Here is a 144179-nt window from a genome sequence, read left to right on the forward strand (position 1 = left end):
CAGTGAAGGCCATTCAAATCATAATATGCCCATGGTATAGTATTGCCTGAACAGTACTACAGAACATGTTTGCCACTCTTTCCAAACAAGGTGGGTCAATTAGACAAGTATCATGTTTGCAGCTAGTAAGACCAGTTTTGCAAGGAGGGGTGTGCATGCATGATAAGTCACTTCAGGCATGTCTGATTCTTTGCTTACCCTATGGACTGTAGCCCAGCAAGCTCCTCTGTCCCTGAAGACTTTCTAGGCAAGAATACTGGAGTGGGTTGCCATGCCCTCCTCTAGGGGTGCAAGTAGGGGACCCACCCACTATATGCCCAGAGTTCTTTATTAACTAAGTAGAAGAAATGAAACAAGAACCTGCTTTTCTTACCTTCACTGTGAAACTTTCTAGATACAATCATTTATTGCATTTCTTCCCTTTTCTCTCTCAACAACAGCCTGTTTACAACTGATCTCATCCTAGACATTGAGGCAAGAACAGAAGTGTGCACCAAAAAAAGACTGAAGAATTAGTGAAGTTCAGAGGATTTTCCCTGCAGGTACACTGGAATGTCAGAGTTTGAAAAGAGGAGGAAAGAGCAGACTGTGTATGATCAGCCTCTACAGGTGGGTAAGAGGGTCATCCACCAGCCCAAAACATTCTTCTGAGTGTGAGTGAGCTTGGACTTCACAAAGTTTGGCATCAACATCTAAGTCAATTTAATTTGATGCACAAAGTTTAAAGGCTCAAACATGGGTTCCAAGCAATTTTTGAAAACAGTTGGAATGAAAACATCATCAGCCAGTGCAGGGCAAACAGGAGGTAGAGATCAGTTCATTGTGCTCTGAACTAGGTGATGCTGAGGACAGAGTTCGGGTTCCTCACAGAGTCAGTCACTAGAGAAAGGAAGAGCTTTGACTAAGCAAGTAAGAGTTGAATCAGTCTCCCAATTTCTGCAAGAAAACTGAGATACTAAACCAAAACCTGAGACAAAACCAATAAGGAAGGACTTAGGGAAAGGCAGAGACCCCATGAAGCTGTAGCTCTGAATTTATATTAATCACTGAATACCAGACTGCATAAACATAACTTGGATTGTACTCACTGCTGGAAAATGAGACTCCCCATGCATTCTTTGGTCTGTTCAGCACCAGATCAGATGCTGGGTGGAGCTAAACCTAAGCAAAGGAGCCATCTCCTTTCAGTCAAGCAGGGCTGAGAGGTCAGGGTCTGCCAAACACAGTCTGTAGCCGCACAAGAGAAGCTGCACTCCCAAGCTGACACAGTGAGTTAGATTAGACAGTTTCTGTGGCCACCCACAACTACAATCCTTCCAAAGTACCCACTCATATGGAAGAGACCTACATGCAATGAATATACAAAAAGATTCAGGCAAATAAAGGTATAAGCTATCTTTTCAAATGGAGAAGGCAGTGGCACCCCACTCCAGTACTCTTGCCTGGAAAATCCCATGAATGGAGGAGCCTGGTAGGCTGCAGACCATGGGGTCGCAAAGAGTCGGACACAACTGAGCGACTTCACTTTCACTTTTCACTTTCATGCATTGGAGAAGGAAATGGCAACCCACTCCAGTGTTCTTGCCTGGAGAATCCCAGGGACTGGGGAGCCTGGTGGGCTGCCATCTATGAGGTCGCATAGAGTCGGACACGACTGAAGCGACTTAGCAGCAGCAGTAGCAGCTTTTCAAATAATGTGTCCTGGGTATCTCTTGCCAAAGGATCATCTTTAAAATCTTCATTTTATAAGGAGGGAAGAGGGAAAATTGATTCTTTCATCATATAAAAGGAACTATAGGAACCTGGGATAGGATACATAGCTGCACTCTTAATTTTGATCAAACCTAGCCTTGTTGTTTAGAACACTTGTTTAAAATAAAAATTCCCCTCAAGAAGGAGATTTTCCAACCATATATCTTATGGATTGAATTCTGTGTTGAAGTATCAAATAAATCCAAACAATCTGAGGGCTCTTTCAGTCCTTTAAAAATCAAGCCAGTCAAACATCATTATTTTTCAGGGTCCCAGTGTGATTTATCCAGGAGGAATATTCTCTTGAGTGAAAGCAAAATGTTCACCCCCCTGTGTCTAATTAGGTTTTCCAGGGCACCTGGCAGACAGTGGCAAGAGTCACGCTGGGAAAATGAAATTAAGAGTCACATCTAGCAAGCACATTTTCTAGCAAGTAAGGAGTATATCTGGCCAACCCAGAGAGTGACTTTGTTCCCATGAGTTCTAAAATCTTCAGCAGAAAATATCCATTTTCTGCCCTAAAGGAAAATTCCCTTAAAAAGTGGGTTATGTGGGACTAGGGTGGTCATGCAAGCAAAGGAATGGACAGTCTGCTGATAGCGTAAGACGAAGATGGGCAAGATCTTCCTTCTTCATCAGTCCCCCTGGGTGAGGTGCAATGATGGCAGCTGTTGGCAGCACGTGTCCTCTCTACGGGATGTCCCCTGCAGGTACGGAGGCACACAGGTCACAGCAGCCTCCACCTCAAAACAGACCATTTGTGCATTCTCTCCTAAGGTACCTTGGATAAATCACTTAGCCTCTAAGTTCTTCTCTTCTTTAAGTGTGAAAGACTTTTTTTTTTTAATTAATTCATCTCAAAGATCAAAGATGTGTGTGGTGCTAGTGGGGACACTGAGGACCGGAGGCAAATGCCCTACAGCTGACTCCTGATTCACTCCATCTTACTCCCTGATGTATAGTCGTCAACTGTGTTCACATTTTCCACAAGCAGTGCTTTCTGGAAATGGATTGGAGAGGAATGATTTACTGAGAGCGGCTAAAATAATTCAAGGCACATGGATTTATACCAGAAGAACATCTGCTTTACAGATCCTCAAAGTGATACATAAGAATAGAAAGCTAGAGAGTCTTGAAAGTAAGCATACAAACTCTCAATTGGATCAAGAAGATGATAAGACTCAGGCAGCTGTAGGTTAAGTATGTGTGTTTTCTCTTTTTTTTCTCTCAGTCAATCTAGACAGTAAACATGAAAGTCACTCTATTCTTCATGGCAAATAATGGGGAAACAATGGAAACAGTGACAGACTTTATTTTGGGGGGCTCCAAAATCACTGCAGATAATGACTGCAGCCATGAAATTAAAAGATGCTTGCTCCTTGGAAGAAAAGTTATGACCAACCTAGACAGCATTTTAAAAAGCAGAGACATTTCTTTGCCAAAAAAGGTCTGTCTAGTCAAAGCTATGGTTTTTCCAGTAGTCATGTATGGATGTGAGAGATGGACTGTAAAGAAAGCTGAGCGCCAAAGAATTGATGCTTTTGAACCATGGTGCTGGAGAAGACTCTTGAGAATCCCTTGGACTGCAAGGAAATCCAACCAGTTCATCCTAAAGGAAATCAGTCTTGAATATTCATTGGAAGGACTGATGCTGAAGCTGATACTCCAATACTTTGGCCACCTGATGTGAAGAACTGACTCATTTTGAAAAGACCCTGATGCTGGGAAAGATTGAAGGCAGGAGGAGAAGGGGATGACAGAGGATGAGATGGTTGGATGACATTACCGACTCAATGGGCATGAGTTTGAGTAAATTCCGGGAGTTGGCAATGGACAGGGAGGCCTGGCATGCTGCAGTCCATGGGGTTGCAAAGAGTCAGACACCACTGAGCAACTGAACTGAACTGAACTGAATCTATTCTTCAACAAAAGAAACATTTACTGATTCACCTGCTGCTCAAAAGATAGTTTTGTAGCTCCCTCTAGTTAATGTGTGAATATTACTTATTTATTTCCCTCCCCTCTGCTCTTTCAGAACTATAGTATAAGGGAGAGTTTAGGGCTTCCCAGGTGACACAGTGGTAAAGAATCTGCCTGCAAATGCAGAAAATGGAAGTAGATGCAGGCTTGATCCCTGAGTTGTGACGATCGCCTAGAATAGGAAATGGCAACCCACTCCAGGATTCTTGCCTGGAAAATTCCATCGGCAGAGGAGCCTGGCAAGCCATAGTCCATGCGGTTGCAAAGAGTCAGACAGGACTAAGCACACACACACAAGGGAGAGTTTAAGATGTTTCTGATTTTGAAGACTATATGCCAGTTTCCCAGCTAGGGATCCTCTAAGAGCACACTGACCATTAGCTCAGTGGCAGTATACCCCTTCCTATTGTTCAGTCTCCCAGAAATTGAAGACTTTTATGCATTCATGTACATACAAAGCCTTGGATTTTATTTCTTCGTATTAGGATTTCTGGATCTGGAGAAAATTAACATTTGTTTCAAAAGAATGTTTAGTTCCAATGTTCACATAACAACTAATAAAAACAATAATGTTGACATAAACAAATATGATCTTTACTTTGAGAGAGGTCTTAAAAGCCATAGGAATGAATTAATGCAAGTTCTTGGAATATGTAATAGAGCTGTGAATAATATGCATTTTCATAAATTTGCATTGCAGCATGTCCTTTTCTTTAACCTATTTATATTTTCATTTCCTCAATAGCTCACTCTAGAGAGATCAATTAGCAAATCTCATCTTCTAAAATTAAATTTCCGTTTCCATCTCTTTAAGGGAAGAAGATTGTGAATAATAAAGATATTAATTTTCAAATTTGTTGATTTCTAGCAGAATGAGATGCAGAGAGGATCTTAATTTTCACATAATTGATTTTTAAGCAAGCCATTTCTACAAATAATTCTTTTAGAAAAGATTCATTAAAATTATATGGAAATAATACTGACTCATCAGCATATAAACATGGTATATACCATATTTTCACACTTACGTAAGTGTCATCCTCTTCAAGATAGAAAATTCTTAAGCTACACATTCAATACACAATTGTAGAGTCAAATAACCGCTTGATTCAATGAGCATGTACTCAGAGATCTACATGCTGCTTTAAGAGGATGGGTTATTGATCATAGGGCTTTCTTCCTAACCAGAGTTCATATTAAGAAAATAGCATGAGAAAGAAAGTGTGTTCTAGAGAAGAATAGGATGAAATATAATATTTATTCTAAGACGTTGTTTTTTTAATTAGTGATAATGGAGAAGAAAAGTGCTTTGGACAAGGATTCTGGAGAAGTAACGATGAATTATGTGTGCATGTGTGCTAAGGAGCCTCAGTCACGTCCAACTCTGTGCGACTCTATGGACTGTGGTCCCCCAGGCACCTCTGTCCATCAGAATTCTGCAGGCAAGAATACTGGAGTAGGTTGCCATGCCCTTCTCCAGGGGTTCTTCCTGCCCCAGGGACTGAACTCAGGTTTCTTATGTCTCCTGCACTGGCAGGCAGGTCCTTTACCACCTGCACCAGCTGGGAAGATAGGGAAGATCAAATTGGCTATATATATTAGCCCTTTGCTGATTCCACCTTATGATTGTATGGCATTTTTCAGTTTGTTAAGGAAAATAAAGAGTGGATTTTGTCATTATGAAAATATACAAAATTGGAATATCTGTTAAAATATTTTAAAAGAATGAACATCTAATCTTCTAAATGCTGGATTATGAGGTGGGGGGATTTTTGCCCAGATTGTTTGGAAAACACAGTATCCTTCTGCTACTCACTAACTATATGAAAAAGGCAAGGGGAGAATAGGACCTGGAAGAAAGAGGATTAGGAGAGGGGAGTCTTCACTGGGTTGCTGTAGAACCAGTCTCCTTTAAAACTGAAAAGGTAATATTTCTCTTCTGTGCATGTATTGGCCTTTTTTGAATCAAGCACATCTAAGCTGCCCTTGTTATTAACCCTCCAAACTTTAAAGTAATGTCCTTTTTTTGTTTCTTACCACCTACAGGCACTATTGTGGATTTCCAATGTAACAATAAATGATCTGATGAATCTTTTTTCATTAAGAGCTACAAACTGATTTCTTGATTCATCAGTGGTGACTAGCATTATAAGAAATAAAAGGACTCCCCAAATCTAAAGAAATATCACTGGGATTCCAATCACTGTGGAGGTGAAATGTGTCTTCATGGAAGTGTTGATGGGGAATGGAGTTTCAGGAGCATGTTAGGTTCCATTTGGGAACATTCCATTAGGTTCCATTTCCCATCTACCTTAAGTAGATGACAGTCTGTTTTAATTACAATCAACACTAAACCTCAGTGCCACCTTGCTATGACCCTGGAACAAGAACTTCACCCAACACAACTTGAATTTTCTTTTACTATTTGCTAACTATTTTTTAGGACTTCTGAGGCACACATCCAGAGCTAATTATTTAAGTAACTATAAAGAATATAATACTAATCTTGTCATAAGAAGAATTGAATTATTCCTATTACCAGCTTGTGACTTTGGTAAGTTACTTAAATCCCTCTGAGACACAGAATTTCCTCCTACAAAATAATACCTTCCTTATAGGTTGTACATAGTGTAGCATCTGTGAGATGGAAGGTCATTTGGCATATACAATGACCTTGTCCAAAGCAAGAAGGGCAAATCCATTTCAACTTAAGTAACATATCCAGTTAAGTTATAGTGACTAACTATAATATGCTTAGAAGGAGTGTAAGGCTATATCCATGTTCAAGTAGGAAAGAATGATCTGGTTAATTAGTGATGTCTATCATGAGACCCAAGTGCAGCAGTGAAAGTATGAATGACACATAGATGGCTTCCCTGACATAAAGTATTATTTATTACTTAACTTTCATGAGACCATCTTCAGTGTCATCACTTTTGTCCATGAACCGCTGACTGATTGAAAATAACCAACCAATCTGTTCCCTTAATTTGAAGGAGAAGTCATCTCTGTAAGTTTACTTCCTCAATGAGAAGTGATTTGAATAAAACTATCAATCAATAAGTGCCAACAGCACTATACATCACCATCTTTCTTATTCTTCAAAGGCAGATAGTCTACGATAAAGCCACACAGATCAAAGACACCCAACAAATCTCTTTTCTTAAAATGAGAAAAACATTTTAATACTCATATCTGTGGGGGGAGGTTGTTATTTATGGGGAGAGGAAAACATCTGACACTGTTTTCCTTTTTACATAATCAATGTGACTATTTGATTCAAAAGAAGGATTCAAGCAGAGGGGAGAAAAGATGCTAGAGAAATAAAGAAGGAAGTTTCGAATTAAAGAAGAACGGAGTGGAAATTGTTAGGAAATGCAGATCAAAGTGATAGGGTTGAGGGGCCAAGAAGGGACAAAAGAAATGGCAGATAAGAGCAGAAAGACCAAAGGCAGGGTGCAGAGTAGTTAGAAGGAAGGAAGTCAGGGGAAAATATGTTTTCATTTATACTACTCTGGAAGGATATTTAAAAAGGAACATGATGTCACTTCCATGTCAGTAAAGCAAAGATATTTCATAAAACATAGCTGTACTCCTTTTTACCATCAGGACCAGATTATTGCCCCTTACAGATTTAATTTTTTTTCTTTCTTTTTTCATTTTTTAATTTCTTAGCACAAGTTTCAGAGAGAAATGCTGAAATGATTTCCTCATTAAAGAGAATCATGGCCTTTTTAGAATATCTTTAAGAAGATTCCCAGGATAAAAATAAACTAATCCAATCTTAGTTTCCTGATATATGTCTCATGAAGCTATTTATTTACAACTTAAATTCAGTCTCTTAAATACAAGCATCGTAGAATGGAGAATCAGTGCCACTTCTGATCTCACACTTTAAGATCTGTAAATCTTTACATTTTTTAAATGAGCCTCCAAGCAACAGGGACATCCCTAACACAGAAGCAACGTCACTTGAAAATGCTGCTTTCCTTCATGAATTTGCATATCCGAACATAACACTTTTGATCTCATTAGAGACATAAAAGGAAGTTCCAATTATTCTTATTTTCATTTCCATTTCAATATTCCAGCCTTAAACTTATACAGTGATGTATGTCAATTATTTCTCAATAAAACTGGAAAAAAATTTAGAATTTTCTTGAACTACAAAATTTTACTTGGAAAATATAGATGTGTGTTTTTCTTGCACCAAAGAACAGATCCCCACCATATTCTGTGAGATTACAAACCCCAAATGAACCTCTACAGAGGAAGGCTTCCAGACTCAATGCATATACTTATATTTGCACACACCCAACCACAGTCCTAGGCCTGCATCCCAAAGTGTGATCCAATACAGAGCACAGCTCCTTACAGCATCTCACAGCCAACTCTGGACTCAACTAATAACAAGTGTTTCTGGGTTAATTCATTTCCTCAGAGTGAGAGCCCACATAACACATGATATGGATTATGGAATGAGTCTAAAACATTTTTTAAGCTTCTATATTATCTGTATATTGGTACAGTTAATTAACCATGCTGCGTGAGTTTCAGATGTACAGGAAAGTGATTCAGTTATACACATACATGTATTTATTCTTTTTCAAAGTCTTTCCTCATTTAGGTTGTTACATAATATTGAACAGAGTTCCCAGTGCTACACAGTTGGTTATACATTTTAAATACAGTAGTGTGTAGATGTCAGTCCCAAACTCCCTAACTATTGCTCCCCCTCCACCATTGCCTCCCTGATAATCATGTTTGTTTTCTATGTCTGTGAGTCTGTTTTTGTTTTGAAAATAAGTTCATTTGTATCATGTTTTTTAGATTCCACATATAGGCCATAAGATATGATATTTATCTTTCCCTATATGACTTATTTCACTCAGTATGACAATCTCTAGGTCCATCCATGTTGCTGTAAGTGACATTGTTTCATCTTTTTAATGGCTCAGTAATATTCCGTCATGTATATGTACCACATATCCTCTACCCATTCATTTGTTGATAGACATTTAGGTTGCTTTCATGACCTGACTATTGTAAATAGTGCTGCAATTAACATTGGGGTGCATGAGTCTTTTGGAACCATGTTTTTCTCTAGATATATACCCAGGAGTGGGATTGCTGGATCATATGATAGTTCTATTTTTAGTTTTTTAAAGAACCTCCATACCACTCTCCATAGTAGCTTTACCAGTTTCTATTCCCACCTATATTGTAGAAGATTTCACTTTTCTCCACACCCTCTCCAGCATTTACTGGTTGTGGATTTTTTAATGATAGCAATTCTGACTGGTGTGAGGTGATACCTCATTACAGTTTTGATTTGCATTTCTCTAATAAATTCCACTCTATCCTTATCAAATTACCAATGGCATTTTCAACAGAACTAGAACAAAAAATCTTGAAATTTGTATAGAGACACAAAAGACCCCAAACAACCAAAGCCTTCATGAGAAAGAAAAGTGTAGATGGAGGCAAAACCATATAAACCTGGCACAAAAACAGAAATATAGATCAATGGAACAGAACAGAAAGCCCAGAAATAAACCCATGCACCTATGGCCAACTAATCTATGATAAAGAAGGCAAGACTACACAATGAAAGAAAGAAAGATAGTCTCTTCAATACATGGTGCTGGGAAAACTGGACTGCTCCATGTAAAAAATGAAATTAAGACACTCTTTAACACCATACACAAAAATAAACTTAAAATAGATTCAAGACCTAAATATAAGACCAGACACTAAAAACTCTTAGACAAGAACATAGGCAGAACACTCTCAGACATAAATCCCAGCAATATCATTTTCAATCTGCCTCCAAGAGTAATGGAAATAAAAACAAAAATGAATAAATGGGACCTACTTAAACTCAAAAGCTTTTGCACAGCAAAATAAACCATAACAAAATGAAAAGACAAATCACAGGATGGGAGCAAATATTTTCACACAATGTGACTTACAAGGGGTTAGTCAACAAAATTTACAAGCAGCTCATGCAACTTAATATCATAAAAACAAACAACCCAATTAAAAAATGGGCATAAGATCTAAATAGACATTTCTCCAAAGAAGACATACAGATAGCCAGGTTAAAATGTTCAACATTACTAATTATTAAAAATATTTATATGAACATATGACTTGTGAAACAATGCAAATGTTCATAGCAGGTGAATTTCTAAGGAAACAAGTATATCCATTAACTGGACTACTATGCAGCCATGACAGACTATATTCAAAAGTGTTTCTAAAGATATAATGATAATAAATGAAAAAGTAATTTAAATTTCATTTAATTTTTTAATCTTCTATATTATCTGTATAATATAGATAATATTATAGATAATATATATCTATAAGAGATAATATATATTATATAATAGTAATAGATAATATAATAAAAATTTTTTAAAGCCTTTTAAATTTAAAAGAATTTAAAATTGCATGTAAATATATAGTAAGAAAAAACAAAATTAGGCATTTATAAAAGGATCAAAAAGCTATAATAGCAGAACTGAGACTGAGTGGCTTGATTATAGGTGATTTTTTTCTTCTATTTTTCTATTTGTTTTCAACATTTGCTTTAATAAGGTTATGCTATTTAAACAGAGGATGTTTATATTTCAAAGTATTTATTAAGAAGACTGATTTTGTTTATACTTTTCCACCTAAATTCATCTTTTTGTTTTTTCAAATGAGAAGACAAAGGTAAATCATAGCACTGGTATAAATAAATAAATATAAAATAAAAAACAAGTAACTTTTTAAAACAATAACAACAGGAAGCACAGATTTGAGCTGGGGACTTGCAATGGGGTATGGAAGCTATTATAAAGAGGTAAGAAATCAACCAGGCACAGTTGCAGGGCTATTGTTAAGAGTCAAAGTTACAAACCGGGATTAGTCCATCTAGAGAAGGAAAGAGGAAAAGAAATCCAGATTTAAAGCCAGGAAAATGTAGAGAGGGATAGGTAGCAATACTCTGACGTATCATGCAACATCTGATGTATAACTACTGGCGTCCCATACTCTCTGTTTTTCCCGTACCCTCTGACTCGGAAGTGAACTAAACCAAGACCTACAGCCAAAAAGTAGGGTTAGCACCATATCCTACCTTAACCTCCTTGAGCACAGACGTCTGCAACAGGGCCAGGCTACAGCTCTTTTCTAGAGAAAAACATCCTAAAACTGGTGCTCAAAAGAATTTCCACAAATTATACTTCAAAAAATATGTGCTCATAATTTAAAAAATGATATAGACCCAGGAAGACTGCAAACATTAGAAGTATCAAATGTTTAGCCGAAAAAATTATGTTTAGTATGATTACAGGAATAAGAGTATTTGTCTAAATACTAAAAAGAGATGGAAGACTATGAAAGAAATGAAATAAACTTGGGTAAGAATTAGAGCTTATAGAAAAAATAAAATAAGTTTTTAATAAAGAAGTTGGAAAAACAGATGTCTCGGTGGCCCTGTTGGACTAAACAGATTAGACACAATTGGAAAAACACATGTAAAAGTACCTTGTAGGACTAAACACAAAATACTTGATAAAGCTGCCTCCCCTCGAGATGAGGCCCTCTTCCATTGCGCCAAACCCAGCGGAGTCCCGAGAGGCCCTGCCAACTCCACAGCATCCCTCACCTCTCAGAGGCACCCTGGGAAGTTCCCTCAGGTCCCCGGCAGAAGCCGAGGGAAACGAGGGTTTCCCGCCGCAACCTGAGAAAGACCTCGAGATACAGATTATGCATATAAAGCTAGCTATCCCTGATTAGTGCCAATAAAGTATTAGAGAAAGGAGAGGTGACCCTATCAGGCATCCTTTCAGGGCAGCCTCCTATCAAAGACAAGTGTGAGCTCCAAGAAAGAAGGACCTCGTATAACTTACTCACCACTGGATCTACAGAATTTGAAATAATTCCTGATAAGTGCTCAATACACATTTGTTAACTGACTTGAATGAATAATAGTGTATCTAATAATAATTGGTAGAAATCCTGCAAAGCTATTTGGAAGTTTTAGTCTAACTCTGGGACTACATGACTCTAAAGTATCTGAAGAAATAAATACACAATTCAGTTCATTAGAAAATATTTTTGTGCCCAATGCTGAATGCCCAGATTTTGCCATCTACAGAGAGATCTGGGTTTCCGTACAACATTGGATAGCTGACAACAGTTCTCGCTTAGCATCCTCTTATTTGTATGTTGTGCTGACAAAACCCAAGCATCTTCACAATCTCTGTTCCATTTTCCACTCTCTCCACACATTTTAGATAGTGAATTAAAAACTTTTAAATGCCAGCCAATGAGGTGCTGATGTAGTCTTCAGAATTTTAAAACTTTTATCAATCTTCATGGATAATCCCAAGCTTATCTTTAATGCAGCATATCAGTTGAGGAAGCAGCAGCGGGAAAACATAAGTAAATAATTTTCACTGCTAAATCTCTTTCAGCCTATGCCACACTGCATATCACATGTGTATTCTCCCCTGCTCATGATGACTTTTTTCTGGCTCTCAGACAGATGTGATTCCATCCAATGCAAAATCAGCTGAAAAAGCAGCTGTTTGATCTACAAGGCAATCTACACATCCAGAGATATGATGCCATCCCCACAGGATCACCTTCAAACTGGGCATCTCATCAAAGAGACCGTCTACAAGTTGTGAAAGGGACAAAATGGCAGCTCCACGCACACGTCTCACTTGGATCTTGGGGCTGCTCCTTTTAAGCAGGGTCATTTCTGTTCACAGGAGTGAAATGGATTTTCTAAAATGGATAGAAGCCTAGCAAAACAGGGTAATGACTAGGATCTGCCAGTCAGCTATAATCTTTATACCCTGAAAGCCTAATTGAACTATAAAACTCAAAGTAATAATCAGAAGTCCTGTATGAATGACAAGCTTGTAACTAAATTACTAAAAGGTTAGTATTGCTATAAGCTTTCATCTCCAGCTATAAAAACCTGTGCAAGAAACCTACACAATGTCCCATCCTTTTCTAGGCACTAGAGGCAGGAGAATGCTCTTTCCTGCATAAAATGTTTTGGAAGAAAGAATAGGTATTCTAGAATCCAAATGATAGTTCATCGAAGACCTCTGAGGTTGAAACCAGTTCCTACAGAATACTAACTAAATGCCAACCCCTCATTCATCTACAGCCCAGTTGCCTCACACTGTTTGCAGTTTGATCACAAGTGAAGGGAAGCTGCCATATGCCTCAGAGACACTTATTTTTAATAACAATTATAATCACAAGCCCTGAACAAAAACCCTATGCTAACACGTGGCACTTTCTTCATCAATAGCTATCAGAAAAAGCCTGTAAGCCTGGGGGTGAAATATCCCCTCTTGAAAACAATAGATAAGGACAGTGGGGCGATGTCTCCGCCAGCTTCCCAGTATTAGATTCAGTTCCGTTCAGTTCAGTCACTCAGTCGTGTCAGACTCTTTGCGACCCCATGGACTGCAGCACGCCAGGCTTCCTTGTCCATCACCAACTCCCGGAGCTTACTGAAACTCATGTCCATAGAGTTGGTGATTCCATTAACCATCTCACCCTCTGTCATCCCCTTCTCCTCCTGCCCTCAATCTTTCCCAGTGGCAGGGTCTTTTCCAATGAGTCAGTTCTTCACATCAGGTGGCCAAAGTATTGGAGTTTCAGCTTCAGCATCAGTCCTTCCAATGAATATTCAGGGTTGATTTCCTTTAGGATGGACTGGTTGGATCTCCTTGCAGTCCAAGGGACTCTCAAGAGTCTCTTCCAACACCACAGTTCAAAAGCATCAATTCTTCGGCACTCAGCTTTCTTTATAGTTCAACTCTCACATCGATACATGACTACTGGAAAGACCATAGTTTGCCTAGACAGACCTTTGTTGGCAAAGTAATGTCTCTGCTTTTTAATATGGTGTCTAGGTTGATCATAGCTTTTCTTCCAAGGAGCAAGTGTCTTTTAATTTAATGGCTGCAGTCATCATCTGTAGTGATTTTGGAGCCCAAAAAAATAAAGTCTCTCACTGTTTCCATTGTTTCCCCACCTATTTGCCATGAAGTGATGGGACCAGATGCCATGATCATAGTCTTTTGAACTTGGAGTTTTAAGTCAATTTTTTCACTCTCCTCTTTCACTTAAGTGTTAGATTATAAAGCAAATAAGAGACCTAGTTTGCAAGCACAAGTTTCCAAGCATCTCTCATAGCTGTTCAACATAAAGTTCTATTGTGTCTTATAACAATGTGCCATTTGAGATATAATGACTGCATAGGTGTATGCAAAGGGATGCATACACATTGGGGGTACACTGACCAGAAAAACAGACGCCTGCCTCATTTCTGATGGCACCTGCGCTTGTGCTGCAGCAAGTTCTTGAGGCATATCACTTGAAAGACTTGAAACCTGCATTGATGCAATAGATACAGGCCCTAATAACAGAGGAGACGGTTATTACTAAACTCTACTGAGCCTAAAATTATGCTGGGAAAAGATACAAACATGTATGAGATGCATAAAGCTGCATTAAGAGAAACTTATTGTGTGAAGCTGAATACCAAGCATGACAAATGTTGAGTCCCAAGCCTGCCAGAAAATAAATTAGTATAGACAGAAGAGAATATACTATTAGGTTGTAGAACATGGCAGACATGCAAAAAATTTTTTACAAATACCTTTAATCATGAAGGATTATTTCCATCCCTGACACCTCCTCAACCAGGGCAGTATGTTCCACTGGAATTGATGGAGTGTTCTAAAATTCCTTAAACCTACATCAGCCCCCTGGAGGGTGGCATGGGTAAGATTCATTTTTTTAAGGTGTATAGAGTACCTGGGGAAGGTGGAAAGGGGGTGTGGCTTGGGATTTGGCAGCTTGATATTAAAGTAATGGAAAAGGAGGAGGGAATTCTGTCTGGCATCGGTGTATGTGATATATTCTAGAAACCCCAGACCTCACTTTTTATTCATTTTGAAGGCAAAAAGATTCAGTCTCTTCTTCTGAATTTGTTATTTTGGAGAGGCATAAACCCAGAGCTAAATTAAAGTCTGGAATTACATTTCAAAAATCATAGATGAAGGATTTGCAACTACTTTTCTCAACATTAAAAATCATGGCTAGGTTCTAAACTCATAGAAGTGAGTGGCTCCACTCTTAGTATATTCTTTACCTCTAAGAGAAAAAAAAAAGTGACTATTTTAGCAGCATCTATAGTTTCATGCTTGAAACAGCACCTAAGTTATATTCATGAACCAGAAAAGGCCTTATTACTGTTCTACGATTCCATTTGACATCTACTCAGCCACGAAAGCAGTTTCATTTTCATGAGGAATCTGCCAGATGGCATAGGCACTGCATGGTTAACACAAACACGCAGAACTCACTTCTGCGGCAGGCACTTTACTGGAGGGAACATTTGGTCACATGTTTATATTATCAGCATGTGTGCTTTAAAAGCAATCAAAGTCCTAAGTTGGGCTTCCCAGGTAGCACTAGTGGTAAAGAACTCACCTGCCAATGCAGGAGACATAAGACAAGTGGGTTCAATCCCTGGGTCGGGATGATCCCCTGGAGGAGGAATTGGCAACCCTCTTCAGTATTCTCGCCTGGAGAATCCCAAGGACAGAGGAGCCTGGAGGGCTACAGTCCATGGGGTCACACAGAGTCAGACACGACTGAGAGACTTAGCATGCACACCAAGTCCTACATTGGAGATGACTTCCTCAGTGCTTTTTGTTTTTTGGGTTTTTTAATTTGTTTTGGCAAGGGAGGGGTGCAGATCGGGTAGTTATTAAGAATCAGAGCTGGTAACTGAAACTGTCAGTTGGTGGTAATGTCTGAAGTCTGGCCTAAGTAAAGCTTTTAAAGAACTCAGATTGCTATTTTTAAAAAAGTCCTATCGGCTAATGCAGATAGAATGAGCCAGAAAAGACACATTGGATTGTCTCAGGATGAAGAATGAAGTCTCTTGATTATTCAGTTTAATCACATAGGATTAAGTGCTGGGAGAGTTCTTTTAATACAGTTATTGAAGCAAAAGGAGAGGGATATTCAAGTATAACTTCCTTAAAAGAAAAATAAATGTTAAAATAATGACACTGAGATATTTACAAGCAGTATCAACATTAATAGTATATGACATTAGGGTCATATATGCATGTGAGAGAACTAGACCCTGCCTGTTATAGAATTCAATTAAAGTGAGCAAATATTGACCACCTGCCACATTCTTCACATTATGCCAGGTGAAATGAGAGATACATGACCTCGATTATAATCTTAGTTGGAGGAATCAAATTTTAAATGCATAAGACAGAGCTAAAAGTGAACACTATATTGCCAAAATATGAAATAATTGGGGGTAATCTTAGCAGCTCTATCCAAATAAGTTACTATAAGTCCTTACAGAGATTTGAGGTGAGCCTTGTCTCTCTCTGTGGTAAAGAATCTGCCCGCCAGTGTAGGAGACTCCCAAGATCTGAGTTGATCCCTGGGTCGGGAAGATCCCCTGGAGGAGGAAATGGCAACTCACTACAGTATTCTTGCCTGCAGAATTCCATGGACAGAGGAGCCTGGCAGGCTACAGTCCATAAAGTCACAAAGGGTTGGACTGATCATGCATGCATTGCCTCTCTCACTATCAGCTCCCCTTTGCCAAACCTTGGAATACTGTCAGAGAGGATCTGGTCTTTGTCCTTAGATTAAAGGTTATCACTTTTAGAGCTGAACCTTGAACTTACCTTTCCTGGCTCACCTGTCCTAAACTCATGTCCAATTTGCCCACCTCTAAGTACATGCAGCGCACTTCTCTGCCTACTTATTAAGAACTCAGGTCTTACTCATGCCTTTCCAGTTGCACATCCCCTGTAGAGGAACTCTATTTCAAATTGTCATTAGTCATTCCCACGCTGTGAAGACAGGACTCAGGTCTTTGAGTAAGACAATGAGAGAGCCCAAGAGGGCACTAGGAACTCAAAAGAGCTGGAAAAATGAACCATCAAGAAGAAAAAGGAGGACACAATAAAGATGTTAGGGCAGCTGAAAACAAATGTCACCCACATCCTCATGGCCCAGGGCAGTCTCTGGGCCTGGGCCTACTCTTTGCCAACAACTAATCAAGAACCTACTGTGGAATCACCAATGAGAAAGTATTTTAGACCCAGAACTTCCTAGCTGGAAAGAACATTAGATATCATCTGGCTATTTTGATTTTTGATAGTCAAGAGTAACTCAAAGACATGAGCTTGAGTCCCAGGTGCTCTTCCAAATGCCACGTGATGCTTCCTGGGACAGACGGGTGCTGGAAGCTGTGGGGGATGCCTTTCCTAATGGAGGAAACAAGAAGGTAAACTTGGCAGATCTGCTAATGAATCAATTCTCTTTTTTTTCTGACTTTTATTAATCCCACAGTGGGTACAAACATACTGCTGGCTAGGTTTCTAATTTGATACATGCAAATATCTGCTAAACTAGCCTCTAGCCTTTCAACAGGGCCAGGATGAGGTGAGGTAAGAGAGATGCTTGGTCCAATCTCGAGAGTGAGTGTCTCCTTCATTTTGCACCCTCACTGCCTCATTCGTCGAATCTCAACAACTCCAACAATGTTGACTGTGTTACCTGATTTATTTATAACACAGGTTGAGGTAGAGAATCAGGGAGCCTGTTATCCAGACAATCAGCTCAAAAAAAAAAAAAAAAAAAGCCACATAAAATGAATGGCTATCTGAATTCATGACTCTTTCCTGCATAATGGTTACATTAACAAGATAGAGTATATAAAGTTAATGTTAGTGTGTTAAAGGATTCCAAACATCAAATAATCATAATATCTCCAGCAGACTGATTTGAGATGTGTCCAGACATCAATATCTTTCCTATGGGTTTATAGTTTAATTGGAAATACAACTTGCTTTCTAAGTTAAGAAAGTTGTTAACTGTCTTTAAAAAAGCTCACAGTGATATTCCCACATGACAAATGGAGGAGGAAAATAAGTGGGAGAACTGGCATAAATGAGTGGGAGACATGTTACATATGATCATTTGCTAGAACATGGAGTTTTTCAGCTTTTGAAAGATAGACTAGATAAGAATGTGGCTTCTCTTTTGGATAAATAATGGTGTTTGAATTAGGACACTTGACTCTGCCAGCACCAAGGGCTGATCAATGGTACCCATCTTTATGTTGCAATGAAATGATGCTCAGGCTGAGACTGTTGCATCTAATGCTTGGCACAATAAGTACAGCCAATTGGATGGATGATCCTGAGTCTCCCGGGCTTTCCTGTGGCTTAGGTGGTAAAGAATCTGCCTGCAATGCGGAAGACTTAGGTTTGATCCCTGGGTTGGTAAGATCCCCTGGGGAAGGGAAAGGCTGCCTGCTCCAGTATTCTGGGCTGGAGAATTTCAAGAGCTTGAATGACAATGAGAAGCCAGAGAGGCTGGTAACAGTGAGAAGTCAGAACGTATTTTGTTACACTACTGGAAACCCAAGGCAAACCCAAACCATCTTAAACATCAAAGATAAATTGGTTGGCTCAAGAAATTCAAGTTACAGTTGAATTATCAAAACAAAACAAAAAACAGAAGGATGTAAATGAGCCTTAGGAAGAACTAAGACTAGGACCCAGGTGATGAATATCTCCCTCATTCTTTCTCTCTCTCTCTCTCCCCCTTTCTCTTTCTCCCTTTTCTTTGTACTCATCTCATACTGGATTCCTTCTCTCCCACCACAGACCACCTTTCTCCAAACATTAAGAAATCTAGCTAGGAGAACAGGGTCGTGTGAGAAAATGACCACCCCTGAAATAGCCATATGGAATCTTACGGAGAAGAGAGCAGACAAGAGAGGGTGCTGCTGAAGAGACAATTCCATAGCTGCCCTTTCCACACTCACTCTCAATGTCACCTTGTACCAAAGACTATTTGACCCCTTAAAGAAGAAGACAAAAACAACAGATGTAGGTTAAAGACAGAGCATTTCTTTATTTTATGCAAGTTAAAATAGGAAAAAGAATGAGGACATTTGAACTATTTTTAGAGACAACACGCCTATGTTCATATGACCTTTCTTGACACGGTGGGCCTAACTTTATCTTGTCATGAGGGTAAAGCAGGAACAGGGACAGGTTGTGTCACTGATATCTGCTTCATCACAATTCTAGGAAGATAGACTATGAAAGAGAGTGTGGAGCCCTTGGTCACACCACCCAGAGGAGCATCATTCATGCTTCAACAATGAGCATAGGAATCAGCATTTGAGACAGTCTTGTGCCTTGTTGTTTTTTGTGTTGTTTTGTTTTGAGAAGTGAAAGAACAGAAGAGGCCTATTGTGTGGATCTCAATGCAATGACACTTCCTAGAACACTGCTCAGCAGATACTTGCCCTCATCTGAAGAATTTTTCTGACTTTCAGGAGTTTATATCAATCAGCAATTCTCTGCAAAGGTGGAAAAGTTGACTCTGGTTTCCTGATTGTAATAATAATAGCAATCAAGATGAAACAGCCATAGCAACAGCAAAACAAGTATTATTACATCCATACTAATATAAAAACAGCTTAACATTTGTTACGAGTTTGCAATACACAGGTATAGCTCTAGAATTTTTATGTACATACGGTCACTCTACTTCCATTATCAAATAATGATGAGAATTCAATTTCCAAATGAGGTATATATTCTTAAGACCCTTAAAGTCCAGCAAGGCTCATTTACTAAAATTCTGCATGCCAATTAACCCAACACTTGGACAGGTAACAGTTGTTTAAAATCTGGTATTTAAACTAATGAGACTCTCTCTACCAGATCACAACTCCTAGAAACTGTTACCAAAAGCTGTCAGTGCAGAGAAGGAAAGCATTTTTTGCTCTCTCAAAAGCTTTAGGGATCTCTAGAACGGTAGTGTATCACCAAAATTGGTAGAAATTTTTCTGAATAAATTCATCAATTTTCTCATGAGTTATTCTTGACAAGAGGAGAGTGAAAAAGTTGACTTAAAGCTCAACATTCAGAAAACGAAGATCATGGCATCTGGTCCCATCACTTCATGGCAAATAGATGAGGAAACAGTAGAAAGTGTCAGACTTTATTTGGGGGGCTCCAAAATCACTGCAGATGGTGATGGCAGCCATGAAATTAAAAGATGCTTACTCCTTGGAAGGAAACTTATGACCAACCTAGATAGCATATTAAAAAGCAGAGATATTACTTTGCCAACAAAGGTCTGTCTAGTCAAGGCTATGGTTTTTCCAGTGGTCATGTATGGATGTGAGAGTTGGACTGTGAAGAAAGCTGAGTGCCAAAGAATTGATGCTTTTGAACTGTGGTGCTGGATAAGACTCTTGAGAGCAAGGACTCTTGGACTGCAAGGAGATCCAACCAGTCCATCCTAAAGGAGACCAGTCCTGGGTGTTCATTGGAAGGAGTAATGCTGAGGCTGAAACTCCAATACTTTGGCCACCTCATGCAAAGAGTTGACTCATTGGAAAAGACTCTGATTCTGGGAGGGATTGGGGGCAGGAGGACAAGGGGATGACAGAGGATGAGATGGCTAGATGGCATCACCGACTTGATGGACGTGAGTTTGAGTGAACTCCGGGAGTTGGTGATGGTAGGGAGGCCTGGTGTGCTGCGACTCATGGGGTCGCAAAGAGTCGGACACGACAGAGCGAATGAACTGAACTGAACTGATTCTTGACAAATGCATAAAATAGCATATAAAAAGTTCTAAGACTTAATCATATCCCCATAGAATCAATCTCTCTCTCTCTCTTTTGGTAAAGAGAGTAAGTTCTCTTTGCATTTCTTTCTAATTTGGAAAATAGGTCTTGCCTTTTTGGGTCCTTATGGATTTAAAATCTTAATTCAATAATATTTATTTTGCACCCATAAGGATATATCCCCTTAATGACTTGACCAAATAAACGCTTCAGTTAAATTTGACTATGTTTTTCCTGTAGCTCTTAAGACTTTTTTCCCCTTGAATTAATAAAACATACGAAATGCAGATGGTAGCATATGGCACCTTCCCTGGGAACATTTCATTTAAATTATTGAGAATTCTGCAATCTGATTCCACTTTAATAAACACATGAAAAGTACCTCTTACATTATAAATGTGTTAACTAGCCAGATTAAGTATTTTCATATGTTTTGCTGATTTTTCCAATACCTTTAGGAGTTATAATAAATATTTTATGTTTAATCAAAGGATATGATATATGCTATTTATCATCTATTAAGCACCTGCTTAAATGTTCTAAGCTATCAATGAGAGTGCAATCTACATCCAGCAACTGCAAACAGCTCAGCCTGATGTTTATTTCAGTGCTATTGCACATTCACAGAACTTGTTAATCAAACAACCCATTAAGACATCATCCTTTAAATCTCAAGATTGACCTGTACATAGGAAAGAGGGGAATGTAAATTGCAAAAATCTCCTGGGGAACAATTTGGAAATATTCATTAACATACTTAAAATTGTTTACAACTTTTTGAGCTATAAATTCTACTTTTGGGAATTCATCTCAAAGAAGCAAATAAATACGTGCAAGAATTTATGTTTATCACAGTGTGATTTCTATCAATGTAGTTAGTATGCCCCAGCTTGTGATATTATAATAAGGTAAACTTTTCACAAAATACTCAATGGCAATCATATGGCATTTTGCCCTAAGTTGCCTATGCCAGAAGTAAACTGACTTCAGATTTCCATTCCATTATTTCTGAGAAGGAAAAAAATGTTTTACCTGGAAAAATATCCTCGTACATTTTAAAGAAGAGGACAGGTTATAAAGTCCTGCATATGTACAGGATTATGCCATTCAATGCGTGGAAGGGAAAAAAAGCTTATCTATATATACATCTGGAGAAGGCAATGGCACCCCACTCCAAGACTCTTGCCTGGAAAATCCCATGGATGGAGGAGCCTGGTAGGCTGCAGTCCATGGGGTCACTAAGAGTCAGACATGACTGAGCAACTTCGCTTTCACTTTTCACTTTCATGCATTGGAGAAGGAAATGGCAACCCACTCCAGTGTTCTTGCCTGGAGAATCCCAGGGACGAGGGAGCCCGGTGGCTGCCATCTATGGGGTCACACAGAGTCGAACACGACTGAAGTGACTTAGCATAGCATATATACATCAAAATGTTCATAGTGGCTACCATAGGAGGGTTACATTGCAAATGATTTTTATTTTCTTTTTAAACACTTATTCTATAATTTCCAAATTTTCAACACAAGTGATTATTTTTATTTTTTTAACCAGTTAACACAGTATATATTATAAAAGCTGTCAAGGTCCTGAACACAGTGTTGCTCAGCCTCCCACCCTTGGTGATCTCCTCCTTCGGCTTGTTTTTCTGCTTGCCTGTGAAAGCTCCCAGGAAGCCTCTAACACCAGCTTCTAGTGTTGTGCGAAGCCCCTCAGTTGTAGTATTGTGACCTGCTCACATATTCCACTCACATCCCTCCTGCTCGTTCATTTTATGAATGAAAACACAAGATTGAGGGTGAAGGTCACACGGGCACATCATCTCAGCTGGAATTTGAAAGTTTATCACTTAGTTACCAACCTTGTTCATTCAGGAGTCTAACTGCAGATTTCATGTCTCTCCATAATGGAAAGTCCCCAAAATTCAAAAATGGTGACTTTGAAATTTTTCGATTTAACCTGGAAAGGACTGGGATCAGGACAAACCTGTATATCCGATAGCCCACCCAGAACCTCGCCCTGTATGTACAAGTAGCTCAAACAAAATTTGTAGAAACTCTTCCAGTAGCACCCTATTGCCTATTGAGTCATGTTCAGACCCGTTTCTCTGGCACTTCAGATCCTCAGTCCTCTGTCCTCAAAACCTTTTCGGCCCATATTGCTTTCTATTTCCAGACATATAATTTCCTTTCTTTCCAAACATTTTTATTCACCATAATTTAAACATATAATGTGTTTTTCAATTTTTATGCATTTGCTTGTGCTGTTCCCTGTTCCCTTTTTACTTAAAATTCCCTGCTCCATATGGATTATGCCTACCCATCAAATACTGCATCTTAATTTTCTCTGCATCTATATCAGACCCACCAGCTTTAATCTAATTTCTGGTTCTGCCTTAACCCAGATCAAGGGAAACAATACACTGCCTAAATTCTTTTTAAACTTTTCAAGTTTTAAAATATCTTTCCTCATTTGCTAGAAAAGCAATGTCTGCATATTAATGTTGACATTATACTAACAAAAACAAACATTTGCATGTAAACTATGCTACAACATCAATAGATTCCAAGTCAGAAAAGATAGGATTTGAGAAGGGAGAATGGGCAAGTAAATTCTGCTATCTACTTCATTATGGAACACTCATGTAAAATTTCCTTTAGCTGCCTCCATCAATATAGCAATGATTTTCCCACTGCTTTAACAGGGCAATTTCTTCAACTTGGCAAAGCAAAAAGGAAAATAAAATGTCATTAATCCCTTTGATTTGATTCCTTTTTTTCCTTTTTAGTTTGTTAGATTGTATGCATTTCTAAGAGCTACCAAAAGGAAATGGTATAAAAATACAAATAAACCAATCCGAGAAAGGCAAGTTGTGGTCAGATGATAACAGTCATGCTATGAAAATCACAATATATCCTACAGGCAAAGGGGATACTCATGAGTATTTCAGGCAAGGGAACTAATGTGATCATGCTTGTTTCTTAGAAAGTTACCTTCAATAAGGGAAAATGAATTAGTATTGAAAGAGGAGTGAGGTATAAGGAGCTATGGCAATGATCCAGCAAATACTGAATTAAGATATTGGGGTGTTGGGAAAGAAAGAGTAAAGATGGAGACTAGAGGTCAGATGGTTAAGTGTTTTTGAAAGGCAGCATTTGATTGCTTGAATTTAGGGAATGATCCCCTGTGTATATTGTAAGAAACTAGCTTTCAGGAAATCTTTTTGAAAACAAAAATGTATTACACTTTTTCATGGTGTATGTCTATTACCACCTACGGAAAAGCAGAAGATACAAACCACAGCTAGATCGTACCTAACACCAGGAGAGAAAGTGAGTCCTGCAAATTGTCCCCTTGACTCTGAATCTGCCCATCTATGAGTTTGAAATAATGCAGAAGCAAAAAAAAAAAAAAAGAAAACAATCTCCTCCAGAGAGAAAAATCTGATAGAAATGTTTTCCTAATAGAAACAGTATCAATACACGAAAAGACGAAGATTTAGAGCAGAGGGTTAAGGATGCAGTTAGGTCCAAATGCAGAATGTTGAATTGCTACAATAGAGGAGAGTCACTGGAATTTATCCTGAAAAGAAGCTCTCAGAGTGTGTGTCAATTCCTCCAGCAGCAGTATATCACAACATAGGCTGACAGATCACACCATATTTTTAATATTAATTCATCTGCAGCTCCAGAATCAGGTACTGCAGAGTCCAGATTCCATAGATGTGGCAAACAGGTTTAGCTGCCCAGCTTTTCTTACCCTTGCAGATTAGCTCCCAGGGCTTTGATTCATTCTCAGGACATGCAGAAGAAAGGAAAAGGAATGACCAGTGCTGGTTTCTTGGTAAGTGCCTTTCTTACACAAGTAAGATTATAACTGTCAAAAAACTGAAGGCTGGGCACCTTAATTTTCTGCCATCTATAATCATATGCAAGCTGTGACAAAGCCAAATACGAATTCAAGGTACCGAAGCATCTAATATGTCATTTCTTGTGTCTTTTTGGGGGGGGTGGATTGGGGGCACTCTGAATCTGGAGGAAAATGAACTGTTTGCAACAGGGTAATGCAGTTCTATGATGCACTCATGCAAAATCCCATTTTAAGTGACAGGGCATCATTATGAAGTAGCCACATGATATGGATAGGGGCTGGCACAGATTGTAATGAACAGCCACACTCCTTTATTTGAGGTGTTACATCATGAATCAAAATGGACCAAAATGAAGATGACCCCTCTTTAAGAGTAGAAACTCCACGCTGACATGAGAGCAGAAGGCTGCTTAGGCAAGCTGACAGTTTCTGCAGGACATGATGAAGCCATCAAGTTTCCACTAGGTGGGAATTTCCAGTGAAACAAAATATCTAGAACAATAGCACAACAAATACCCACTTCCAATAATGCCTTTAAGACATATGAAAGTTCTATAGTAGAATAATCATCTAGAGACATAGGAGAAAAAAGTTCAAGTTTATTTGGGTTAGCATTATTAGGCAAAATATACTGCAGTTTAAATGTTTATCTAATAATGAGTAAGCCTGGTACACTGGGTCACACACATACTTAAAAAGGATAGGGAGAACTACTCTAGGCTCAACTCGGAGCTAGAAAATTACCTGTCTCGACATTATTAGTAGCTCCAATTATTTAAGGAAGAAATTCTAAGCACATAGTTTCTCAGAGAAGCAGCAAGCAGTGGAATAAGCACACACTTAAGAGAGGCAAGTTCAAATCCTGTCTCTACCACTTAGCAACAATGTGACTTCACTGACTACAAATTTTGGGTAATACTATGGGCTTCATTGACTAGAGTCAAGGTAACAGGTGGAAAACACCTGATGTAATTCATGCTAATTGATGTCTCCCTTCCTTCTCCCTTTCCCTCTGAAGTCAAGGCTCTTTCAAAGGCCTCCAAAGGAATCGATTATGGCAGCGGTTAGTCCTGAGCTAGACTCTGTTGTGAGGCATCCCATATCATTCCTTGTTCATTTCATTCAAGCCACCATCATCGCAGCTTCCTTCCACTTTCTGACTCTTTAGAGATGAATTTATGTGTCTTCCTGAAACACAAATTGCTTGAGTCATGCTTATGTCCTATCCTGACAGTCAGGATCAAAGTTTCATGGAGAAGTGGGAGGTTCTTAAGCAACAGTACAGAAAATACAACTTCTTAGATAGGTTTAGTTTTACCATTATCCAAAATCATTGAAAATATTTCCTCCTCTGTTTCATTTTTCAAACCCTTGGTAAACAAAGACCTCTTGTTAGTCTCATAACTTGTACTTGCACAGAAGAAATCTAAATAAATTTCTTTAGGATACACTTTGATGGTCAAGCTCTACAATGGCTTCATAAAAATATTAGGCATGAAAGAATTATCAACGTTCTGCTCACTTCTGCAATTTTCACTTCAATATGATTCTCAGGATATGCCTGATTTGGGAGGAATGAAAACAACCACACTCAGACACATGGCACAAAGGAAGGGCATCTCCCTGCACAGTTTCTCCTCCCACAAATTCTTGACAGCTGGGGATGCCCAGGAGATGGCAGACAGGCCATCAGGGAGCTCTTTGCTCAAGTGCTCATTGAGGCCACTTCATCTTGTAACTGCTTGGACCTCCTCTTTTCCTGGCACATGGAGCGTTCATCTCAGCTTCAGCAAAGTAAAAGGAGCTTCATTTTATCTAGTTAATGCCTCTGGTCCTCTGTTTCTGCAGGAAGAAAGCCAAAGAAAAAACTTCTCCCTTTCCTGGCCACAAGATATTAACAATAAAATAAACAATAAAGTACTGACACTGTTAGATATGATGCCTGGGATTAGATGTGTACATAGCAAGCATATTTGTTCTTTGCTACAAGATGGCTTCTTGCTCCTATATTTTAAATACTGAAGCAGAATAATAGAGTACACTCATGACTTGTGTTCATGGCTCTGATGAGGATATGATATATCACAAAAGGAGGAAAATTTACTTCCACAGTTAAAAGTATAAGACAAAAGTGTCTGGGACTTCCCTGGTGATCCAGTGGTTAAGAATCCACCAGCCAATGCAGGGGACATGGGTTCAATCCCTATTCTGGGAAGATTCCACATGCTGCAGGACAACTAAGCTCAGTGTCACAACTACTGAGCCTCTAGCGTCCAGGAGCCACAACCATCAAAGCCTGAACACCTAGCGTCCGTGTTCCACAACAAGAGAAGCCACCACAGTGAGGAGCCTGAGCACAGCAACTTGAAGCCCCCACTCGTCCCAACTAGAGAAAACCTGAGTGCAGCAGCAAAGGCCCAGTGCAGCCAAAAATAAATACACTTTTTTTAAAAAATGAATTTCCTCGTTTAAAAAAAAAAGACATACTTGGTCTGTATGGGAAGAGAAGCACTGGTGGAAGGAGAGGAAGAAAGGAAGTTGTAGCATTTGATACACTGCAAATGCTCAACAAAATTAACTGATTTTGTCATCATTGTTTTGGTTGTTGTCGGACTGTCATTGTTTCCAAGGGCAAATGTTGAATAAATTGGATGGGTGGAGGTCAAAATAAAATGGATAGAGAAGATAAATAAACACATCTAAGGAGCAGTTTCAGAAAATTAGAAAAGGAAGAAAAGGAATAAACAAATAATGGACCATAAAGAAATAGAAATTGGGGGGGGGGGGGAAGAAATAGAAATTAGGAATACTTTCGAAATTTGTTAGATAGTTATATATAGATCACTGTCAGCCACAAAGCCTAAAGTGCTTTAGAAGAACAGATGCTGCATAAATAAGAGGGTTATTTTTTTAAAAAAGGACCAACAGCACCCAGAACATTCACAGGGTGTGTGAAATTTCAGTCTATCGTTCTAAATGGACCTCTCCCAGGACCACTTTCTTATTTTGTTCTGAGTCATACAAAACACATTTAAGGACAAGAGTTCAAGTATGTTGACTTTTCAAGAAGACCCTTACCTCGGGTGCTCTTCAGGGACAGGAAACAGACCCTGGGTGCTTCCCATCTTCTTCTGAACACTTCTTTCCCTGTCATGAACACACGGTGCCCAGTTTTCAGAGGCTACAGCCTTGTATCTATTGCAGCTGACATCTAGAAGAGAATCAAATATGTTAAGCCTTTTCTGAGGCTTCAGTTGACATTCTAAGCACGACGCTTTCCAACAACATATTAGGTTTTTCAAAACTTATTCATAATTGCCCATGCCTAATATTTTAAATTAAAATTCTATTATTACAAAGTGTCAACAAACATATGAAATTGAGCCTTTGGTTTCTTTATCTAGCTAACTGTCACATTAGACCTCCTTTTTCTGTCACCAAATGCTTCAGTCCTAGCATCATGTTAGCACCAGGTCTTGAGTTTGCAGGGACTATGTTAACACATATTTGAAATTCATCCAATTATGGAATGCCAAGAGTGTTTTACTGTCCAAACTGCACCCACTTATTTCACTGAACAATTTTCAAACAATTTCAAGGTTATTGTCAACTAGCGTGCTTCTTACAGTTCAGTAAGTTAGTTCTTTATTATAAATGAATCAGTTCAACTCTAAACAGACAGGAAAGTCCATACTTGTTCATCTGTTGGCTTCTAGTGAGAAAGCATACACACATCAGGTCCAGGTCATTCATGTGGATAAAACCTCACTACACGCTAAAGAAGAATCATCTGTTTGGAGAATGAAACCCACTAACTCACTAAAGATTCACTAATAATGTACTGACAGTGCTCCAGACTCTGTGGTATGTATTTTGTTCTCAGAAACAACACAGGAAGCAGGTACTATCTCTTGGCATGATTTTCAGATGAGGAAACTCTCCCTAAGAGAATGAAGGCACTTTTAAGGCCACACAGCTAGTTGATGGCAGGCACATTGCATCCAGGTCTTTCAGTCTCCAGAGGCAGGCTCAGAAATACTCTCCACTGCCTTAGTGCATGTAATTGTCACCTGGGGGCTTGTTGAAGCCACAGAATCCCACTCACAGAGATTCTGATTCTGATCTGGAAAGTCTGGAATGGGGCTCAGATCTCTACATATTAAATCACCACCCCTTCAGGTGATTCTAACACAGACGGCCTGTGGCTCACACTTTAGGAGCAGCACTGGATCCTTGCAGCGTCTCCCTGGCTCTGCTCTGTGGCCTACTGCATATTTTAAAGATGACAGCAGCAATATCACCCATGCACGCTGCTTTCTTGTCACAATCCCACAAGGCGGTGGAATTTATTTCTCAGTTGTCTTACACCCACTAGGCCTTGTATCTGCCTCAACCAATAGAACACAGATTTGATGCTGTGCCAGGCACGGGTGTCACCCTTAAGTAGGAATTATTTGTTTCCTGCCTCTTTAAACCAAGAGACTAAAGTGACATCACCATGCTGTGAGAAGTCCGTCCCATGGAAAGGCTCTGAAGCCTGTCATTTCACCATGTAATGAAAGAGAGAGAAAGAAGCTGAGACTGAGAGAGGACATGAGACATGAGAGACGATGCCACCTTGGAAGTGAATACTCTAGCCCCAACCACCCTGCTAGACAACACACGCAACAAAGATGAACCACCAAGCAGACCCACAGAGTCTTGAGCTTCCTGACCCACAGAGTCATGAGCAAAAGAAACAGTTATGTCAAGCCCTAAGTTATGGAGTCATTTGTTACAGATTAATATACACTACCACACATACCATTATAACTATATACCTGGGCTTCCCAGGTGGCGCTAGTGGCAAAGAGTCTGTAGGAGATATAAAAGATGTAGGTTCAATCCCTGGGGTCAGGAAGCTCCCCTGGAGGAGGGCATGGCGGTCCACTCCAGTATTCTTGCCGAAGAATCCCATGGACAGAGGGGCCTGGCAGGCTACAGTCCATAGGGTCACAAAAAGTTGGACACAACTGAAGCAACTCAGCATGCATGCATATAGTTATATATATTATATATTATATATATACATATGCATATATGCTAGTATACTATACTGAAAGCAAAATAAAGCATTGAAAACCTTATGCATAAAGGAATTTTAACCAAAAATCACTGTAATTGAGTAAAATTCCTTTTCCTGTAATTATCTGCGAATTTTCTTGAATTCTCATTTTCACCTTAAACGTGTAAACATGGCCGTAGCATTCTCACTCTGTGGGAAAATTCTTATTATTGTTTATATATTTTAAGATTTAAAATGTTTTATATAGTGAAATCCTTGATACATTTCCTTTAATTTTGTATTTCCCCTTACCTGTATTTTATTTTCCAGCTTTATTGAGGTATACTTGACAAAACTGTATATGTTTAAGGTATACAATGTGATACTTACTGCATGTATATATTGTGAAATGATTACCAAAATCAAGTTAATTAACACATGCATCACTCACAATGACCATTATTTTGATGTGACATGAGAATACTTGAGATCTACCCTTTTAGCAAATTTCAGCTTTATAATACAGTTTTATTAGTTGCCATGCTGTACATTAGATCTTCCTTAAATTTAGAACAGCTCCAAAATTATGCTGTCTTCTGCAAAAGCAGTGTGATGAAAGGAACACACAAAGATCTACATTCCACTTTTTTGCACCTGATTCATCAGTTCAGAGATAAAAGTCAGTCTGGGTTATTAAATGGATTTGTAAGTATTCTTACTCTAGAGAGCCAAATTGGGACCAAAAGGATTCATTATCATAAGTTCCCAGATGAACACAAACCCAGAGTGAAATTTAACAAACTTTTAACTTGCATAAGCAATTGTTAAGTTTTCAGCACTAATTCATTTCCATGCTGCAGATATAATGACATTTTATCCTTTCAACCTCATGCCTAGACACTCTACACAGAAAATCCTGTTTTAATCATTAAAATTGATGAATATACCAAGTCGTTGAATAACTACCCTCATTCCCATCTGCTAGGAAGGCACAGTGCCACATAGGGATGCCTGGCCAGGACTTTTGAGGCATAACTATCAACCAAAGATGGGATCAAACATTAGCCATGTTGATTGCAACAATGGGTCTGCCCAGTCTGACTTTCTGTTTAGCTCTGGGCAAAATGAGTCAATGAAAAACATTATGGCCATCTTGTGTGAACATAATCAATTATAAAGCCTTAGTGTTTGGGATAAGCTGATGAAAACTGTATCTAACTTTCCTAAACTCTCTCACTATGTATTGAAGACATTCCTTTTCACTCTCAGGCTACCTTACCATCATCAGAATTGGAACACCATCTGTCCCTTGGCATGAATTGGAGTTCTAACTCATCCTAACCCACAACTGCCCCCTACATGGCTTTTTCGTTTATTTTTGAGTTTTCTTTTTTACAGAATCTGTGCCAAACTGATCTCACATACCTCAAATCTTCAGCTCTACTTTCTGCCCAATGCCCTCATCAAGTCTCATGGTTTAGCTATAGGCCATAGCTCATTACTTCTCTCCAGAATTCAGACTCAGATACGCAACTATTTGTGGGGCATCTCTACCTTTACACTTGAGTCTTAACACATCAAATTGAATTTGGGTCTTCACCTCACCATGTCCCATTTTAACGAGTGGCAATGCCATCCATCAGGTTCCACAAAACCGCTCCCTTACTCCAATCCAATTTCCAAGTCTCCCCATGTTCAGCTCCTCATACATCTCAAATTTAGCCCCTTCTTAGCACAAAAATTTAGTCCCCATCTTGGTTCAAGTGCTCATTGTCTCTCACTTTAACTACTGAAAAAGCTTTTCAGACCCCTCTATTAATAGATTCAGTTCAGTTCAGTTCAGTCACTCAGTCGTGTCCGACTCTTTGCAACCCCATGAATCTCAGCACGCCAGGCCTCCCTGTCCATCACCAACTCCTGGAGTTCACTCAGACTCACGTCCATCGAGTCGGTGATGCCATCCAGCCATCTCATCCTCTGTCATCCCCTTCTCCTCCTGCCCCCAATCCCTCCCAGCATCAGGGTCTTTTCCAATGAGTCAACTCTTCACATGAGGTAGCCAAGGTATTGGAGTTTCAGCTTCAGCATCAGTCCTTCCAATGAACACCCAGGACTGATCTCCTTTAGGATGGACTGGTTGGATTAATAGATTAGCCCATTAAAAAATAATAGCCAACATTTATTGCTACCATGAGTCAGGCACTTTCCAGGGTTTCTATGTGTATTGATTCATTGAATCATTTGATAAGTGGTATTTTTATTATCCCTCATTTTAAATATAAAGAATCGGGGCAGAGAAATTGAGTTACTTTCTCAATATCATGTCTAAACATAACAGAACCAGAACAGAAATTCAGGCATCCTGACTTCATGGCCCAAGTTCTTAACCACTCTATTCCACTACCTAAATATGGCCTTCATCTGTTTCAAGGGTTGCCAATCAGTCATAAACTTAAAACCAGTCTCCCCATAAAAGCATTCAAAGGACTTTTAAGTGTAATTCCTCACCTCCTACTCTTTTGTTCTTCAGCCTTTTCCCTTTTGCTGGTCTCTGCTTTCTGTGTGCAGAACTACTACATGTAGATTCTACCATTCTAAAAAAGATTTTTCTGCCAAGCCTGCCACACTTCCAGGTTCCCAGTATTAGAGACCAACATGCAGACTCCGAATGTTCCCCTTGCTCTGGTGGGGGTTGCTGCTCCAAGACCTTTCCCCTGGAGAGAGCTAGGGAATGAATCCCTGTATGGCACCAGTGGTAAAGAACCCAGCTGCCAACCTAGGACATGCAAGAGACACAGGTTTGACCCCTGAGTAGGAAAGATCTGCTGGAGTAGGAAATGTCACCTCACTCCAGTGTTCTTGTCTGGAAAATTCCATGCAAATAGTAGCCTAGCAGGCTATAATCCATGGGGCCACAAAGAATTGGACACGCCTGAGCACCAGCACCTTTTGAGTAAGAAATGGCAAACCTCTCCAATATTCTTGCCTGGAAAATTCCATGCAAAGAGGAGCCTACTGTGCTATAGTCCATGGGGTCACAAAGAGCTGGACATGACCTAGCTACTAAACAAAAACAACAACAACACACGTATACACACATTTACATCAAATATGGACAGCTTGTAGGAGGATATTGATTGTGAAGAGTTAACAAAAAATAAGATTGATTTAAAAAACACAAACTGTAGGAGAGGGAGAGGGTGGGAAGATTTGGGAGAATGGCATTGAAACATGTAAAATATCATGTATGAAACGAGTGGCCAGTCCAGGTTCGATGCACGATACTGGATGCTTGGGACTAGTGCACTGGGACGACCCAGAGGGATGGTATGGGGAGGGAGGGGGGAGGAGGGTTCAGGATGGGGAACACATGTACACCTGTGGGGGATTCATTATGATATTTGGCATAACTAATACAATTTTGTAAAGTTTAAAAATAAAATTTAAATTAAATTACACACACACACACACAATTTTTTCTTTTCCTTTTCTTTTTCTTTTTCCTTTTCCTTTTCCCTTTTTCTTTCTAATAGCTCAGTCCTAAAACCACTGGGTGGGGCAAAGCAAGAGAGCTGTCTGCACAGAGGGCTGGCCTGGTATAGGACATCAGAAGCTAAATAAGTCTGAAGAGCATGTCCACACTGGGGAAAGCCCAGTTTGAGATGTTACACATTTGATAAACTTTCCTGAGTGCAACCAATAAACCAGCACCACAGCCATCTTCTCTCTATGACACCCTCCTCATACCCCACATCACTGTGTTCCTATACCACATGCTGAGCCTTTCCCGGTGTCAACACTCCGCTTCCCCTGCTTGGGCCCCGATCCCTCTCATAAGTCACTCCTCTGTGCGGACAGCATGCTCACCTTGCCATGCTGTGAGACTTACACCAGACTCCCCGCTTCACAGATGCCCTTCTTACCTCACGTGGGTTCTAGCACCTAACATTAGGCCTTCTCTCCCCTCCCCTCACATAGTCACACTCCTCACCTGACTTGGACTCTCAAATTCCTCATATATTGACATATAATGACATATTCTCATATATGAGGATATAACAACTGTGATGTTGATTTAATGTATGAATTTGACTGGGCCCTGGGGTGCCCAGATACTTGTTTAAACATTATTTCTGGGTGTGTCTGTGAGGGAGTTTCTGGATGAGATTAACACTGAATTCATTCACTAAGTAAAGCAGATTGCCCTCCTCCATGTGGGTGGACTTCACCCAGTTTGTCAAAGGCCTGAATAAAATCAAAGGCTGAGCAAAAAAAAATTCTTGCTTTCTGCCTCCCTGTCTTTGAGCTGGCACATTGGACTTCTCCCAGATTTGCATTCGCACTTGGACTGAAACTTATACCAATTGGCTCTTCTGGGTCTCCAGCTTGCTGATTGCATGTCTTGGACTTCTCAGCTTCTTAATTACATGAGCCGATTCCTTATAGTAAATATCTCTCAGCAACTCTACTTCTCTATCTCCTATTGATTCCATTTTTCTGGAGAATCCAGACTAAGATGCCCACTTAACCTTGCTCAGGTTCCAATAGCCCATGAAGCCCACTCCTCAGCAAACTCATCCTGTTCAGCTCTCTCTTCTCTTTGGGCTTTGTTGTTCAGTCCCTAAGCTGTGTCTAGCTCTTTGCAACCCCATGGACTGCAGCATGCCAGGCTTCCCTGTCCTTCACTATCTTCTGGGTTTTATTCAAATTCATGTCCATTGAGTTGGTGATGCTATCTAGCCATCTCATCCTTTGCCACTCTCTTCTCCTTTCGCCTTCAATCTTTCCAATGATTCATCTCTTCACATCAGGTGGCCAAAGTATTGGAGCTTCAGCTTCAGCATTAGTCCTTCCAATGAATATTCAGGGTTGATTTCCCTTAGGATTGACTGGTTTGATCTCCTTGCTGTCTTTTCTAGCACCATAATTCGAAAGCATGTATTCTTTGGCACTCAGCCTTCTTTATGGTCCAACTCTCACACCCATGCATGACTACTGGAAAACTTCAGACATCACAAACGAGGCATCTCCACCCCCACTCCCCGCAAGTGTGCACACCTCAACCTGCTTGGGCTCCAGCGTCCCCCACCAGCCACCCTCTCATGTGAATAGCTCTCTTGCTTTACCCCCACCCAATAGCTTTAAAACAGAATTATTCAAGAAGGGAAAGGGGAAAAGAATATGAAAGTGTTGTAACATTTTTATTGACCTTATTTCTTGTTATCTCTTCTTCCATTCAAGACAATATTCTCTTACAAGTTGTCCATATTTTCTGTCTTCATTTTCTCAACCCACTCCCATCTGGCTTCAGCCTTCATCACTCTCTGATGCTACTAGGTCATCAGTGACTTTCTTATTTCTAACTCTAAGAGATGTTTTTCAGTCTTTATGCTGCTTGACCTGCTGGAGGCATTTGACACTCTAACCTCTGAAAACAGTCCATTCCCTCTGCTTTTGGGCACAGCATTCCCGTGATATTCCTCCTCTCTTGCTGGCTACTTCTTCACAGCCTCCTCTTCCTCAGCCTAGTGCTTGATTGAATGTTAGCACTGCCCAAGGCTCAACCCCAAGCCTTCTGCTCTTCTCACTTGTCACACTCCCACATCTCAGTACTATCTAGGCTCTGGTTGTCATCTACACGCTATTATTTTAGAAATTTTATCTCTCTCTCTGCAAGTCTGATTTTGAGCTCCAAATGCATACACCCCACTGCCAACCATACATTCATTCAACTCAGTAATATTTATTAAGCACCTATTGTGCATCTGTGCACTGATGTAGGCTCTTACCATCTACATCAGATGTCTGAGGCTAACAACTAACATTCAGCACATGGAGATAATGCAATTTTCTTCACCCCTCCTCCATAGCCTGTGCACACACCTTATGCACGCATGGTTCTTTATCTCTGGAAATGGCATGAGCATCATCTTCTTGGCCAGAGCCAGAAACATCTGACCCTCAACTCCTCATTCTCACACCCAGTCATTTGTTAAGTCCTACCAATTTTTCCTTCTATGTTATCTCTTAAATCTTTCCAATTCTCTGAGTAAAAGTGTGAAAGTGAAAGGCACTCAGTCATGTCCAACTCTTGACAACCTCATAGACGGTAGCCTGCCAGACTCCTCTGTCCATGGAATTCTCCAGGCAAGAATATTGGAGTGGGTAGCCATTCCCTTCTCCAGAGGATATTTCTGACCCAGGGATCAAACCCAGGTCTCCCACATTGCAGGCAGATTCTTTACCATCTGTGTCACCAGGGAAGCTCCTCCAATTCTCTACATGTCCACTAATGCTCTAGACCTGACCACCACTGTTACTAGACTACAGCCTCCTAACTGGCTTCTCTGACTAGAGACGTGCCCCTCACACACACAGGCTTTCTATCTACTCTCCATGTTAGCCAGAACATTCTTTCTCTGATGCAAATCTAAACAGGTCACTCCCCACATTTTAACACTTCCATGGGAATTCCTTTTGCGTCTGAGATAAAGAGGAAACTCACTAACATGGCTTCAGGGCTGCCCACGAGCTGGCTTGCTCTGCTCTTCAACCTCACTTCTCCTCTTTCTCCACACAGAGCCTTGTCCACTGGTTCCAGATGGTTCTCTCCAGCTTATAACTACTCCCAACGCTTGCTACCTTCACCTATAAATACCGTTGCTATTGCCTCTTGCTTGATTTACTTCCCTGGTGGCTTCCTTGGTGGCTCAGCTGGTAAAGAATGTAGGAGGCCTGGGTTCAATCCCTGGGTTAGGAAGACCCCCTGGCAAAGGGAGAGGCTACCACTCCAGCATTCTGGCCTGGAGAATTCCATGGACTATATAGTCATGCGGTCACAAAGAGTTGGACACGACTGAGAGACTTTCACTTTGGCTTACTTCTAACTCATCCTTCAAGTTTCAGTGGGAATGTTACCTCCTCAAAGAAGCCCTCCTGATGCATAGACATGGCTAAGTCCTCCATCCCTGGGAACATCCTTGTCTTATCACATATCAGGCTGCAACAACTTATTTAAAAGTCAGTGTCCCTAAACAGGCTGAGTCTTCCATGAAATCAGGGATTCTATTCATTTACACCATCTATGACTCACACAGGGCTTCCCAAGTGTTGCTAGTGATAAAGAACCCACCTGCCAATGCAGGAGACATAAGAGACATGGGTTTGACACACACCCATGCCTCACACAGCAACAAGCACACAGCAGGAGCTCAATAAACATTCGTTCGATGGATGAATGATTTATTGGTGCTATAATGATAAACTGGATTCTACAAGATTTACCCTTTGACAATCTGGAAACATCATGAACTGATTTTAATGCTTTCAATTACTTGCTTTCATTACTATGTGATGAATGGTTGAGGGCAGAGTCCTGAGGATGCCCGTCTTGTTTCAAATCCAGCCTACCCTCATTCACCACATGCCTTGGGCAGCCACTAACTTCCCTGTACCTTTCTTTCTCCATCTGTCATATTCTGTGTTGAGGATGTATAAACCACTTAGAATAGTACCTGGCACTTACAGAAACACTACATAAGTCAGAGTTATTGTTATTTTGAGATATTTTTATTTAAACAAGAGCCTTGCTATTATGAAATCCCTTGATCATTAGGGGTAGATCCCAAAGATAAGTAATTTAAAGTACAGTGAAAGCATCAAGTGTGGACAGTGTTGTTAAAAGCTCATTAAAAATACCTGACACAGTATTTAATACATAAAGACATTCAATTTTTTAATAGCTAAAACAAAAGAAAATTGAAAATAAGATATAGAAAGTGGTTAAAAGATTTGTAATAGAATAGGAATTTAATGGTTTGTATTTTAAAAAATCATGACAAAAATCTAGTTTTAAAATATAGGTTTCCCACAAAGAGCTTTTTCAAAAAAAAAAATTATAAATAATGCATAGTAATAAAATTAAAATTATTTGGAAAATAACCTGTATTTCTAAAAATATAATCCAGATTATTTTTAAATGATAGAAAAATACATTTTCCAAACTAAAACTAAGCCTTATTTACAAGCCATGCAGCAAAGATACTGGATTAAGCATAGAATAACTTTCTTATTTCCAGGAGATACAAGGGAAGCCTCAATTAGAAACCAGACTTCACCCTTCAGGCTAAATCAATACACAGTTTCTGTCAACATATAAAATATGGCAGAGATTCAGGACCTGGCAAGATATTAATTAAGGACAGGAATGATTAGAACCAAAATCTAGGATCATCCAGGAGTGAAAACAAGGCCTTTGATGACACAGAATCACGTCAAAACCCAAGGTTTCCTGCACTTAATAAATGTGGAATGTTGTGTGTGTGTGTGTGTTTATTGTTCAGTCATGTCCAACCCTCTGCAACCCCATAGACTATACCTCACCAGGCTCCTCTCTCCATGGAATTCTCCAGGCAACAACACTGGAGTGGGTAGCCACTCCCTTCCCCAGGGGATCTTCCAGAGCCAGGGATAGAATCCAGGTTTCCTGTACTGCAGGCAGATTCTTTACCGCCTGAGTCACCGGGAAGCCCGGAATGTCGTGACAGTGACCTAATTATCTACACCTCAGTTGTCTCACATGTAATTTGGGTATTAAAAAATATCTTACGGGATTTTAAGGTTAGTTAGTATCTGTAATATGCTACACAATGCTTAGCTCATAGTAAACCCTCAAAATCTGTTCACTGTTACCATGTATATCACACTGATTTCCACTGCACCTAAGTGGTGCCTTCCTATATACTTGTGGCCATGTATATCATTTGTGAAATTGTTTAATATTTGAGTTTATTTGTATTTACATCAGGAAGGATCTTCAGCTTTAGAACTGAAAAAGTCTGAGAATCAATTCTAGCTGCTTCATGTACAGGTAGTGAAACTTTAAGTGAGCAGTTTTAACTCCCTCGGCTTGAGTTTCCTCATCTTTAAGATGGAATAAGACCTACCTTGCTGAATTGTAATAAAAGTTAAGTGAATTAATCTGTGTAAAGCACCAGACACAAATGATGCTTCATACACTGCAACAATGTTATAGGAACTAAAGAGAGAGGAGATGACTATTATATTAACCACTCATAGGGATATGCAAATTCAGTGGAAGAAAGAAAATTTCAAATTGATGCCAGTTCACCAGCAGACAAAAAATCCCTGATGAAGTGACTCTGGGTTGCCATTCCTAATGACTGAAATAACCTCTTATGGTATTAGATAATTGGAAAATATTTTAATACTTGGAAAAAAGGCATTTGTGTATTTCAGCAGTATTAAAAAGAAGGTATGATTTGCCGTGATGATATATTTATCAGAAGCAGTTTATTTTTCTACTACAAAATGCTCTTTGATATCATTAACCTACAGAAATAACTGTGGAAAGTAAAGCAAGGCCATTCAAAGGGTGAGGTAACAAAGAATTTGTTTTCCATTCCTGAAGTCTGCATGAATTAATGCAGCAAATAACAGTCCTCCAGAATCCAGGAAGGAAGTAATCAGAGAGCACCTGACACAAAGGCCCTCAAAATTTTTCTGATGACTTATATTAATCACATTAATATTGATGCTTAGAAAGAAGACACTGGGCAATCATTTAATAATACAACTTCTCCGCAAGACTACAAAATCCATAGATCTAAAAATCTAAATGACATCGTAAATCACATGATCAGTGTGCTCCCTGTTGACTCTGGAGAAGATAGTTAGGGTTTAATAGGAAAAATATTGTACTTGAACTCAGGCCACCCAGTTTTAAAACTCCAGTCTGCCACTTACAGCTGAATGAACATGGCAGGTCACCAGTCTGCCCAGGTCTCAATTTCCTCCCATAGGATGAGGATGAAATTACCTCAGCATGCATTTGTGAAGACTACATGAGAAAAAGTATATTCATTACTGGCTCAAAATAGACACTATAATTAGTTGAATATTAGTTCAACAAATTATTAAATGAATCAAAGATTACTTTTAACATAAAATAATTATAGTAGCTAACATTTATTGTTTATTTACTATGTACCAGCTGCTATTCTAAATATTTTAAATGAATTATCTCATTTTTTCTACCATATAGTCTAGCAACCCCACTTCTGGGTACACAGTCAAAGGAATTAAAATCAAGATCGTGAAGAGCTATCTGCGCTTCCATGTCCATTGCAACACTATTTCACAAGAGCCATGATACAGAAACAACCTAAATGTTCATCAACGAATGCATGGATAAATAAAATATGGCATATATATACAATAGAATATTATTCAGTCTTTTAAAAAAAAGGAAATTCTGCCTTGTGCAACAACATGGGTGAACCTGAAGGACATACTAAATGAAATAAACCAGTCACAGAAGACATATCCTGCATGATTCCACTTATACGAGATACCTAAAATAGACCCACAGAAACAGAGAGTAGAATGGCGGCTGCCAGAGGCTGGGGGAGAGAAAAGTGGGGAATCACTCTTCAGTGGGAGTAAATGTGATGTCTCCTACATGCAAGATGAGTAAGTTCTAGAGATCCATTGTACATCATAATGTCTGTAGTTGAGAATACCATATTGTGCATTTAAAAGTTTTTAAAGAGGTAGATCTCACGCTAAGTGTTCTTAAAGCAACAAAAAGAAAAAAAAACTAAAACGACCTACGAGGAAAGTTTTTATTATCATTCTTCTCATTTGAGAAATAGGTTTAAAGAGGCTAAGTAAACAGTCACTGTTTGCATAGAATATAAGTGCCAAAACCAGAGTAAGATACAAGTTTTTCTCACAACAAAGCCTATGTGCCTCCATATTATCAGTTTTCAAATCATGTATTAACATCAGAACACTTTATTCAAATGAAATATGTAGAGAACCCAGATGTACATTACAGATAAAAACTGAGCAACCTGGATCCAGGGACTGAATCTTTGCCCTCATGGTGGCCTTAGAAACATCTCACCGGATCCCTGGGACTCAAAAAACCACAGCATGAAAGTCATTGCTACCAGGATCACAGCTTTTTCACATTTATGATCGTGACAGTTTGCAACCCACTGGAAAGATCTATGACAAGTAATAATTTGTCTTGTTTCTAAGGTATTAATTGAATCTTGCATTGCAAAACTGTCGAGAACAAGCCATTAAGCTGGTAAGTGAGTTCTTTAGAAGCATGAGAATATGTTCAGGTTATACATGATTTATGACAAGTGTATGATCTGGGAGAAAGTCAGGTACCTGGCCTAACATTTCCATGCTTATGAATCAGGGGCTACCTGAAGAACTGGGACATACTATTGGCAAAATATCTAGATTCTCCAGGACCTGATTACTGCAAACTGGCAAAGTATGCCCTTGGTTTTATTGTAAGGAATGTCACATTACTCAGCACATTATTCCTCAACATTTCCTAGGGTTGCCAGATTTAACAAATGAAAATGTGAAATACCCAGTTTAATTTGAACTTCAGATAAACAACAAATGCTTTTCTTTTTACAAATATATTCTAGATATTTCATGGTTCAAGACTAAAGAATTATTTGTTCTCATTTTCTTAAAATACTTTTATTTTATATACACTTACTTAGGAAGCCAGATTATTAATAGTTAAAGTAATAACAAGGCCCACACACAGAGACTTTTCAAACAAATTGGTTCAGGAAAATGGCAAAACAAGATAAACATAAATTATAATTGCACATAAGTAAAGAATAAAATATAATAATTAAGAATAAAATTTTTTTAAATAATAAAATTGTGTGGAAAAACTAGCACAATATACACAGCTGAGAAAAGAATTGGTGGCCTAGAATATAGATGTCAAGAAATTATCCACAGATAAAAGAGTTGGGAAATTTGAAAGAAGAGTTCAAAGACATAAAGGGCAGATAAAAATGTTCTATGCTTAGACTTCCCTGGTGCCACAGTGGATAAGAATTCACCACCAATGCAGGGGACATGGGTTCAATCCCTGGTCCAGGAGGAGTCCACATGCCACAGAGTAACTAAGCCCGTGCACCACAACTATTGAGTCCATGCTCTAGAGAGCACATGAATCTCAAATACTCGGCCTATGTGCTCCAGCTACTGAAGCCCATGTGCTAAAGCAGCAGATATTAAGAGGTGGCAAGAATACACAGAAGAACTGTACAAAAAAGAGCTTCATGACTCAGATAATCACAATGGTGTGATCGCTGACACTCACCTAGAGCCAGACATTCTGGAATGTGAAGTCAAGTGGGCTTTAGGAAGCATCACTATGAACAAAGCTAGTGGAGGTGATGGCATTCCAGTTGAGCTATTTCAAATCCTGAAAGATGATGCTGTGAAAGTGCTGCACTCAATATGCCAGCAAATTTGGAAAACAGCAGTGGCCACAGGACTGGCCAATCCCAAAGAAAGGCAATACCAAAGATTGCTCAAACTATCACACAATTGCACTCATCTCACATGCTAGTGAGTTAATGCTTAACATTATCCAAGCCAGGCTTCAGCAATATGTGAACCATGAACTTCCAGGTGTTCAAGCTGGTTTTAGAAAAGGCAGAGGAACCAGAGATCAAATTGCCAAAATCCATTCGATCATTAAAAAAGCAAGAGAGTTCCAGAAAAACATTTATTCTGCTTTATTGACTATGCCAAAAGCCTTTGACTGTGTGGATCACAATAAACTATGGAAAATTCTGAAAGAGATGGAATATCAGACCACCTGACCTGCCTCTTGAGAAACCTATATGCAGGTCAGGAAGCAACAGTTAGAACTGGACATGGAAACACAGACTGGTTCCAAATAGGAAAAGGAGTACGTCAAGGCTGTATATTGTCACCCTGCTTATTTAACTTATATGCAGAGTACATCATGAGAAATGCTGGGCTGGAAGAAGCACAAGCTGGAATCAAGATTACAGAGAGAAATATCAATAACCTCAGATATGCAGATGGCACAACCCTTATGACAGAAAGTGAAGAAGAACTAAAGAGCCTCTGGATGAAAGTGAAAGAGGAGTGTGAAAAACTTGACTTAAAGTTCAACATTCAGAAAACTAAGATCATGGCATCCGGTCCCATCACTTCATGGCAAATAGATGGGGAAACAGTGGAAACAAAATTTTTTTTTATTGGGCTCCAAAATCACTGCAGATGGTGACTGCAGCCATGAAATTAAAAGATACTTACTCCTTGGAAGAGAAGTTATGACCAACCTAGATAGCATATTCAAAAGCAGAGACATTACTTTGCCAACAAAGGTCTGTCTAGTCAAGGCTATGGTTTTTCCAGTAGTCATGTATGATGTGAGAGTTGGACTATAAAGAAAGCTGAGCACTGAAAAATTGATGGTTTTGAGCTGTGGTGTTGGAGAAGACTCTTGAGAGTCCCTTGGACTGCAAGGAGAGCCAACCAGTCCATCCTAAAGGAGAGCAGTCCTGACTGTTCATTGGAAGGACTGATGTTGAAGCTGAAACTCCAATACTTTGGCCACCTGATGGGGAGAGCTGACTCATTTGAAAAGACCCTGATGCTGGGAAAGATTGAGGGCAGGAGGAGAAGGGGACGACACAGGATGAGATGGTTGGATGGCATCACTGACTCAATGGACATGGGTTTGGGTAGACTCTGGCAGTTGGTGATGGACACAGAGGCCTGGCGTGCTGCAGTTCATGGGGCCACAAAGAGTAAGACATGACTGAGCGACTGGGGCCCAGGAGGCACAACTACTGAGCCTGTATGCCCAAACTACTGAAACCCATGCACCCTAGAGTCCCAGGCTGCACCTACTGAGGAGCCTGCGTGCTACTAAGGAAGACGGCACACCTAGACCTTGTGCTCTGCAACAAGGGAAGCCACTGCAACTAGAGAAAGACTGGGCAAGGCAACGAAGACCCAGTGCAGCCAAAAGTAAGTAAATAAATAAAGTTCTATGCTTATTTACTCAGAGTTCCAGACGGAGAGAACATAAATAATAACAAAGAAGCAATATTTGAAGGCATAATAGCTGATAATTTTTCAGAGTTGATGAAAGATCAGTAATTCGATGGAACAACTCACATACTTACAAGGATAAATGGAAAGAATTCATACCAATTTTATGCCAAACATATAGTACTGAAACTACAAAATGCCCAAGACATTATCATATCATCTTGGGATATATTAAAGAAATGTAAATTTTGAGTAGACTCACAGGTGAATTCCAGGACTTAGCAAAATAAAACTTTCAAAGAAGGGGAAAATATAATTTCATGGCTAGAACACCAAAAAATGAAAATATTTACCAAACTGGAATATTGTTAAAAAAAAATTTAATCACCACTCCAACCATGAAGAACATAATCAAAAAGAAAGGGGAAAGATACTTAAAAGGAAAACATATCAGTGAAGATTAAAAACTCCTTGATGAACTCAGAGTTTAAAACATGTAGTTTTATATAAATGAGCAGACACCTGGCCCTTTAGAAAGCTTGATTTCTTTACAAAGATTTTTTTTGCTAGACTTGAGAGAGTTTCTCATATCCCAACAGATTAAAATAATTTCTAATTACCCCCATAAACAACTTGAAAATATTGAAAAGCTTGCTTATTTTTCATCTAGTTTTGAATGAAGGACTGGAAAAGCATGGATTCTTAAAGTATTACTTGCTCCACAATGAAAAGTAGTTTTATTCTCTGTGGCTGCAGCTCTGAGATTGTTTTTGTTTTCCTCTTCTCTACAACCAAAGGCACTTTCATATTTCCTTTGTTGCATATAAGTACTTTGCTTCTTACCACCATACTACTCTATTGTTAAAGCTTAGAAATAATACATTTTTTACTGCTGTTGGAGTATATTTCTGCTGCACAGTGATGTGAATCAGCTATCTGCATACATATATCCCCTCCCTCTGGGAGCTCCGTCCTCTCCCATCCCACCCATTTTGGTCATTTTGAGGTGGATTTTCCTCCAAAGTGAAGACAGACACAGAGATGGAATAATAAGGATGGGAGTACATCTACATCAATACAAGTACTCAGCATCAGTTATGCGAAAGACGGAGTGTTAAACTCTGAAAGGCGAACAGAAATACACAATTCCCGCAAATCCATCCTGCAATAGTTGAACCATCGGTAAATTTACTTCATCGGTTTACATTTTCAGACCCTGTCCTTACCTCTGATGGAGAATGATTATGTGCAATGTTCACATGAAATTCTTTTCTGTATTGTATAAAAGTGCATTAGTGACATTATCTGTTTCATTGCCCCATGTCCCTTTTGGGGACCCCTACATAAAAAAATCTTCCAGTTAGTATCAAGAGACATTAAGTGCCTAAATGTTCAACAATAGGGAAATGTATGAGTAAATTATGACATTTTCACATGACAGAGCATTATACAAGCATTAAAATAATAACTCTGAAGACTATGTAGAAATATGGAAAATGTTTACAAGATAAGTGAGTAAAACAACACAAAATGACATCTACCCTGTGATTGAAGGTGTATAAAATATATCTTCCCTTCCCTTCGCTCAGTTGTGTCCAACTCTTTGCGACCCCATGGGCAGTAGCCTACCAGGCTCCACCATCCATGGGATTTTCCAGGCAAGAATACTAGAGTGGGCTGCCATTTCCTTCTCCAGGGGATCTTCCCAACCCAGGGATCGAACCTGGGTCTCCTGCATTGCAGACAGATGCTTTACCATCTGAGCCTCCAGGGAAGTCCATAAAATATATAAACAGGGCAAGAATGAACATTCAAAGAGGGATTAGGAGTGGAATTATAGGTGCCTTTTTCCCCTCTTTCAAAAAAAATGGTTAGAGTAGTGCAAAAGAAAAATATTGGTTAGAAATTTTGGCCCTGTGAAGTTTGGTGTTTATTCCTTGTGATTCTCTTTTATCTTGGGAGCAAGGACACTCAGAACTGCATGTCATATTCAAAAACTAGCATTATATTAGCATTATGGATGGTACTTTTTTCCTTCTAAAGCTTTGCCTATATTCCATTTTATGTCCTTTTTAGAAGCACTGAAAACAACAAAAACCCTTGACATCCTTATCTTCAAATAGCTTGTAAGAGCTTAGACATACATTTTATGTAGACAGAGATGCTAAGATATACAGTATGATTAGATTGAGGCCGTGCTCTATTTGGAAGAATACCACTTGAGAAAAGGTGCTCCTTTCAGTGAATCATATCAGGGACTGCGTGATATTGGTGCAAATTACTGGAGATCACTTGGCTAAGGTGGATTTTTCAGATTTCTGCACTCTAAAGTTACTATCTTTCCCTTTAAAGTAAAAAACATTTAGAGGAAGATATTTTGAGATGCAATAAATATTCTGTTTCTCCTTAAACATTCATTCACTGATTTTTACTATCCATCAGTGAAACTTGACTGCAACAATTTTTACTGTGAATTTTTTGTGTTCTAATGGTGATTTTTCTACTTCCCTTAATCCTTCAACATTTATTATTTCAAATTGTTCTAAAAGGACAATTTATCCCTTCTCCCTTTATATACTTATTCAGTTATTTATTTATATCAGTATAGACTCTAGGATATTTACTTCATTCTTTGGGTTATAATCCAACACTATCATTATTTATTTCATTTCTCAAATTCTTACAAATTTGGGGCTTCCCTGATAGCTCAGTAGTGAAGAATCCACCTGTTAATGCAGGAGATGCCAGTTTGATCCCTGATCCAGGAAGATCCCACGTGCCACAGAGCAACTGAGCCCGTGCACCGCAACTATTGAGCCTATGCTTGAGAGCCTGGGAACCGCAACTCCTGAGCCCGCTCACGCAGCTACTGAAGCCTGAAAGTCCTAAAGCCCGTGCTCTACAACAGGAGAAGCCGCCACAGTGAGAAGTCCATGCACTGCAACAGAGAGTAGCCCCACTCACCACAACTAGAGAAAAGCCTACACAGCAACGAAGACCCAGCACAGCCAAATATAAATAAATATTTTTTTAAGTTACTGCAAATTTGGCCAATAGGAGCTCTTTTGGCTCTGGTGCCCTTTTGAAATGAAACTAATATTTTTCTCACTTCTTTGCTTTTTGACACCTCAAAATGCTCCAGGAACATCCTGTATTTTCCTTGCTTCTGCTCTGGAATGGACCACCTTTCTAAGGAACTCTGATTTCTCTCATTGAAGAATGGCATCTGAGCATTAGCATTAGGTGGTTGCTCATTGTTACTGGGGTGTCATGGCTTGTAGTTACTCTCAGCAAAGTAGCTTCTCAAGGATACGGTCATTTCCGTACTTCTGCTCCTCCCCTGACATAGTTACAGGCCCATCATCTCTCCTATTTCTGCCCCTCCCCCAATGGCATGGTGTTTTTTTCCTTTCCCCCAGCTGCAGTGGGTTTTCCCAAGTGTACTTTAAGGCCCTCTGTTTGTTGCCCTCTCCCCTACAGATTAAAGTTTTCATTCCATGGGAAAATGTGGTGAGAGGGGTCCAGGTGAAATCCTGGGGCCATCCTTCAGCAGCTCCTTCATCCTTCATCGTTCATCCCTCATCCTTCAGCAGCTCCCAGTTCCCTCTCCATATTTGGACACTTTCTTAGGATTCTTTCCAATCTTTTCTGCAAGTGTTCAATAGGTTTGTGGAGAAAAATCCTGAAAAGACTGTGCAGTACTTAGTCGCTCAGGCGTGTCCAACTCTTTGCAACTTCATGGACTGTAGCCAGCCAGGCTCCCCTGCCCATGGGGATTCTCCAGGCAAGAACACTGGAGTAGGTGGCCATGCCCTCCTCCAGGGGATCTTCCCAACCCAGGGGCTGAACCCAGGTTTCCTGCAATGCAGGCAGATTTTTTACTATCTGAGCCACTAGGGAAACCCAAGAATACTGGAGTGGGTAGCCTATCCTTCTCCAGGGGATCTTCCTGACTCAGGAATGGAACCAGGGTCTCCTGTATTGCAGGCGGATTCTTTATCAGCTGAACTACCAGGGAAAAGACTGTAGGTTCACCCAATTTCTGTGGCCACTAGGGCTCAGAACTCTCTCACCTGCACATCCTTGGCCTCCACCAATTCTCTGTCCCCCTAGTGGAGACATTCTAGCCAGTGTCCACTTGTGTCTATAGCAAGTAAGCCGGTGCACATGTCTGGTCTCTCCCTGTCATGGTCTCTCTCTCCTTAGATGCTGGGCCAGGTGGTTACCCTGTGACAAGTTCTCTAATAGATTTTTTTTTTTAAGTCATGAATTTCCAATTTGTGTATTTTTTTTTCATTGTAAGAATCTGAGAGATGCTCTTTCTAGTTCCCTAAGTGGGAACTCAAAGTCAAAGTCAAAGTGAAGTTGCTCAGTCGTGTCCGACTCTTTGAGACCCCATGGACTGTGTAGCCTACCAGGCTTCTCCATCCATGGGATTTTCCAGGCAAGAATACTAGAAGAGTTTTATTTGTGAAATCAACTCCGGTTTACTTATCCAATCTTATCTCAATATAACTGATCCCTCATTTCTTAGACGTCTAATATATATTGCTTCATAATATATGTTATTTCCTTTTTAATGTCAGAAATACTCCCCATCTGAATTGTAAGTTTGTGAAAGTTAGAGGTTTTCATGGATTAATGGAAAGAGTATGAACTTCAGAGACAGCAAAAACCAAACTTAAATCCTTCTACGATCCATGTGGCCATGAACAAAATAGTACATGAGCCTTAATTTCCTCTTCTATAAAATGTAGATAATACTCAACTAAAATATTGACTGAGAATTAAGTGAGACTGTGTGCATAAGCCCGTGAAATAGGTAAGCTTTCAGAAGATGTTGGTTTGTTTCTTTTCCCATTTTCTTCTTATGTTTAATCTGTGTATCTCACAGAATCTCTAGATAAGTAATGAACATGGAGCAGCAACAAAACTTAATATATTTAACTGAAGTGTTCCAGTCTTGTGTCCTTTTAATGCTCACAATACATTGCAAACCAAGTTTCAGTGTCTCCAATACAAACCGGAATAAATTCACTAACAATCTCTATGAAAATACAGGAAGCTCAGAAAAATATCTTGTCCTTTTTTCCTCCTAGAAAAATATGTCTTAATGATGGAACAAGAAACTTAAAATTTTGGCTGGTAGGGTATTCCTTCTGAGGAGGAATTAGGACAAGTTAACAACTTCTTTGAGCCTGAGATCCTTCATCAGGATTGAAAAATGGAAGCGTTGGCTTAATTATGTCTAACCCATGGGTTAGGGCATAGAAGGCCTCAGTTAAAGTGAAGATGTTTTCCAGAAGAAAGGTCTAATTATATCGCTGTTGTTGTTTAGTGCTAAGTCATGTCTGACTCTTTTCAACCACATGGACTGTAATCCGCCAGGCTCCTCTGTCCATGGTTTTTCTCAGGCAAGAATACTGGAGTGGGTTGCCATTTCCCTCTCCAGCGGATCTTCCCAACCCAAGGATCAGATCGAACCCACATCTGCATTGCAGGTGAATTCTTTACCACTGAGCCACCAGAGAAGCCCATTACATCACATGGTGAGATTTGAAGTCAAGTTTTCCAGATCTATCCAAGGCAGCTAAATATCCTGAGCCACTATCTCAGCTCAGGGCTGGAATGTATACAATGGAAAACACAAAGGAAACAAAGCATAGAGGTTGGTTAAAAAGAAATGCCAGTTACTTATACTGTCACACAGGGAAAATTCACCATCTCCATTGAACAGTATCTTGGGTTCTTTTCAAAACAGGACAAAACTCTGAAGGAAGCAAGATGAAAAAGTGAATACAAATTACTTGGATTTGGGCAAAAAGTATAAATATACTGACAAACAACAGCCAAGCACTGTAAGTGACAGAAACTACTGAGATCCCTGGAGGGCCTGGCTCTCAATCAGGGATCATGAACAACAAACATCCACAGGCCCGTGTGAGTTCCACCTCATGCTGACTGCCTTAGAGACTCATCCTAAACAGAGAGCAGTCTTTTCATTCATCCAACGAAACCAGAGCAGACAGCAATCTCTGACCAAGGATCAGTGACCCCTGAAACTGGGTCACCTCCTCTCCATATTTGAAACTCTCAGTGTCTCTCTAATGCTCTGATGGGAGGAAAAATCCGAATTCCTTAACAGGATTTACAAACTCAGCTTATATGACCTTGACTTAGCTTTTCAGCCTTCTAATTCCCTCTAACTACTATGATCAACACCAATGAACCTCTTTGCCAGGAATTCTCTTAACAGCAGGCCTTTGCACATGTTATACTACCGGAACCACATTTTCCTACCACTTAATCTGCCAATTCCTATGCATCCCTCATAAGACTCACAGGTCACTTCTCTGTGAAACCTTCATTGCCCTGTTCTCTCACCAGACTGTGATGCTTACCCCTCCACTGGGTCCCATGGAACCCTGTACTTCCCCATCATAACACTTTTTAAGCTAAATCCTAGTCATCTGCACGTCCTCCTATGCCCATAGCCCCACAGCCCGTAAGGCACAGACCCATGGCAGCAACTAAGTCTCTCTAATTCATAGTGCTTCTTTCTTGGTCTTTGGTTCTCATTCATTCTCAGCACCTGACTCAGTGATGGGCAACAACAAACATTCTGTGATCTTTTTTGCCACCATAACTGTGTTCTCCATGTGTCTTGAACTCTGTCTCCTCTGGGGCTTTTTTCCCACTCACTATAGGTATTAAAGTTATGACCAACCTAGATAGCATATTCAAAAGCAGAGACATTACTTTGCCAACAAAGGTTCGTCTAATCAAGGCTATGGTTTTACCGGTGGTCATGTATGGATGTGAGAGTTGGACTGTTAAGAAAGCTGAGCACCAAAGAATTGATGCTTTTGAACTGTGGTGTTGGAGAAGACTCTTGAGAGTCCCTTGGACTGCAAGGAGATCCAACCACTCCATTCTGAAGGAGATCAGCCCTGGGATTTCTTTGGAAGGAATGATGCTAAAGCTAAAACTCCAGTACTTTGGCCACCTCATGCGAAGAGTTGACTCATTGGAAAAGACTCTGATGCTGGGAGGGATTGGGGGCAGGAGGAGAAGGGGACGACAGAGGATGAGATGGCTGGATGGCATCACTGACTCAATGGACGTGAGTCTGGGTGAACTCTGGGAGTTGGTGATGGACAGGGAGGCCTGGCGTGCTGCGATTCATGGGGTCGCAAAGAGTCAGACACGATTGAGTGACTCATCTGATCTGATCTGATAGGTATTACTTCTTTTTTGTATAGATGGATATTTAAGAAGAACTCAATAAAAGAACTGTGCACAAAGCTGTAGGCAGAATATAGAGAAACCACAAAGGATAATATCGAACAAACCCAAGGCTGGTAACAACAGAAAACCGCAACCATCTATGAAGCTTCCAGAATTCAGAGAGAAAGTTGTGTGGAGAGGACCCTCTAACAGGAGCAGTGTCCTTTGCAGAGGAGATAATACAGGGAGGGATTTAACAGAATAGCCACTCTGCCCCACCCCATCTCCCACTGATACCCTGCATTGGCCAAGCAGGTGAAATCCAGAGGACAAGTGAGCTCACTGATGCAACGCTTCCAGGTCAGCGTCACTGGGCACAAAGCAAGATGTGGAAGGTTAGAGAGGGAATCCAAAGCGGCCAGTAGAAAATGTCCAGCCCACATAATGCTGATGACACTTAGGCAGAACCTGAAATCACACAACCTTTTTGTACATGATGAGTCGTAGCTACGCAGACAAAACATTTCTCTTGTCAACAGAGTTTTGCTGGTCCCTTGACATTCTGGTTCACGTAAATCATCTGCAATCCTTTAACAAAATGGCACTGTTACCACCAGCTCTATCAAACATTAAGACCAAAGACACAGGTTAGTGAAATCTGAAAAAAGTTTTATGTTACTGGAAAGTCTTTTTGGAAAATAACTTATGGCAACATAAAATGTTTAATGTCACCTAATAACCTATAGGCCTTATTTTAAAAATACTTTTGATTAGATGACCTACACAGTATTCTTTTGAGAGCAGTCTAAATTATTATTATCCAATTCTTATGTAGATTTATAATTAATCTAACAACTAAGATCTGACCATGAATATGCCTTTGCCATCTGGTATCTTTACCCTGAATTTGATCATGAATAATACATAGCCATCTGACAGTTGAATCCAATCCATAATGTGGCCATACATGATGCAGATCCATCCATAGTGTGCTAATTTGCATTCTCCATCAGTTTCCTCTAATTCCTACCCAAAGCTTTTTCACTGAGTTTCAGGCACCCAGGGAGCAATCCACCTACACACCAGGCCATATGGGATGCAGTGCGTATTCTCCAGTGTCCCGGGCCTGATCCTAATTTTCACCAACCAAGCCAAAATGTGTCACTCCAAACATGGTCAGGGGCACTCTTGGGCATTCATAAGATGCTTAATGGGGCTTTCAGTACTGTGTTGCTGATAGTGTGTGTTTTAATTAGACTTCTAAGTGCACATTTATTTTTCCCACTAGACCAGGCTTAGATGCAGGCGAAAGAGACAGTGTATGACTGTAGGTGTCAGACAGTGGCTGGTGAGCATGATCACCTTAAAAGGAGTGAAGTGTTAGCATTTAAAATCATAGGCCAAATAAAATGTCACCCACCTGACCTCATCACCTGGCCTTGTCTAGTGTTATATACCTGTACTTCATCTCCTGCAAATTGGTACTTTATGGCTTCTTTTTTAGCTACACCTTTCCGGACTGGTTGATACCACTGAAATCCTAATTCACATGTCATTCTAATTCAAATATTTATAATAGACAGTGTTCATCAAAATTAAAAATATTTCTCGGCCCAATTTGGCCGGTGGCCCATCAGGTTATAAAATTTGTTTTATGCGGTTATTAAGGTGTTTCTTTCCATCAGACTTGACCCGGGGGCACTCTTAGTAAGTGGAGCCTAGAATACTTGCAGTTCACAGCCATGATATATTTCCCTCAACAATTAATTCTATACTCCCTATAAAATTCCTACTACAATGGTTGGAAATAGAGAAGTTTGGAGGGCAATTTAGTGTTGGTAGAAATCTATGAGATAAATTTTGTAGTTGTTGACTTTGAAATGAAGTAAATGCATGACCTTATTTTGAAAGTAGTGTCACCTGAACTTGAGAGTAACCATAATCTATATGCATAAATGGGACGGAAGAGTTCCAATTGGTGAACAGTTTATTCCATACCATGTGCTCAGCAAAGTTGGCACTTGATTTTTTTTAACTGCGAGTAGCAGATCCTGTAATTCCACTGTCTTTGAACCTTATTGCAGCATAGCCAGAGTCCTTGTTGGAAAGCCATTGCCTTTGTCGATAAGGCTGGGGCCCTGTCACTTGTACATGAGTTCCCCTGTGCTTATGACCATCTTGATCCTTCACAGCAAACTGATGGGGGACGACCTGACTGTAGAGGCTCTAGAGCAAGCAAACCACAAGTCAGCCAATGACCCACAAGCCCATGGAGCCTAAGGGCTTGCCTCTCAGGGACAGAGTCATGGAACAAAGTGATCAGATACCCAGTCTTGGGGCATGTGAAAGGGAGATGTAGATACATGACAGTTAGGAAGGCAGGAGAAATCTGAGCGTGAACAGTAAAGGCAGTAAACAGAAGCCGAGGGCAGGCAGAAGCCATAAGATCAGAATGACACAGACAGTTGACTTGGACAGTTTGATGCACCCCCAGGTGGATGGCCAGAAACAGAAAGCGGGCACATACTGCTTGGAGAGGGGATAACACAGCCACAGTGCTGAGCTGCGTGCATCCAGAGTGACCTTGCAGCACTGAAGGATGCAGTGAAGTGAAGTGAAGTCGCTCAGTCATACCCGACTCTTTGCCACCTGTAGCCTACCAGGCTCCTCCATCCATGGGATTTTCCAGGCAAGAATACTGGAGTGGGTTGCCATTTCCTTCTCCAGGAGATCTTCCCAACCCAGGGATTGAACCCGGGTCTCCCACATTGTAAGCAGACACTTTACCTCCTGAGCCACCAGGGAAGTGATGGGACTGAGGGATGAGAGCTGGTTAAATCCCTGACATACTGTTTCTACTCTCTAATCCCTATGATATTTGAGATTGCAATCCCATAAAAAGCCCTATTTAACCATGTAATTTCTGATTATATCAGAAAGTATAATCTGCAAAAGTTAATCAATTTTTAAAATTGAGTAGGATTTATTTCTGAATTATTTAATTAATCTTGTTAATGACCCAGAGTGATACATCTCCAAAATTCTTATATTTGTTTTGTTTTCACCATTTGGAATCTACCCTCTCTGCCCCCTACTTATGCAGTTAGTGCTTCTGGGTGGGAGCACTACTAGACTTCTGAGAGGGACAATTCTTCATTGAGTAGGTCTCTTCTATGCATCACAAGGCAATTCCTAAAATGACCCTCTCACCCTCCCACTGTGACATCTAAAAATCAACCTACACCTTTCCAAATGTCCGCTAGGGGGTAGTACTGGTTGATTAAGAGCTGTTGAGCTAAGTCTTCCCATTCTTAAAGGAGCAGCTCAAATTCAACTTTCTCTTAATTCTTTGATTATTCCAGACTGTATTGATCTCTGTACCTTCTTTGTATCCCAACTGCAGTTAGAGACTGTAACTCACCATTGACTTCTTCATTATGTCTTAATTTCTTCATGTGTGTCGGTTTCTCTCAATTTGATCATAAATTCTTTAAGAGCAGCAAAAAGTCTTAAGACGTTGTTGTATCCCACATAGTACCTAACATAGTGCTGAGTAGCCAGTGAATTCTGTCTGTCTCCACACCATCTAGTTTCTGGTTACCTCGTGAGCAATGTTTCCTACCATATCTCCACACTCACTTCAGCCCTTTTCCCTCTAGCAACCAAAAGAAGCTATCTTCCTACGGTTTATTTTGATAGAAGTTCTATGTATACTGCAACTGAAAATGTTTTCTGTTACTGTTAAGTATAGTGTTTTAGATGTCAAGTAAGTCATGTTGGTTAACTTGAGAAGTTTTTCAAATATCTACATCCCGAGAGACTGTTTCTTGTTCCTAGTAATTATTGAAAAAGAAGTTTTAAAATAATGATGCTTATAGGTTTATGTCTTCTGAGTCCAAATTTTTATTTATTTTTAAATATGAATTGTATAAATATTTTTCATAACTTCAAAAAAAAAGACAGCTAATTTTTAGAGTTCCCTGAACATACCCTGTTGGTTCACCATTATGCCTCTATAGATTCTGTACTTCTTGCATAAATAATGTACTCAATTGCCCTTCTTCTAGGTGAAATCCTATCCAATTTTCAAATTCCAGTGTCTATGGTTAATCACTTCCTCTCTGTAGTTTTATGAATTTCTATTTATGTATAAAGTCTCTACCTGCTTCTTGCTTTTAAAGGGGACAGGGACTGTGTCTAATTCACTTCCCTAGCATTTAGCATGATTGGTACTTGGTAGAAACTGAGTGCCTGGAGAATCCCAGGGACGGGGGAGCCTGGTGGGCTGCTGTCTATGGGGTCGCACAGAGTCGGACACGACTGAAGCAACTTAGCAGCAGCAGCAGCAGAAGCTGAGTAAGTGTTGGTTGATTATGCTTGGTTGTACCAGATTTTTAATATTTATAAGCATGAGCCACACCATGGGGAATGGAGAAGAATGTTAGTCACTACATGGGAAGCAGCCATTACCTTTTTCCTGAGCTGTAGCTTCTTTTTCGCTAAATAACTCTAAAGGAATGGAATATACCAGTCTCACTACTGTACAGAGCTTGATTCCAATTTACATATACTAGACAGTTTCATTAAAGCACTTAGAACAGTCACCTTGGTTATGCCTTGTTTAATTTCTCTCATTCCGTGTGCTCCCTTTTACAGTTGTGCCAATGAAATACTGAAGACACTACATCAGCTGTTATCAGTAAGAAATTAACTCAGCCTGAATAGTCAACCAGGAGGCAAAACAAAATAATAGTCTGCATTTCATTAGAATAGATTGTTTTATTTTTATTCGACACTGGACTGGGAAGAGTACCCTCCATTACTTCCCTATGGTAAAGAACAGTGATATACATATGAAGAGCATTTTGCAAATCATCGTCCTCATCATACAGGAAATCCTGTCAATTAATACTCTGCCAAAGAGAGAAGTATTTGTAGATACAAATGAATCAACAAGGGACTTCCGTGGTGCTCCAGTGGCTAAGACTCTGCATTCTCAATGCATAAATGAATCAACAAACTTGTTGATTCAGAGATGCTTTTAACAATATAGGACCAGTAAGAAGCATGTGGCGATCAGCTATGTTATTCAGTTCCACTGATAACTGATGGAGTTCTGGTTGGTAAGGAGAAGGCAAAGCACCTTCAATGCTAATGGACCAAAGACCTGAGTCCAATTAGGTGCTGTTAAGGTCGTCACGTAAAGTGAAAGAGCTACTGCCTCAGGGTCCCTCTATGAGGTCTCTTTGTATCCCCAGGGACCATCAGGTGGGTCAGCGTGGACTCACAGAGACACTAAGAAAATCAGGAAACTACAGTTTCAACATCGAGAGGAAATGGAGGGAAGAATGGGAAGGTGAAGAATTCCACAAGTTCAACTGCAGTTCATTTCCTTCTTTATAGTTCTACTAGGTTTGTAGTAACTAAATAGATTATTGAAAAGGTCTCTAACTTAATAGACATTTTGCTATATGATACCTGGAAATGGCTGCACAAGTGTAAGAAATGAAATGGTGATGGAAATCCATTAGAAGAGACACGCCTACCATTGGCAGTGCTATTTAACATAAATATGTTTTTATACTAACTACATCTTATAAACTGTATCAATTTTACATTTGACTTTGGAGGTATGGGACAGGTAAAAGGTCCTTAGACTCCTCTTTCGTAAAATGGAGATCTTTCCTTTCCAAAGTTGTGGTGTGAAATAGAAATAATAAATGTAATGTATTATACCACTAGGCACAGAGGAAAGATACAATGGTCAATGATACTATTACATACATTGAGGGCTGAAGCAAGACAGAGTGCCATGGTCTCATCAAATTAACATATCATTTAACTGAATATTTTGATCATGCAAAAAGTTAGCCAAGGGAATAAAATAAGCAATTTAAATCCTTTTTCCAAAGGACAGATCCTAAAACTACAGACAGAAAGCCCACTGTACCTCAGATTCACTCACTTAAGAACTGCTGCTCTACAGAAATTTATGGGCATAAATTACAATTCTTTGGTGCCCTGAGAAATATTTTGCACTCACTCAGCTGACTGCTTCTATGTATTCCTTCTCTCACCTTTCTCAGGGGCTTTCCCACTCCTCAGAGAAGAAAGCACCAGAGTGTAATGGAAAGAGCTTGAGTTTTGCTATTAGATGGATGGAGGTTTCAAGTCAGACTTTGCCAATTGTTGGCCATGAAACTTTTGCAGGCTACTTAATTTATTGAGTTTCATTCTACTCATTTTGGAAGATTGTAGATAGCATGTTGAGGAGAAAAAGGCAAGATGTTTGTGTGTGTGTGAGAGAGAGAGAGAGAGAGTGTGTGTGTGTGTGTGTAGTATATGGGGGAATTGTAGATAATGGATTAGGAATTAACCAGAAAATTAAGATTAATAGCCCTGGGATGTGTTACATAAATTTATTAAAGGGTTGTTACCACATCTATGCCTGAATTCTCCCCCTCTCTTCAATTCACAGGGGAAAAAAATGCTTCAAGAATAATCTGGGACAGAAGTTTTGGATTAAGAACAATAAACCTTTCATTTTGAGGCAGGTACGGTTTATTTTGTCTGAATATTTGACTATTTGATTTGTCTCTCTGTGCCTTTATCTTTTTCTTCCAAATGTTTTGTTAAATTAAGATGATCTAAAATATCTTTTCTAGGGACTTCCCTGGTGGTCCAGTGGCTAAGACTCTGCACTCATAATGCAGGGGGTCCCGGTTCAAGCCCTGGTCAGGGAAATAGATCCCACATGCTGCAAATAAAAAATCCTGTATGCTGCAATGAAGACTGAATATCCCACATGCTGCAATTAAGACCTGGTGCAGCCAAATAAATAAATAAATATTTTAAATAAATAAAATAAAATAAAATGAAATATCTTTTCTACCCTTGACATTCTGTCTCTGCCATCAACTTTGCTTCCCCACTCAGGCTATCATCTCATTTTTTCAAGTTTTATTTAACGATTATAATGAAATAATTTTATATTTATAGGAAACTTCAAAAATGATATTTCCCATATTCCCTTCACTGAGATTCTATAACTTGATCAAATCAGATTTGCCATATGCCTACCAGTATATAGCAGGGGTTTTCCTGGTGGCTCAGTGGCAAGGAATTCACCTGCAATTCAGGAGACACAGGAGACATGGGTTCAATCCCTGGGTCGGGAATATCCCCTGAAGAAAGAAATGGCAACCCACTCTGGTGCTATTGCCTGGAGAATCTCATGGACAGAGATCTTGGCAGGCTACAGTCCACGTGGTCACAGAGTCAGGCACAACTCAGTAACTAAACAACAACAAACAATACAGGAACAGTTATTTTGACTAGCTAGGGTTATTTATTATTTTGACTAGTTAGATAAGACTGTAAATCCCAGACCTGATCTCTTAAAACCTCTTGTGTGCTCCATCCATGCTGTCTTTCCTCCTTTCTGCTGGCTGTAGTCAGGGCTTACAGTAGAAGCCTCTGAAGACTTATGGGATGCAGCTGGTACTAAATGGATGGAATGTGAATCCCTAAATGTATGCATGGACCCCAACCCCTACCAACTTTTGCTAGATTGTGAAATAAATGGAAAAAAAAAACTTCTATTGTGTTAACCCACTGAGATTTGGAAGTTATGTGTTATAGCCATCAGGTTTTTCTGATCAACATAGACATGAAGTCCCAAAGGGTCAGGATTTATTTCCATTAAATTGTTTGCCTAGGGTCTAGCATAGTCCTATGTACAGAGGGGAACCTAAATGCTTTTGAAGATGGTGAAGAAGAGAATGAAAGATGGCATGGAGCTACAGGGAGGAATCTAATTTGCAAGAATAGTACAGTTAAATGCACCTGGTTTCCTACAAAGATTTCACAAGGATTACCTGGGAAAAAAAGAGGAGTGTGAAAAAATTCTCCTGGAAATGGTAGCAAAAGCAATAGACTTGGAAACAGCTCAGATTAAGTGAAAGGTCCCAAAAGGTTTCTGGTTCACAATTTTAAGCCAATATAAGAGCAATTAATTAAAATATTCTGGAAACTAGACCACAGTGTACATTAGTAGCATAAAAATCCTTTTGTCTCAGCACCAAGTTTATTAATATAAAGTTAAATGGGAAATAAAGCATAATCAAACAGTGCAAATAAATAGGGATAATTGACCAGTTTTCTATAACTTTCTAAGAAATTTCTCCCCTGGTAATTGTGAAGGAATGAAGTCTAGCACGTCTATCACTTACCAAAATGTGATGATTTTTCATTGCAATATACCCCCCCGAAGCCCCATTCTGCTATAGAAACAATAGGACCTCAATTTTTGTGATCAAACCTCATTTTATAATTCACTGAGTATATTCTTTTCCAAACTTTCAGTGGAAAGAGTGAGTCTCACATAAACAAGTGAGATTTATGAAGAATCTATTACTGTGAGATTTCATGTGTGGACAATACAGAGATCTCTTCCAGCATCCCTTCCCCCCAGTCTGCTCAAGGGGGTCCCAAAGACTCAAGCTTCCTACTCTGGCCTTAAGAACTCTTGGCACATTTATGTGGCAAAGAAAATGGATTTGCCAAAAACTTCTGGACCTATCAGCTAAAGTGCCCCCATTTAGTGGTTCTGCATGTTGCTGCTGCTGCTGCTGGTGCTAAGTCGCTTCAGTCGTGTCCAACTCTGTGCAACCCCATAGACGGCAGCCAACCAGGCTCCCCCGTCCCTGGGATTCTCCAGGCAAGAACACTGGAGTGGGTTGCCATTTCCTTCTCCAATGCATGAAAGTGAATAGTGAAAGTCAAGTCGCTCAGTCGTGTCCTACTCTTCGCGACCCCATGGACTGCAGCCCACCAGGCTCCTCCGCCCATGGGATTTTCCAGGCAAGAGTACTGGAGTGGGGTGCCATTGCCTTCTCCGTCTGCATGTTACAACTGCTGAATGAGTCGTCTTTAGTGGCCTAGAGGAGAAATGTTACCATAGTCACCATAGCAAGTTATGTGAGGAAGTCCGTGGCTTCCAGCCTGCTCTAGTCTGGGACCCAGGGGACAGGCCAAGAAAAGTTGAGCTTTATGGTTTAGAATATAGCTCACTGATAGTGAGAAGAACTCATCTTCAATTATGTTATCCGTAGTCATTTTAAGTATGAAAACATGGAGGATATGCATAAATAAGGAGGAACTAACTCCTCCATAAGAGGTAATATAATAATCAGTTTATTAATTTAATAGCTGCTGTACACAAATTTAGGGATGACAAACCCCACATGTGAACTCCCTCAAAGAATTAACATATTAACTTTGGTAAGATGAAGTCAGTTCACAGCACTAAGCTGGGGACAAACTTTAATAAATTAACTCTACCCCATATCTTCCAATTCCTGACTTTTAAAAAATTTATTTATTTTTAATTGACACTGCTCCTTGGAAGAAAAGCTGTAACAAACCTAGACAGCTTATTATAAAGCGAAAACATCACTTTGCCAACAAAGGTCCATATAATCAAAGCTATGGTTTTTCCAGTAGTCATGTAACAGATGTGAGAGTTGGATCATAAAGAGGGCTGAGTGCCGAAGAATTGATGTTTTCAAACTGTGGTGGTGGAGAAGACTCCTGAGAGTCCCTTGGACAGCAAAGAGATAAAACCAGTCAATCCTAAAGGAAATCAACCGTGAATATTCATCGGAAGGACTGATGCTGAAGCTGAAGCTCCAATACTTTGGCTACCTGATGTGAAGAGCCGACTCACTGGAAGAGACCTGATGCTGTGAAAAATTGAAGGCAGGAGGAGAAGGGAACGACAGAGGATGAGATGGGTTGGATGGCATCACTCAATGGACATGAGTTTGAGCAAACTCTGAGACATGGTAAAGGACAGGGAAGCCTGGCATGCTGCAGTCATTGGGATGCAAAGAGTCAGACATGACTGAGCAACTGAACAACAGCAGCAACAAATTGAAGGATAATTGCTTTACAGTACTGTTTGGTTTCTGCCATACATCAACATGAATCAGCCATAGATAGACACACCTCCCCTCCCATTTCCCACCCCTTTCCATTCCTCTAGGTTGTTACAGAGCTCCAACTTGAGCTCCCTGAGTCACACAGCAAATTCCCCCAATTCCTGATTTTTAAAGCTGGGTTCTAAAGCCTGGGTAGATATTAAAACTACTCAGACATGATTGGAATTCACCTCAAATTTTCTCTGAGGAAATCAGTCTTTTATCCTAGTTATGCCTTTGGCAGAGTAAGCTAGATGAAAATGCCCTCTTTGGAGTACTTTTTATGAAATCTAATTATGCTGCCTATTTTGAGGATTCTGCTATTTTCTATTGAGTGTTTGTTTCCATTTTATTTTTTCCTAGGTGTGAGGGGTGTTAATTCCTTAGTATTCCTCCTACAGAACAAGCCCTCCCTGACCCTCATCCATCTCCTGTGTATATAAGAAATCATTAGCCAAACACTGGCTTTCTAGTGGGTTTAGCCTTGCCCAGGGATTAACCATTTGGTGACACACAGGGTTACTGTATACTTTATCTTCCAAACTGGGACACTTTTTAAAGCACTCTTATTGATTACACCTTGACAGCCAGCATAAACCAGACAATCTTGGACAAACCAGGACATATGATAACTCTCTTGGGAACTGAAAACAGAGTAGTGTGCTCCTGTGTCTCAGAGACTATAAAATCTCCCACAGGACATTCATTTCTCTTGGAGGACTGACAAAATAGGCCCATCAATGTTGTGTCAGCTGGAGGCGATATAGCATAGTGGTTGAGCACAAGGGCTCTGGCTTTCCTCCACCTCCTGCTCCCCGTCTTTGAATGATATCTTACTGCATCTCAGCCCTAGAACCAGATCTCCTGGGCTCAGATCCCAGCACTTTCTTTTCGAAAACATGTGTTGTCATTGTTCAGTCACTCAGTCATGTCTGACTCTTTGAAACCCCATGGACCACAGCATGCCAGGCTTCCCTGTCCTTCACTATCTCCCAGAGTTTGCTCATACTCATGCCCATTGAGTCAGTGATACCATACAATCATCTCAACATCTTTTGCCCCCTTCTCCTCCTGCCCTCAATCTTTCCCAGCATCAGGGTCTTTTCCAATGAGCGTCCAGATCTTTACATCAGGTGGTCAAAATATTAGAACCTCAGCATCAGTCTTTCCAATGAATAGTCAGGGTTGCCTTTGAAAAGACACTTCTGGGTCTCAGTTTCTTCATCTATAAAATGATGATAATATTTGAAAATGACTCATAAGGTTCTGTTGGAGAAGGCAATGGCACCCCACTCCAGTACTCTTGCCTGGAGAATCCCATGGATGGAGGAGCCTGGTGGGCTACAGTCCATGGGGTCCCTAAGAGTCGGACACAACTGAGTGACTTCACTTTGACTTTTCACTTTCATGCATTGGAGAAGGAAATGGCAACCCACTCCAGTGTTCTTGCCTGGAGAATCCCAGGGACGGGGGAGCCTGGTGGGTTGCCGTCTATGGGGTCGCGCAGAGTCGGACACGACTGAAGCGACTTAGCAGCAGCAGTAGCATAAGGTTCTGTAAAACAAAATGAGTTAGTAGCTATTGGGACTTCTTTGTGGCCCAGGAGCAAGACTCTATGCTTCAGGGGTCTGGCCTTCTAGCCCTGGTCGGGGAACTAGATCCTGCATGCCCCAACCAAAGATCCCATGTACCGCAACTGAGACTTGTTGCAGCCAAAACAAATAAATAAACAAAATGAGTTAATAGCTATAAAATAATTATTAGAAAGTCTGGTACATCATAAGCACTCAATTATCTGTTGGCTGTTTTAGCAATAACCCTTTTTCTTCATGAGATTATACACCCAGGAATCCCGCCTTCCAGCCTTGCCTGCCTGTTAGTACTCTGCCATCCTGTTTGTGTGTCGCACGTCTTTCTAAGCACTCTAGGCTTATGTGACGGTTCTTTTTATAAAAAAAGATGTCCTGGTGATTGTCTAGGCATTTTTGTCCCCCCATTATTCTTCATATGCTGGTTCCTTTTTAGTTTCAGTATATCCATAAAGTTGCCTCCAGCCAAATACGTTGAGGACTCTTTCACTATTCAGAGTCACTTCTATACAATAAAGTGCTAAAGAGCAGACAAAATGAATCTGAAACTTCACGTTTACTGACACATTACTCTGTCTCATATCTTCTTGGGAATTTGATGTCAGGCATTGGTTTCTAGCCTCTTACTACCTGAAGGTTACAAAAGAATTGCATCTTGAGAATCATCATTAGTGTCTTCTGCTAGAATATGCATAGCTTTGTGGCAATTAATAAATCTTGCATGAAATCTGACATGGAGCCACTTTTTGTCAAAGAAATTGTGGGAAAAGTGTGCTTCCCAGGTCTCATAAGGAACACGACCTTCATCCTTCCTGTGTATTATGTCCTTGGATAAGGCATCTCACCCCATCTGAAAGCAGAAGAAAATACCTGCCCTAATCTCTTAGCAGGTATTAGCAACTGCAAAGTTGAAAGTATTTATGTGAACATTAGAGAAAAAAAAAACAAAAGAAACAAGTATGCTGTGCTGTGTTCATAAGCGTTTGGTATATTTACATTAACTGATTAAGGTATTAGGTTTAATTATAGTATCTTATTCTTAACTTCACAGAAATGACAAGGAGGATAGAGGAGAAAGGTCCCTACATCCATAGACCACACCCTGTCTTTGTGACCATGGTTCTCACCATCTTATTATCATCAACACTAATAATTACTGCACATTTATTCTGCTTCTGGCATTTCACATGTCTCATCTCATTTAACCATAAAAATCAGTCAGAGAGGATCTGTCAGTAGTGTCATAGTACAGGCCACAGTAGAAGGAAACAGAGGTGTATTAACAGTAAATGACTTTGCCAAGGTCAGTGAACTGGAACAGAAAACCAGATCAGGCTGGATCCAACATTCGCCTTAACTGCTATCATATCTGTGTCTTTCTCAAGGAAAGGATGGATTTGCTGTACCTGGGAGAAGTCCTCGAAGTATGTGTTTACAAACAGCAAATCAGTAGAAACATCTTGAATTCACAGAGAACATCATGTAAATAGGCCGAAGGCTACGTCAAAGTGAGCTATCGGTGAGAATCCTACTAGGATATGTGCGCTGTGCAAGGCAGACATGTTGGAACTGGTGATTTTAATCGACTGGTAAATTATCTTTAAAAGCTATTTTATTCTTCTGTCCAGTGAAGCATATGCCAAAGTTCAAGATTGGAGTGGGTTGCCATTTCCTTCTCCAATGCATGAAAGTGAAAAGTGAAAGTGAAGTCGCTCAGTCGTGTCCGACCCTTAGCATGGACTGCAGCCCACCAAGGCTCCTCCATCCATGGGATTTTCCAGGCAAGAGTACTGGAGTGGGGTGCCATTGCCTTCTCCAAGATGAAGAATACTCCTTCACAAAAGTGGACCTAGCCATTGTTTCGTTGATGAATGACTTCCATGTCAGAGAGACCACACGAGGTGAGTGTTCAAGAGGTTCACTGCCCCTGTGCCTTAAATGTTTTAAGACTGATTACAACTGTACTACAACTCTATTGAGGGAACTCTTCAAGGAGCAGGTGGTATGTTCTGGAAGTTTCCATCTAAGACTAAGCATGAAGATAATTATAATGATTAATATTTAAAGCACTTAATAGGTCATAAGTATTTTATATGTATTAATTTAGTTAATTCTCATAATAACTATAAGAAATAGCACTTTTAGTCCTTTGTTATAATTAAGGAAACTGAAAGGTAGTCAATCTTTCTAATTGGTGGAGCCCAGATGTCTTAGGGGGAAAAAAATCTCAGCAATAAACTTAGTGTCCTTGGCATCAAGGGTCAGGAAGGGCTAGGTTGGCACTGGAAATATGAACATAGGTTGTACTCGCTGCCTTTTGTTGAGCATTTACTATCACCTGGCCTAACACTAAACCCAATACTCACAGTATCTTATTCTATCCCCACATCAATGCTTCCTGGAAGGCACTGCCATTCTGTTTTGCAGATAGGAAACCAAGATTCACAAAGGTTATTTGCCTGTCATCTCACAATGATTAGTAACACAATCAGTGTTTGAACACAGGTGTTTTTATCTTTGTCTGTGTTTTAATCTCCATGACCTAGAGCAAGTCTTTGCTTAGATTAAAATTTCCCTCTGCCATTTAAACTTATCCATTTTTTCTTTAATTTTCTGAAGATTATTCCTAATTTTTAAAAATGTATGGATATGCATAGTTTTCCTTCTCAGTGTTTAAAATGATCAATATCCATGTTTCCCAAACAAGGCAAAATCTTGAGCACACTTTTACTTCTCCCCGCTTTGTACTTGTTTTGGTGGTGTATCATCTAGGCCATTAATTCGTTGTTAAAATTATAAGAAAAATATTTTAAATTATTGCTTCTTTATACATTATAAATGTGATCAACTTCTTTGCAAATGCTTTATCTCCCATTCTCATTTATCCCTCCCTCCAGACTGACCTTTCTTTTTCAGAGCACCTCTTGAGAGCATTTTGAAGAGGGTCTTTGAGTGGTGAAATTTTTTAAATTTTATAAGGCAGAGAATTTCTTTATTAAAATGGTAGTTTATCTGGATATAAAATTCTAAGTTCAAAGTTCTTTGCCTTTAAAACTTTGAAGACATTATCCACTGCTGCTGTTGAGAATCCAGACATCAACTAATACTAGCTCAGGTCTTTCTTGCTCTCTGGAATCTTTAACATTTTTCTCTTTGTCTTAATGTCCTTAAATTTAACTATTGGCTGTCTGAATATTGATTTTAGTTTTCTTATCTGTTCTGTTCAGCACCCCATTAGCCTTTTCATCCTTAGCTTTTTTATCTTTCTTTAACCCTGGGACATTCTGATTCATGCTTCCTCCTCTCTGTTGGCTCCTTTATGATCTTTTGGAAATTCTCTCTTATAGATTTTGACACTTTCATTTCTGTATTTCATTCTCAATATTTTTCATGGGTGCCATCTCTTTCCGATGACTTCCAGAAAAGATTTGTGACTCAATCTTTTGATTCACTAGTTTGTACTTCAGCTGTTCCCATCTCACTAGCTGGTTTTTTCCTTTTTTCAATCTCAACAGTTATGTTTTAATATCCCCAATTTGAAATTAGTTCTTTTTCCTGCTCTGTGATTTCAAAATTTTCCCTTGTCTCTCTGTGAGAATATTTATTAAGGCCATTTTAAAGTCATATTCTGTTTCATTAGCTCTGCTTCTTCTGGAAAGGCTTTTAATTTCGGTTCTCTTTCTCATTTGAAGCTTATGTTCCTCCAACATCTAATCTTTTTTTCTTGAGAGCAGTTCTTCATTCCTTTAGGGCAATGGCCTTGGCCCCAGTCCCAATCTTCAGGGAGTGGAGAAAAAGTCTACCTTGAAGCTGAAAAATTTTATTGCTGCAGCCTGCCTTCACCAATTCCAGCCCCCTTGGTCCTGATCTTAGGGGACCTGTGCCCTGGGCACTGCTCGAAGCAGTCGTGGGGCAGCCACTTTTTCCTATATGCCAAGTGCAGGAAGACTGGGAAGGAATGAAGGGTACAAGGAGACTCCAGCTTGTCTGCCTGTACACCTCCCAATGAGTTCTCCACCACAGAGAACCACTGCCCACCTCATTCCCACGGGCTCCTGTTCACCTGGGCTGTGTGAGCAGGGGTAGGAAACTGCTGTGACCCCCACACTCTGAACTTCCAGTTTCAGGCCTACCTTAAAAAAACATGGGGGAAAGAAAAGAGACAGAATTATAAGTTTTATCCTCCATCCTTCTTTCCATCTCCAGACTCTGCTCTCCATCCAAAAATAAGACTTCTTCCCCTCTAAACAAAGTTCAATATTGTATCAGTTACTGAGACCCATTATCGTCTCTATGTCTCTGTGGTCATAGCCAGATTCATAGGTGACTGTCCTGTGTAACTGCACAGGACATCATGTTTAGAAGGTCCCCCCACATGATTCAATGCTCTGTGGTCACCATCTTGAAAATCATGTAGCCAGTGTTCCTGTACCATCTCCAAGTCTGGCTTCCACATTTGGTGTCAGATCACCAAGTTATCCCCAACTAACAAAACCACAATTTCTAGGGAATTCACTCCCATAGTTCTCTGCGCATGGTCATGAACTAACTATATCTTCAGGGTTAACAGAATTTCAATAAATTATTTTTGATGAGAAAGAATGATGGTTCAAACGAGCATTTCATGTCTATTATGACAACTGCAAAGAAGCAGTGCCTGCTCAAATCTTCAGAGAAGCCAGACGGCCCTAAAGTTATATAGGTGGATTCCCATCTAGGAAATGGCTGCTGCTGCTGCTGCTGCTGCTGCTAAGTCACTTCAGTCGTGTCCAACCCTGTGCGACCCCACAGACAGCAGCCCACCAGGCCCTGCCATCCCTGGGATTCTCCAGGCAAGCACACTGGAGTGGGTTGCCATTTCCCTCTCCAAAGCATGAAAGTGAAAAGTGACAGTGAAGTCGCTCTGTCGTGTCCGACTCTTAGCGACCCCATGGACGGCAGCCTACCAGGCTCCTCCACCCATGGGATTGTCCAGACAAGAGTAGTGGAGTGGGGTGCCATCTAGCACTCCTCTTTTTTATGCAGACTGGAATTTAGGAAACATAAACTTTGGTAGGGAAAACCTCATAGTTTCTTTTACCTTGAAAGAGCTATCAGTTCAGTTCAGTTCAGTTCAGTCGCTCAGTAGTGCCCAACACCTTGTGACCCCATGAATCAGCACTCCAGGCCTCCCTGTTGATCACCAACTTCCGGAGTTCACTCAAACTCATGTCCATTGAGTGGGTGACACCATCCAGCCATCTCATCCTCTGTCAGCCCCTTCTCCTCTTGCCCCCAATCCCTCCCAGCATCAGAGTCTTTTCAAATGAGTCAACTCTTCACATGAGGTGGCCAAAGTACTGGCATTTCAGCTTCAGCATCAGTCCTTCCAGTGAACACCCTGGACTGATCTCCTTTAGGATGGACTGGTTGGATCTCCTTGCAGTCCAAGGGACTCTCAAGAGTCTTCTCCAACACCATAGTTCAAAAGCATCAATTCTTCGGCACTCAGCTTTCTTCACAGTCCAACTCACATCGATACATAACTGCTGGAAAAACCATAGCCTTGACTAGATGGACCTTTGTTGGCAAAGTAATATCTCTGCTTTTCAATATGCTATCTAGGTTGGCCGTAACTTTCCTTCCAAGGAGTAAGCGTCTTTTAATTTCATGGCTGCAATCACCATCTGTAGTGATTTTGGAGCCCCAAAAAATAAAGTCTGACACTGTTTCCACTGTTTCCCCATCTATTTCCATGAAGTGATGGGACCAGATGCCATGATCTTTGTTTTCTGAATGTTGAGCTTTCAGCCAACTTTTTCACGCTCCTCTTTCACTTTCATCAAGAGGCTTTTTGTTCCTCTTCACTTTCTGCCATAAGGGTGATGTCATCTGCATACCTGAGGTTATTGATATTTCTCCTGGCAATCTTGATTCCAGCTTGTGCTTCTTTCAGCCCAGCGTTTCTCATGATGTACTCTGCATATAAGTTAAATAAACAGGGTGAGAATATACAGCCTTGACATACTCCTTTTCCTATTTGGAACCAGTCTGTTGTTGCATGTCCAGTTCTAACTGTTGCTTCCTGACCTGCATATAGGTTTCTCAAGAGCCAGGTCAGGTAGTCTGGTATTACTATCTCTTTCAGAATTGTCCACAGTTTATGGTGATCCACACAGTCAAAGGCTTTGGCATAGTCAATAAAGCAGAATTAGATGTTTTTCTGGAACTCTCTTGCTTTTTCCATGATCCAGCAGATGCTGGCAATTTGATCTCTGGTTCCTCTGCCTTTTCTAAAACAAGCTTGAACATCAGGAAGTTCACGGTTCACATACTGCTGAAGCCTGACTTGGAGAATTTTGAGCATTCCTTTACTAGCATGTGAGATGAGTGGAATTGTGTGGTAGTTTGAGCATTCTTTGGCATTGTCTTTCTTTGGGATTGGAATGAAAACTGACCTTTTCCAGTCCTGTGGCCACTGTTCAGTTTTCCAAATTTGCTGGCATATTGAGTGCAGCACTTTCACAGCATCATCTTTCAGGATTTGAAATAGCTCAACTGGAATTCCATCACCTCCACTAGCTTTGTTCGTAGTGATGCTTTCTAAGGCCCAGTTGACTTCACATTCCAGGATGTCTGGTTCTAGGTGAGTGATCACACCATCGTGATTATCTTGGTCCTGAAGCTCTTTTTTGTACAGTTCTTCTGTGTATTCTTGCCATCTCTTCTCAATATCTTCTGCTTCTGTTAGGCCCATACATTTCTGTCCTTTATCAAGCCCATCTTTGCATGAAATAGCTATAGACACATGAAAATCATACATATACACCTAGAAACATGTTTTCCTTGGAATAAGCTCTATGGCTTCACAAGATTGTCAAATATCCAGACAAAGAAAAGGTTAAAAGTTACTGCTCCATGGGTTCTGGAAGAGAGAGAATTCAATTGTTCCTACACACACCCAGAGCACAGCACATAAAAGATTTCTCACTTGACGCTATACTTTCTCATCCTGAAGGTATGAATTATGATCAATCACTAATTATTGATGAGAACTATTTGAGTTAAGAATATGTATCTGTTAAGAATATGACTTAAGAATATGAGTTAAGAATATTGTGTGATTTTAACATCAATTTTAAAAAGGATCAGCAAATATAAACGTATCCTGCATGAAATGATCCAATTTTTGTTAACCTTTTTACCAGATTTCCTTCCTGATTACAAAATTCTAAGTAACAATTTTTTTTTAATTTGTCCAATAGGATGGGCACACTGATTAAAAATATCAGTTTATTGTGTTGGCGTCCATTTATGCTAATTATACTCCATTGGAGATGTCTATTACCAAACATTTCTTTAAAGTAAGGAAAGTACATTCACTCTTACTGTCACTTAATCCAGTGTTTCTCCCTGCAATTCTCCCTTCCCCAGTTGCTGAGTCCCAGCGCAATTCCACCTAAACATCAGAAAGTTCTTGTCGCTTCAGTTAATTGACTGCATTCAACAAAGAGAAAAAGTACAATGTGTGGCTTATATTTTTCTAGCCCACCTGATAATTACCAGCATTGAAAGTTAGAGATGTGCAGTGATTGGCAATTTGATGCATTCATTCCCTAGCAATAGAACTGGTAGAGAGCTTAGTAAAAGCTCAGAAGAAAGGAATAGTTAACAATAGCTGACATTGATGCTGTGCTGTTTTCTGAAAATGTAAGCTCTTTACAGATACTCTCAAAACAACCCTACATCTAAGAGCTTCTCTGGTGGCTCAGATGGTAAAGAATCGGCCTGCAATGCCAGAGAACTGGGTTTGAGCCCTGGATAAGGAAGCTTCCCTGCAGTAGGAAATAGCAACCCGCTCTAGTATTCTTGCCTGGAAAATTCCATGGACAGGGGAGCCTGGCGGGCTACAGTTCATGGGTCGCAAAGAGTCAGACATGACTGAATGACTAACATACACACAGACACACACACGTACTACACACGTCTCAGAAGTTATCACCATCCCATTTGAAGAAACTGAGGCACAGAGGAAGAAAATTATTTTGATCATAATCAAACAAGTCAGTGGAGAAGCTGGGGACTTGACGCAGCTGATCGATTCTAGAAGCCAATACTCACAACCACTACTGTGATATCTGCCCCCAGATTTGGAGCTCCTGCTGAGCACAACACCAGAGTTACCACACATCTAGTTAATAGAATTCCAATGAATAGCAAATAAATTAGATCATGCAGTTAGTCTGTGTCAACTTATCATGGGAAAATGTGGAGTCTTCTATAGCATTTTTGAAATAATGGAAATATCCTACAAAACCCTAGGAGGTCTGCAAGGAATTCAGGGACAGCCAGGTTGGGGAAGAACAAACCTACTTCTTTTCCATGTGAACAGTGCCTTCATCTTCGTGCCTCTGAGGTCAGAGGCAGAGTCCAACTCATACCTGGGCAAATAAACATTTGTTGAATTGAACTAAATTAAGTGTAACCTGGCACAAGTTACATCTCTTAAAACTGAAAGTGAAGAAGTCGATCTAGATTCGTAGTTTTCAACCCTGGCTGCACATGAACATCACCTAGGAAGCTTGTAAAAAGCACAGATGTTCCAACTCCAACCCAGAGATTTTGGCCTGAAGTGGGTTCCAAGCGTTGCTTCTCTCCCTCTCTGGCAATCTCTTTCTTTCAGCTGCAATGATTCTAATGTAAAGTTGAAGTTGAAAACCATAGACCAGTGTTTCTCAAAAGTTTGTTGTCTGGACCAGCAGAATCAGTCTATAAACAACTCAAGATCACACTGAAGGGCCTTCCCTAGTGGTCCAGTGGTTAAGAATCTGCTTCGCAATGCAGGGTACATGGGTCCAATCCCTGATTAGGGAACTAAGATCCCACGGGCCAAAGAGCACCTAAGCCAGTGTGCTGCAACTGCTGAGCCCATACGCCACAACTCGAGAGTCTGTGAGCTGAAATAATGATCCTGCATGATGCAACAAAGATCCTCCCATGTTGCAACTAAGACCAGAGGAAGCCAAACGAATTAAACACACACACACACACACACACACACACACACACACTGAAAATGGCCCTCCTCCACCTTACAGAGTAGACAAATTCCTTACAGAGGAATACTTCACATATTTCCTCAGAACAATAGCCAAACTTATTAGCATATTTAATTTCTTATAAACCCTTTGACACAGATGTTACAGTTGGTCCAAGTGCTACCAACGGGTGGAAATCCCTGACCTAATTTCTCAAAGCCCTTGCCACCTACTTCAACCCACTACCCCAGGAGAAAAAGCTGGTCAATGTGCTTAAACCGACTATTGCTATAGCAAGTGTTCCCTTCTCCCCTTCTTCACCTACTGCAGCCCTCTCTAGCAGCATTGCCACAGTCATCTCTAAAGACGCTTATGTAAGGAAAAATTAGAAAAGGGAGCTTCTGGTTGAAGTTAATGGAGAAAAGCTTAATTTCCTTTTGATCTGATCAGATACTCAGATGTGAAAATCTATAAATGTTTCCAGGTCTGACTGCTCCAAAATACTTTTTAAAGGTCATTTACATAATCCTGTCGAGAATGCCATATGGGTAGTGGATCAAAGGCATAATCGTTACTCCCATGACTTTCATCCCATTCCGAGATTAGCTTCCTTAGCATGTCCTGGAAGCTAATGGACACTTTCCTTTAAACCTAACACAGTGCTGGTAACGTTTTTCCTCTGTGGGTCTGGAGTTTTAATTTAAAGATTATGCAACCACTTTTTAAGAAGCAATTTATTTTGAGGATAAAGTGATCTGCCTAAGGTTAAGCAGCTTCCTTTTCAGCTATTTTGCCAGCAAGAAGAGATAAAACGTTCAAGATCAAAAATGCGGGCATCTTCCATATCACTGTGCCTTTCTGATGACATCAACTCAGATAGGATCCTCAGGCTGACTTCTGAACTAATCCTTAGGGAATGTGCTAAGTGTTTTGGAGAACAAACAAGTCTCTGATGTGATACTGGTATTTATGATATTTTTGCCCTTTGTGAAGAAAGAGAGAAACAATTACCACAGCAGAGAGAAAAGAAATATCTTTAAACCCGTAAATGTACATATAGATAAGAATGTGTCTGTATGTATATTATGTGTCAGGGAAACAGTGTAGCCTCAGGATGGAATCAGAGAAACCTGGGCACAAGTTCACATTCTGTCACCTGCCAGTTGTATGATCTTGGGTACATTATTTAACCCCTCTCCAGTTTTGCTTCCTTGTCTAGAAAAATTATAGTAATAATAATAACTTCATGAATCATTGCAGTGTTAAATGTCACATAAAATCCTTATTCTTGTGCCTCAATAAGTAACTTCTCTATCAGGTTTGTTAGAGGAATCGTACTGGTGGTGGTTGCACATGTGGGTTTTCTACGCACCTTGGTTGGGTCAGGTACCCCCGTGTACCACTCTACGTCAGACATCCCTTGATTTATTCATCTAATGATGGTGATACCCATTCACACTTACCTGGTGGTATGGTGAGAAATAAATTTAACAACTGACTCTTGGCAGGAAGTGGAGTAGGAGAGAAAAACTCTGACTTGTAGCACTTCCTTGGTGTAAATACTATTAAATACCACCATGGCCAATTTCAATGTACCAACACAGCATGATGTGACTGAACAAAAAGTTGAGAAGAGACCCACGACTGGCTTTCAGACACTAGCTCCGGCTCTCAGCTCCATTTATCCAACAGCTCTTGGAATCAGCAGCAAGGGGGTCGTTCAGTGTGCCAAAGATTTCTGTTTTTCAGAAGAAGCCAGATGGTTCACAGGGATTAACTGTGTCCATGTTTGCATTATACATGAAGCAATTGAATAGAATATCTGACAACGATGGCTAAGGCTCATCTTAAGTGAAGTGACGTCTCTCAGTCGTGTCTGACTCTTTGTGACCCCATGGACTGTAGCCCACCAGGTTCCTCTGTCCATGGGATTTCCCAGGCAAGAATACTGGAGTGGGTTGCTATTCCCTTCTCCAGGGGATTTTCCTGACCCAGGGATCAAACCCGCGTCTCCGGCATTGCGAGCAGATGCTTTACCGTCTGAGCCACCAGGGAATCCCAAGGCTCATCTTGGAGTGTCTTTTTTGACAGAAGAACTGTGTGATAATATTAGAGCAGGAAGGCACCAGAGATATTATCCAGTCCTGGTGCAATTCCTAATTTTGAAAAGGAAACTTGAGCACTAAGGATTATGATGGAGAAGGCAATGGCACCCCACTCCAGTACTCTTGCCTGGAAAATCCCATGGACGGAGGAGCCTGGTAGGCTGCAGTCCATGGGGGTCGCTAAGAGTCAGACACGACTGAGTGACTTCACTTTCACTTTCACTTTTCACTTTCATGCATTGGAGAAGGAAATGGCAACCCACCCCAGTGTTCTTGCCTGGAGAATCTCAGGGACGGGGCAGCCTGGTGGGCTGCCATCTATGGGGTCACACAGAGTCAGACATGACTAAAGCGACTTAGCAAGGATTATGAAATTAGGTAACCAGTCACCTTCCTCCTTTTTTTTTCTAACAGTGCTAGGATTAGAAAGCACATCTCCTTGACTCCTGTCCTTATTCTGCTTCCCCTGCCAGCAAAACTTATGCAGTCTCAGCCATTCAGCCATAAAACTCAAAGACAGAGGGGGAATCTGTACTTACTTGCTGCAATTCATCTTTCTATTCACTTGAAGGAAACACAATGCAAAAATAATTATTTTTAATACATCAAGATTTTTTCCAAATGCTCACATATGGACTTAGCTCCAAGACCGGCCTTGTGACAGCCCTATAGGGATGATGAACCTTAAAGAGAAGCTCTGGGTATAAACAGAATGGGTTCCTCTTTAAAGATAAGCACATGTGGAAGGGACTTATAGGCAAGACCAAACTATGAGCAGACTCCAATATATTGATATTATTTTTCAAAAAATGAACTTGTTTTAATTCTACAAATATTGTTGTTTAGTGGCTAAGTCATGTCTGACTCTTTTCTGACCCCATGGACTGTAGCCTGCCAGGTTCCTCTGTCCATGAGATTTCCCAGGCAAGAATCCTGGAGTGGGTTGCCATTTCCTCCACCAGGGGATCTTCCTGACCCAGGGGTCAAATCCACGTCTCCTGCATTGGCAGGCAGATTCTTTACCACTGAGCCACCTGGGAAGCCCTCTGCAAATATGAGAGCATCTTTATATACAGACACCACTTTTCTAGATGCTACAAATGCAGATGGATAAATAAAGCTCTTGCCTTCATGAACTTGCTTTCTAGGTTGGGGTGGGTGTGGAGAGTGAGAAGAACAAAAAAATGATTAATAATATATCTTACAGTTGCAGCAAATAGATGCTAGGAAAAAGAGAGAATCCAAGTAAAGAGAAAGAGAGCAATGGCAGGAGGTGGAGGGGCTGCTCTTTGATATAGAAGTCAGGGGGGAAAGAAAGACCTTTCTAAGGAAATGACCTTCTGGCTAAGACCTGAAAGAAAAGAAGCATCCCTGTGAGGGAAAAATTAAGCATGATAGAGAGAAACAAGGTGGTCGTGTTTGAGGAACATGGGAGGGGCTGAGAAAAAGATAGTAAGAAATGAGAATCATGAAAGATTAGCCTTGCCATGGGAATTTGTTTTGGATTTTCTTCTAATTATGATGGCAAGCTTTGAATGCTTTTGAGCAAAGAAAGTGACTTGATTACATTTTTTTTAATGTTGGCTGCATCGGGTCTTCATTGCAGCATCTGGCCATCTCCAGTTGTGGCTCATGGGCTCAGTTGCCCCTCAACATGTAGGATCTTAGTTCCCTGACTAGGGATGGAACCCACATCCCCTGCATTGGAAGGCGGACTCTTAACCACTGGACCACCAGGGAAGTCCCTGATTAAATTTTTAAAGGTTATTCTAGCCATTGTATAAGTACTAAACCTTAAAGCTAAGAGTTGAAGCAGGAAGGCAATTTTTCCAGCTACAGCTGTGATTCAGTTGAGAGATGATGGTGTCTTGGACAGCTGTTGTGGAGATGATGAAAACTGGTTGAATTCAGGATAAATTCTGGAGTATTGCTAGCAGTGCTTTCTGGTAGACCAGATGTGGGATTTTAGGGAAGGTGTTTGAAAGTGTTAGTTGCTCAGTCATGTCTGATTCTTTGCAACCCCATGGACTGTAGCTTGTCGGGCTCCTCTGTCCATGGGATTCTTCAGGCAAGAATACTGGAGTGGGGTGCCATTTCATCCTCCAGGGGATCTTCTCAACCCAAGGATTGAACTTAGGTCTCCCCTATTACAACAAGATTCTTTATTGTCTGAGCCACCAGGGAAAGGAGGACTCAAAGATAACTCCTCATTCTTAGGCATGATTCCCTTTGTTTATTATGCTATTAATTGGATAAGGAAAACTGAGGAAGAGGCAGTTTATAAGAGCACAAAGTACAGAATGCTTTTTTGGACATAGTAAGTTTGCAATGACTGCTAAATATCTAAAGAGAGACATAGATGTTGAACTAAAGGAAGAATTTGAGTCTAGAAATATTAATTTTAACATCATTAGCATTTACTTAACTCTTAAAGCCAAAGGAGTAGTGAGACAATTCCACATAGAATACACAAGGAACGAGTCCCAGGACTCGCCAATGTTTAGAGGGCTGGAGAAGAGGAAGGTCCAGCAAAGAGCCTGACAGAGAGTATCCACAGACAGAGAACAATCTGGATACTGTGTAACCTAGAAGCCAAGTGAAGAAAGGGTTTCCAGAAGAATTAATGATGCAAAGTTTGTAGGCATTTTAGTAAGTTGCTGTTCAATCACTAAGTCATGTCCGACTCATGACCCCATGGAGTGCAGCATGTCAGGCCTCCCTGTCCTTCACCATCTCCTGGAGTTTTCTCAGACTCATGTTCATTGAGTCAGTGATGCCATCCAACCATCCTTTCCTTCTCCTCCTGCCCTCAATCTTTCCCAGACTCAAAATCTTTTCCAATGAGTCAGCTCTTGGCATCAGGTGGCTAAAGTATTGGAGAGTAGAGATCTCAGAACTGACCAGTGGATTTTAATAGATGGAGGTCACTGATAATATTGCCAGAAACAGTTTTGGTTCAGGAGTGGGGAAGAAAACGTGATTGAAATGAATTTAAGAGAGAAGAGATTAAGAAGTGAAGATAGCAAATACTGGCCACTCTATTAAGGAAATGGACTTTTTTTAAAGATGGGAAACATTTCAACATGCTTGTGTGTGAAGTAAGTAATCTAGAAGAGGGGTTCACGTTGGGGGAAGATATAACCACAAGGGCCACACCTTGGGTGGATGAGAGTACACAGCTCCAACATACCAGGTGGGACAGAGTTCTCATCAGGAAAAAAAAAATGTTATATTTTTTCATTTTGTATCTATGTGTTTGTATGAGATGGTGGATGTTGAGCAAATTTATTGTGATAATCATTTCATGATATTTGTAAGTCAAATCATTATGCTATTCACCTTAAACTTATACCCTGTTGTATGCCAATTACATCCTAGTAAAACTGGAAGAAAAAAAAACAACTACAACCTTCACTCTGCCCCAGAGTCTCTCCCAGACTTAACTATCTCTAAATTAATCCATCCATTCAGTGAGATACAAACCTTCAGAGGAGCTGGTCAACTGTCAGGATATTTAGACTCGCCTCGACTCCAGCTGTTTCTCTTTTATCCACTCACCTAAATGCCACCATCCTCACTTGCCTCCAGCGCTGCTGGAACATCCTCACGTGAGCTGTTCCTACCTGTCCCTTAAGTTGTACAAGCCACATACCATGGTCAATTAAATTCTCTAAATCACCATGTTGATGTCGCTGATGAAAAACATTCATTAGTTCCCCAAAACTTATCAAATAAACTCTAATACACCTTTACAGGCTGTTGAATTGTTAGTACCCGGAGCTCAGACCTTCTCATAGATTTTAGGACCCTTCTTTCCACCTAACAGGGTGCTTATAGAGTAGGTACATAATAAGTGTTTGAAGAATGAATAACAAATAAAAAACATTGCTACTAAACCATCAGTGCATAAAATGAAAATAAAGCCCTCTTCATTAATTATTAATTAATAATTATATTAATCAGAATTTCTTTATGTGATCCAAAACTTCATTTTCATAAATGCTAAAAAAAAGATGCGATCAGTTGACATTATATTCTGAACTAGATAAATGCCATCCAATTAATGTAATATACATAGGAGCAGGGCTTTAAAAATGAGCAAATGGATTCATTTGTATAAACAAATAAAATGACTTTTTAGGCGATGACATTAGCTAGCACTATATAGATTTTCATTAAATTATTTAAGTTAAAACCATGGTTATTTCTAAAAAGGGTACAAAAGCAGGAGCTTTATATACGTATATAAGTTAGACCGCTTGAAACAGATGGTTCAAGACTTTCGATATTTCTCGTATATGTGTCTGAACTTTGAGAAAAATGATTGACAGGATGGCCTCAAATTACTTCTACTCCCATAAAAAAGCACATATTAAACAATAATGGGAAAATAATCTCAATGCACCAACTCTACATGAAAACTAAGCTGAAATCAAAACTGACAGCTCAGTCCCAAAATGCACATTCAATCTAATGGGAGAAAATGTCAGCAGAAAATAATTACCCATTACTTTCACTATATTTTCAGTAAAATTAACATGAAAATGTTTCAGGTTGTTGTTGGAGGAAAATTCAACACACAGGTTAATCTTATCTTTAATTATAAAAAAGCAGTGCACACATTTTTTTAACATGCAAATTCAACTGTATATTATTTGGTGTGGGGAAGGTTTGCCATCAGGGGAAAAAAAAAATCTTTCTTTCAGAACAATGGTACCAGGTGCTAACAAATGCATTTCTATTTTTGGTTGTAATTTAATTCTACTCACAAAGAAATGTGCAAGACAGAAAACAATGATAAGAGAAAATTACGTCTATGTTCTGTTTAGTTTTAACATTAACTAACTAGACAGATACACCCGAACATTTGTATAAAAAAGAATTATAATTTTAAAAATAGGTTATAATAGGATGTTTAATGTTAACATTGCATTTTGCAGTTTATATAAGCATTTTAAAGATATTGCCACACTCTCTTTTATGAACTTGCAGAAGTTTTAAAGTCTATTACTCTGATATGAGACATGATCACTCATCAAAAAGGACGTTGTGAAAAATAGTTAGGGCAGATATTGAAATTAAAGTCAATCACACAGAGGTTTGGGGCTTTCCAGGTAGCGCTAGTGGTAAAGAATCCACCTGCCAATGCAGAAGTAAGAGATGCAGGTTTGATTCTGGGTGGGGAAGATCCCTGGAGGAGGGCACGGCAACCCACTCCAGTTTTCTTGCCTGGAGAATCCCATGGACAGAGAAGCCTGGTGGGGCTACAGTTCATAGGATCACAAAGAGTCAGACATGACTGAAGAGACTTAACAAAGCACAGCACAGAGGTTTAATATTAATTGGAGTAGGGATGATATTGTAGAGTGGCAGAGAGCTCTTTAGTTTACTCTTTCCCAGCTTTTTCTGCTGCCTGCCCTGACAGTATCTTCTCTAAGAAGAATGGCAAGGCAACACAAGACAATTGCAGAAGAGTTTTGTTGTTGCTTTTGCTGTTGTTGTTGTTCCTCAACTAGTTTTCATAGAGTAAATTCTGTGATTTCTCCCCAAACTCACAATTTAGGTAACTGTTCCTTGAGGAGACAGCATAGTACAATGATCACGTATTCCAGATAGAGCCATGATGCCTGAGTTGAAACTTAGCTCTACCACTTACTGTGTATCCTTGGGCAAGTTACTTAACCTCTCTCTATAAATATTTGAAATGGGGATGAGAATATTTCCTTCCTCAGTGGATCGCTTAGAGTATTAAATAAAATGATGCACATAAAATATTTAGTGACTGGAATTTGGGATTTTTCTTTCCTTCAAAGTACAATGTCAAATCTGTTGGTGGCATCATAAATCATGGATTATAAAGACAGAGAGTGCTCTTCTGTTAAAGCAACAAGCAACCTCTCCCCAAGTCCTTCTTGTTCTGGGTGTGTTTAGGAGGGGCACAATTGTGCAGAGTCAGAAATAAATGGAAGTGTCATGAACATTCAGTTCGCAAAGAGTCGGACACGACTGAGCGACTGATCTGATCTGATCTGACTCTTTTGAGGTATACTGGCCAGACAGTTTGTACACTGTGCCTCAATTTGGATTTTCCTGATTTTATTTTTCAGGCTTAGACTGAGAATATAGGTTGTTAAGAAGAATATCACAGAGGTAAAAGTGCCTTTCTTGTTACATCAGCTCAGGGTGTATATGACAACAACGTGACTTTTCACTGGTGATGTCAACCTAGACCTTTTGGTTAAAGTACAATCTGCCAGGTACCTCCATTATAAAGTTACTGTTATTCCTTTTTCATACCAAAGTCTGGGGACAGGGGTGCTTATTGCTATTTGGATGTCACTGCTTCTGGACCTGCTCAGAAGACAGAGTTGGGAAATAATATGAATGACTTTTACTTTGTTTTATTTTTCAGGTCCATATTTTCTAAATTTCCTGCTAGCAACGTTATATTAGTTTTCTGTTGCTATTGTGACAAATTATCACAAACTGAGTGCCTTAAACATACAAAACTTTTATCTTACAGTTTTGTAGTTTATAAGTACCTAATGGAGAAGGAAATGGCAGCCCACACCAGTCTTCCCTAGAAAAAAACTCAACCACCAATGGGTCTCACTGGTCAAAATCCAGGGGTCAAGAGGGCTTGTGTTCCTTTCTGGAGACTCTAGGAAAGACAGAATCCACTTTCTTGCCCTTTCCAGCTTATAGAAAATGCTTACATTCCTAGGCTTATTGCTGTCACCTCCCTTCTTCATCTTCAAAGCCAGCAATAATGAGTAGCTTCCTGTCATGTTGCAACTTTCCAACCTCTTGTTCTGCCTCCTTATTCCACTTTTAAACACCCTTGTGATTACATTGGGCACAATTGGATAATCCAAGAAAATCTTCCTATTTTAAGGACAGTTGATTTTAGCCATCTTAATTCCATCTGCACACTCAATTCCCCTTTGCCATGTAAGGTAACATATCCTCAGGTTCTGGGAACCTGGACATTTTTAAGGAGTTGAGGGAAGATTATTCTGCCTACTACAAATGTGAATTGTTTGGTAACAAGAAAAACACATAAAGTAATGATAAATTAGTGTTTCATAAAACTTTGATCTAACCAGTAGCTTTATTTACCTCTGCAAATTAGAAAAAGTTCTCAACATCTATGAAAAGTTATCATAATATATTGATTTAGTTACTTCAAGACAGTAGTATATAAAAAGCTACAATGTCTGTCAAATTGTAATAAATACAGAAATCCACAATGACTATTACACCAATGGCATCTCCTGAAATGTGGTGCCCTCACGCTGCGTATGACCTGCTCCAGCCTCCACAGGGGCTAGCAGGGAATTAAGAGGACTATTGCAGACCAGGCCCCACATTAGATGCTTTTCAAACATTAACTCATCCATTGTTCTCAATACCCTGCTGCTGCTGCTGCTGCTGCTGCTGCCACTGCTAAGTCGCATCAGTCATGTCTGACTCTGTGGGACCCCATAGGTGGCAGCCCACCAGGCTCTGCCATCCCTGGGATTCTCCAGGCAAGAACACTGGAGTGGGTTGCCATTTCCTTCTCCAATGCATGAAAATGATAAGTGAAAGTGAAGTCACTAAGTTGTGTTCGACTCTTCACGACACCATGGACTGCAGCCTACCAGGCTCCTCCATCCATGGGATTTTCCAGGCAAGAGTACTGGAGTGGGGTTCCATCGCCTTCTCCATAATACCCTGCTCAATCTGTCAGTCAGTTCAGTCGCTCAGTCGTGTCTGACTCTTTGTGACCCCATGAATCGCAGCACGCCAGGCCTCCCTGTCCATCACCAACTCCCGGAGTTCACTCAGATTCACGTCCATCGAGTCAGGGATGCCATCCAGCCATCTCATTCTCTGTCTTCCCCTTCTCCTCCTGCCCCCAATCCCTCCCAGCATCAGAGTCTTTTCCAATGAGTCAACTCTTCGCATGATGTGGCCAAAGTACTGGAGTTTCAGCTTTAGCATCCTTCCTTCCAAAGAAATTCCAGGGCTGATGTCCTTCAGAATGGACTGGTTGGATCTCCTTGCAGTGCAAGGGACTCTCAAGAGTCTTCTCCAACACCACAGTTCAAAAGCATCAATTCTTCAGTGCTCAGCCTTCTTCACAGTCCAACTCTCACATCCATAAATGACCACAGGAAAAACCATAGCCTTGACTAGACGGACCTTTGTTGGCAAAGTTATGTCTCTGCTTTTCAATATGCTGTCTAGGTTGGTCATAACTTTCCTTCCAAGGAGTAAGCGTCTTTTAATTTCATGGCTGCAGTCACCATCTGCAGTGATTTTGGAGCCCAGAAAAATAAAGTCTGATACTGTTTTCACTGTTTCCCCACCTATTTCCCATGAAGTGATGGGACCGGATGCCATGATCTTAGTTTTCTGAATGTTGAGCTTTAAGCCAACATTTTCACTCTCCTCTTTCAGTTTCATCAAGAGGCTTTTGAGTTCCTCTTCACTTTCTGCCACAAGGGTGGGGTCATCTGCATATCTGAGGTGATTGATATTTCTCCCAGCAATATTGATTCCAGCTTGTGCTTCTTCCAGTCCAGCGTTTCTCATGGTGTACTCTGCATCTAAGTTAAATAAGCAGGATGACAATATACACCCTTGACGTACTCCTTTTCCTATTTGGAACTAGTCTGTTGTTCCATGTCCAGTTCTAACTGTTGCTTCCTGACCTGCATACAAATTTCTCAAGAGGCAGGTCAGGTGGTCTGGTATTGGCATCTCTTTCAGAATTTTCCACAGTTGATTGTGATCCACACAGTCAAAGGCTTTGGCATAGTCAAGAAAGCAGAAATAGATGTTTTTCTGGAATTCTCTTGCTTTTTCCATGATCCAGCGGATGTTGGCAATTTGGTCTCTGGTTCCTCTGCCTTTTCTAAAACCAGCTTGAACAACTGGAAGTTCATGGTTTACGTATTGCTGAAGCCTGGCTTGGAGAATTTTGAGCATTACTTTACTAGTGTGTGAGAGGAGTGCAATTGTGTGGTAGTTTGAGCATTCTTTGGCATTGCCTTTCTTTGGAATTGGAATGAAAACTGACCTTTTCCAGTCCTGTGGCCACTGCTGAGTTTTCCAAATTTGCTGGCATATTGAGTGCAGCACTTTCACAGCATCATCTTTCAGGATTTGAAATAGCTCAACTGGAATTCCATCACCTCCACTAGCTTGGTTCATAGTAATGCTTTCTAAGGCCCACTTGACTTCACATTCCAGGGTGCTCTAGGAATGTGAGCTCCTAGAGCTCACATTGGCTCTAGGTCAATGATCACACCATTGTGATTATCTGGGTTGTAAAGATCTTTTTTGTACAATTCTTCTGTGTATTCTTGCCACCTCTTCTTAATATCTTCTGTTAGGTCCATACCATTTCTGTCCTTTATCGAGCCCGTCTTTGCATGAAATGTTCCCTTGGTATCTCTAATTTTCTTGAAGAGATCTCTAGTCTTTCCCATTCTGTTGTTTTCCTCTATTTCTTTGTATTGATCACTGATGAAGGATTTCTTATCTCTTCTTGCTATTCTTTGGAACTCTGCATTCGGAGGCTTATATCTTTCCTTTTCTCCTTTGCTTTTCGCTTCTCTTCTTTTCACAGCTATTTGTAAGGCCTCCCCAGACAGCCATTTTGCTTTTTTGTGTTTCTTTTCCATGGGGATGGTCTTGATCCCTGTCTCCTGTACAAAGTAACAAACCTCAGTCCATAGTTCATCAGGCACTCTATCTAACAGATCTAGTCCCTTAAATCTATTTCTCACTTCCACTGTATAATCATAAGGGATTTGATTTAGGTCATACCTGAATGGTCTAGTGGTTTTCCCTACTTTCTTCAATTTCAGTCTGAGTTTGGCAATAAGGAGTTCATGATCTGAGCCACAGTCAGCTCCTGGTCTTGTTTTTGTTGACTGGATAGAGCTTCTCCATCTTTGGCTGCAAAGAATAGAATCAATCTGATTTTGGTGTTGACCATCTGGTGATGTCCATGTGTAGAGTCTTTTCCTGTGTTGTTGGAAGAGGGTGTTTGCTATGACCTGTGCATTTTCTTGGCAAAACTCTATTAGTCTTTGCCCTGCTTCATTCTGTATTCCAAGGCCAAATTTGCCTTTTACTCCAGATGTTTCTTGATCTGACTTTTGCATTCCAGTCCCCTATAATGAAAAGGACATCTTTTTTGGGTGTTAGTTCTAAAAGGTCTTGTAGGTCTTCATAAAACCATTCAACTTCAGCTTCTTCAGCGTTACTGGTTGGGGCATAGACTTGGATTACTGTGATATTGAATGGTTTGCCTTGGAAATGAACAGAGATCATTCTGTTGTTTTTGAGATTGCATCCAAGTACTGCATTTCGAACTCTTTTGTTGACCATGATGGCTACTCCATTTCTTCTGAGGGATTCCTGCCTGAAGTAGTAGATATAATGGTCATCTGAGTTAAATTCACCCATTCCAGTCCATTTTAGTTCGCTGATTCCTAGAATGTCGACGTTCACTCTTGCCATCTCTTGTTTGACCACTTCCAATTTGCCTTGATTCATGGACCTGACATTCCAGGTTCTTACGCAATATTGCTCTTTACAGCATCGGACCTTGCTTCTATCATCAGTCACATCCACAGCTGGGTATTGTTTTTGCTTTGGCTCCATCACTTCATTCTTTCTGGAGTTATTTCTCCACTGATCTCCAGTAGCATATTGGGCATGTACTGACCCAGGGAGTCCCTCTTTCAGTATCCTATCATTTTGCCTTTTCATACTGTTCATGGGGTTCTCAAGGCAAGAATACTGAAGTGGTTTGCCATTCCCTTCTCCAGTGGACCACATTCTGTTAGACCTCTCCACCATGACCCACCCGTTTGGGCATGGGTGGCTGTGACCAGCACATTTAGCGCGGGCGGCTACCCCACGTCCGAGGTCAGGGGCAGAAGCCGGGAGGACCCCATGCCTGAGAGGAGAGAGCCAAGAGAAGTTACCCCATGTCTGAGGTCAGGGGTGTCAGCCGAGAGGAGCTACCCAGCATCTGAGGTTAGGGGCAGGAGGAGCAACCCCACCTCCAAGGAGTGGTGGCTGGGCAGGCACAGGCGGGCCTAGAGGAACTATTCCACGTTCAAGGTCAGAAGGGGCGGCGGTGAGAAGATACCCCTCGACCAAGGTAAGGAGCAGTGGCTGAGCTTTGCTGGAGCAGCCGTGAAGAGATACCCCACGTCCAAGGTAAGAGAAACCCAAGTAAGACGGTAGGTAGTGCAAGTGGGCATCAGAGGGCAGACACACTGAAACCATACTCACAGAAAACTAGTCAATCTAATCACACTAGGACCACAGCCTTGTCTAACTCAATACCCTGCTAGGTGAGGATTAATATCACACTTAATTTAGATTACACATCAAGTCATTTGCCCAACACCATACAACTACTGAATATCAAAATTAGAGTTAAACTGGTAGACCTGACACCAAACCAAAGTCTTTATTCTTTATAAAGTGCAGGGGTGCTCTTTACAGCCATCACCCTATGTCCTTTAAAGACAAAAGAAGGCAAAAACACTGGCCTCCTACAGAGCCTGGAAATGCAGGTTCAGGGAATTCTTGGTCTTTCTGCTAAAGGGATTGGCAACCTACTCCAGTCTTCTTGCTCAGAGAATTCCATGGACAGAGAAACCTGGCCAGCTACATACAGTTCAGGGGGTCACAGAGAGTCAGACACGACTAAGCGACTTTCACACCACTTCACATCACTGCTAAAATAGGAGCCTCAGCACCTCTCTTTCCACATCACCCACCATGCCACCACCATAATCTTAACCTTATTCAAAATAAAGACTAGATTTTTTTTTTTCTATCACACAACAGAGCGAATGTTCTAGTGATGATGCTGCTACTGCTTAGTCACTTCAGTCATGTCTGACTCTGTGCAACCCTGTGGACTACAGCCTGTCAGGCTCATGTATTAATGGGATTCTCCAGGCAAGGATACTGGAGTAGGTTGCCATGCCCTCCTCCAGGGGACCTTCCCAACCCAGGGATCAAACCCAGGTCTCCTGCGTTGCAGGCAGATTCTATACCACTTAGCCACAAGGGAAGCCCTGTTCTAGTGATAAATGGACATAAATTAGAGAAACCAAAACTATAGGTGGTTGGTAAATAAGCTTTAATAAGGAAAAGTTTAATAAACAGCAGGAGGAAAAATATTTACCCTTACTATTTCAAATATACATAAATTACAGAAATATTTATGAAGCATTTTAGAATTTTTTAAAAGTTGGGGTTTTTAAAATAGCTCCCATCATTTGGAGTATTTTCCCATGGAACTGATATTTTCATTTACTGCTAGTGGCAATGGAAATTAGTACAACATTTTTGGAAAGCAATGGAAAAATAGCAGGAACCATATGAATTTTCATTAATCTTTTGATCCAGACAATCCAGGAAGTTAAAAAAATAAATAAATTACTCAGCAGTATAGAAAACCTGGCTCCCCTGGTGGCTGAATGCTAAGAAATCTACCTATAGTGCAGAAGACCCATGTTCAATTCCTGGGGTAGGAAGATCCCCTGGAGAAGGAAATGGCAACTCACTACAGTATTCTTGCCTGGGAAATCCCATGGACAGAGGAGCCTGGAAGGCTGCATACAGTCCATGGTGTCACAAGAGTTGAATACAGCTAACAACTAAACCACCACCACCACCACCATAAAAAATCTATATGCACAAGGTTCCCTGTTAAGTCGCTTTAGCTGTGTTCAACTCTTGTGACCCTATGGACTGTAGACCACCAGACTCCTCTGTCCATGGGATTCTCCAGGCAAGAATACTGGAATGGGTTGCCATTTTCTTCTCCAGGGGATCTTCTCAACCCAGGGATGGAACCCGCGTCTCATGTCTTCTGCATTGGCAGGTGGATTCTTTACCACTAGCATCACCTGGGAAGCCCCACACACATCAGGTAATTATTGACAAAAACCTCGAAACACCCTAAATGCAGAGCAACAACAAAATGACTTAGTAAATTATAGGACACCAACTTGATGGAAGACAATGTAGTTATTATAATAGTAAATTTAGAATTTTCTCAATGCTAAAAAGCACATTTTTAACATGTCAACAGCTATAAAATCAGGATGTGTCTTATAATCAATATTGTCCTGCATTTCAATTAGAAGCCCCTCCTTTTTTAGAGGTACATAAAATAATGATACATCTTAGATGCAATAAAATATGAAATTTAAAAAAATATGCCAGGATGAAACTATTGTGCTAACATTGAGAGATTCTAAGTGTTTCATTTTGCCTATGTTCAAAATTAAACTATTTTTCAATAATAACTTTAAAAGAACAACACATTACAAGAGCTTTGATGAGTGGTGGGAAATTTCTAGAGTACATTCATCTATAAGGAATTTTCATATGCAATGAATAATCCATCTTTTATAAAGAAAGAAAACTGTGGAAGGACCTCTGACAGAAAGAAACTGCTTTTTGGTAAATATGAAGGAATGAAAGGGAAAGGGGTTCAAAATGTTTCCTAATCTACCTTATGATTTGTGGGATGCAGTTTTCTTTTATGTTTAACTTCAAAAGGATCAGGAATTTGGTGCCATGGAGTAAAATTTAGAAACTGAAAATAGCTAAGTAGCTGTCTTTCTTATCATCTTTCATTAAAAGTTATTCTGAATTAAGACATAATTAAACTTGGCATGGAGAATTTGAAGGTAAGTAGTTTTAATCTTACACAAAAATTCTTGCCAAAAGCAAAAAAATAGTGATATAAATTCACATGAGGTTGGAAGGAGTCCTCATTTTTCTAAATACAAGTAAATAGTGATGATTATAAATGCAAAAAATGGGAAGCAATATTAGGAAAGAAATAAATATCATAATACTAAAAGCAGAATTTACTATAAGCATTTTGAGAATTTTTAAAACTACTATCATTAAAGAGTTAACAAAAGAAATGAGATGTCCATTGGTTCTTTTTCCTTTATTTTTTCTATAAGAACATATGAGATTTATTTAGATCTGAGATGAAGAGTAGATGCAACCCAAAAAGAATGACTTAAGTGAGAAATCAATGTAAGTTGGGAAAAAAACATCTAACTTTTTTTTCTGCTGATTACTTTTGATGTAATCATCAGAAACTAGAAATTCTAATTACAATAATTGACTCCAAATCATTTGTGGTATCTTCCCTTTGTTACTCACATGAGTAGCAGAACTTCCAATTTCAGTGGGGCAGAAACAGCCAGAAACAGTTTCCACCTCCAGCCAGGAACAGCCTTAGTTTTTCAGCTCCTCTGCAGCCTGTGGTCAAGCTCTCTGCAACGCAATATAAACCAAAGCTACCCACTTTATACTACACACTGGATCCCTCTTTAAGACCATTCTTTACAAAGAAAAATGAGATTTTCATCCTCCTTCAGTTCCCTCTGCTGCCAGTCTCACCGGATATAATGAAGGCCTGGACACCCCAAAACAATCTCAGTTCACAGGCTGACACGGAGACTAGCAGCCGGTACTAGACTGGTGAAACAGGAAGAATCTTAGAATCTGATGACACCATGAGTCTGCTCTCCCAGCTTTGGAGGGCCAGTCCTAGATGTCCATTGTACATTTTCTATCTTTCCTGTACATTTTCTTTCTACCTAAGCTATAATTATTTCTGGTGTTTGATATTTACAACCATACCTAAGTTGTAACTGATATATCAGGTAAGTATATGTCACGTGCTTCTTGCTTTGTAAAGAACTGTTGTAACATCCTTCAAAAAATAGGATTCCTTACCTCATTCCCCAAATTGAAGAATGAATCTGTAAGTACCTACACACACTAGACATTCTCTCTTGTGCTCTACTTTTACAGACTGGCAAGAAGGAAACACAAATGAGAAGGAACTGCCAAATAAAAATGACATAGCTGGATAAGATGGTGAGGAGGAGGAGAGTTGGCAAGCGGAAAGTTTGCTCTTCCTTGTCTAACATTCATCAGCTTATAAATATATCTTTAGCAGACTTGAAAGGCAGAAGATAGATCTCTTAAAGCTTTGGATGTGAAGTCAGAAAACATTCTTAGTCCTAGTCCTGTGAACCTGAGGTCTTCATGTAGCCACTCTGGTCTCTTTCCATACATCACTATATACTAACCTCTACTACGTAGAGGTCCTCTACTACATAAAGGTCCCACTACGTGGGACAGTTTCAAGTAAAATAAAATAATCATCATAGAAATGTCCATTTTAGCCATTTTGTGGGCTTGGGCTTCTGGAAATAAGGTTAGAATTGTTATTCCATACTAAATCTTCTCCCAAACATACATATATATAGATAGATAGATAGATAGATTAGAATATTTTCTGACCATCCCTTCATCCTTATTTTAAAACTTCCTGAAGGTCTACTTCATGGATACAATTCTTAGGATCATTTTACCATTGGCTTCCAAACTAGGTATTCCATGCTGACGCATTTGATTATGGAAAACTTTTATCATCTGTGGTACATCTTTCATACTTAATGGTCAGTTTCTAAAGAGAAATAAACCTGGGGGTTATTTTCAATTGGCTGCTAGCACAGTTAATTCAACTCATGTTCATTAGTCACCAACTGTGAGCATCACCGACTCCATGGACATCAATTTGAGCAAACTCTGGGAGATAACAAAGGACAAATGTGCTGCAGTCCATGGACTGCAAGAGTCAGACATAACTTAGCGACTGAACAACAACAAATGTACATATTGCTGTGGGCATTAAGAAGATACTTTCTGAGGATGGGGGTGAGGTTGGTAGAAGTGGTAAAAATAAAATAACTCAGTATACAACATGACTAGGGGCCACTCAATAATGAATAATGTACCCTCAATTAATAATAAAGAATCCCTCATGGGATCCTTGCAATCATAAACTCTATGCTTTTTACCTCATGTCCAAAGCTCACTTGAAGAAGGAGCTATTTATGAAGGAAATTTGTATAGTCTTTCCATTTTTCCTAGCACTTCAGGTTTTACCCTCAAATTAAGCTAATCCCTCAGAAAGGTCTACACTTGTCCTGAGTTATACTGGCTCTTGAGATGAGCCTTGAATAGAATTGTGCCTGTCATTTACTGAGGAATGATGCTAAAGTCACACAGCTTTATATAGTGTTCAGAATCTTTTCCACTGCCCTTAATGGACGTCCCATGTGAGCAGTTTAGTTTAGATTTTAATGTAATGAAATATTTGTTTCTCACCAAAACTGATATGATTATTTTTCTTAGACATCAAACCTATGTTCCAGACCAACTTTTGTTTTCACATTGGTTGCCACCGTGAGCCCAGTTTCTTGTTCATCTCTGCTGCTGCTGCTAAGTCGTAACAGTCATGTCCAACTCTGTACGACCCCGTAGACAGCAGCCCACCAGCCTCCTCTGTCCCTGGGAGTCTCCAGGCGAGAAAACTGGAGTGGGTTGCCATTTCCTTCTCCATGTTCATCTCTAACAACTATGAAAAAAACTCACATAATGTGAACACTTGTGCTTTTCTCATTCTTCTCATGTTCCAACCCCTCAGACTTAACTTTCCTCTGACTCCAATTCATATTCACCCTGGTCTTATCACTTTTCTCTCCCTCTTATAGCTCACTGCTTTGATATATGAGTTGGCCATAAGCAACTTAAGATGAGTTCTAGAAGAAGACAAAGAATAGATAATAAATGAAATTAATAAATAAGGGTCCAAATTCAGGCAAAGAGTGGATGTCCTGAAGTATTCTAAGGACCCTGAGTCTAAAGGCCATTTCATTCTACATCACATCTGCCTAGCCAGCTATACCAGTCCTAAAGGCGTATGTTCTTCCCAAACCACAGTAAATAAGATCCTCTACAATACATAGTTGGTAGAATCTCCCTGACTCCATGGAATTAGAAACATTGGCCAGAAAGAAAACCATTTTTCTCCCAAGGAAACTGGCAGAATCCCATAGAGCTCTTGGAGGTTACTGAACTCTGGCTTCACTACATCACTGCAGCAAGAAAACAAGTACATTTGTACCTGAGCTTATTCCAGGAAAGTTGCCATATACAATGTAGGTAGCAGATTATAAAGTCACTTGCTTAGTTTTCAGTTTGTTAAAGACAATTGAAAAGTTGGCAACTGAATTCAAGTCAGTTAATAGCTGACTAAGGCCAACTTTTCCATACAACTGTGTACTCAATCAGGTAATAATTAATTAAAAATTAAATAAGCAACAAATATTTGTAAACTAGCTGCTATAAGGACAAAATATGAATTAGTCGATGTTGAGAAGCTGGAAAGCGTTGAAAATTCCTATGGCTGAGAAGTATGCAATTAAGTGAGAAAGACTAAATTAATACTCAAAAGTCTATCAACCTAGATGTCCATTGACAGAAGAATGGATAAAGAAGTTGTAGTACATATATACAATGGGATATTACTCAGTCATAAAAAGGAACGAATTTGAGTCCGTTCTAGTGAGGTGGATGAACCTAGAGCCTGCTATACAGATGAAATAAGTCAGAAAAGAGAAAAAAACAAATATTATATATTAACACATACATATGGAATCTAGGAAAAAAGGTACTGGTGAACCTATTTGCAGGGTAGGACTAGAGACCCAGATATAGAGAACAGATTTGTAGACACAACAGAGGAAGGAGAGGGTGGGATGAATTGAGAGAGTAGCATTGAAACATACATTACCATATGTAAAATAGATAGCTAGTGGGAAGTTGCTATATAACACAGGGAGCTCAACCTGGTGCTTTGTGATGACCTAGAGGGAGGGGATGGGGTAGGTGGTGGGAGGGAGGTCCAAGAGGGAGGGGACATATGTATACTTATGGCTGATTCACATTGTTGTATGGCAGAAACCAACATAACATTGTAAAACAATTATCCTCCAATTAAAAATAAATTTTAAAAATTAACCTAAGTCCCAATTCAAAAAAAAAAAAATAGCCTAAACTTTGAAAAATGGTCTTCTGCAGACCTTAGAAAAGCAGCCTATCTTACCCAATTACACAAGTCAAAATGACTTTTTACAAGCTAACCATTAAATTTTGGCTTTGAATGTCAAAAAAAAAATTCATCAATATTATGCAGATAACCTATTCTCTAAATCCTATATAGGAAATACAAAGTGTTCCTACTGGATATAATTAAGAATATATTCATAGAGGCCATAAATTTTGAGATAATTCTCTCTAGATCATATTGGCAAGTGAACAGAAGAAGGAACAGAAGTATGACTGGTTAGGAAAAAAAGAATGAGCAAACAGTAAAAAATAATCAGGAATGATGCCAAATGTAAAACATTCAGACTGTCTCAATAAAGTTGGAATAAAAACAAAAACAAAACCACTTGGCCTGGCAATCTGTAGAATGGTGGAGAATAACACTAGGGAAGAACATTAGCACAGGCTGATAAATTTGTCCTTAACTTAGTGGAAAGGGAGACATCCTTGAACATTTCCAACAAAGGAAGTGATGGCATCAGAGATTCCTTAACAGACAGAATCTAGAAACAAAATGAGGGCTGGATTAGATCTGGGGAGGAAGACATAGTTGAAAAAGAAGTAATCCTACTCTATTTAACACCTCCTTACTGAACAGCAAGTGTTGAATCTACTGATACATCGGTTATGTACACTGAAGACAGAATCACACACAGAATTACTGCAACAACCTTTGGAATAATTTACGAGCGATACTTAGCTTTACTGATATGCAACCATACGGGATTCCTGGATAGAAAATCTATGATCACATCATAATTTAACTATCTCAATCACTTCAGTTTAAAAGAAATCAAAGAGGATGTCCAGCAGAGTCTCTGGATTTCTTTATTCTAGCAATTGAAGCAACAAGGGGTCTGGTTTTCTGAACATTATTGAGTAGAAATGTTTATTTCTGCAAATCTTGCCTTTGTTTTCAAAATTATAAGTGTACTGGTTCCCCTCTAACTCATTAAGTGCTTTTGTTCCATGGCTCCCATTTGAACAACAGAGAAACCTTCAACAAGACAATTTCCATCACAACTGGGATCAATCTGAAATCTAAACTTAATGTAAAAAAATAATTTATTTCCTGCTTTTCAACTTCCTTTTCCTAGACACCAAAGGATAATTCTATTAAAAATGCAATTAGCTCTGATCATCATGCATATCCAATTCAGCAAGTGTTTAGATGCATGATACTGGATGCTTGGGGCTGGTGCACTGGGACGACCCAGAGGGATGGAATGGGGAGGGAGGAGGGAGGAGGGTTCAGGATGGGGAACACATGTATACCTGTGGCAGATTAATTTTGATATTTGGCAAATCTAATACAGTTATGTAAAGTTTAAAAATAAAATAAAATTTAAAAAAAAATAAAAATTAAAATAAAATCTTCTTTGGGCACACTGCTTTTTGAAAAGCTTTGCAGTTCCAAATGCATTTGAATGTGTTTGGCAAAGGGGTCACTTCTGGACATTGCTGCCCATTTATATCTCCACGTTATATACCCTTACATGCCTTTATCCCAAATTCTATTGAAGCCAACCCTCTGACACCCTTTTCAGCTCAGGGTACTCTTATCACACAAATACAGGAAGGTAGATTTATGATGTTTCAAATTCCTCCAGTTGTTATGAAATGGTGAACTTCTTCATTAATATTTTTGAAAACTTCTGAAAATCTCAAAGGATAAAATAAAAACCCTATTCCCACCTCATGCACACAAAAATTGATCATATGTTGACATTCTAAATTTTTGTGTTTTCTAAAGAAATAAGTCAAGTTAACATCTCCTTAGTCTCTTACCCTCTGACCCTGTTTTCTTGCTCTGTCTCAGGAGCAATTCCAGCACTTTGCTATTAAACTTTCCAATCCATTATAATACTTTGATACATATATAAATACCTTCCCTGGCAGCTCAATGACAAAGAGCCGGCCACTCAGTGGCAAAGTGGCCTGCCAATGCAGGAGACACAAGAGATGCAGGTTCAATCCCTCAGTTGGGAAGATCTCAATATAGTTGGGAGAAAGAAATGGCAACCCACTCCAGAATTCTTGCCTAGGAAATCCCATAGACAGAGGAGCCTGATGGACTACAGTTCATGAGGTCACAAAAGAGTCGTATATGACTTAGTGACTAAGCAATGACAACAACATCCGTAAATAATACAAACTGCTATTTTGTGTTACTTTTCACATTTAAATAAATTGCATCATAAAATCATATTGTTCTGTAGTATTTCCACTTAGCATTATATTTTTGAGATCTATCAATATATAACCTCTTTGATTGTGTCCACTCTTTTTCACCCCTGGATTGTGTTTCATTGTGGAAGCAAACACAATTGTATTTTTCTATTTGGATAATTCATTGTTTTTTTTTCACGTTTTTTTTACTTTCATAAACAATGCTGAATGAGAAGTAGCTTTGAGCAAGCAGGTCTACTTATGCAGTTGGAGAGTTATCTCTTTGGGGTTTAGAAATGAGATGTGTATGCACTGTTAGTTTTTTGGGAAACTGCCAAATTGCTCTCCAAAGTGGCTATATCATTTATACCCCTCTGATTATTTCAGTCTTTTTAATTTTTACCAATCTGGTGGTGAAAATTGTGACTAATTGTTGTTTCCATTTGCATCCTCAAGATTACAAGCAAGGAAGGCTGAGTGAAATTCTCCAGGCTGTGACACGTGGGGCGGGGGTGGCTGCTGGCCTTGGGCACAAGAGGTGACAGCACCATCAGCAGCCTTGCCTTAGGGACTTATATTATGGTAGGGCTCCAGGCCACCACTTACAAGGCTCAGAGAAAGGCCTCAGCAAGGTCATCAACTCCCCGCGAAAGGCCTGCAGTACACCATGCTTAGCAAGCCTTCCAGTGTTGCACAATAAGACAAAGCAAAATGCTCCTTGCTTCCTATGTAACATGGTAAAGAGCAGCCTAAGTGTGACAGAATGTTTATCCAAGAGCCACATTTTTAAAAGTAGAAACACTTTGTTCAAAGCAGTAAGGCCCACTGAGTGCCCCACTGAATGGGTGAGGTTTATAATTAGGGGTCTTATCATTTTCTTTCTCGAGTTCCTCTCCTCTTCCATTTTTCTATCCTCCTGAAAGCTCCTGAGTCCTCCTCCAATCTTAGTCTAGCAATTCATGGCAAAGTAATAAAGCACAAACTGGAAATCAGAAAATGTCAACTCTGGGCCCAGCACTGTTGATAAACTAACACAACACTTTGGACAAATCATTTTTCTGCTGAGTCTTATCTTTCTTTTGGGATGATGAAGTGATGCCAAAGGCCATAATCTAGGATTTAAAGCCTCTCACTTTCTAGCTTTCCCTTCAGAGGAACCAGAGATCAAATTGCCAACATCCATTGGATCATTGAAAAATGAGAGAGTTCCAGAAAAACATCTACTTCTGCTTTATTGACTACGCCAAAGCCTTTTACTGTATAAAGTGAAAGTGAAGTCGTTCAGTCGTGTCCGACTCTTTGCAACCCCATGGACTATAGCCTATCAGGCTCCTCTGTCCATGGGATTTTCCAGGCAAGAGTGCTGGAGTGGATTGCCATTTCCTTCTCCAGGGGATCTTCCCGACCCAGGAATCGAACCCGGGTCTCCCACATTGCAGGCAGACGCTTTACCGTCTGACCAACCTAAACAGCATATTTATTTGACTGTATGGATCACAACAAACTGTGGAAAATTCTTAAAGAGATGGGAATACCAGACCACCTGACCTGCCTCCTGAGAAATCTGTATGCAGGTCAAGAAGCAACAGTTAGAACCAGACATAAAACAACAGACTGGTTCCAAATCGGGAAAGGAGTACATCAAAGCTGTGTATTGCCACCCTGCTTATTTAACTTACATGCAGAGTACATCATGAGAAATGCTGGACTGGATGAAGCACAAGTTGGACTCAAGCTTGCCAGGACAAATATCAATAACCTCAGATACACAGATGATACAACCTTTATGGCAGAAAGCAAAGAAGAACTAAAGAGCCTCTTGATAAAAGTGAAAGAGAAGAGTGAAAAAGTTGGCTTAAAACTCAACATTCAGAAAACGAAGATCATGGCATCTGATCCCACCATTTCATGGCAAATAGATGGAGAAACAATAGAAACAGTGACAGATTTTATTTTCTTGGGCTCCAAAATCACCTCAGATGGTGACTATAGCCATGAAATTAAAAGACACTTGCTCCTCAAAAGAAAAGTTATGACAAACCTAGACAGCATATTAAAAAGCAGAGACATTATTTTGCCAACAAAGGTCTGTCTAGTCAAGGCTATGGTTTTTCCAGTGGTCATGTATGAATGTGAGAGTTGGACTATAAAGAAAGCTGAGCACCAAAGAATTGATGCCTTTGAACTGTGGTGTTGGAGAAGACTCTTGAGAATCTCCTGGACTGCAAGGAGATCCAACCAGTCCATCCTAAAGGAAATCAGTGCTGAATATTCATTAGAAGTACTGACACTGAAGCTGAAGCTCCAATACTTTGGCCACCCAATGCAAAGAACTGACTCATTAGAAAAGACTCTGATGCTGGAAAGATTGAAGGCGGGAGGAGAAAGGGATGACAGAGGATGAGATGGTTGGATGGCATCATCGACTCGATGGACATGAGTTTGAGTAAACTCCAGGAGTTGGTGATAGACATGGAGGCCAGGCATGCTGCACCCCATGGGGTCGCAAAGAGTCAGACATGATTGAGCAACTGAACTGAACTGAACGGATCTCTACCGCATCCCTCTGTATCTGTATCTCGGTGTCTCTGTGTCTGTCTCTGTTTCCATGTCTGTCTCTCTGTCCCTCTCTCACACAAGCACACATACACCCTACCACTATATACATTAAGAAATCACTGTTCCAATTTGCCTGTTTCATTTTATTAGCACATCCCACAGGAGGGGAATGACCCACCAAAGGCAGCAGAGCCAGAACTCCATCCAATTCAGCCAGTGCCATTTCCCACCCCAAATCTGCTTTCTCCTGTCTTTAGAGCCAGGTTCCCTGCTCCTCCCTTGGTGTCAGTCTATCGACCTCATTGCTTATTCCTTTCTAAAGGAAGGAGGGTGAACTAGAGAAAAACCTCATCCATCCCCTCATCACCCAAAGTAGCTGGTGCTCCATCTGTCATTCATTCTACAAGGAACCAGGCTAGGGGATTTCTACCAAGGGAATTTCACTTGCTATCAGGCTTTCAATGTTACACTTATGTGGCAATCAAACCTTATCCAGAGGTCTCTCTGACCCAGTGAGTCAGGGAGAATACAAAATTCACCCAGGCATTACACAGACAATCTCTGAGAATATGTGTGTGATAGTGTGGCAGATAGAATGGTTTCATGATCCCTGACTCTCAGTGTTCATGTCCTTGTAATAATCCTCTCCCTCTGATTGTGGACTGGTTACCTGTGACTTTATTCTAACCAATGGAATATGGCAAAGATGATATGATTTAATTCCCAGGATTATATTATTCTGGACAAGACTCTATCTTGCTAAGCAACTTGCTCTACCTTGTTGCCTATGAAAAAGCAAGCTGCTTTAAGTCCTACAGCCACAAGTAAATTAATTATGCCAACAACCAGCATGAGCATGGAAGCAAGCCTTTTCTCAGTCAAACCTCCAGATGAGAATGCAGCCCTGGTCGACACCTTGATCAAAGCCTTTCAGAGGACTCAACTAAACCGTGTTGAGACTCCTGACCTAAAAAAGCTGTGAGATAATACATATGTGTTGTTTTTATCTGCTTTGTATATGGTTACTTGATACACAGCATGTAAAACTAATGCAGGCAGGTATGCTTCATATGGTGTTTTACACATTCAGTATATGGGAGAACTATCTCGAATCTTATGTACAGAAAGAGAAATGTCTTCATGAAGCCAATTCTTTCTGCCCCATGACAACAGTTCGGGTCATGGCCTCTCTCCTCTGCTGAGGAGGAGAGAAACAGAACTCTCAGAGTTCTGACGTATCAGAACTCTGGATACGTCAGAGTATTAAGTCAGAGTAGCCAACGACAGACAAGCATCAAGGCTTTCCTGTCATCTTCAGCATCTGGGCCTCACAGCAGAGGTGAGTGGGAAAAAAATCAAAGTAGAGTATTTAAAGGGGCAAAGAACCAAAGCATGGTTCTACCCTTCAAGCTAGAGAGACTCCAATCACTAGTCCCCAGCTACTCTTTCTGATTCTGATGCAACTCAACCAAATTGGGCTACTTCAGGTGAGTCCTTTCTGTAACTAGAATTGACAGAATATTCATTCTGGGCTACACGAGACCTGCATAATCCAGATTCTTTCCCATATTTCTACACTCCCGTTGTGACCTTCTTTTAGTGCTGGACTTCACCTTGCTTCCTCTTGCCGTGGGGCATTTGTACATGTTGGCTCCTGACACATTATTTCCTCCAATTTTCACATAGTTCATTCCTTCTTCAGATCTCAGCTTAGGTGACACAGCCACAGAGAAGCCTGTCCTTAACTTTGTGACTGAGCCTAATGCCTAATGACAGGCCCTCAGGCTATGATAACTCTCACCTCCTCGACATTTGTCACAGGCTAACTGTGCATTGGCCTCTTTGACTCTTTGCTCAATGCAAGACTCCCCCACTAGCCTCTTTCTGAGCCACAAGGAGAGAACTAGGACAAGTTTTGACTTTTTGTTGACTTGCCATTATCTTGCCAGCACTGAGCCTTGAACATAGTATGTTTCAATAAAAACTCGTTCAGTAAAGAGCTGACTAAAACATATCTGTCTAAAATAATTGAGGGGAAAATGAGCCCTGGCCTGAGAGTCAGGACACTCTGTGAACCAGCTTTGCACTCAGTTTCAGCATGACATAGAGTTGGCCATTCCGATGCCTTGTGAGTCTTCGTACCCCTGACTCGCTGAGAGTATCGTCAGTGCTACTGGTTGCTTGTTACTGACTGTGCTTTTTCACTTTGCCTCTTCAAGGAAGCAATAATGGGAAGACCTTTGAAATCCTGCTTCATTTCCTCAGAGCTCCAAAATTCTCAACAAAAAATTCTCAAAAGGAGTACAGGCTGCATGTAAACCAGAGAGTCCATTGGGGTCTGAAGTTAAAAGGTCATATTGTGTGGAATGGTCCTCATAGTCATCTGGGAACAATAACTGAAACATATAAATTACAGAACTGAGATGGCTGGCTGCTGTATCCATGGAAACAGATGTTGGCTTGGCCAAAGTGCTTTATAATGATTATGATTAATCATCCTTGAAATCACTGTTATTTATTGGTGTATAACTGATGGAACCATGTTGGAAGGGCTATATCATACAGTTTTACAAATTTCCTGTTGCCAGAGTTAGCACTCTGGTCATAAAATAGTAAAAATGTTCTTGAAAATATTCTTATTAAACATCAGAACAGGAAAATATAATGGCCATAGCTCTGAATAATAGTCAATAAAAACATTGTGCCAACTCAAGTCACTAATGTTCAAATTATGCTTTCTTCCATGCTTCATATAAACTTAGTGTTAAAAAGCACTTCAATAAGTGACAACATTTCTTTTGTATGTTTTTCCTAAACACTGTTCACAACTCTGCTTTATCTGTTTAAGTCAGAACTATTTGTTGTTGTTGTTCAGTCACTCAGTCATGTCTGACTCTTTGCGATCCCAAGGACTGCAGCATACAAGGCTTGCCTGTCCATCAGCAAATCCCGGAGCTTGCTCAAACTCATGTCCATTGAGTTGGTGATGCCATCCAACCATCTCGTCCTCTGACATCCCCTTCTCCTTCTGCATTCAATCTTTTCCAGCATTAGGGTCTTTTCTAATTAGTCAGATCTTCACATCAGGTGGTGAAAGTGTTGAAGCTTCAACTTCAACATCAGTTTCTACAATGAATATTCAGGATTGATTTCCTTTAGGATTGACTGGTTTGATCTCCTTGCAGTCCAAGGGACTCTCAAGAGTCTTCTCCAACACCACAGTTCAAATGCATCAGTTCTTTGGCACTCAGCCTTCTTCTCACAAAAATCTGGAAAAAGTTATGGTTCATTTATTGTTGCCCTTCCTTTAGCCAATCTTCCTTGTCACTAATATTTTTCCACCTTTATTTTCTGTTCAGATAAACTGAAGTTTGTACCTCCACCACTTAAGTGTGATTTATTTTAATCTTATCACTTGCATGATTGAAGCATGACCAGAGTATGGAAACAGTCTTCATGTAAACTCTTTTTCAGCTGGAGATAGGGGGCACTTTACGGAGACAGGGAGCATCTGGTTCTTTCAGAGCCATCTTAGCTTCCTTCTATCCTCCCATCACTGCCTATCCCCACCCTGATCTATAAGTCAACAGGCACCTAACAAAACATGCACAACATTACTCTCCCTCACATGAGACAGAGAAATACCAAGCGATGTGGCAATAGCCCACCGTGGGCTTGGGTGTATTCCTAGTGCATGTTTTCCCAGAACAGATCCAACTCCTCAGATACATATGGCATTGTTTTCAGTGGAAACAGAAACAGAGGGCTGAGAGAGAGGCCAGAGCCTCAGGTGCTGTTGATACAAGTCTTTCCTAAGCACATCCACAAAGCTACTACCGTATATCTAGTGCCACAAATAAACAGCAACCCCTGGGCCCTGGGCTATGTTCTCTGAACAGCACCGGGATTGTTCTGCACAATGCTCTGATTGTCTGTGGGGCAGGGCAGCTGGAGAGCAATGGAGCGGGTGCTGAAAGTCTGCTCCAGCAGCCACGCTAGGAGATGTTCCGAGCACCAGGTGTGTTAGCCACTGTCGATGCGCAGAAAGGCCCTGAGATGTGAGTCACAGTCACCTCAAACTTCCTGTCCTACTCTATCCTATAGACCTAGAAAATGACCTAGAATGCTTTGTACACCTGCAAAGGACAAGGCAAATGTGGTACACAGGAAATTAATGAACAAACAATGCAAAAAATATTTGAAAGGAAGCATATTTATACCTATTCTCCAGCAATTTTGGCTGGAGAGTCTTTATATAATACATCACAGAAGGGCAGACATGAGGCTCATATACTGTTTAAATGGGCACAAAAGCAGGGCTGCCCCAGAGGCTTGTGGAACTTCTGTATCTTCAATCCAGAGAACCGAGAGCTACATCAGAAGTTTCCAACTCTCTGCACATTCCAGAATGGAGAATTAGCATTCTTTATTTTTAAATTGCCTCTGGAAGACTCCATGATCTTATTTTAAAACATATTCCATAGATTATTATAAAATGTAATAAAGAGAAGCAACTATTTGTTATGATCTATCCCAGTGTTCTTTACCTGGGGATTATTTTGCTCACTGGGACACTTGTTGCAATGTCTAGAGACATGTTTTATTGTCACAACTGGTGAGGCAGGCAGGAGTTACTGATGTTTAGTGGGTAGAGGTCAGGGACACTACTAAACCCCTCTACAAGGCACAGGATGCTGCCACATAACAAAAAACTAGCCAGCCCAAAATGTCAATAGCGCCAAGTTTGAAAAACCCTTATCTAGACAAATAGCCAGTATGACTAAATTATTCCTCTCTGAAAGATTCATCATTTGAATAACTGGACTAATCATTAAAGACGTCTCTGTATAGAATGCCTTGGTTTCAGACCATTGCATTAATTTCATCGAAGGATAATACTAGTAAGTATTCAAGTAAAATTAACAATTTCAAACTGCCTACCATGCAGGCACACTCTGCCTTTACAAGGGATACTATTTGAGAGGTGAGTAGTTGCAGGCCTGTAAAACACTAAATAGGTGTTGTAGAGAAGGAAGTAATCCATTCGACTTGGGCATCAGGGAAAATTTAATATAAAATGACTTTGAACTCTCAAGCAAATTGTGCCTTACTTTCTAATGCTATAATTTGGCCATAGTTTTGAACTCTTGATTTGAATTATACCAGGCACTCTTCTAAATACATTCATTATTTCATCACATTCTCAAAAAAATCCTATGAAGTAGGAACTACTATTCTCATCTAACAGATGAGATAGCATTCTAGTAGGGACTTGACCATCTCCAGAGTGAGTGTGCATCGCTGCAGAGCCATGTAATCTCTTATGAATGGGGCTAAGTGATCTGAACCAGAGATATCACCTCCCAATCACTGTCCCCTGACCTCTGCAGGGAGGGGTTCCTGGTCTTTAAGGTCCTCACAGCACCAGCATTCATTATTCTATCACCAACAGGACAATTATTTCACAAAACAATCATTCTGGGGTAGGCTCCAAACTGTGGAGGGAAAACAGGCCTTCAAGTAATCACAGAATGGTAACATTTGAATAGCTATCAGTATATTAACTCTAAAAGGAATTTTACCTTAGTCTATATTCCCCAAATGGGTTAAAAGTTAAGTCCCTGTCATTGCCTCCCCAAGTTCAAATCAATTTTATCCTGATTGAGGCTCAAATTCACTGCTCTGTGACAACCTAGAGGGGTAGGATGGGGTCAGAGGTGGGAGGGATGTTCAAGAGGGAGGGGATGTGCTGGCCAATGGCTGATTCATGTTGATGTATAGCAGGAACCAAGACAATACTGTAAAGCAATTATCCTTCAATTATAAGTAAATATATTTTTTTAAATCACCTATTAAAAATAATTTCATCCTGACTGTACAAATATAGTCTAAATGTTGCATTTCATTTATTCACTCATTCAACAAATATGTACTGATCATCTATCACATTCTGGTAAATGGGTTGAATACCTGGGATATAGCAGTAATCAACTACACAAAAATTCCTTAACCTCATGGAACTAATCAATGAAAATGAAACTTTGATATTAGAAGATTCCTAGGTAAAGAAAGTGGCCATAATGTTTCTTGTCTGTATTTAAATTATTGCCATCTTTATTCAACTGAATTTCCAATTTACACTTAATCTTACCATAAAATGTTTAGTGTTTTCCCATGTTGTTTCTCAAATAGATGTAGGCAGGATCTCTGGAAGGGATAATTAATGAAAAATGTCATCACCTAACTGTTTCTGAAATATTTAAATAACAAAGGAAGATGTATTAAGCTAAAAGATACCAATACAATTTTCTTATCTCAATGTGCTTTATTTTCTGAGTGCTTCTAGGTTTCTTTCCAGTGTATAGCAACTGAAATATTTCCACAAATTTATTTCTGAAATAAAATATATCAGGCTGAGAGATTTTAAGAGCAATTTCATTTTTATATCATTCATCTCTTGTCCATATTCTAGTTTAGAGAGCTCAGTTGAGCAGCTTTGCTACATCATTTTTACTGTAATAACGAAGATTTTTATCAGATCCCTTGACAAAACCATTCACTTTACCTTTCTTTGTCTGTTCATGTTGCTCCCTACATCTGAAAATCCTCATTTTGTCTCCACTAACTAATCTGCAACCATCCTTCATAAACTTATTTGAGATTATCTTGCTTATGTATATGTGCTTATTTTCATATTTTTCTCTATTCTTGAAAAGATTTGAAACAGCTTATAAAATGACACATAGGAGATGTAATAGCAACAGTTAAAAGTAAGGCAAGAGAAGAAAGTAAAACCAGAGAGGAGATGAAACACAGCAAGGAATGAGTTTAAAAATGCATATCACCACAACTTGCACATGTGCAATAGGTGAACATAAATCTAGCCCTAAATTTTCTGGCAGCCAACATGAAAAGAGAAACCTCATCAGTCACTCAATTCAGTGTCCATGCCAAATTTCCCAACAAAGTTTAATTGTTCTTGGTGCTCAGAACAGTCAGAAACTTTCCCTGGGATCTTCAAAATAGGTGGTGTAATTAGCAATCATTATAACTTTGTTACCATTCATACAACAAGATACACAGGACTGCTTATTAAAATGAATCTTGATGCAGCCCAGTGGTACATGCACAGACACAATACAGAGAAAAGGTGTCCTTCTGAGAGGTAGAAAGAGAAGTCAGGGATGACTGACCCAACAAAAGAGTATTCCAGACTCACTGATCAGTTTTGACTCAGGAATTTAATTTAGAGTTTCAGGAGGTGGATGAACTTGGCAGTCCTCTCTAAACATTGTTCCTCCTAGCTTTTGATTAATGTTGTGTGGTGACAGCAAACGCATCGAGAGAAGCATTCTGTGTGCCATTGAGTCATCCTCGTATCCAAGCAGAGCCCAGAGCTGGGGCTAGAGTTCGTATCCTTTCCAGAAGGTGGGGACTCTGCAGACTTGCCATCAAGACAAATGTCTGATGCACAGCCAGGCCACCTGCCCCCCAAAAAGGAGAGCAGAGGAAGCACTAGCAAGGCAGGCCAGGATGATTCCCAGAAAATTCTTCTGAACCCATTGTAGAGCCAGATGAACAGGCGGATGAGGTCCCAGTTCTCTTCCATTTAGCATGGACAAAATAGCATTAGTCTGAATTAGCTGAAGATAACCAGACTCCCATTTCAGGCAAAATAAAACATCCAAAAAGCCCTGAAAGCATTTTTAGCTTTAAGCAGACTACTTCTGTGTGTTCCATGACAAACCATTATGAAATGCACATCCAGGAAATAGCAACAAGTTGTAGGGGATTATTATTTATTTATAAGTCCGCTAAAAGATAAGACTATCCAGCAAAGACAATAACTTGTTTGGAAAGAGAAAAAAGAAGAAAAGGCCAAGTGGCCTTTCTTTTGGACAATAATTGGCCAGCGGGGTCAGAGGCTTGTTCAGGCCACGCCTTATTTGAAATAATAGAGCTTTAATATTTATGTAAGAGTGTTTGCTTGTTTTCTCTATAGCCAAGAGAGAGAGGGGTTGAAGTCAGCCTAACCGGATCATTACAAGCCAAGTTTTAAAGAAGGAAAAACTAAATGCAATCCTTTATAATCCCTAAAGCTATCGTCTGCCATGTTGAAAGACTGTCCGTATTGGCTTTGATCTGAGCAGAACCATAATAGAGGAAGTTTTATAAAATTGCTCTTGTACTCAGAGCAGTCAGAAACTTTCCCTGAGATCTTCAAAATAGGTGGTGTAATTAGCAATCATTATAACTTTGTTACCATTCATACAACAAGATACACAGGACTGCTTATTAAAATGAGTCTTGACACAGGCTAGTGGTACATGCACAGACACAATACAGAGAGGCTCTGTCTACACTGAGCTATTCAAACAGCCAAATCTTATATACAAGGATAAAGATCAAGGGATTTTCAATAAGTGCACCAACAATTCAATATCTATTTATCTAGGAGAGACTGAAGAGGTTAGCGGTGGTCTTTAAAGGAATAAACTTTGCTTAATGTTTACTGTTCCACATATAAAGCATTAGTCTATGAAAACTAAACTCTTAATTTGATAATAAAATACCTGGCATACAGTTTAGGGCTATTGTCCAATAAAGAATAGCTATAACTTATTAAGCAGTGACAGATTTTATTTTCTTGGGCTCCAAAAATCACTGTAGATGGTGACAGCAGCCATGAAATTAAAAGATGCTTGCTCCTGGGGGAAAAAGCTATGACAAACCTAGAAAGCATATTAAAAAGCAGAGACATCACATTGCCAGCAAATGGTTTTTCCAGTAGTCACATACGGATGTGAGAGTTGGACCATAAAGAAGGCTGAATGCTGAAGAATTGGTGCTTTCGAATTGTTGTGCTAGAGAAGACCTTGAGAGTCTCTTGAATTGCAAGATCAAACCAGGCAGTCCTAAAGGAAATCAGCCCTGAATATTCATTTGAAGGATTGTTGCTGAAGCAGAAGCTCTAATACTTTGGCCACCTGATGTGAAGAGCCAACTCAATGGAAAATCCCCTGATGCTGGGAAAAATCGAAGGCAAAAGGAGAAGGAGATGGCAGAGGATGAAAAGGTTATATACCATCACTGACTCAACGGACATGAATTTGAGCAAACTCTGGGAGATAGTGGAGGACAGAGGAGCCTTGTGTGCTCCAGTCCACGGGGGTGCAGAGAATCAGATACAACTTAATGACTGAACAATAACAAAACATAATTTAGGACAGGAAATACAATCCTCTTAGAGTACAAAATAAACTATACTATTCATCCAATCAAGTGAGGCTGTACCTATAGCATAAATAATGATGGAAAAGTTGAGAAGAAAGGTCCTTGAATATCTTTGGAGGAAAAAAATTACTTCCCTAGAATCTAACTATACATTATTTAGTACAGTAGCCTAACACAGATTCTGATGTGAACTGTTTTTAAAGTAGTGATAAAATTTGAAATAAGTTTTCAACTGTATGAAGTTCTAATCTGTCACATGAGATTTTTAGGACATGTGATAGCTCATTAATCTCCCTGTGGAGGTTTTAAGTTGTTCTACTCTCTATATGCAGAAAGTGGATCCCCTCTTGAGAGTTTAAATAGTTCTCAACTAATAGGATGCCACATCAAATATCTGAAAACCACTTTCAACCTGTTCCCTAGACCTGCCATAACAAAGTAAATTCGTTACCTCAGCAATGTCCCCATCTACAAATAAGGTCATATTCTGAGATACTGGGGGTTACAACTTCAACACGTCTTTTCAAGGGAACACAATTCAACCCACTATACAGTCCTAACTTATTCTAACTTATACAGTCCTGAACTTATTCTACAGAATTGAAGGCTCTTTAGAACTGGCAGCTTTAAGCAGTAATGAGGATACCTTGCCCATCCAACTGTAAGTGACCTTGTACCTAAAGAAGTGACATCCTCATCATGAGAAAGGGACAGCTCTTTTATTGTTTGAGGAGCCACAACATAAGCCATGGAGTGTGTCTTTCTGTTGTTCTCCACTGATGAGAGGCTGTACAGGTTGGTGGTTGATTGCACAGAGCCCGGGGCCCCACTGCCTGGGTTCAAACTCCAGCACCACCACCTCTAGCTGTGGGACCTTAGATGTCTTTTACTGTCTCTGGTCTGCAGTTAACTAGCCTGTAAATGGAGATAATAATAGAACTTCCTCATGGAGATGTTTTGAGATTCAAATGAGCCAATATGTATGAAGTACTTAGAACAGGGCCGAGCACCCAAGAAGCACTATTTTAATGTTAGATATTTTAAGTTGTTTCAAAGTTAAATATTTAAAATAAATGTATTATTTTTCAATATGAGGAATAAAATGTTCACGTCTCAATAGAAAACTATCAAGGAAGCTAGGTTTCCCACAAGAACCCCCTTTATGACCCTCATTCCATATTCTCTCTACCTAGTTGTAATTTCTTTTATTTTTAATGTCTTTCCTCCATTAATAATCATGTATCAAGAAGCCTCTCAGTCTAGTTTTGGCTCCACTTTGATCACTCTGTCATGTCGCTCGATTTCACCAACGTATCAATAATAGAAGGCAATTGCTTCTTGGATAATGTCTTCATCTCTGGACAAATGACCTCCTCCAGGTAACTATAGACAAGTTCCATGTTTTCCATTTCTTCTACATCCTATAAAACTCAGAACAATATAAAGAACATAAGCAGGTGCTGGATAAACCCCAAATGGTTGAAAGGTAAATACAAAGTAAACCAAGACACTAAGAAGAGGATCCTTTATTGCAGATGAGTTTGCATATCTAAGGATCATTGCTGTGAACCCTTTTTGTTCACAAATGCTCAGAAAACTCCAGCAGAGGCATAGAGTACAAAACCTAAGAAGAGATTACAGCTGGGAAGAATTGGCTTCAGGCCTAACATTGCTTTATCATGGTTCTGGCAGGTAATCAATAGGAAATTCTGTTGCATAGACATAAATCATAATTGAGTTTTCATCAGTCTTGTGCCAAGTCTGTGCCTGTATGAAATCCAGGATCTCAGTGCCAAGGTGCCTTATCAGTCCATATGCAAATATGCCTTTTGATGAAATCAAAGAATAGCAGAATTCAGAGGAGACTGCACCTCGTGCTGCCAAAGTTAGGTAGACATTTAACTCTTCATATTGGCCAGTGACTAAAAACTGCCTGCGAAGGGGGAGGCATTTCTCATGCAATGCTGCTCTTTAAATGCTCAAGGGTATGCAGAAATGGGGGGAAAAAATCAACTCACAATGTTTATTCCCCCTCAGACAGTATTCAAAAAAATCTCTTACCAAAATCCCTAAAAACTTTATCAAAATTTATTAAAAGACCATTAACTAATACTAAAAATAAGTTTTATATACAGTTTTCTCAAGGCAAAATGGAAAAAAAAATAGTATTAGCAACTATCTCCTCTAAATGTCAAAAAGAAGACAAAATTTCCAGACTTTCATCCCTCTCTCAAAGATAACACATCTAAAACTCAAGATGGTTTAAATTGAAAAGCTTTAAATCTACGTTCATTTATTTTGAGAGTTGATGGCTAGATTAAATCAAGCTTATAGATTTATAACAATCTGAACTTTTAAAATTCTTTTGAACACCTTCAAGCATACCCTTTTTTTGTTTAGATCAACCACCAGAACTTTTTTTTAAGACACTAAGGACTAACTATCCGAGATAATATTTTACCTAGATATTTGCTCAACAATTCAAACTGCTTCCCATTGCTTACAACAAACACACAGAGAAAGAGATTTTCTAGACCAGCACTTCAGTACAGTAGCCACTATCCATATGTAGCTATATAAATTTAAATCATTCAAACATAATTAAAATTAAAAATTCAGTTCTGCGCTCATACTGGCTACATTTCAAGAGCTGAATACCACACGTGCCTAGCAGCTACAGTATCCTATGACATAAGTATAGAACATTTCTATCATCACAGAAAGTTCTGTTGGACAGTGCTGCAAGTCTGTACCATGCTTCTTACATCCATAAAGATCTACGCTTTGTATCATGACAGAGGGAAAGGCCCCTTTTCTCTCTGCATTCTGCAGAGAATCCAGATCTCACTACAGCCACATCTGTTACGAAGAGTGTCCAAAGAAAGGGCCACTATTTCCCACCCTGAGCCCACATGCATATGGGAAGAAATAAGAGGCCTCTCCTCCCAGCATGGGAGAGGAAAAGCCTATCAAATTTGCTCTGGGGAAATACAGATGCAGGATGTCAGCAAGATGGCAGAGTAGGAGATTCAAGCCCTCATACTCCCAAAGAAACATCAATTTTAGTAACTGTTCATGGACAGGAATACCCCTGTGGGAACCTGGAAGTCCAGTGGAGAATTTAGAGCACTTCCTTTGAGGATAAAATAAACAAACAAACAAGGATAGAGGCACTGAAGAACAGAAGAGTTTCACTTTCCCTGTGTCAACCATCCTCCACAGCTGCACAGCTCAATGCCATCTCAACCCATGATTTTACCCACAAGGAAAAGTAAGAGCAGAATAAGCACCCATCTTCCCCAGCCTAGTGGGACATAGGTCCCAAAGCCCACTTCTGCCTTACCCTATCCAGAGCATCGAGGGGATCTGCCTAGCCGAATGGTCTTGGGGGGAGTAGGAGCAGGGCAAAAGGGCCGGGGTCACAGAAACCACTGTGCAGATCTCAAAAACTGACCACAGACCCTAGAGGCTGGCCCCCAAACCCCATCAGATATCTCACTGGCAGCCACCCCCCAAACTGGATGGCATGTGGCCCAGCACGGTACTTGTATCCTCCCAAGACGGTGCACGTGAGCCTCCACAGACCATGTATGGGAGCCTCTGCATAGGGCATTACAAATCCTTGCAGATAGCACACAGATATCCCAGGCTGGCTTGACGTTACAGGACTGGGAGAAAGTGTACAACCCTGAATACTCTTCAGAGCACAGACCTGGGGAAAATAACAAAACCAACCCACAGCATGAGAAAAAAATATTTGTTAAATCATATGCAGTGTGTGTGCTGGAGAAGACTCTTGAGATCAAAGAGATCAAACCAGTCAATCCTAAAGGAAATCAAACCTGAATATTCACTGGAAGGACTGATGATGAGGCTGAAAATCCACTACCTTGGCCATCTGATGAGAGGAGTCAACTCATTGGAGAAAATCCTGATGCTAGGAAAGATTGAGGACAAAAGAAGAGGGCAACAGAGAATGAGATGGTTGGATGGCATCACCAAATCAATGGCCATAAGTTGGAGCAAACTCTGAGAGATAGTGAAGGACAGGGAAGCCTGGTGTGCTGTGGTCCATGAGATTGCAGAGTCTGACACAACTTAGTGACTGAACAACAATACAGTATATGACAAGGGATATATTCAGCACCTATAAAGAATTCTTAGAGCTCAACAGTAAAGCGACTTATAACCTGAATGAAAATGGAGAGAATATTTGAAGTCATTGCTCAAAAAAAAAAGTAACCAATAGCAAGTGAAAACATGCTCAACATGGTTACGCATAGTGATATTCACTTGAAAAACAACGAGAAACCACTGAGCACTCACTGAGATGGCTATCATAAAAAGACAGAGCATCAGAAGTGTTGACAAGGTTTCCCCATGAAGCAGGGTGTGTTGACCCATGGCAGAGCACACTTGCTTCTGAGTGAGAGGCATTCCTGGTACAGACCAAGGAGAAAGTGCAAATGTGTATGAGGTTGCATTATAAATGCCCACCTGAGTGTTCTCAACTTTGTCAGCATAAAAAAGGGAAGAAGGGTATTTCTGGACTCTCTGATGCTTTCGTGCCTTATCACCTGGGGCCCCAAAGAGCTACAGAATCCACAAACTTTCTAATCTCTCTAAAGAGGATGATGTCCACCAGTGTGTTGTGAGAAAGCCCCTAAACAAAGAAGAAACTTAAAACCAAAGACCCAACATTCACCATCTTGTTACACCATGTTATGCAACATAAACATTGGTGTATCGCTCTGAAGAAACAGCACATTAAGCAAAATAAGAGAGAGGCTGCAGAACATGCTAAACTTTTGGCCAAGAGAATGAAGGTGGCCAAAGAGAAAGACGGGGAACAGATTGCCAAGAGATGGAGAATGTCTTCTCTGAGAACTTCTGAGTACAGTCAAAAATTAGATGTTGTAAGAGTAATAAATTGTTGTTTCTTCACTAAGTTGTGTCTGACTCTTTGCAACTCCATGGACTGTAGCCCGCCAGGCTCCTCTGTCCATGGCATTTTCCAGGCAAGAAGATTGGAGTGAGTTGCCATGCCCTCCCCCTGGGGATCTTCCCAACCCAGGGATTGAACATGGGTCTCCTGCACTGGCACGTAGATTCTTTACCACTGAGCCACCCATAACAAATAAATAAAAAGGGAAGCCCATAAAAAATAAATAAAATCAGATAAAAACCAAAAACAGAGTGTATAATGAAAAAATATCTCTAGATCATTTTCTGCTTCTTCAATTTACAGTGTAATATGGGGTGATTAATAAACTTGCTAATTCATGGAACACAGGAGTTATTAAATTAATGTCACATTAAAAAACCAGATAAGAGGTAGCATACTTATTAACATGGAAAGCCATTTCACTGTTACATAAATAACTATTTTATAAACACTTACAAATATGTTTTCCATGCAATGAAAAAAAGTGAAAGTATTAGTCACTCAGTCATGTCCAACTCTTTATGACCCCATTTACTATAGCCCCCCAGGCTCCTCTGTCCATGGAATTCTCCAGGCAAGAATACTGGAGTGGGTAGTGATTCCTTTCTCCAGAGGATCTTCCTGACCCAGAGGTTGAATCCAGGTCTCTTACATTTCTGGCAGATTCTTTACCATCTGAGCCTGTAATGCAGGAGACCAGGTTTGATCTCCTGGCAGGCTACAGTCCATGGGGTTGTGACATGACTGAGCAACTAACACTTTTCATGTAATATCACCAAAGAAATCCTGTCTCACAGAGAAAAATCAGAATGTTTAAAATTACCAAAAGCTTTGAAGTCCAGTGCCAGGAATAGCATAAGTGTCCTATTAATATTTATAGACTGATGGGGGGGAATATTTATGTATAAATAAGAATATTGACTATAGGAATACACAGATGATTTTTTCACACAGTATTTCAGTACCATGTTCAGTTTGGAGCCTGAAACTTAAGTGAATAGAGAACTTGGAATAGTTCCAGAGAAAAGCAATGAAAATGATTAAAGACTTGGAAAATGGGGCCTATAAATCATGAGTACAGGAACTGGGGCTTATTTAACCTGAAAGAAAAAGCTACATGACTGCACCAGATTCTTATATCTGAAAGTGAAAGATGGGTGAGATTTCCCATCACCCGTCCATACAGCGCTGCAAGCAGAAATCCAGAAGTGGCAAAGATATTTTCCAAGTATTGGTATTATTTCTGTGAACCTCTCTCTCTTTTCTTGTGGTTTTTAAAACAACCAACAGCAGCCCTGGGACAAGCTGGGTGTGCATTGATTAAACCCACAAATGTGTATCTAGTGCCACCGTGGGCCAGGTGCCTTGCTGGGCATTATGGAGAGACAAGAGTGGGGTAATGTGTGACTCCTAACCTCAGGAGTGTGGAGGGTTAGTCCAGGAGACAACCATGTAAAGACGGTTGCTGGATGTCAGGGAATCTCCTCTGCAGATGATACACAGTGTCTCTAAGAAAGGCACAGGAAAGTTCACTTGGGAGGCTGGGGTAAAAAAAAAAAAAAAAAGAGTTTATTTACCAGGGTCTTAATGCTGCAAATGAGTTTGTTGAGCAGAAGTAGGCAGGAGAGCACTTAGGACATTCTGTGTGAACAGACATCAAGCACAGAAAAATCCAGGCATGTGAGACGGACACGTGAGAGCTTGAACCAGTCAGGAGGGCCGGAGCAGATAAGGGAAATGTTATCACATCCAATTTGCAGATGAAGAAACTGAGGTTCAGTTTCTTTCGATTTGGGCAAGGTTATCAGCAATCAAGATCAGAGTTGGGACTTGAACTCACAAGTCCTGATCTCCAGTTGTTACTCCTTTAGCAATTCTAAGGTGCCATGGTGTGTCAGATAAATATTTCTTTCCATCAGAGCTGAAATTGTTATCAACAAAAAATTCATCTTGCTGAGTAATTTGAGGGGGAGATGATGTCATCATGGTCATATGGTGCAAAGTCACTGGATTCTGTGTACACACACACACACACACACACACGAGTTATTTATAAATACAGTTTAATTTAGCCAAAATGTCATTTACTAATGAATAATGCATCTCTGCTTTATTTGTTCAGTTATACCCTACATAGTAAAGATGAGAGATGTGAACTAGAATTAAATTATTTTCAATTTTTTATTTTAAATTGAAACAAAATGTACCATGTACCCAAGCTGCAGGAAGAGAGCTTTCTATTATCACTCCTGCTGCAGCCTCACATCTTTTCTTTTCCTCATGTTTTTAATGAAAATCTTCAGCCAATCTAACAATAATCAAAAAATGATTCTGGATCAACATACACAAAATGTGGGGAAAGTAGCAGCTTGCTGGAGTCCAGGCAAATCATAAAATAAAACAGAAGTCATTGGCGAGTTAGCGATTTAGTTTATTTGATTTGTTTTCTCTATAATTGGAAACTAGCAAAATTACTTCTGAAGTTTTGGATATTAAGAATCTAGAATTCCTGAATCTGAATGTTTCCGTCTCCATAATTGACTGATAATGAAGGAAAAGTGCATTTCCAATTCTCTTTAGTCTTTGTGTACAGACACAAGGACCTAACTGCAGATAAAAGGCTGCAGAAGAAGACCTGATAGTCCAAAAAACATTATAAGACTCAAACATACAAAACATCATTACTTCATTCATTCTAATGTTTCTTTTTTTCACATAACCCCAAAATATAATGACTATTGTATTCATTTTCTATGTGCAAGACAGAAATCCATCTAAAACATATCCCTCTTCTAAAAATCCGCTGTTTCTTAGAAGGTTCCTAGATAAACTCCCAATTAAATAAGTTGCCCTAGAAAACCTCATACCAATATTCCTATGTGATCACAGTTTCAGAATGACATTTTTTCCTGCCCCATGCCTGGAAACACCTTAAAATTCAATATCGGAGGATGAACTTTCCTGGTTCAATTTCCCAAGTGTCCTAATCATAATTATATCCAGTGTGTTGGTAATTACTCCCAGGAAGTGCTCAAGGACACGAAAGCTCGCCTCTCTATCTTGGTCTTCTAGTCCCCTTCTCCTAGCATGGAAATGCTGTATTAAGTGAGGAAGACGGAACTGTGCTGGGTGGTCACAACGACTGTGATTACCTCTATGCACTTGCCTTACAAAGGCACCAAAAGTCACTGAGAAGCAGGGCAATTTCTTAGCCATTAGTTTGTGAGAATCCTGGCTGCCCTAATATGGTTTAAAACATGAACATCATGACCTCAATGTTCTCAGAAGGTGTTAGTCTCCCTGCCTCTCTTTCAGGGAAGTCCTGAGTTATTTTGCTTAGAAAGAGTGGATGCATTTTAAAGCAAATAGTCCTGAGTATAGCTTGAGTACATGTCTGAACTCTCGGCTTCAGGTCGAGCTAACCTACAAAAATGAGAAATATAAGCTTGGCCTATTAGTGAGCCCTGATCGGCTCTGACACCACTGAGGAGAGTGACTTCAGAAACTGGCACTAGCTAGTACGCATGCACTGGCTGGGAGTCCACACGAGCTGGTCGCCCAGAGTGATGGTTGGAGGCAGAAGCCCCTCTCACCTAAACCTGCAGGTGCAAAAGCCAGAGGAGTCATCTAAGTTCCTGTCCTAAATAATATGACTCGCGTTAAAACTAGAGAGATGCATTGGCATAGGTCTTTATATTGATGTAAAGAGACCCAGAGGTAGGAAGCAGAGCCTGAATTGAAGGTAAGTAGGAGGGTGTTTGAGGAAACTGCATAATGCATTGGGTGGATGGTGGGATTTATTTTAAAGTCCATAGATGGAGCTGACCTCCCTACAGGAGAACCCCTCCCCTAGCCAGGCTGGGTCTGCGTTTGCCCAGGCTACTGCTGCTGCTGCTGCTAACCCACTTCAGTCGTGTCTGACTCTGTGCAACCCCAGAGATGGCAGCCCACCAGGCTCCCCTGTCCCTGGGATTCTCCAGGCAAGAACACTGGAGTGGGTTGCCATTTCCTTCTCCAATGCATGAAAGTGAAAAGTGAAAGTGAAGTCTCTCAGTCGTGTCCAACTCTTCGCCACCCCACGGACTCAGCCTACCAGGCTCCTCCATCCATGGGATTTTCCAGGCAAGAGTACTGGAGTGGGGTGCCATTGCCTTCTCCGTTGCCCAGGCTGGTACACTCCTAAATCAGAGGTACATTCTCAGGTATGTTCTGCAGTCTCTACCCTTTACTGCTGATGCATAAAATGAAGCCAATGGAGCTGAGGAACTCTTTCAAGCACATTTTGGCTGTCTTGGGAAAATCAGCACTAGTTATTAGGTTCTAGTGTAGTTGACAGAATTTCAGCAGAGAGCCCAGGACTGATATGCAGGCATGTGAGGAAGACTGATGGAGTGGATCGCCATAAGTACATCCCACTGTTCTCCTCCCAGGCAGGTGGTATCCACGGGTCAGAAGAAAGAGATTACAGGGTGAGCTGAAATTCTACCAACTATTAGAATAATAGTGGTACCAGGAGATGCAGAAAGAACTGGACATGGTATTTCAGGTGGAGGAAAGCAGTGGAATTTTATTTGTTATATATCCACATTGGCTGCTGTGTGGATCAGTTGTGTAGTCTTTAAAAGATCCAGTTAAGAGTGTTCTTCTTTCAGAACAGACTGATATGCTCGCTCTGCTGCTGCTGCAGCTAAGTCACTTCAGTCATGTCCAACTCTGTGCGACCCCATAGACGGCAGCCCACCAGGCTGCCCCGTCCCTGGGATTCTCCAGGCAAGAACACTGGAGTGGGTTGCCATTTCCTTCTCCAATGCATGAAAGTGAAAACTGAAAGTGAAGTCGCTCAGTCGTGTCCGACTCTTAGCGACCCCATGGACTGTAGCCCACCAGGCTCCTCCATCCACGGGATTTTCCAGGCAAGAGTACTGGAGTGGGGTGCCATTGCCTTCTCCATATGCTCGCTCTATTAGTCTGTAAATTTTCAAAAGGTAAATGGAACTATAGATAGACAGCATCCTCCAAACTGGGATTTAAGTGGTCGTGCTATATCAGATCCTAGCAGATTCCTTGATGAATAGGGAGGGTATCAGAGAATGGTGCCCTGGTGGGAAGGATCAGGACCAGGAGTAAGCCCTAATTTGGTTTCTCACGGAGGACGCCCATATCAGTCAGGGCAGGCTAACATCTGCAAACCCTCTTTCACTCCCTTAAGATCGCTGCCCAAATGTCACCTTATTGAAGAGTAATTTTATGGCCACCCCACACAAGATAGAAGTCCCATACTTATTTTTCTTTATTTTTCTTCTACATCATGACCGTTGTCTATAGCACTATATATTTTACTGAGTTATTTATTCTCTGTATCCTCTCACTAGCACTTAAGTTCCATGAGGCCAGGAACTTGACCTGTTTCATTCACTGTTGTACCTCGAGCACCTAAGTCAGCACCTTCGTACTGGCCATTTAATAGTTATTTGTGCCGTGACTAGTACATGGTGGGAGGGACAAATTGAGAAATTGGGACTGGTATACACATACTACAATATATAAAATAGATAATAAGAATGCACTGTAGAGCACAGGGAACTCTACTCAATACTCTGTAATAACCCATATAGGAAAAAACTCTAAAAAGAGGGGCTATATGTATATTTATAGACTTCCCAGGTGACTCAGTGGTAAAGACTCTGCCTGCCAATACAAGAGATGCAGGAGACACAGGTTCGATCCCTGGGTCAGGAAGATTCCCTGGAATAGGAAATAGCAACCCACTCCAGTATTCTTGCCCTGGAAATCCCATGGACAGAGGAGCCTAGTGGGCTACAGTCCATAGGGTTACAAAGAGTCAGACATGACTGAGTGACTGAGCACACACACACACATATCTACCAAATGTAGCAATTTAATAATGTACTTGAGGTGTCATTATTCTTTTGAGGGTTCCTGCAACCCAGCAAAACAAATTTATTTTTGAAAAAAATTTTAAATTAAAATTATTTATTTCTTATATATATAATTACACAACCAGGAAACTTAACAATATTAAAAATATAGCCTAAACTAAAAATAAAAATAGTGCATGGTAACTTCATTCATGATAACATATGCTCGGTAGCACTCCCTTTCCTATTTATCTAAGTCAATAAATTCAATCATTTGCTTCCCCTCTTCCCTATCCATAATTTGAGTTGCACTGCCCAAATGAAAAAAAGATCCGATGGTCAGCAAGTTCTATCTTAGAGCATTATATCACACTGATGTCTCTTGTATGAGGGGATGAATGCCGAATAGTTAGCAGATGAGAGGTTGAGTGCTTTTACTAAGTTGATTTAACATAAGTATGCTCTCCATATAGCTCTGGAAGATAAAGATAAAGACAGAAATTGGGCATGGCATGACACAAGGCACTTGACATGCATTATCACATTTAATCTGTACAGCCATCTTGCGAAAGAGAGAAAACTAAAGCTATTTCACCGAAGAGAACACCATGTCTCAGTGATATTAAGTTAGTATCACAGTAGAATTCAAAACAATGTCTGTCTGACTCTAAAAGCCTATGGTCGTTGTGCCACACCATTGGAGGGAGACAATGAAGTATGCTTCACACAAGTGCAACTTCCGCAGAATTTAAGCATCATTTTAATGGTCACAGTTTATAAGAAAAAAACCCTAGGTTCATTTCCAAGAATACTTATTTCATGCTGTTATGAAAATACTTGACACATAAAGTCAACTCTTGCTATTTTTAGACATATTATGCAAGATTTTGGCTCACCCAGGGCAAATCTTTGTTTAAAGCCCGTTTATTAACCAATAGCACCTACTCTGCTTCATGAATTGTCTTTCTGATATTATTGGCAGTTTGTACCCTGCCTACTTAATTACTGTGCTCTAAAATAATCAATGTCTTTTGCCTCACCAAAGCCAAAGCCAAGGCAAATTATGAGACAGAGAGATGCTTCTGGGTCCTCCCATCCCTTCCTTGTTAGAACCTCGCTAGAAGAGAACAGAGAAACAAAAGGAATATAGGCTGCAAGAATTGCTCACTTAACAGTAGGTCTGACATGTAAAGGTCAATAACCAGAATCCTAGTAGGCCATCCCAAGAGCCAATGTTCAGCTGGCTTGGATGGTGTTTCTAATTTTAGAAGTCAATGAGGTAGTAACCACTTCTGTGTGCACCATACTGAGTGTCTTCTAGATTATTATATAGTGCTCACAAAACCTTCACTAAACTTAGATATAAAGGAACTAGAATCCACCCAGGTTTATCTGACTCCAGGGCCCATGTCCTTCTCCACCAAACTATGGTACAGACCAGGAACGTTCCAGGTCAGAGAAGCCATGGGCATCTCAAACCCCAGTGCCCATCTGTGGAAGCAGGACCTTTAGCTCATGGCTAGATAGAAAAGGGTCATGGGACCAGGCCTAGCTAAGCATACCAGGGCCTGATACACATACCATTAACATGTGACATAAGTCAATGAGGCTCACTTCAGTTAAGGCACTGCTCATGGAATCTCAAAAGTTTTTGGATGGAAGCATACACAAGGACCTAACTGCAGATAAAAGGTTTCAGAAGACCTGATAGTCCAACAAAAATTATCAAGACTCTTAAACATACAAAACATCATCTACTTCATTCATTCTACTCATATTTTTTCATATAACCCCAAAATATGATGGCTATTGTATTAATTTTCTACATGCAATACAGATAACACCTTAAACATATCCCTCTTCTAAAGCTATAATTCTGAACTACAGATGAATTAATCAAGGTACTTCCTGTTATAATCAGCTTTCATCATCACCAGATTTACACCTGAACAGGGTACTTCTCTGGTTACTCTGCTTGGGTCCTCCCATTCCAGCTCTTGCCTCAAAGGTACAGGTTAAACCAAGAGGATTTCAAGGAAACCAAAGAAACACTGTGATCCAGGTAGCCCTAAGAATCAATCAAGTAGTTCCCCCATGGGACGACCCAACCCTCAGTCTAAACACTGGATAATATAGCCTAGTCAGGCCACAGGTTTTTAAAAAATATTTTATTAAGGGTCTTTACAGAGCAACATCCAAACTCCAGATCCTGCCAAGAACACCCCGTTATGGTTGAGTACTGGCTGGAGCACGGTAGGTGGCTCCAGCTTCCCACTCTTCTGTTCAGAGATGGGGGTGGAAGGGGCTTCTTAGAGCCAGTCTTACCACTTGGGTCCTCAGGCAGCATGACTTCACTTTGATGCCGAGCACATCCTGTCTGAGTAGCACATGGCACACAGCAGTATCACCATGGTATTTAACAGAGTCCTGCATTATCAGGCCATCCACAAACTTTGTGGACTTAGCCCTATGTCCTCATAATTTCCTAGTCCTGCGACCTCACAGGCTTTGACCCCACCCTTCATAATAGGCAGCACATCATAGCAGAGCCTCCTCTGCACAGCGAGTTCTTCTGGGAGGCTGTAAAGGAGAGACTCTGCCTAAGCAATGGTGCACAGAACTCTTGTGGCCACATTTTCAGTTTAGAGCTAGATACTGCCCTCAGGGAAGCCAAATCTCTTCTGAACCACAGCAGTCAATTTGCAGATCTGCTGGCCCTTCTCACCAAGAACATTCTGCATCCTGGTGGCCAGAATAATGATTTCTGTCCTGGTTGGTGTAACTCAGACCTTCCCATTCCACCGTAGTCATCTTCAGTCAGTTGCTGAATGTGAAACCCATTGGGTTCACTTTTGAGGATGCTATCAGTGACAAACCTCTCCACCTTGGAATCTGTACCACCGTCTTGCTGCCATATGTCACCATAAGGAAAGGCTTCTAACATTTCTTGAGCTCATACTATGTACCAGATACTTTTTTGAGTTTAGACTTTTGAGGTCCAAATTTGAGTAGTCAGAATAAGTAGTTTTGTTTATCTCTCCATATTTGCACTTATTTTTAACTACTCTATCTCTGAGTTGTGTTTCCTAAAACTTCACTGCAGTAGAAGTTTTCCAAGTAAAGAAAGGAAATTCAGGCCAGGAAATAAGTGGCATGAATAAATGACTGGAAATGTGAAAGGTCTCTACCTGCTTTGGGAAAAGATGAGAAGATGGGTGAAATACAAGGCGGTGGACATGGTGGGCGATGAGGACGGTCACCATCTTTATTTTACTCTGTGGGGGAAATTTCAGGAGGGAGATTATAGAGAAATAATTGGAGGTGGATAAGAACCTTGTAATATCTGGTCCTTTATAACACCTTTTATAACCTTATAACATCATACTCCTTTTGTCTCAGTCACTTCAGCACTCAGTCCATTTCATTCTCAGGAGGAATGTGCTTTGAAATCTATTTTAACTTAGCATCTGTTCCAGGGAAAGCTTGATTTCTGCAAGAAAAATCAGGATGGCTTCCCAGTTTCTCCTCAATCCAACCTTCATTCACAGGGCTTTCCTCATTCTCTTTGATGTGAATTTTCAGAATATCATTGTGTATAATCAGTATTCAAACATAGGTTCAACAAGCCCATTGAAAATCAAGTTCAAATGTTTCTATGATACTTCTTACCAAAAATAGAGTCCTCTCTTTCTGGCCATGAGAGTCACCACCATAAAGTATATGGGTTGGCCCTACAAAGAGTACCAGCCTGAGGGGACAGGTAGAAGCAGAAATCTAGCACCAGTCTGCTCCCAAAGTTGAGGAGCTCAGTAGAAGGTGGCATCACTCTCAAAATAAAACACTTGGTTTTTCCCATTCAAATAAATTACTAAGGCTATTAGTAGCCTTTTGTCTCAACAGAAAAAAAAAAAAAAAAACAGGCTTATGTAATACATTACTGTGTGGATCACAATAAACTGTGGAAAATTCTGAAAGAGATGGGAATACCAGACCACCTGACCTGCCTCTTGAGAAACCTATATGCAGGTCAGGAAGCAACAGTTAGAACTTGACATGGAACAACAGACTAGTTCCAAATAGGAAAAGGAGTACGCCAAGGCTGTATATTGTCACCCTGCTTATTTAACTTATATGCAGAGTACATCATGAGAAATGCTGGGCTGGAGGAAGCACAAGCTGGAATCAAGATTGCTGGGAGAAATATCAATAACCTCAGATATGCAGATGACACCACCCTTATGGCAGAAAGTGAAGAGGAACTAAAGAGCTTCTTGATGAAAGTGAAAGAGGAGAGTGAAAAAGTTGGCTTAAAGTTCAACATTCAGAAAACTAAGATCATGTCATCTGGTCCCATCTCTTCATGGGAAATAGATGGGGAAACAGTGGAAACAGTGTCAGGCTTTATTTTTCTGGGCTCCAAAAATCACTGCAGATGGTGACTGCAGCCATGAAATTAAAAGACGCTTACTCCTTGGAAAGTTATGACCAACCTAGACAGCATATTAAAAAGCAGAGACATTACTTCGTCAACAAAGGTCCGTCTAGTCAAGGCTATGGTTTTTCCTGTGGTCATGTATGAATGTGAGAGTTGGACTATAAAGAAAGCTGAGTGCCAAAGAATTGATGCTTTTCAGCTGTGGTGTTGGAAAAGACTCTTGAGAGTCCCTTGGACTGCAAGGAAATCCAACTAGTCCATCCTAAAGGAGATCGGTCCTGGGTGTTCATTGGAAGGACTGATGTTGAAGCTGAAACTCCAATACTTTGGCTACCTCATGAGAAGAGTTGACTCATTGGAAAAGACTCTGATGCTGGGAGGTATTGGGGGCAGGAGGAGAAGGGGACGACAGAGGATGAAATGGCTAGATGGCATCACCAATTCAACGACAGAGGATGAGATGGCTGGATGGCATCACCAACTCAATGGACATGCTGCTGCTGCTGCTGCTAAGTCACGAGTTTGGGTAAACTCTAGGAGTTGGTGATGGACAGGGAGGCCTGGCGTGCTTCGGTTCATGGGATTGCAAAAAATTGGACACAACTGAGTTAATGAACTGAAATCATTTCAGTGAGAAAGAATAATGACAAAAGATAGATAATTTTGTATGGAAGAAAATGAGTTGAGCCCTAGAATAATAACAAAATGTGACTTTATATACAATAATATGTGTAAATAAGTGCCTGTCATAGAGGAAGTAGTGATGATGTCTATTTGTTACTAATATAAGTAATAATATTTCATATTTATTATTTTTAGGGCATTGAGAGTGTTTATGTAATCAATTTTTAAAGAGTTACCAAAAAATCCATGGCTAATGTGCTATCATTTCAGTGTAAATTAAATGTAGTGGTTCTGATCCATAATAGAAGACAACTATATTATGATATGTATTTTATAAGCTGATGCAAATATGGCAATGTTTTAAGTTTTGACAACTGCATGAGAAAGTACTCCAGAGTTATATTATTCTTGTTCATTTTCAAGATGTTTAAAATGTTTTAAAATTTTATATATTATATAATATATAATTATTCTAATCTCCCAAATAGAAAAGACAGCCTTCATACTGGAAGTGGAGGCAAAGAACCTCTCACGCTAGATGAAATGGCTGAGATCTGGTCCTATTTACTTCTCATACAACCTTGAGCTGATCAATTTATTACCTCTCTAAGCAAGCATTTTCTCACATGTAAAATACAGGAACTGAACTAGATCTCTCAGGGTCTTTACTCAAATTTTATGACCAAGTCTACTCTTTGGCAGCTAAAAAAATGGGGCTAATTTTAATGCATATTGTCTGTTCCCATATCTTGCAAATAACTGATTGCCTAGAAGGGTCAAAGAAGTACCATCTGCTTCTATTACCAATTACATTGTAAAGCTGCCTCAAGTTTGAAAAAAAAAATTTAGTGAAAAACAGAAGTTGCCAGGAAATGTGTTGTAAACAATATCACCCCACATATTTGCTGAATAATTCATAACCAGTACCTAGTAGAAGCATAATTTTTAAAATGACATTTCCCCCAAATACCTGAATGTTCTGACATCAGTAACAAATGATTTAGTTGACATTACTTTTTAAATTACAGTGTTAAAGATTGACATCTCAGATTTAAATTTATTTTATTCTTATCAATTTCCTTTAAATCAACTTTGCTGTATTATATTGGAATGAAATTTTTCCATACTTGACTATCCTTCATTATTGTTCACATATCCTTTTTTAATATTCTTTAGCCAATGTTTTTTCTTTTGAAATATCCCATTTTTCCTCACCAATGAGACCTTTGTTTCATTCAAACTGCAAAAAATAATTTTGCAATCTGATAAATTAATATAAGAACATTCTATTTAATTCTGTAAGGACTAGTACATTAGTGATTTCCAATCTGATACAATGAAAACGTATTTGTTCCATCTTATTTGACTCACCATTAGCTTTTATCCGCTCTACCATTATCTTTTATCCTCTCTACCATTTTCATTGGCCTCCTCAAACTGCAATTTGCTTCCATTTTTAACAAAACTGTATTTCTGCCCCAATTTTTTTTCAGGTAGGATAAGATATACTTATGTCTTCTACTGCATCACCAAATCACAAAGCACTAACAGAAAGTGAGACTATATGAGAAATTTTGCATAGCAGTACTGTTATACCAGTTATAATTTACAAGGGACATTAGTAACAGCTGTGTCTCCAAACTTTAATGCAATGTCAGCCGAGCCTCCCAAGTGAGCCAATCACAGCCCTTCCAGACTTTAATCACAATCTCATAATTGCCTCCCCTTGAGAATGCAAGGTGCTTCCCTGATAGTTCTCAAATCTGCCAGCACAACCTCCAACCCATTCAGGTAATATATACTTCTTAGAAGATTGCAAGGGCCCCCCAGATTTTCTGAATAGGAAGGGCTTCTGGGCAGCTCTCTGATTTGAGTAGGTAGTTGTACAACTTGAGGCCAACATACATAGAAAGCTTGCTATTTTTCTTAGATTATATGAACATTCAGATTGTTTGGGGGTTCCCCTCCTTTTAAGACATCCCTTGGTTCCTCAGCTGCAACAGTGACTTGACTTTTCATTTAACTAGAAAGTCCTGTTACAATGAAAGTTCCAGAGGGTGGGAATTGACTCTACTTCTTTATACAGACTTTCAGATGTTAACTATGCTGTGGGATACCGTCTGGCTATGACAAGTGACTTTGTGCAAAAACAAAGTCTGCCTTTTATTCAGCCTGAAAATTTTCTACCTACTGGACAACTGTCATGATTAGCCATCCTGGATAACTCTTTTTACTGGGTCAAAAGTATAATGTGTTGAATTTTTTAAAGTTTTATTCATTCTTTCATTTATTCAACAACTATTTACTGAGAACTCATTACTATATATTAAAAATAAAACCAAAATTAGTATTTTGGGTAAGGTTTTTTGTGCTTATTTCAACCTATAAATTATAATATTCTTCAAAACTATAGCTAATAAGAGTAAATAAAGAAGGGCTAAGTGACAGACCCATGGATAATTAGAAAAGATATCTACCTAAAAGTCTTCATTTGAGCTCACCACCCACATGTATTTATTCTCTCTCTCTCTTTCCCCATCACCCTCCTAATGTTTCTGTTCACATTTCCCACTCTGTGCTTAATGACAGAAACCTTCTGTCATTGAGTAATGTGTTACCACAGATGGGAAGCACGCCAGTCTCCTTAAACTCATCTCTGCCTTGGATAGATCACTGTTTAGTTGTAGTGCCAGTGGGTCCCCTAGAAAGTGGGCACTGAGATGAAGTTAGGAGTATAAGAGGTTTATTGGGTTGTGATTAGAGGAGTAGAGTCATGATTATGAGAAATAAAAAAGGAGAGGGAGCACAATGGGACAGGAAGAAAATCAGATCACCACACACAGATCTGACAAAGTTTTGCCAACCCAGTGAGGAGCAGTGGAACATAACTTATTGGGTACAAAAGGCTGGGTTCTAGTACCTCTGCTCAGTAGCTGGCTAGTCATTGCCCAGGAAGAGCATAGCTTCATCTAGAAAACTGAAGTTGATCCTATAGTCATTAGCAGCTGGAGGCTATCACTGACCACACTCCCCATAGCTGAACATCAAGTTCTACCTTGAAGGAAAATCCAAGCCCAGGCAACTGAAGTGTTTTCAAGCACAAAGCCCTAAGGAAATGGGGTAAGACTCTCCTCAAACTCAGTCTATGAACAGGAGCAGAGAAAGAGCTGCCTAAAAGGAATGTAGAAGGACTGGGAAGAGTAATCAAAGGAGATACCCAGAACATCTCTCCGGCACCTGAGTCACAGAGGACCCAAAAGACTGTGAGAACCCCAGGGTGTGAAGACACGAACCTAGTGCTTCAATCATCTGAATCCAGACCAGGAATCACTCCTAACTCTACCACTTAAGAGCCTGGTGATATTGGTTATTACCCAGTCTCTCCACATTGTAGCCTCCTTATCAGTACAATGTATGAACATAAGAGGAGTATTGAAAGTTAAAGATAATGATAAAATCACTTTAACATATTAATTCTCAATATTAATTAAGGTAGACCTAAATAAAATCCTTTATGATTATACTGTAGAAGTGATAAACAGATTCAAGGGATTAGATCTGATAGACAGAGTGCCTGAAGAACTATGGAAGGAGGTTCATAACATTGTACAGGAAGTCATGATCAAAACCATCCCTAAGAAAAAGAAATGAAAAAAGGCAAAATGGTTGTCTGAGGAGGCCTTAAAATAAGAAAAGCAAAAGGCAAAGGAGAAAAGGAAAGATATTATCCATCCAAATACAGAGTTCCAAAGAGTAGCAAGGAGAAATAAAAAAGCCTTCCTCAGTGATCAATGCAAAGAAATAGAGGAAAATAATAGAATGGGAAAGACTAAGGGTCTCTTCAAGAAAATTAGAGATACCAAGGGAACATTTCATGCAAAGATGGACACAATAAAGGACAGAAACTGTACAAACCTAACAGAAGCAGAAGATATCAAGAAGAGGTGGCAAGAATACACAGAAGAACTATGCAAAAGAGATCTTAATGACCCAGATAACCACAATGGTGTGATTGCTCACCTAGAGCCAGACATCCTGGAATGTGAAATCAAGTGGGCCTTAGGAAGCATCACTATGAACAAAGCTAATGGAGGTGATAGTATTCCAGTTGAGCTATTACAAATCCTAAAAGATGATGCTGTGAAAGAGCTGCACTCAATATGCCAGCATCTGGAAAACTCAGCAGTGGCCACAGGACTGGAAAAGGTCAGTTTTCATTCCAATCCCAAAGAAAGGCAATGCCAAAGAAGGCTCAAACTACTGCAAATTGTGCTCATCTCACAAGCTAGCGAAGTAATGCTCAAAATTCTACAAGCCAGGCTTCAACAATACGTGAACCATGAACTTCCAGATGTTCAAGCTGGATTCTAAAAGGCAGAGGAACCAGGGATCAAATTGCCAACATCCACTGGATCACCAGGCTTCCCCGGTGGCTCAGACAGTAAAGAGCCTGCCTGTAGTGCGGGAGACCCAGGTTCAATCCCTGGGTCAGGAAGATCCCCTGGAGAAGGAAATGGTAACCCACTCCAGTATTCTTGCCTGGAAAATCCAATGGACAGAGGAGCCTGGCAGGCTACACTCCATGGGGTCAAAAAGAGTCAGACATGACTGAGAGACTTTTTCTTTCTTTCTTTCTTCCTTCCTTTCTTTCTTTCTTTCTTTTTTTCACTGGATCATAGAAAAAGCAAGAGAATTCCAGAAAAACATCTACTTCTACTTTATTGACTATGCTAAAGCCTTTGTCTGTGTGGATCACAACAAACTATGCAAAATTCTTAAAGAGAATACCAGACCACCTGATCTGCCTCCTGAGAAATCTGCATGCAGGTCAAGAAGCAACAGCTAGAACCACACATGGAAGCACAGACAGGTTCCAAATTAGGAAAGGAGTACCTCAAGGCTGTATATTTGTAACCCTGTTTATTTAACTTATATGCAGAGTACCTCATGAGAAATGCTGGACTAGATGAAGCACAAGCTGGAATCAAGATTGCTGGGAGAAATATAAATAACCTCAGATATGCAGATGATACCACCTTTATGGCAGAAGGTGAAGAGGAACTAAAGAGCCTCTTGATAAAAGTGAAAGATGAAAGTGAAAAAGCTGGTTTAAAACTCAACATTCAAAAAATGAAGATCATGGCATCCAGTCCCATCGCTTCATGGCAAATAGATGGGGAAACAATGGAAACAGGGACAGACTTTACTTTCTAAGGCTCCCATATCACTGCAGATGGTGACTGCAGCCATGAAATTAAACAACACTTGCTCCCTGGAAGAAAATCTATGACCAACCTAGATAACATACTAAAAAGCAGAGACATTACTTTGCTGTCTAGTCAAGGCTATGGTTTTTCCAGTAGTCATGTATGGGTGCGAGAGTTGGACTATAAAGAAAACTGAGCACCAAAGAATTGATGCTTTTGAACTGTAGTTTTGGGACTCTTCAGACTCCCTTGGACTGCAAGGAGATCAAACCAGTCAATCCTAAAGGAAATCAGTCCTGAATATTCATTGGAGGACTGATGCTGAATCTGAAACTCCAATACTTTGGCCACCTGATCCAAAAAACTGACTCATTAGAAGAGACCCTCATGCTGGGAAAGATTGAAGGAAGGAGGAAAAGGGGACAACAAAGGATGAGATGGCTAGACGGCATCACCAACTTCATGGACTTGAGTTTGAGCAAGCTCTGGGAGTTGGTGACGGACAGAGAAGCCTGGCGTGCTGCAGTCCATGGTGTCCAGGGTTGGACACGACTGAGTGACTGAAATAAACTGATTAATTAAGCATTATTCCTGTTGCTGTCAGTTGTTGTTCTATTGAAGACCTTGTTAACTTACTTCAGATTTGCCCCAGGACAGGGCTGCTAGAATAGAGAGCATCTGGTTGAGTGGATAAGGCTCTGGAAATGAACTGCCTGACTTCAAATCCCAACTCTACTATCTATAAGCTGTGAACACTTGAGTAATTATTGAACTTCTCAGTGCCTCAGCATTCTACTCTACAAAAGGAGGATAATAACAATACCTATTTCTTGGGTTTATTTCAGGAAAGGTATTTAGTGCAGGGCCAGCCACTTAGCAAGTGCTCAATAAACCATACCTATTTTCACTAAAAGTATTTTTGCTTTATTATAACATTACTAACTTTATTTAAAAACATTTCAAAAATAGATGTTTAAAACTAGAATAAAACAAAAAAAAATCCATTTGTTGTATGTAAAAAGACAGCTTCAGTTCAGTTCAGTCACTCAGTCGTGTCCGACTCTTCATGACCCCATGAATCATAGCACGCCAGGCCTCCCTGTCCATCACCATCTCCCAGAGTTCACTCAGACTCACGTCCATCGAGTCAGTGATGCCATCCAGCCATCTCATCCTCTGTCGTCCCCTTCTCCTCCTGCCCCCAATCCCTCCCAGCATCAGAGTCTTTTCCAATGAGTCAACTCTTCGCATGAGGTGGCCAAAGTACTGGAGTTTCAGCTTTAGCATCATTCCTTCCAAAGAACACCCAGGGCTGATCTCCTTCAGAATGGACTGGTTGGATCTCCTTGCAGTCCAAGGGACTCTCAAGAGTCTTCTCCAGCACCACAGTTCAAAAGCACCAATTCTTTGGTACTCAGCCTTCTTCACAGTCCAACTCTCACATCCATACATGACCACAGGAAAAACCATAGCCTTGACTAGACGGACCTTTGTTGGCAAAGTAATGTCTCTGCTTTTCAATATGCTTACACAATCCCAAATAATCTGTATGCAAGGTCCCAAAGTTCTCTATAGCTTTCCACTAGCACCTAGTATGTTTTCAACATATATCTAAATATTCCATACCCATTCTTCAATGATTATCTTGCAGGATACTGTAAGGAAAAACCTCCATCATCTCCACAAATTCTGAACTTTCTTCTTGTTCCAATTCAAGAAGCAAAAATGCATGCAGTGGACTGAAATGGAAAACTGTTGATGCACATCACTCCTTGGTCTACATTTTCAGTTTTGATTCTAGATACATCCGTAGACTATATAACATCTGGTTGGAAATATTTTCAGTAATCTAGGCCTTTGGCATTATGTTGACGAAACTGGATGACTGATTGTTCCTGACATATTTTTTAATCCAGATGTTTGGATTTCCTGAAGGCCTGGCCCAAGTGTTGGTTTGTTCTTGGAAAGATATTACAGTGCAAGCATCTTAAAATTCAGAACTCTACTTTATAAACCTATTCAGCAATGTGCCCTATACACTTAATCCCACAAATGCTACTTGATTTGTTATTCAACCAAATTGTTAATTTAAAAGGCATTTTGGGGGGAGAATGGATACATGTATTTGTACCACTTAGTCCCTTTGCTATTCACCAAAAACTATCACAATGTTTTTAATCAGCTATACCTCAATGCAAAATAAAAAGTATTTTTAAGGAAGAAAAAAAAAAGCATTGAGAGGATACTAGAGATGCAATATTCAGGAAATGTGTTAACAATAGGACACAAATATGAAAAAAACGATCACTAAAGGGTACTAATACATTTTAGGTACAAACTCCAGACTTCCATAGACTGATCTCTTGGCCTGAAAATATGTGGTTAAGTTACTATAACTTATGGGTGAATTTTCTGAATGCCCTGTTGGTAGTTAGAATGAATTTACCCATTAACAAGAGGAAACTGAAAAAGCTGGCTTAAAACTCAACATTCCAAAAACTAACATCATGGCATCACTTCATGGCAAATAGATGGGGAAAAAATGGAACAGTGGCAGATTTTATTTTCTTGGGCTCCAAAATCGCTGCAGATGGTGACTTAGTTCAGTTCAGTTCAGTAGCTGTGTCGTGTCTGACTCTTTGCGACCCCATGAATTGCAGCACGCCAGGCCTCCCTGTCCATCACCATCTCCCAGAGTTCACTCAGACTCACGTCCATCGAGTCAGTGATGCCATCCAGCCATCTCATCCTCTGTCGTCCCCTTCTCCTCCTGCCCCCAATCCCTCCCAGCATCAGAGTCCTTTCCAATGAGTCAACTCTTCGCATGAGGTGGCCAAAGTACTGGAGTTTCAGCTTTAGCATCATTCCTTCCAAAGAACACCCAGGGCTGATCTCCTTTAGAATGCACTGGTTGAATCTCCTTGCAGTCCAAGGAACTCTCAAGAGTCTTCTCCAACACCACAGTTCAAAAGCATCAATTCTACAGTGCTCAGCCTTCTTCACAGTCCAACTCTCACATCCATACATGACCACAGGAAAAACCATAGCCTTGACTAGACGGACCTTTGTTGGCAAAGTAATGTCTCTGCTTTTCAATATGCATCTAGGTTGGTCATAACTTTTCTTCCAAGGAGTAAGCATCTTACTACAGCCATGAAATTAAAAGATGTTTGCTCCTTGGAAGGAAAGCTATGAGAAACCTAGACAGCATATTAAAAAGCAGAGACATCACTTTGCCAACATAGGTCCATATAGTCAAAGATATGGTTTTTCAAGTAGTCATGGATGGATGTGAGTGTTGGACTATAAAGAAGGCTGAGTACCAAAGAATTGATGCTTTCAAACTGTGGTTCCAGAGAAGACTCTTGAGAGTCCCTTGGACTGCAAGGAGATCAAAACAGTCAGTCCTAAAGGACATCAACCCTGGATATTCATTGGAAGGGCTAATGCCGAAGCCAAAGCTCCAATACTTTGACCCTCTGATGCAAAGAGCCCATTCATTGGAAAAGACCCTGATGCTGGGAAAGACTGAAGGCAAAAGAAGAAAGGGGCAGTAGAGGATGAAATGGTTAGACAGCATTACCGATGTATATGAGTTTGAGCAAACTCCAGGAAACAGGAAAGGACAGGGAAACCTGGCACCCTGCAGTGCATGGGGTTGGATACAACTTGGTGACTGAACAACAACCCATTAACAAAAATTATAAAGGATGGTAAAGTTCCAAGTTTAGTCCACAAAAGTCTATTTAACTGCATGTTATTAACTGACTCCAGAGTTCTACCTTGAGTCTTCTGGGCTCTGCATGTTCCAGGACTTTAAAGCCATTAGTTATAAGTAATTCCTAACCTACTCTAAGCCAGGGTCCTCCTAAGCTGTAAACCCTGATCTCAACAAATCCATCTTAAAAGAAAAGATTAACCAGCTGTAGAGAGTGGACCTAGTGGTGCCTCTGTTTCTAGACAGCTTCCACCTCAGGAAAGCAAGATTGAAAACATGTGGACACACGAGTAATATTTTCCCTCCACTTTATACTTCCCAGAGTCTAATTTCATAACACTTGGTATTTCCCACTTCTAATTCTTCCTAGTCTGATTTTTCCTTCTTAGTCTTTCAGTGGCTGGTCTTTCAGAGACCAATCTGAAGAATGACCACAATGGTCCACAAGTTCAATTCCTCCTTTTCTAACACCAAAAAACAGGGCTCTGGAACCACCAATAATTGACCAAAAAATGAAAAATGATGGTGACTCAATGTGAATTTAAAAAATTAAAAAGTAAAGAAGACATATATATGAATGTGATATCATCTTGAAAATGTACGCATCATATCTTTATTCATTATCTTCTGGCTCATTCTCAGCTCAGGCATTTATTTCCAGAGCCTTCCCTGATCACACCTCCATCTCAAGCCTTGTTCCATGTCTCTCCTCTGTGCTTCTAACTTCCTTATGTCTCTCTCTGTGAGTGCCCTCACCACATTGCACTAAAAATGTCCACTTATATACCTGTCTCTCTGATTAGATTGGAACCTTCTTGAAACAAGAACTTTGACTCACCTGTCCTCTCATCCCCAGCACCAACAAAATATGTGTATGCAGTATATGTGCTCAGAAAGTTTTTATGAATAAATTACCCTCTATCAGGCACCAAACAATATGCAAGATATTTTATAATTATTTGGGTATCTAATGTAATAGTATAAATATTTTTAAATTATAGGTATTATCACATGTAATTCCAGCAAAAACCTTATGAGATAGGGATGACTGTTGCCAGTTTAGAGGGGTTGAGTCATGCAATCAGACAGGATCAAAACTGGAACTGAAAGTTAGGGGAAAGGATTTCCAAAGCCCTGTGTCCAGCACTCTTTCTCACTGCTCGTATGAGCTATTGGCACTACAGAATGATGCATTATTCACTTTTTTCCCCAAAATAAACCATCTGCTTGTTCTGTCCCATTAATATGTAATCAAGAATTAGTAAGATTTGTTTGCAATAATTTTGTCTTAGACATTATACTTCAGAGTCTAACCAAGTACACATTTTTCTATTAATGTCCAAGTGACAGCATTAATATGCAGTGTCAATGTAATAACTGAAATATAATGCCAGCTGAAATCTCACAGACACTGGGTATGAGCTGCATGGATTGTATATGGAAAATACTATCTTCTTTGTTACTTAGAAGATCTGATCTTTGTCAGCTGTTAAAAGGGCTTGTAGATGATGTGGAGATTCCTCTGGCTTTGTAGGCACCATCATCATGAATTAATAGATGAAATACAGCCTGCACACACACTTGGAAAACACTGCTGGCTTTTATTTTTGCATAGTCTTACATTTTCCACTGACAGGTTCCAGGATCAGAGAGGAAGTCTGGAATCATTATAATCAACAGCTTTTAAAAAAAAAAAAAAAGGCAGAAAGACAGAGCTCACTCATTTCCTAATGGCAACAAAATGATTGAGAGAACAAGTTCAGGACCCCTGTGCCTTGCTGCAAAAAGTGACAAGATTAAAAAGGATAAGACATTGCTGCCAAGATGCTGAGGAGCCATCTCAAAGAACTTGGAAGGTGACTCCAAAACATATGGTCAGAGCATGGACTTCCAGTCAATCCACGAAATCAGATGTAAGATGAAGCCTGCCCTCGGGGATCAACATGAAGGCTCCAGATTGGCATATGAGTGTGGGACACCTGGAAAAAGTAGGGCAAAAATCAAAACTCATCTCTTAAGTGAAGAGGAAATCTTGCATGATATCAGCTAGGGAAGGAAAGATACCCTGGATTACTGCCCAGGACAAAAGATGCTCTCATGGTATCTGAGATCAAACTAAGCACTTATATCCTCAGAGACCTAAGTTTATTCAGTATATTTGGATCATTGTTAAAATGGGACTCACCCATGTCTAGCAATTTTAATCCCTATGAATTTTTGCCTCCAGCATTCTCTGTGGAATATCATGGCCTGTTCTGGGAATATATGGAAAATCCTATGTTCCCAGGTGACCTAGGGACCTCATCCAAATAAAACAATACCACCCTCCTTCTCAGATAATTTAAACTCCATTGACAATTTCTCTGCTGCTCTTATGTACATATTCAGAGCTCAGTTAAGGAAGCTGTGCCTGTCTAGTTCCCCTACCTGACTGTAAACCTAAAACCTTACCCTACCAAAGAATAACTGGGAAATGAACCCTCCAGATAAACAAAAATTCTTTGTCTAAAATCTGATTCTTTAATGAAAAGAAAATGTTTCCTTTAGACCAATAGTAAAAACTCACTCTTTCCTTCTGCCCCCATCCCTGTTAGTCTTTTTGCTAAGTAATATAAGTGACAACAGGTTACAGGATACCATGCTTAGCATTATCACATATCTACAGCTTCAGTCTGTAAAAATTCAAGCAGTAGAAGAGGTTTTGTGACCACTGAGAAGCCACTAAGAAGAAATAGTTAAAAGACCTAAAAAATGCAACAAGATGTAGATTTTACTCAAATTTTATGAATGCTTAGTATATTATGCAAAGTGCTGACATGCTCTGATAGTTTGAGTTTCAAATCATGGCAACTAATTTGAACTAATATATGCAATGCTAGGACTTCTCTGGTAGTTCAGACAGTAAAGAATCTGCTTGCAAGGCAGGAGACTCAGTTCAACCCCTGGGTCAGGAAGATCCTCTAGAGAAGGGAATGGCAACTCACTCCAGTATTCTTGCTTGGAGAATTCCATGGACAGAGGAGCCTGGCAGGCTACAGTCCATGAGGTTCCAGAAAGTTGGACACAACTGAGCAACTAACACTTTCACTTTCACGCAACTTAAAGGGAATTCATTAGAAGATTTCTGCAGGGTTGCACCAAACCCAGAGTGAAGATCAACCTAGATTCAGGAATGGAGCTGGGACTGGGTGTCCTATCCCAGACTGAGACAAAGGCTGAACCAGAGTCCTTTAGTCCTGTAGGGAATGAGAACAGACTCCATCTCTCAGTCTGCTTTTCTCTGTCTACCTGATTCTTCTTTCTCACAGCTGTCCTTGTCTGCTCATGAGTTCACAGTACAGAGCACGGTCACCAGTAGTTACTCAGTTTTAAATTCTACATACAAATACTCAGAGGGAGACATCTCCCTGTTTTCTGCTTGCCTCAATCTCTCTCCCTAGAAAGTAAGCTGAATTAGGCTTGAAGATAGTGAACTGCCAATAATATAATTTAACTGATTTCAGGTAGATACACAACAAAATTTCCATGATGTCATTAAGCATAATATAGTGCAAGAAAACAAATATTACAATAAAACCACAGGGCTTGTATCATTGAAAAGCCCAAAGATTTGCAAACCCATGACTGGAATAATAAAGAATTATAAAAAATAAGGACAGTGCGAAAATAAAATGTTATTAAATACATGTGCCATACATGAGTAAGCTGAGCACTCTGGGATGCAGACAGACAAAATGAGGATCTCAAGATGTTTGGGGCAGGATGAATACAGATAAAAGATTAAAGAAGGAAGCAGCATGATTGGGCAAAGTAAAGCTCAGATCACCATGCAGATTTGACCAAGTCTGAGACAAACAAAAAGCAACTCCAAAGTAATGAACCCCTATTAGAGGAGGTCAGTGTTGGACAGAAATAGCCACGCCCTAGTACCCCTGCCACATCACTCATTGGCGAGAAGCTGCCCAGAAAGAGCAGAGCCATAGCATGAAAGCTGAACTGAATCCTGAAGCCAGTAACAGCAGGAAATGGTCTGCTAACTGCACTCCTTGCAGCTGAATAGCAAATTTTTTCTTGAAGAGAGATTTAAGTGGCACAACTCCACTTCAGCAGCGTATAAAAGCAGAATGATAGCCAGGTGGATAAAAGCCTGCATTCCCACCAGCAGAGAGAACATGCTCGTTTTCTTGTACCTTTACCAACACTGAATATTACATGTGGTTGATTCCTTTTTTAGATTTTCAAGTCTTCTGTACATAGTATTTTCTTGTAATTTAAAAAAATTAACTTCCATAACTACGGTTACCAAAAAAAAGGTAGAAAGACATTTATCATTTTTTGCTGCCTTGAATCCATTCCTCTTTGTAGAATGCCCCAGTTTTTATTCTGGGAGAGTCACTTCTCCTGCTGGACTGTCAGTAGAAGGGCAATGCCAGTGTCATAGGCTACACCGCACCTCCCCCCACCACACGTACACACAAAAGTCATATGTTGATGTCTTAAACTCCTAGTACTTTAGAAGGTAACTATATTTGGAGATAGGGTCTTTAAAGACATAAATTAAAATAAGGTCATTAGAGTCGGCCCTAATCCAATATGATGTTGTCTTTTTTAAGAAGAGGACATTCAGACACAGACATGTACAGAGCAGAGACTATGTGAAGACATGGGGAGAAACTTGGTTGTTCATTCGCTCAGTCATTTCCGACACATTGCAATCCCATGGATGGACTGCAGCATGCCAGGCTTCCCTGTCCCTCACTATCTCCCCGAGTTTGCTCAAACTCATGTCCATTGAGTCGGTGATGCCATCCAACCATCTCAGCCTCTGCCATCTTCTTCTCCTCCTCCCCTAAATCTTTTCCAGCATCAGAGTCTTTTCCAGTAAGTTGGCTCTTCGCCTTAAGTGGCCAAAGTACTGGAGCTTCAGCTTCAACATCAGGCCTTCCAATAGATATTCAAGGTTGATTTCCTTCGGGATTGACTGGTTTGATCTCCTTGCTGTCCAGGAGACTCTCAAGAGTCTCCTCCAGCATTACAGTTTGAAAGCATCAATTCTTAAGCACTCAGTTACCTGGTCATCTACAAACCAAGGAAAGTGGCCTGGAAAAGATCCTTCTATTACAGCCGTCAGAAGGAATCAACTCTGCTGAAACCTTGATGTTGGATTTCTAGCCTCAAAAACTTCAAGAAAAGTAATTTCTGTTGCTTAAGCCCCTACCCCAAGCTATAATATTTTATAACTACAGCCCTGGAAAATTCATGTAATCAGGTTTCTACTTCCTACTATGAAAGAAGAGAAGAACGGATCCTTCTTCAGGATATAGCTGGGAGAAAGCTCGTGATACAAGCTGCAGGGTTGGCAGTAGAAGCAGTGCTCTGCCCTGGTCACTGTGCTGTGGAGAGTATTCTATGCTCCTTGACTCTTTAGAGAGCATCCCTACCTAGCACTCGCCCCTTTTTCTCATAGTATTTCCCTCCCCTCCAATAGTCTTGCAATAATTTCACAGTCAGGTCTGACAGCTCATCCAGGATTCCTAACTGACACAGAAAGTTTTTCTATCACTACTAAATAAATCAGTTTGGCAGCAAAACCCAGTGTGGAGAAACTGTTCATCATTCAGGAAACAAACATGTAAATATATCATTTACATCCATCCAGAATGTAGGTATAAAAGCATCTTCCTCAATGGTTCAAGAAGCAAATTTTGAGACATTACTGTTAAGAGAGATTTTTCCCAGGGCTATCATGATAGAGAAAATATGCCTGCTTTTTCAAATTTTTAACCATTTCTTATAAACTAAAATTTTACTACATTTGCCCTTGCCTCCTCCCTACTGTGACTTTAGCAAATCACAGGTAACGATTTGTGAAACTAAACTACACTTTTCACAATTTGCTGTGGCATTTAAGTGGTTGAGTGTTTGGGGTCCAGGTCTTCTAGTCCTATTTTGAGAAAGAATGGCACAAATAGATCTTTCTGCACTAGCTCACATGGAACTGCATGATACCTAGATTTGATACTATTTAAATAACTGTGTGTTAATAATATTGATTAAGGATGGAGTAATGCCTGAAGTAAATCTCTAATAGTGGAACTACCCTTAGTCTAATTCTGGTCAATATTTCTCTTCAGTGACTTCTGCAAAGGGTAGGAGGTATGCTTTTCAAATTTAACAAGTACAAAACTAAAGGAGATAATCAATATGTTTGTTAGACACAGAAGTTAAAATTTTAAATGATACTGATTGCCCAACCAGTTCTGTCATTTCCTTTTCATTGACAAAATGAAAACATAAAAAGATGGCATTTTAAAATGTCTTGAATTTAGTACCAAAATTTTTACTCTAGTACCAAAATTTCAATAACAATGTATGTGGCTTTAAAATGTTCCAGGTAAACCATTTAACTCAGAAAAGTATAAGGGAATTAACTGAGATGTAAAAAAAAAACACCCAAAGCAATATCCTATTTTTATAAGACTACAAATGTATATATATTAATACATATATACACAAACAAGTATGTATGTGTGCATACTTAAATACATAAAATAAGGATCTAAATTGCTGAATGTTTATCGCTTGGGAAGAGTATTTAGGAGAGAGGAGTGGAAAGAAGGATCTCTCTTATTTTATTCTACATTTTTATCTATGGTATAGAACTTTTACCAAAATAACTTACTCATGTATTAATTGTATAATAAAAGATTAATTAACCAAGTATATAAGGCACAGGTTAAAAACTTTGCATTTCACCTTAGGCTTCAAGATAAAATTTTTATGTCTAAATTACAGGAAGAATTAGTTCTAGGCCTCACTAGTCCAGTCAAACAGCATCACAAAAAATGCATTTGATCCTCAAAAGTATGTTTACCATAATAAGTGTACACAGGGGAGGAAAAACATAATAGCTAGTAGTTTAAAATCCATTTCATATATTGGAAGAGATTGAACTGATTAACCAAAAAAGAAAGCAAAATAAGAGGCAACTTAAGATTTTTTAAAATATTTCAAAAGACATCAAAAAAGAGGTCAAGACATATTAAAAGTGAAAGAAAGTGAAAGTATTAGTTGCTCAGATCAGATCAAATCAGATCAGTCGCTCAGTCGCGTCCAACTCTTTGCGACCCCATGAATCCCAGCACGCCAGGCCTCCCTGTCCATCACTAACTCCCGGAGTTCACTCAGACTCATGTCCATCGAGTCAGTGATGTCATCCAGCCATCTCATCCTCTGTCGTCCCCTTCTCCTCCTGCCCCCAATCCCTCCCAGCATCAGAGTCTTTTCCAATGAGTCAACTCTTCGCATGAGGTGGCCAAAGTATTGGAGTTTCAGCTTTAGCATCATTCCTTCCAAAGAAATCCCAGGGCTGATCTCCTTCAGAATGGACTGGTTGGATCTCCTTGCAGTGCAAGGGACTCTCAAGAGTCTTCTCCAACACCACAGTTCAAAAGCATCAATTCTTCGGCGCTCAGCTTTCTTCACAGTCCAACTCTCACATCCATACATGACCACAGGAAAAACCATAGCCTTGACTAGACGGACCTTTGCTGGCAAAGCAATGGCTCTGCTTTTGAATATGCTATCTAGGTTGGTCATAACTTTCCTTCCAAGGAGTAAGCGTCTTTTAATTTCATGGCTGCAGTCACCATCTGCACTGATTTTGGAGCCCAGAAAAATAAAGTCTGACACTGTTACCACTGTTTCCCCATCTATTTCCCATGAAGTGATGGGACCGGATGCCATGATCTTCGTTTTCTGAATGTTGAGCTTTAAGCCAACTTTTTCACTCTCCACTTTCACCTTCATCAAGAGGCTTTTTAGTTCCTCTTCATCTGGGATGTGAAGTCAAGTGGGCCTTAGAAAGCATCACTATGAACAAAGCTAATGGAGGTGATGGAATTCCAGTTGAGCTATTCCAAATCCTGAAAGATGATGCTGTGAAAGTGCTGCACTCAATATGCCAGCAAATTTGGACAACTCAGCAGTGGCCACAGGACTGGAAAAGGTCAGTTTTCATTCCAGTCCCAAAGAAAGGCAATGCCAAAGAATGCTCAAACTACCGCACAATTGCACTCATCTCGCATGCTAGTAAAGTAATGCTTAAAATTCTCCAAGCCAGGCTTCAGCAGTATGTGAACCGTGAACTTCCAGATGTTCAAGCTGGTTTCAGAAAAGGCAGAGGAACCAGAGACCAAATTGCCAACATCCGCTGGATCATGGAAAAAGCAAGAGAGTTCCAGAAAAACATCTATTTCTGCTTTATTGACTATGCCAAAGCCTTTGACTGTGTGGATCACAATCAACTGTGGAAAATTCTGAAAGAGATGGGAATACCAGACCACCTGATCGGCCTCTTGAGAAATCTGTATGCAGGTCAGGAAGCAACAGTTAGAACTGGACATGGAACAACAGACTGGTTCCAAATAGGAAAAGGAGTACGTCAAGGCTGTATATTCTCACCCTGTTTATTTAACTTACATGCAGAGTACATCATGAGAAACGCTGCACTGGACGAAACACAAGCTGGAATCAAGATTACCAGGAAAAATATCAATAACCTCAGATATTAGTTGCTCAGTTGTGTCCAACTCTTTGGGACCCCATGGACTGCCGAATGCCACTTTTCCCTGTCCTTCACCATCTCCTGGAGCTTGCGCAAAGTCATGTCTATTGAGTCGGTGATGCCATCCAACCGTCTCACCCTCTGTTGTCCCCTTCTCCTCCTGCCTTTAATCTTTCCTAGCATCAGGGTCTTTTCTAATAAGTCAGCTTATCGCATCAGCTGGCCATAGTATTGGAACTTTAGCTTCAGCATTAGTCCTTCCATTGAATATACAGGGTTGATTCCCTTTAAGATTGACTGGTTTGATCTCCATGCAGTCCAAGGGACTCTCAAGCACCACAGTTCAAAGGCGTCAGTTCTTCAGTGCTCAGCTTTCTTTATGGTCCAACTCTCACATCCACACGTGACCACTGGAAAAACCATAGCTTTGACTATACAGATCCTTGTCAGCAAAGCAATGTCTCTGCTTTATAATATGCTTTTTAAGGTAACCTTAAAAATGCATTCCAATAAATATTAGTGGGTTAGTGTTAGTCACTTAGTCGTGTCCGACTCTTTGCGCCTCCACAGGCTGTAGCCCATCAGACTCCTCTGTCCATGGAATTCTCCAGACAACAATACTGGAGTGGGCTGACATTCCCTTCTCCAGGCCAATGAACATTAGGTACAGGCTTATTAATTCCACTTATACAAGGCACCTAGACTATCCAAATTCAAAGAGTCAGAAAGTACACTGGTAGATGCCAAGGGTTGGAGAGGTGAGGCTGTGAGGAGGAAGGATGAGGAGTTAGTGTTTAACGGGGACAGTTTCCATTTAAGAAGGTAGTTGTTTCAGTTCACCTTATTTTGGTTAACATTCTTTTGAAGATCAAATACATTTTCTGTGATCAGTTTGACTAGACCAGTGAAGTTTGAAGCTAATTCTTCCTGTAACTTGGGCATAAAATTTTTTTTTCTTGAAGCTTAAGGTGAAATTTAAAGTTTTTAACCCTGCACCTTGTATACTTGGTAAATTAATCTTTTACTATACACCCATCAGGAGATAGATGATGATGAGAATTGCACAACAATTTGAATATACACTGGACTATACACTACACTATACACTTAATTATATATACTGAAGGACAGGGAAGCCTGGCGTGCTGCAGTCCATGGGATCACAAAGAGCTGGACATGACTTAGTGACTAAATAACAACAAAAACACTGAACTATACACTGAACTGTATAGTTAAGTATGGTTAAACTAATGTTTTATGTTATGTGAATTATATCACACATTAAATTTTTTTTAAAAAGAGGGTCAAGAATTTTAACTAGAGGGAACAACTAGAATTAGTAGAAGTATAGGAAAGCAGACATTAGGTCAATAATTCTAACAATTAGAACTTCACCCAAATGTAATCCTGCACTTCTGGGTGGGGCTAGGTGACCATCTCTTCAGTTCAGTTCAGTCGCTCTGTCGTGTCCGACTCTTTGAGACCCCATGAATCCCAGCACGCCAGGCCTCCCTGTCCATCACCAACTCCCGGAGTTCACTCAAACTCACGTCCATCGAGTTAGTGATGCCATCCAGCCATCTCATCCTCTGTCGTCCCCTTCTCCTCCTGCCCCCAAGCCCTCCCAGCATCAGAGACTTTTCCAAAGAATCAACTCTTCGCATGAGGTGGCCAAAGTATTGGAGTTTCAGCTTCAGCATCATTCCCTCCAAAGAAATCCCAGGGCTGATCTCCTTCAGAATGGACTGTTTGGATCTCCTTGCAGTCCAAGGGACTCTCAAGAGTCTTCTCCAACACCACAGTTCAAAAGCATCAATTCTTTGGCACTCAGCCTTCTTCACAGTCCAACTCTTACATCCATACATGGCCACAGGAAAAACCACAGCCTTGACTAGACGAACCTTTGTTGGCAAAGTAGTGTCTCTGCTTTTCAATATGCTATCTAGGTTGGTCATAACTTTCCTTCCAAGGAGTAAGGGTCTTTTAATTTCATGGCTGCAGTCACCATCTGCACTGATTTTGGAGCCCAGAAAAATAAAGTCTGGCCCTGTTTCCACTGTTTCCCCATCTATTTCCCATGAAGTGGTGGGACCGGATGCCATGATCTTCATTTTCTGAATGTTGAGCTTTAAGCCAACTTTTTCACTCTCCACTTTCACTTTCATCAAGAGGCTTTTGAGTTCCTCTTCACTTTCTGCCATAAGGGTGGTGTCATCTGCATATCTGAGGTGATTGATATTTCTCCTGGCAATCTTGATTCCAGCTTGTGCTTCTTCGAGTCCAGCGTTTCTCATGATGTACTCTGCATCGAAGTTAAATAAGCAGGGTGACAATACACAGCCTTGATGTACTCCTTTCCCTATTTGGAACCAGTCTGTTGTTCCATGTCCAGTTCTAACTGTTGCTTCCTGACCTGCATACAGATTTCTCAAGAGGCTGGTCAGGTGGTCTGGTATTCCCATCTCTTTCAGAATTTTCCACAGTTGATTGTGATCCACACAGTCAAAGGCTTTGGCATAGTCAATAAAGCAGAAATAGATGTTTTTCTGGAACTTTCTTGCTTTTTCCATGATCCAGCAGATGTTGGCAATTTGGTCTCTGGTTCCTCTGCCTTTTCTGAAACCAGCTTGAACATCTGGAAGTTCACGGTTCACATACTGCTGAAGCCTGGCTTGGGGAATTTTGAGCATTACTTTACTAGCATGCGAGATGAGTGCAATTGTGCGGTAGTTTGAGCATTCTTTGGCATTGCCTTTCTTTGGGACTGGAATGAAAACTGACCTTTTCCAGTCCTGTGGCCACTGCTGAGTTGTCCAAATTTGCTGGCATATTGAGTGCAGCACTTTCACAGCATCATCTTTCAGGATTTGGAATAGCTTAACTGGAATTCCATCACCTCCATTAGCTTTGTTCATAGTGATGCTTTCTAAGGCCCATTTGACTTCACATTCCAAGATATCTGGCTTTAGATGAGTGATCACACCATCGTGATTATCTGGGTCGTGAAGATCTTTTTTGTATAGTTCTTCTGTGTATTCTTGCTACCTCTTCTTAATATCTTCTGCTTCTGTTAGGTCCATAACATTTCTGTCCTTTATCGAGCCCATCTTTGCATGAAATGTTCCCTTGGTATCTCTAATTTTCTTGAAGAGATCTCTAGTCTTTCCCATTCTATTATTTTCCTCTATTTCTTTGCATTGATCTCTGAGGAAGGCTTTCTTATCTCTCCTTGCTATTCTTTGGAACTCTGCATTCAGATGCTTATATCTTCCCTTTTCTCCTTTGCTTTTCGCTTCTCTTCTTTTCACAGCTATTTGTAAGGCCTCCCCAGACAGCCATTTTGCTTTTTTTGCATTTCTTTTCCATAAGTTGCAAAAAGAATGCTTCTGCTTCAGTTTGATACTAATTATATTTTGTCTACACTCATCTCTGTAATAAATTTTATCTGGAGTACACTTTCTTAATAAGTTCAAATTATCATGCTCATATATTAGTTTCCTAGGTGTCCCATAACTACCACAGACTGAGTGGCTTAAAACAGAATATTATTGTCTCATGGTTCTAGAGGCTGGAATTCTGAAATCAAGGCATCAGCAGGCCCATCCTCCCTCCAAAGGCTTGAGGGAAGATTGTTTCTTGTCATTGCTATCAATCCTTCATATTCCTTGACTTGTTGATCCATCACTTAGATCCCTGCCTCAGTCATCACACTGCCTTCTCTCCAGTGTGGTTCTGTCTCTTTCTACTCTTCTTACAAGGCCCCCAGTCACTGAAGTTACCGTAATCCAGTATGATTGCATCTTAATTTAACCAACTACACCTGTAACGACTTTATTTCCTTTACAATCTGAGGTTCCAGGTAGACAGTTGGAGGTTGGGGACACTATTCAACCCTGTACATGTTTAAATTATCATGAATTCTGAAACACACTAAATTGGTTTGCTCTATACTTGCAGCCCAAGTCTGTGCTCATAATTCTGAAGGTAATAAAAACCATACAGATTAGAAATGAAAGGGAAAGTGGAACTGCATATAGGCAAAACAGAAGAGCCTGAGGTCTGGACAGGAATAAATTAATATAAAGGAAGCAAAGTACAAAAACAATGACCTTCTATAAAATTAGTATGATTTTTTTGTATTTGTAATTTTATGTTCTTAGATGTCCTGGTAGCATGTACATGATATGTGCATGAGATATCTCTGCAAATATATATAATAGCAGTAGTTCACTTTCTTTATAATCAAAGATAGTGCTACCAAGAAAGCAGCTAACTTGTGTGTATAGACATGGACTTTGGGCCATCTTTCTGTGAACAGCCACTTGCTGGCATCCCACTGTAATAGATTATTGAGAGCTGGAATGATTCCCAAGAAAGTATATTGAAATTTACTTTATTTTCTCATTAAAGTCAGGCAATTGCAGTGTATAGTATAAATTACACCTCAACTTAAATTACATGTTTTCCTTTAGCCAAGGGAGAATTTTTTTCAATTGCAATCTTCACAAGTGTATCTATAAATCCATAAATGAAAGGGGAAACTTTTCTTTATATTCCCAAATAAATATCAGCATGAGGTTTTGCAATATGCTAACATTTAATCTTACCTCACTGAGAAATGTAAGTGATTTTTCTAGTTAATTGTCAGAAACTCCTGATAGAGTTGTTTTTCTCTGAAATTTTAACTATATTAATGAGACTACCTCATAAATGTATTACACTTGCCTGCACTGGTGAATAGAGCATAGTAGATTATATTTAGCTTTTTCCCTTATGATTTCTATTGAAAGTTATTCATTTGTAATGGGCTGAATGGTGGCCCCAAAAAGATATGTTCATGTATAGTATGGGCTGAATTGGGCCCCCCCACATTCACATGTTGAAGCCCAAACTTTAACTTCAACTTCACATTCTATTTCAGAATGTGACTATATGTGGGGATAAGGTCTTTAAGAAGGAAAATAAGTTAAAATGAGGCCTTTAGGGTGAGCCAATCAGACTAGCATCCTTACAAGAAGAGGAAATTTAGACACACCAAGAGACACCAGGGGCACATCTGCAAAGAGGAAAGAACACAGGAGGATATGATGAGAAGGGGGCTGTCTGCAAGCGAAAGAGGGAGGCCTTGGAAGGCACAGAATCTGCCAACCGTGACTTCCCTGGTGGTCCAGTGGTTATATTCAGACCTCCCAATGCAGGGGGTATGGGTTCCATCCCTGGTCAGGGAACTAAGATACCACATGCTGCAACTAAAAGATACTGAGTGCTGAACCTAATACCTGGCGAAGCCAAAATAAAAACAAACAAAGACAAAACCTGCCAACACCTTAACCTTGGGCTGCTAGCCTCCAGGACTATGAAACAATAAAATTCTGTTTATGTTATGTCATCTGCCATATTTTGATATGGCAACCCTAGATGTAAATCAATACAACATCCTAATCCCTAGAATCTGTGAATAGCACCTTACATGGCAAAAGAATGAATGTTACTCAATATGGCAAAAGATGTGATCACGTTAAGACCCTTGAGGGAGGAGAAAAGGAGTTTATCCTGGATTATCTGGGTAAACACCAAATGCCATCACCAATATCCTTACAAGAGAGAGGCAGATGGAGTTTAGAGACACACAGGGAAAAAATGATGCGAAATGATG

General features: G+C 40.1%; 1 non-coding gene and 2 pseudogenes across 1 annotated transcript; 2 read left to right on the forward strand and 1 right to left on the reverse strand.

Moving 5' to 3' along the window:
* The first annotated feature begins 2413 nt into the window (after positions 1 to 2413).
* LOC129622705 (40S ribosomal protein S6-like) lies at positions 2414 to 113572 on the forward strand (annotated as a pseudogene).
* On the forward strand, positions 57149 to 57221 carry TRNAM-CAU (transfer RNA methionine (anticodon CAU)). The gene has a single exon. It is a non-coding gene; the product is annotated as a tRNA-Met (tRNA).
* Positions 113573 to 118110: 4538 nt separating the features above from the next.
* Positions 118111 to 118917, reverse strand: LOC129622706 (40S ribosomal protein S3-like; annotated as a pseudogene).
* Between the last annotated feature and the right edge of the window lie 25262 nt (positions 118918 to 144179).

Source organism: Bubalus kerabau, chromosome 11, assembly GCF_029407905.1.
Source record: "Bubalus kerabau isolate K-KA32 ecotype Philippines breed swamp buffalo chromosome 11, PCC_UOA_SB_1v2, whole genome shotgun sequence".
Taxonomy (NCBI): Eukaryota; Metazoa; Chordata; class Mammalia; order Artiodactyla; family Bovidae; genus Bubalus; species Bubalus kerabau.